This window comes from Entelurus aequoreus, linkage group LG23 (assembly GCF_033978785.1).
Source record: "Entelurus aequoreus isolate RoL-2023_Sb linkage group LG23, RoL_Eaeq_v1.1, whole genome shotgun sequence".
Taxonomy (NCBI): Eukaryota; Metazoa; Chordata; class Actinopteri; order Syngnathiformes; family Syngnathidae; genus Entelurus; species Entelurus aequoreus.
In genome coordinates, this window is record NC_084753.1 from 38,676,942 (window position 1) to 38,821,120 (window position 144,179).

Below are 144,179 nucleotides of genomic sequence, written 5' to 3' on the forward strand. Positions count from 1 at the left end.
CAAAGTGTGCCCCCCCTCTCGGTGAGCTGTGGAGTCCCCCAAGGCAGTATATTGGGACCTTTACTGTTCTTAATATACATAAATGACATGTCATCGGCATGCGACTGTGAATTGTTCCTGTTTGCGGATGACTCTGCCCTGCTGGTATCCGGCAAGGACAAGTCACAGGTGGAGAAAATCCTCAGTGCTGAGCTGTGTAGAACTTGCACCTGGCTCGCTGACAACAAGCTATCCATACAGTTGGGTAAAACAGAATCCATCCTGTTTGGGTCCCACATCAACCTTAAAGGCCTACTGAAACCCACTACTACCGACCACGCAGTCTGATAGTTTATATATCAATGATGAAATCTTAACATTATAACACATGCCAATACGGCCGGGTTAACTTATAAAGTGACATTTTAAATTTGCCGCTAAACTTCCGGTTCGAAACGCCTCTGAGGATGACGTATGCGCGTGACGTAGCCCGAGGAACAGAGGTATGCCTTCCCCTTTAAATACAATACAAAAACGCTCTGTTTTCATTTCATAATTCCACAGTATTCTGGACATCTGTGTTCGTGAATCTGTTGCAATTATGTTCATTGCATTATGGAGAAAGAAGCTGAGCAAGCAAAGAAGAAAGTTGTCGGTGCGAAACGGACGTATTTTTCGAACGAAGTCAGCAACAACAGTACACAGCCGGCGCGTCTTTGTTTACATTCCCGAAAGATGCAGTCAAGATGGAAGAACTCGGATAACAGAGACTCTAACCAGGAGGACTTTTGACTTCGATACACAGACGCCTGTAGAGAACTGGGACAACACAGACTCTTACCAGGATTACTTTGATTTGGATGACAAAGACGCAGACGTGCTACCGTGAGTATGCAGCTTTGGCTTCTAAACATTTGATCGCTTGACCGTATGTGCGCAACTTTTTTTTTTGCGTATGTACGTAACTTTTTTTAAATATATAAGCTTTATGAACCTTGGGTTAGGTGAACGGTCTTTTGGGCTGAGTGATTGTGTGTGTTGATCAGGTGTTTGAATTGTATTGGCGTGTTCTATGGAGCTAGGAGCTAGCAGAGGAGCTAGGAGCTAGCGTAACAAACACGCAGGTGTTTTTATGCAGGATTAATTTGTGGCATGTTAAATATAAGCCTGGTTGTGTTGTGGCTAATAGAGTATATATATGTCTTGTGTTTATTTACTGTTGTAGTCATTCCCAGCTGAATATCAGGTACCGTGAGTATGCAGCCTTGGCTGCTAAACATTTGATAGCTTGACCGTATGTGCGCGTCACGTACGTAACTTTTATAAAAATATATAAGCTTTATGAACCTTGGGTTAGGTGAACTGTCTTTTGGGCTGAGTGATTGTGTGTGTTGATCAGGTGTTTGAATTGTATTGGCGTGTTCTATGGAGCTAGGAGCTAGCAGAGGAGCTAGGAGCTAGCATAACAAACACGTAGGTGTTTTTATGCAGGATTAATTTGTGGCATATTAAATATAAGCCTGGTTGTGTTGTGGCTAATAGAGTATATATATGTCTTGTGTTTATTTACTGTTGTAGTCATTCCCAGCTGAATATCAGGTCACCCCCGGCTCTCACAGCATCTTCCCTATCTGAATAGCTTCCACTCCCCACTAGTCCTTCACTTGCACTTTACTCATCCACAAATCTTTCATCCTCGCTCAAATTAATGGGGAAATTGTCGCTTTCTCGGTCCGAATCTCTCTCACTTCATGCGGCCATCATTGTAAACAATAGGGAACTTTGCGTATATGTTCAATTGACTACGTCACGCTACTTCCGGTAGGGGCAAGCCTTTTTTTATCAGATACCAAAAGTTGCGATCTTTATCGTCGTTGTTCTCTACTAAATCCTTTCAGCAAAAATATGGCAATATCGCAAAATGATCAAGTATGACACATAGAATAGATCTGCTATCCCCGTTTAAATAAAAAAAATTCATTTCAGTAGGCCTTTAAGAAAGTCAATGACTTCACCATAAAAGTGGGTGACATTGTTATCACCAGGAAAGATGAGGTCACCTACCTTGGTTCCATTCTAGAGGCTAACCTTTCCTGTGATAAAATGGCAACCAAGGTAATCAAAAAGGTTAACCAACGAGCGAGATTTCTCTACAGAATCTCCTCTCTGGTCAACAAAAGCACCTTGAGGATTCTGGCGGGAACTCTCGTTCAACCCTTTTTCGATTACGCATGCACCTCCTGGTACCCTAGCACCTCCAAAACCCTCAAATCTAAACTCCAAACATCTCAGAACAAGCTAGTCAGGTTACTTCTAGACCTCCACCCCAGATCCCACCTCACTCCTACCCACTTCTCTAAAGTGGGCTGGCTCAAGGTGGAGGACAGAGTTAAACAACTTGCACTGAGCCTAGTCTATAAAATCCACTACACCTCCCTGATACCGAAGTACATGTCAAACTACTTCCTTAACGTAGATGACCGCCATAACCACAACACCAGGGGGAGCTCCACTAACCACGTTAAACCCAGATTCCGAAAAAACAAAGGTCTTAACTCATTCTCTTTCTATGCCACATCAATGTGGAATGCGCTCCCAACAGGTATAAAAGAAAGGGCATCTCTATCCTGCTTCAAAACCGCACTAAAAGTTCACCTCCAGGCAGCTACAACCCTAAACTAACACCCTCCCCGGATTGCTAATAATCAAATGTAATGTTTTCTTATGCCTTCTGATCTCTCTCTCTCTCTCTCTCTCTCTCTCTCTCTCTCTCTCTCTCTCTCTCTCTCTCTCTCTCTCTCTCTCTCTCTCTATATATATATGTCCACTACTTGCTGTCCATATCCCCCCCCCCCCCCACACACACACCCTTGATTGTAAATAATGTAAATAACTCAATGTGATTATCTTGTGTGATGACTGTATTATGATGATAGTATATATGATAGTATATATCTGTATCATGAATCAATTTAAGTGGGCCCCGACTTAAACAAGTTGAAAAACTTATTCGGGTGTTACCATTTAGTGGTCAATTGTACGGAATATGTACTTCACTGTGCAACCTACTAATAAAAGTCTCAATCAATCAATCCTTGGGCAAGACACTTCACCCTTGCTCCTGATGAGTCGTGGTTATTGCCTTGCATGGCAGCTCCCGCCATCAGTGTGTGAATGTGTGTGTGAATGGGTGAATGTGGAAATAGTGTCAAAGCCCTTTGAGTACCTTGAAGGTAGAAAAGCGCTATACAAGTATAACCCATTTACCATTGTTCCTATAACCCCTTTGTTCAAATGTTTGTTCCACTTGGCATCTTCTCTGACTCGCACCATGCACAGCCTTCCTTGTCACATATTGTTCCTTTTCCCGCTATCCATCCAGTAATTCAAACTGATCCAGCAGCGCGATTGAAGATTATTTTTACTTACAAAAATCAAGAACCAGGATACTCGGGAAACAAAATAAAAAGGTAGCCTATATAAAACGACATATATGTACACGTGTATGCACTGATTAAAAATACAGAACTATAATGCCCACGTTTAGACTTTCTCCCCCAAACGCCATCTTGCTTTTTCCTCCTTCTTCTTCTTCTTTCTATTTCCAGCAGACTAGTAGAACATCTTAGGTGTATTGCTGCCCTCCACAGGTTCTTAACGGGATTTCCTCCTTCTGTCCTATGGCACACACTACATTCTACAGTCCAGTAGGTGGCAGTATGAACCTTTCAAGTTATGGCTGCAAACTGCCAGTAAGAAGAAGAAGTAATAGAGCTGGTTGCTTGTTTCTCTCACGAGATCTGACAACATGTTTAAATAGAACAATTGACATATTGACAACATCCAAACAAACCAAGTCATCTCCAATACATCTCAACATTACACACATCCTCCAGGCTGAGTTAGTCTAGATGATGAAGTAAGCTGGACACTACATGTAAGTCATATAAAGAAAACATTTAAAAAATTGACTGCGATAATAAATAGAATAAAATACATACCCACAAACATTAAAGGCCTACTGAAATGAATTTTTTTTATTCAAAAGGGGATAGCAGATCTATTCTATGTGTCATACTTGATCATTTCGCGATATTGCCATATTTTTGCTGAAAGGATTTAGTATAGAACAACGACGATAAAGATTGCAACTTTTGGTATCTGATAAAAAAAAGGCTTGCCCCTACCGGAAGTAGCGTGACGTAGTCAGTTGAACATATACGCAACGTTCCCTATTGTTTACAATGATGGCCGCATGAAGTGAGAGAGATTCGGACCGAGAAAGCGACAATTTCCCCATTAATTTGAGCGCGGATGAAAGATTTGTGGATGAGTAAAGTGCAAGTGAAGGACTAGTGGGGAGTTGAAGCTATTCAGATAGGGAAGATGCTGTGAGAGCCGGGGGTGACCTGATATTCAGCTGGGAATGACTACAACAGTAAATAAACACAAGACATATATATACTCTATTAGCCACAACACAACCAGGCTTATATTTAATATGCCACAAATTAATCCTGCATAAAAACACCTGCGTGTTTGTTACGCTAGCTCCTAGCTCCTCTGCTAGCTCCTAGCTCCATAGAACACGCCAATACAATTCAAACACCTGATCAACACACACAATCACTCAGCCCAAAAGACCGTTCACCTAACCCAAGGTTCATAAAGCTTATATATTTTTAAAAAGTTACGTACGTGACGCACACATACGGTCAAGCTATCAAATGTTTAGCAGCCAAGGCTGCATACTCACGGTACCTGATATTCAGCTGGGAATGACTACAACAGTAAATAAACACAAGACATATATATACTCTATTAGCCACAACACAACCAGGCTTATATTTAATATGCCACAAATTAATCCTGCATAAAAACACCTGCGTGTTTGTTATGCTAGCTCCTAGCTCCTATGCTAGCTCCTAGCTCCATAGAACACGCCAATACAATTCAAACACCTGATCAACACACACAATCACTCAGCCCAAAAGACCGTTCACCTAACCCAAGGTTCATAAAGCTTATATATTTAAAAAAAGTTACGTACATACGCAAAAAAAAGTTGCGCACATACGGTCAAGCGATCAAATGTTTAGAAGCCAAAGCTGCATACTCACAGTAGCACGTCTGCGTCTTTGTCATCCAAATCAAAGTAATCCTGGTAAGAGTCTGTGTTGTCCCAGTTCTCTACAGGCGTCTGTGTATCGAAGTCAAAAGTCCTCCTGGTTAGAGTCTCTGTTATCCGAGTTCTTCCATCTTGACTGCATCTTTCGGGAATGTAAACAAAGAAGCGCCGGCTGTGTACTGTTGTTGCTGACTACGTTCGAAAAATACGTCCATTTCGCACCGACAACTTTCTTCTTTGCTTGCTCAGCTTCCTTCTCCATAATGCAATGAACATGATTGCAACAGATTCACGAACACAGATGTCCAGAATACTGTGGAATTATGAAATGAAAACAGAGCTTTTTCGTATTGGCTTCAATGTGGAAGGCATACCCGTGTTCGCCGGGCTACGTCACGCGCATACGTCATCCTCAGAGGCATTTCGAACCGGAAGTTTAGCGGCAAATTTAAAATGTCACTTTATAAGTTAACCCGGCCGTATTGGCATGTGTTATAATGTTAAGATTTCATCATTGATATATAAACTATCAGACTGCGTGGTCGGTAGTAGTGGGTTTCAGTAGGCCTTTAACTACATTTATTGTACCCAACTTTAGTTGAAGCATACATTGTTTATTGCATAAAGGTCTGGGGACATGCATATAAAACAATCACACAACAATATTCATATTACACAAGAGAGTAATAAAGAGAATTACTAGAATGGATTATAGAGACCCAACAAATGATTCATAAAGTAACACATTTTAAAAATAAATGATCTTGTATAAAAGACAACTGCTCAAATGATGTATAAAGTAAATAATAATATGCTTCCAGAAGTGGTCCAGAAGATGTTTCAGATGTGAACCAGTAAATATGAACTAAGAGGGATTTATGTGTACTCAAAAGCAAAGGTATGAACACATGTAAAACAAATATGTACATCATATAAAGGAGTTCATCTATAGAACCCTTCATTATTTTAAAAAACATTTATAAAACACTATTATGAATAAGTATAAAAGTGAATTATGAATATCTACACATAAAATGTTTATCGTATGTAACATATTTTATGTACTGTTTATTCTCACCTTTGCAGTCAAATTGTTCTGTTCATTTTAAAGTACACAAATGTGTATATTAACTCATGTACTTGACTGAAATAAAAGCACTAATCTGAAGTGTCTAATCTATAAATGTTAGAATCATATTAACAAAATGGTGTTACACACACAACAATGATGTCACACATGTTATATGTGCTGATGTTGTTAGAAAGTCAAAGTTAAAGTTTTGACAGATTATTTCAAATCCTGCATCTTCATTTGCTGCTGCTGTTCTCACCAGCACACTTGTGTTTCTTACACTGGTACTTAGAAGAGAATCTTTCACCACACACACTGCAACTCAACACTTTCTCTCCTGTGTGTGTTCTCGTGTGTGCTGTAAGAGTTATTAGGCGACAAAAGCTTTTGTTGCAGCTTGAACAGGAGTATGGTTTTTCACCAAAGTGCGTTCTCATGTGTTCTTTTAAACTTTGATTTATTGCAAAACTTTTACCACATTCTGAGCAGGAAAAAGGTTTTTCTCCAGTGTGTGTTCTCATGTGTGATTTCAAATTTCCATTTCTTACAAAACTTTTACCACATTCTGAGCAGGACATTTTTTTTTCTCCAGTGTGTATTCTCATGTGTGCTTTGAAATTGGGCCTTTGCGTAAAAGCTTTACCGCAGATTGAACACGAAAAAGGTTTTTCTCCAGTGTGTATTCTCATGTGTTCTTTTAAACTTTGATTTCTTACAAAACTTTTACCACATTCTGAGCAGGACATTTTTTTTTCTCCAGTGTGTATTCTCATGTGTGCTTTGAAATTGGGCCTTTGCGTAAAAGCTTTACCGCAGATTGAACACGAAAAAGGTTTTTCTCCAGTGTGTATTCTCATGTGTTCTTTTAAACTTTGATTTCTTACAAAACTTTTATCACATTCTGAGCAGGAAAAAGGTTTTTCTCCAGTGTGTGTTCTCATGTGTCTTTTCATATTGCTACGGTCATTAAAAGTTTTGTCGCAGTGAGAGCATGTGAAGTGTGTGTTGTCAGTGTGACATGTCTTATCATCTTTAGAGTGTTCATCATCAGTGTCAGGAGAGTGTGACGTTGTGTCCTCACTATCTGATAGTGGAGCTAAGAGCTTGTCTGCTTGTGATCCTCCACAGTGGTCTCCATCAGCTTCTGTTGTCATGTGTTGAGTTGAGCTGCTGCTTGGAGGCTCCGCCTCTCTCTTCTCCTCACTTTCACCTTTGACCTCATCACCTTCACTCTTCACAGGGACACCAGTCACTGGCATCTTGGTGACATCAACCTCCTCCAGTCCTTCAAGATGCTCTCCCTGCTGACTGATGCTGTGTTCCTCCTCTTCCTCTTTAATGTGATGGCTGTGTGGATCCACCGCTTCCTCTTTAAAATGGGGGGTCAGTGGGTCCTCCTCTTCCTCTTTAAAATGGGGGATCAGTGGGTGTTCCTCTTCCTTTTTAAAATGGGGGATCTGAGGATATACCTCTTCCTTCTTAATGTGGGAGGGCTGTGGCTCCTCTGTCCGCATCCTGAAACTCCACTTCTGTTGCTCAGGGTAAAGATGTTCTTCCCAGATGTCTGCAAGACAAACACACCATCTCTGCTCAGTCACACAATGCATTCAGTACTTTTACATGCACTTAGGAAAAACAAGTTATCGTATGAACTGTCTTGAAATCTCAGTGACGCACAAACACGCTGCTCTTTACAACATTATTCACAGGAAAATAAAAACAAACAAGGACGACATGACTTTTTACTATGGATGGACGATATGGTTTAAAATTGATTTTGCGTTATATTATTTCATATATATAATTACTAATAGAACCATTTTAAAACAGGCTACACAGGCTCCTAATTTAGTTGCTGAAATATACAGTAAAATATTACATAATTTCCAGTATCATTTTGTCAAAGAAAGTAACCAGATATTAACAGTAAATAAACAAGTACATTATAATAATTGTTTCGACAAAATAATACAATTAGAAATGACACAATATGTTACTGCATATGTCAGCTGCCAAATTAGGAGCTTTTGTAACCCGCTTTGAAATTCTTCTATTATCAATCATATACCAAATGATATATCGTGACATATATTGTTATTAGGATATAGATTTTAGGTCATATCGCCCATACCAAACATTGGTTCGCCCAGTCATTTTGTTTGGCCCACCAAATACAAACTCCATTTCCATATGAGTTGGGAAATTGTGTTAGATGTAAATATAAACGGAATAAAATGATTTGCAAATCATTTTCAACCCATATTCAGTTGAATATGCTACAAAGACAACATATTTGATGTTCAAACTGATAAAAAACATGTTTTTGCAAATAATCATTAACTTTAGAATTTGATGCCGGCAACACGTGACAAAGAAGTTGGGAAAGGTGGCAATAAATACTGATAAAGTTGAGGAATGCTCATCAAACACTTATTTGGAACATCCCACAGGTGTGCAGGCTAATTGGGAACAGGTGGGTGCCATGATTGGGTATAAAAACAGCTTCCCAAAAAATGCTCAGTCTTTCCCAAGAAAGGATGGGGCGAGGTACACCCCTTTGTCCACAACTGCGTGAGCAAATAGTCAAACAGTTTAAGAACAACGTTTCTCAAAGTGCAATTGCAAGAAATTTAGGGATTTCAACATCTACACTCCATAATATCATCAAAAGGTTCAGAGAATCTGGAGAAATCACTCCACGTAAGCGGCATGGCCGGAAACCAACATTGAATGACCGTGACCTTCGATCCCTCAGACGGCACTGCATCAAAAACCAACATCAATCTCTAAAGGATATCACCACATGGGCTCAGGAAGACTTCAGAAAACCACTGTCACTAAATACAGTTGGTGGCTACATCTGTAAGTGCAAGTTAAAGCTCTACTATGTGTAACGCAGGTGTCAAAACCATACCTTTTGCAGTGACTGGTATTATCTTGCTTTTTATTACTCTTTGCGCTCTTCCTAGTCACGTGACCGCCACAGTCCAATCACCTTTGGTTATATGCCGGTAGCAGGAAGTGACCGGTATGCTCTTGCTTGCTGTGCGTGCTTCCTAGTCACGTGACCGCCGCGGTCCAATTAGCTGTGCTTATAAGCCGGTAGCAGGAAGTGGCCAGTAAACAGACCGATTGTATTTCTGCTCAAGGTAAGTTTTTATTCTCGTTTTCACTTGTAATATTGTGCTGACTGAGTCTAAACTAAAATGCCTATTTTGTAACTTTATAGAGCCGACTACCAGCGCTGGAGTTTTTTCTCATTAAACTGTGTGTGACTGTAGAAGAGTTGGTGAGTCCATGTTTATGAAAATATATTAGTCTTTCTTCCATTGTTTCATTGCAACAGTCTTTGTAGCATATTCTCAATCGTCCATATACAAGGTTTATGATTTAAACCTTTGATAACTACTTGTGTATTGAATGTACTTTTTAATGTGTTTTGATAATAAGCACGTTTAGTGCACTGACTGCTTTGTATAAGTCATATTTATGCTGCTAATAGTTATTTTAGCATTATATTGCATATTGTGATTCTGACATGTTTATTGATTTATACTGTACAATATTGAGGAAAGAACTAGAACATATTCTGAATACTTTATAATACAATTAGTGTTATTTACCGTAATTTCCGGACATTAAGCCGCTACTTTTCCCCCTCGTTCTGGTCCCTGCGGCTTAAACAAGGGTGCGGCTTATACAAGGGTGCGGCTTATTTACGGCCTGTTCTTCTCCGACACAGACGAAGAGGATTTCGGTGGTTTTAGTACACAGGAGGAAGACAATGACACAATGATTAAAGACTGACTTTTCATATACCGGTAGGCTGGTTATTTTGATAACGTACAGGCGAGCACTTTGTATTACTTTGCACCGTTGTATTATTTGTACTCTGCACGAATGCTGTTCGCCATGTCAAAGATGTGAAAGTTTGATTGAATGATTGAAAGATTTATTGTTAATAAATGGGACGCTTTGCGTTCCCAAACAGTCATCTCTGTCCCGACAATCCCCTCCGTGGTAGCAGGAACCCCTATATACTACGGTGATTACACATCAAAACCCTGCGGCTTATACAAGGGTGCGGCTTATATATGGAGCAATCTGTATTTTCCCCTAAATTTAGCTGGTGCGGCTTATAGTCAGGTGCGGCTTATAGTCCGGAAATTACGGTAATGAAGATATTTTGTGTACACATGGATTTATAAGAATGGTCCTGGCTCTTACACAGGCCAGGCTTCTCTTTTTGATGGCGAGCTAAGGAAAAAGCATCTAGTCCAAGGATTGTTCTTGGAAGATTCCAGCCAGGAAACCCACCACCTGTTCTGTCTGGGCAGGTAGGAGGCTCTCGAGCCGACCCTTTACATTTTTTCATCTTTAACCTGCAGTACATGGACTGTACTGCCATCCTTTTTTCAAGAACTCTAAGTCTGAACTGAGATTTATTCAAGATCCAGATACACTAATAATGGAATTAGAATTGTACATATGTATATAGTAACTGTTGTTTTCCAAATTACTTTCATGCTGAATGGCCATTCAACTTATTGTGTGTATATATCTGCTGTCCCTCACAAATTGTCAACCAAACTGCAATTCAAGCTCTGCCTTCTCTCTCCGAGTCGAAACCCTAGTCTTCTGTTCCTAGTCCATAAAACCCCATATATATTGCATTGATTTGTAGCACGTATAGGTTACATATGCAGAGCCAAAGCCATTTATCAACAACATCCAGAAACGCCAAATCCGGCTTTTCTGGGCCCGAGATCATCTAAGATGGACTGATGCAAAGTGGAAAAGTGTTCTGTGGTCTGACGAGTCCACATTTCAAATTGTTTTTGGAAATATTCGACTTCGTGTCATCCGGACCAAAGGGGAAGCGAACCATCCAGACTGTTATCGACGCAAAGTTCAAAAGCCAGCATGTGTGATGGTATGGGGGTGTGTTAGTGCCCAAGGCATGGGTAACTAACACATCTGTGAAGGCACCATTAATGCTGAAAGGTACATACAGGTTTTGGGACAACATATGCTGCCATCTAAGCGCCGTCTTTTTCATGGACGCCCCTGCTTATTTCAGCAAGACAATGCCAAGCCACATTCAGCACGTGTTACAACAGCGTGGCTTCGTAAAAAAAGAGTGTGGGTACTTAATGTGTGGCACATTATGAAGCGTAAAATACGACAGCGGAGACCCCGGACTGTTGAACGACTGAAGCTCTACATAAAACAAGAATGGGAAAGAATTCCACTTTCAAAGCTTCAAAAAATAGTTTCCTCCGTTCCCAATCGTTTATTGAGTGTTGTTAAAAGAAAAGGTAATGTAACACAGTGGTGAACATCCCCTTTCCCAACTACTTCGGCACGTGTTGCAGCCATGACATTCTAAGTTAATTATTTGCAAAAAAAAAAAAAACGTTTATGACTTTGAACATCAAATATCTTGTCTTTGTAGTGTAGGAAGGAGAGTGTGTGGAATCCAATGAGACCTTGTACCTAAGTTACGGTCAGAGCGAAAAAAGATACACCCTGCACTGCCTCTCTAGTTCTTCACTCTAACGTTCCTCATCCACAAATCTTTCATCCTCGCTCAAATTAATGGGGTAATCGTCGCTTTCTCGGTCCGAATCTCTCTCGCTCCATTGTAAATAACGAGGAATTGTGAGGAATCCTTCCTCCTGTGACGTCACACTACTTCCGGTACAGGCAAGGCTTTTTTTTAATCAGCGACCAAAAGTTGCGAACTTTATCGCCGATGTTCTATACTAAATCCTTTCAGCAAAAATATAGCAATATCGCGAAATGATCAAGTATGACACATAGAATGGGTCTGCTATCCCCGTTTAAATATATATTTTTTAATTTCAGTAGGCCTTTAATACACGGTGCCAACCAAACTGCAATTCAAGCTCTGCCTTCTCTCTCCGAGTCGAAACTCTAGTCTTCTGTTCCAGAAAATTATGTTTTTGGAGGATGAGCTACAAGTTTTAGAAGCTGATTGCTAAACAGATGCAGCTTTAGTGAAACACTAAGCATCATTTTGATCTTCCTGAAGGAATCAATAAAGTACTATCTATCTATCCATGTAGCAGTATTGTTAAATGCTAAACAAGATAATACAAACTATCAACATAAAAAAAAAAAATCACTTACTGTACAATGTCTGTTCTCACCGGGATGCTGACTGATGGGATGTTTATATCTTTCAGCACGAGACACGTTCTCTCCGTTTCGCTGATATATTGAGCATAATCCTCACTCCTTGGGTCAAGAATGCTGGGAAGAAATGAGCATCTTGCCGTGTCTTCCTAGCGACGTCTTTGGGTTTGAAACTAATTTGACCAACTTCTCGGTCTATGGCCACGACCTTCGCCGATACAAGCGTGAGGCATGATTTACAACCTAGAACAAACTTTTACCAACTCAGCGGCGATGCAGCAGCAGCTCAGTAGCTAGTCTTACCTCTCTGCGAGCAAGGAGCTGTTTGACTAAAAGTAGTTCCTCGAAGTTAGCTCTTACAATTACAATGCTGCTAATACTTGGTTAATATACAGGTCACTACAAGTAAATGGAGTAATGTTGGTGATTTTAAAGGCACAATAGAGGCCTACCATTACCTGTAATGTTAGCTGCCTTGTACTAGCAGTTTTTTACTATTTAGCATACATATTGGATGACATCTGGATGTTGTGCTTACTTGGACTGTGATGAAGCTGTGAGGACTCAGGTGGTTTGTCTTCACGCTCTTCAGTCTTCACAGAGACAACAGTCAGTGGAAACTTGGTGAGATCAGCCTCCTCCTGCCCTGGATGACACTCTTCCTCCTGAGTAACCCAGAGATCCTCCTCTTCCTCTTTAACGTGGGGGGGCTGTGGATCCTCCTGCTGCTGAAGGGGACGTTCTTCTTGACGAGCGTTCATCTGTTGGACGTCTGCAAGACAACACAAACAAACTTCAGCTCAGATGTCTCAAATATTTTTTAGTCTCTCAAATACAATATTTTCCAAGTGGACTGAGAGACTTTGCGGTGATGTTCTTCTACACATGGAATAATCATCAGTTATTGATTATTATGAGTTGTGTAAATGATCTTGACTGCATTAAGTCAGGCTGCACGTATAAAAGTTTCATTGTGCTGCAACATCGAGTGACGCCAACTCGCTCCTCCCACTACCAACCTACCAGCCAACCTTGACGTGCACCTCCAAAATAGTCCGACCTCACGTCAATGGTGACCAGGACTGCAAAGTGTGATTAGTTGGCTTTACTTTTACACGCAATATCCTCTCCTCGTTCATCCTTCTGCGAAAGCAACATTCTTAAAACCAACAGAAAACAAACAGAAGTGCAGCGAAGCACGTGTAGCGAGTGTGGCCGTGCGATAGTATGTCACACCTTAAAAATGTGCTGGCGTGAGAATATACGTGCACTATATTGCCAAAAGTAATTGGCCACCCATCAAAATGATGAGAATCAGGTGTCCTAATCACTTATAAAATCAAGCACTTCGGCATGGAGACTGTTTGTACAAACATTTTGTGAAAGAATGGGCCGCTCTCAGTGATTTCCAGCGTGGAACTGTCATAGGATGCCACCTGTGCAACAAATCCAGTCGTGAAATTGCCTCGCTCCTAAATATTCCAAAGTCAACTTTATTATAAGAAAAGTGAAGAGATTGGGAACAACAGCAACTCAGCCACCAAGTGGTAGGCCAGGTAAACTGACAGAGAGGGGTCAGCGGATGCTGAAGCGCATAGTGCAAAGACAGTTGCTGCAGAGCTCCAAACTTCATGTGACCTTCCAATTAGCCCACGTACAGAACACAGAGAGCTTCATGGAATGGCTTTCCATGGCCGAGCAGCTGCATCCAAGTCATACATCACCAAGTCAGATGCAAAGCGTGGGATGCAGTGGTGTAAAGCACGTCGCCACTGGACTCTAGAGCAGTGGAGACGCCTTCTCTGGACTGATGAGTCACACTTTTCCATCTGGCAATCTGATGGACCAGTCTGGGTTTGGAGGTTGCCAGGAGAACGCTACATTTCGGACTGCATTGTGCCGAGTGTGGAATTTGGTGGATGAGGAATTATGGTGTGGGGTTGTTTTTCCAAGGAGTTGGGCATGGCCCCTTAGTTCCAGTGAAAGGAACTTTGAATGCTCCAGGATACCAAAACATTTTGGACAATTCCATGGGATGGCAATTCAAGTTCATATGTGAGTAAAGGCAGGTGGCCAAATACTTTTGGCGATATAGTGTATATTTATATATTTTTTGAGAATATTTGGGTACCTCATGCTTCGATTACAAACAAAATATTGATGCATGTTCAATTTTTGTACAGCATATTAAAGCCATTATTAATATTTAACATTTATTTCATTAAATATTCACTTACATATGTAATCACTTACAATTGTGCAAATAGTGTATTCGTAATAACAGGCATCAGTTGATTTACTTTCCATGATATGTCCGCCCGAATGCAGCTGAGATAGGCTCCAGCACCCCCCCCCCCGCCCCCCCAAAACCCCAAAAAGGGACAAGCTGTAGGAAAATGGATGGATGTCATCAAGGTAATAGAAGTGCGTGCAAACAACATAATTTGTATTTATTGCTAATAAAGTTAGCACCGACACAAAGTAGACTACTGCAATGTATGTGTAATACATTATATTACACTGTCATAATAATTATTTTTATCCTGTAAAGCGTCTTTGAGTGCACTGAAAAGCGCTATACCAAATAAAATGTATTATTATTATTATACCATGTGACTTATTCCAGACTTAAATTACGAGACGTTCGTTCCTTTCTAGTAACAAACATTTAATGATGTTAAGCGTGACTGTACTTTACAGCAAAAAAAAAAAAACAGTTAAAGTATTAAATAAGTCAATATAATTCTCATAGAGAACATATAAAATACACTCCTAAAAAAAACGCTCGCATTTGCTTCAAAGGCCTGCTAGCGGGCTAACGCTAGCACGTTAGCTTCGAACAACATATCAGGTAAATAAGATAAAAAATATAAAAATATATAATTGATATTACCTCATAAGCCGCATGTACAAGAGAGGAGTGGAATATATTCTTCCTATTGTTACACCAGCAACTCTTAAATGGGACTTTTTTTTGTTCTGTGTCTGGGCAAAGGAAGTGTGCACCACTCACTATTGTCCCAGTGAAACACGTGTTTGGCCAACATTTGTTCCGTGGTTGAGAACACCTCGATGACGTCACACAGGAGGAAGAACAAAACAAGATGGCGTCTGAAGGAGAATACGTTGTTTTGGTTATTATGGTTTCTTGGTCTTAATTACAACGTACATGTGCACATGTGTGTCGTTTAACAGAGTAAACGTCTTTATTAATTGTTTGTATGCGGATACATTAGTCTGAGGGCACTTTGACGTGCTAGCCTAGCCTGCTGGTTAGCTTAGCTTGTTAGCTGCTAACAAAGAGAGGCGGAAGTGATCGACACATCAAAGCAGAGATCCAATGTAAGTGTAAAGTGTTATTATTGTGTGAACATGTCTACATTACAAATGATGTGAGCGTTGCTGAATCAGCTACTAACTGCTGCCGTTGAAGAAATATTTGTGATGTTAGAAAGAAAAAAAACGACAGCAGAGTACGAGGAGGAACTTTGTCCAACAAAAGAGGAGAAGGAGCGACAACATCAACTATTGGACGCTGTTTTCAAGAAACATCAAGTTGTGTTACACATCCATCCATCCTTCCATCTTCTTCTGCTTATCTGAGGTCGGGTCTCGGGGGCAGCAGCCTAAGCAGGGAAGCCCAAAGTTTTCTCTCCCTAGCCGCTTCGTCCAGGATCCCGAGGCGTTCCCAGGCCAGCCGGGAGACATAGTCTACCCAACGTGTCCTGGGTCTTCCCAGTGGCCTCCTACCGGTCAGACGTGCCCGTAACACCTCCCTAGGGAGGCGTTCGGGTGGCATCCTGACCAAATGCCCGAAACACCTCATCTGGCTCTTTTCGATGTGGAGGAGCAGCGGCTTTACTTTGAGCTCCTTCTGGATGACAGTTTCTCACCCTCTCTCTAAGGGAGAGCCCCGCCACCCGGCGGAGGAAACTCATTCCGGCCGCTTGTACCCGTGATCTTGTCCTTTCGGTCATAACCCACAGCTCATGACCATAGGTGAGGATGGGAACGTAGATCGACCGGTAAATTGAGAGCTTTGCCTTCAGGCACAGCTCCTTCTTCACCACAACGAATCGATACAGTGTCTGTATTACTGAAGACGCCGCATCGATCCACCTGTCGATCTCACGATCCACTCTTCCCTCACTCGTGAACAAGACTCCGAGGTACTTGAACTCCAAGTTGGGGCAGGGTCTCCTCCCCAACCCAGAGATGGCACTCCACCCTTTTCCGGGCGAGAACCTTGATTCTGCTGATTCTCATCCCAGTCGCTTCACACTCGGCTGCGAACCGATCCAGTGAGAGCTGAAGATCAGGACCACATCATCTGCAAAAAGCAGAGACCTAATCCTGCAGCCACCAAACCAGATCACCTCAACACCTTGACTGCGCCTAGAAATTCTGTCCATTAAAGTTATGAACAGAATCAGTGTCTTGGCAGAGTCCAACCCTCACTGGAAACATGTCCGACTTACTGCCGGCAATGCGGACCAAGTTCTGACACTGATCATACAGGGAGCGGACCGCCACAATCAGACAGTCCGATACCCCATACTCTCTGAGCACTCTCCACAGGACTTCCCGAGGGACACGGTCGAATGCCTTCTCTAAGTCCACAAAGCACATGTAGACCTGTTGGGCAACCTCCCATGCACCCTCAAGGACCCTGCCGAGAGTATAGACCTGGTCCACAGTTCCACGACCAGGATGAAAACCACACTGTTCCTCCTGAATCCGAGGTTCGACTATCCGGCGTAAACTCCTCTCCAGTACACCTGAATAGACCTTCCCGGGAAGGCTAAAGATGCTTATACATATTGACACAAATATAATACAAACACTAACCTTATGACGGATGCTTTTGCAATTGTTCAATTTGATCTTTCACAACACCTAGTGGCCACAATAATTCAATAAGTCAAGTTCATGGCGCAGAAAGTTGAACGATGCGGACACGTTTGTTACTGGATACTTTCTGTCAAGACTTATGTTTTGGAGACTTTGTGTACGTATTAAGCAACCATAATTATTTGATATGCTTAAATGTGCTGTTTTAGCTTAGCTGTTGTGTAGCTGCTAGCTCCTCGTAGCCTACAGCAGGTGTGTCCAAAGTGCAGCCCATAGCTATGTTTTTAACCGACAACGGAGAGTGTTGAAAATGTGGTATTTGCATGTCGGTCCAATCAGCGGCAGCTACGCCCTGTTTCGTCATTGGACCTAAGTCTTTGGCTTGGTAGGCGGGACAGAGAGCAAGGGAACAATGTGGGACAGCAATGGTGTCCGTCTTATACCATGCTAGTTGTTGCAATAAAAGGTCAACATGATCAACCACACCCTGAGTTCCAACATATGTAGGAGTCAAAGGCCTCCTGGTATGAGTCGTCTGACTGGTGATCATAACAGGTGGCGGTACATTCGAACGCAGCTCAGTCAGCCAAGGCTTTCACTGATAGAACAGTTGGATCAGTCCTTGTCCTTCACTCGTTCCCGAGAGGAGGCGTACCCAGTAGATGTCAGCCATTGCTGGTACTTCAGGCTGTGGTGCAAGCACGAGCATGGAGGAGCCTTTGTAGTGGTGTCGCAGCTTGGTGGTCGTGCCGTCATGTAACACCAGGAAGGTTCCTTCTGTGCGATATTGACTGGTGCTTTTTTCTCCCTGGACTTCGACTTTATATCAGGTGTTGTCCTTCAGACCTCGGCCAAGAAGCCACGTAAACAGTGGCAAGAATGTGGGCGATAAGATTGTATGTGCGTGGGCATGAACTTGCACCCAGTTTCAACTGGAACTCAGGACATATGATTAGTTGCACGGCCTATTCTAATCTATATTAAACATTTCTTAATCACTTCATCCTTCATTATCTTAATTATATCCCGACTTTAGCTACCTGTAAAAATGAGTGACTTATCCTAGTCCATTTGTAAATAAATTGTTTTCCTAAATTATAGTCTCTTCACTTTAACCAGACAGTCATTAGGACAAAAGACCCTGTGAGGACTTTGCCCGTTAAAAGGGAAAGCCCCAAAAAGGACAGTATTAAGATGAAGTCATCACATTTGCTATGAGGCATTTTATTATTAATATATTATGTTCTTGTTACTCGGGGCGGTATAGCTCGGTTGGTAGGGTGGGCGTGCCAGCAACTTGAGGGTTCCAGGTTCGATCCCAGCTTCTGCCATCCTTGTCACTGCCGTTGTGTCCTTGGACAAGACACTTTACCCACCTGCTCCCAGCGCTATATAAATATAATTAACTTCACATGATATCTTGTTCTATTTTCTAATTTCAAGGAGAACTGCACTTTTTGGACTCATTCACTGTCCCTATGTAAGTTAAAGTTAAGGTCCCAATGGTAATCACACACTAGGTGTGGTGAAGGCAGTGAAGGCCGCACTCAGGAATCATTTGGTGATTTAACCTCCAACCCTAGACTCTGAGTGCCAAGCAGGGAGGCAATGGGTCCCATTTGTATAGTCTTTGGTATGACTCGGCCAGGGTTTGAACTCCCGACTTTCCAGTCTCAGGGCGGACACTCTAACCACAAGGCCACTGAGCAGGTCGATGGTTAATGCATCCTCAATAGAAAATAAACCTTAGCAAAAGTTAGCTAACAATTGAGTCATTGGTAGCTGCTCTATTCTGCCTATAAAGTGCTCTAAATCAGTGGTCCCCAACCTTTTTGTAACTGCGGACCAGTCAACGCTTGAAAATTTGTCCCACTGGTTTTTTGTTTTGTTTTTTGTCATAAAAAAAAACAATCATGTGTGCTTACGAACTGTATCTCTGCAGACTGCATTGATCTATATTTATATATAATGTAGGAACCAGAAATATTAATAACAGTAAGAAACAACCCTTTTGTGCGAATGAGTGTGAATGAGTACCTGCTCCCACATCTTTCTTCAGGTCAAGTTACAGTAAAACTAAGCACACAAGGGAAAGTACATTCATACACACATGGAGTACACATTTTTGTGTAAGAATCATGTTAACCACTAAAATATTGTCTCGTTCTCCTAAAGCCAATATCGAGTATCCTTTGGTGAGCTGACCGTATCGTCACACCCCTAGTTGAAAGCCCACCAACCCCATGACATGGCACTTCCACATGATGTAGAACAGTAGTACAACATTTTAAACATACACACCCATCTGAAGAATATAGAAATAAATATATTTGGTGGGCCAAACAAAATGACTTGGCGAACCAATGTTTGGTATGGGGGATATGACTTAAAATCTATATCCTAATAAGAATATATATCACAATATATCATTTGGTATATGATTGATAATAGAATAATTTCAAAGCGGGTTACAAAAGCTCCTAATTTGGCAGCTGATATATGCAGTAACATATTGTGTCATTTCTAATTGTATTATTTTGTCGAAACAATTATTATTAATGTACTTGTTTATTTACTGTTAATATCTGGTTACTTTATTTGAGACAATAATACTGGAAAGGATGTAATATTTTACTGCATATTTCAGCAACTAAATTAGGAGCCTGTGTAGCCTGTTTTAAAATGGTTCTATTAGTAATTCTATATGAAATAATGGATCACAAAATCAATTTTAAACCATATTGTCCTGTCGTCCTGGTTTGTTTTTATTTTCCTGTGAATAATGTTGTAAAGAGCAGCGTGTTTGTGCGTCACTGAGATTTCAAGACAGTTCATACGATAACTTGTTTTTCCTAAGTGCATGTAAAAGTACTGAATGCATTGTGTGACTGAGCAGAGATGGTGTGTTTGTCTTGCAGACGTCTGTGAAGAACATCTTCACTCTGAGCAACAGAAGTGGAACTTCCATATGCGGACGGAGGAACCACTGCCCTCCCACATTAAGAAGGAAGTGGAATACCCACCGATCCCCCATTTTAAAAAAGAAGAGGAGGACCCAGTGACACCCCATTTTAAAGAGGAAGAGGAGGACCCACTGACAGCCCATTTTAAAGAGGAAGCGGTGGATCCACTGAACCCTCACATTAAGGAGGAAGAGATGGACCCACTGACACCCCATTTTAAAGAGGAAGAGGAGGACCCACTGACACTCCATTTTAAAAAGGAAGGGGTGGATCCACTGAACCCTCACATTAAGGAGGAAGAGATGGATCCACTGACACCCCATTTTAAAAAAGAAGAGGAGGACACACTGACACCCCATTTTAAAGAGGAAGCTGTGGATCCACTGAGCCCTCACATTAAGGAGGAAGAGATAGATCCACTGACACCCCATTTTAAAGAGGAAGAGGAGGACCCACTGACACTCCATTTTAAAAAGGACGCGGTGGATCCACTGAACCCTCACATTAAGGAGGAAGAGGAGGAACACAGCATCAGTCAGCAGGGAGAGCATCTTGAATGGTTGGAGGAGTTCCCAGTGATTGGTGTCCCTGTGAAGAGTGAAGATGATGAGGTCAAAGGTGAAAGTGAGGAGAAGAGAGAGGCGGAGCCTCCAAGCAGCAGCTCAACTCAACACATGACAACAGAAGCTGATGGAGACCACTGTGGAGGATCACAAGCAGACAAGCTCTTAGCTCCACTATCAGATAGTGAGGACACAACGTCACACTCTCTTGACACTGATGATGAAGACTCTAAAGATGATAAGACATGTCACACTGACAACACACACTTCACATGTTCTCACTGCGACAAAACTTTTAAATACCATTGTCATCTGAAAAGCCACATGAGAAAACACACTGGAGAAAAACCTTTTTCCTGCTCAGAATGTGGTAAAAGTTTTTTAAGAAATCAAAGTTTAAAAGCACACATGAGAACACACACTGGAGAAAAACCTTTTTCATGTTCAATCTGCGGTAAAGATTTTACTCATAGGCAATATTTGAAAATACACAGTAGAGTACATACTGGAGAAAAACCCTTTTCCTGCTCAGAATGTGGTAAAAGTTTTGTAAGAAATCAAAGTTTAAAAGTACACATGAGAACACACACTGGAGAAAAACCTTTTTTTTGTTCAATCTGCTGTAAAGATTTTACTCAAAAGCACCATTTCAAAGCACACATGATAATACACACTGGAGAAAAACCATTTTCATGTTCAATCTGCAGTAAAGGTTTTACTCGAAGGGACCATTTCAAAAAACACATGAGAACACACACTGGAGAAAAACCTTTTTCATGTTCAATCTGCTGTAAAGATTTTACTCAAAAGCACCATTTCAAAGCACACATGGGAATACACACTGGAGAACAACCTTTTTCATGTTCAATCTGCAGTAAAGATTTTACTCGAAGGGACCATTTCAAAAAACACATGAGAACACACACTGGAGAAAAACCTTTTTCATGTTCAATCTGTGGTAAAGATTTTATTCATAAGCACAATTTCAAAGCACACATGAGAATACACACTGGAGAACAACTTTTTTCATGTTCAATCTGCGGTAAAGATTTTACTCAAAGGTACCATTTAAAAAAACACATGAGAACACACACTGGAGAAAAACCTTTTTCATGTTCAATCTGCGGTAAAGATTTTACTCTAAAGAACCATTTCAAAGCACACATGAAAATACACACTGGAGAAAAACGTTTTTCATGTTCAGTATGTTGTAAAAGTTTTATACATAGACAGCATTTGAAAAGACACATGAGAACACACACAGGAGAGAAAGTGTTGAGTTGCAGTGTGTGTGGTGAAAGATTCTCTTCTAAGTACCAGTGTAAGAAACACAAGTGTGCTGGTGAGAACAGCAGCAGCAAATGAAGATGCAGGATTTGAAATAAACTGTCAAAACTTTCACTTTGACTTTCTAAGAACGTCAGCACGTAGATTCTAACATTTATAGATTAGATATTTTAGATTATTGCTTTTTTCAGTCAAGTACATGTTTTAATATACACTATTGTGTACTTTTATTTAAAAATGAATACTACACTTTGACTGTAAAGGTGAGAATAAACAGGACAAAACATGTTACAAATACTTTTTATGTGTATTGAGATATTGAGAAATAATTTTTAATTATTATCGATGTTATAGATGAACTCATTTATATGATGTACATATTTGTTTTACATTTGTTCAAAGCTTTTCTTTTGAGTACACATAAATCCCTCTTAGTTCATATTATGATTATGTGGATAACACCTTGAGATTCAAACGTCTGGATGATATGACAACTGTGGTTGATAACCTACTTGAATGTCTAACAGTTGAAATTTGTATGGAAAAAAGTACAAATGTCATTATTAGTTGTATATACAGATCGCCAGGTACAAGCATTGAACAATTTACAGATTGGATGGAATGCCTGTTTTCAAAGGAGAGTAACGTTAGTAAAGCTGTCTTCATTTGTGGAGACTTTAATATTGACATGTTAAATCCCAGTAAAACTAAAGATATAGATAATTTCATTGACACAATGTACAGTATGAGTCTATATTCCAAAATCACCAAACCCAGTCGAATTACGTCTCACTCTGCCACTCTAATCGACAACATATTCACTAATGATATTGAGAATAAGACCGTAAGTGGGCTATTGATCAAAGATATCACTGACCACCTCCCAGTTTTTCTGATATTTAATAGAAACTACAGGACAAAAAAACTAGAAAAGCCAACCCAATACAGAAGAACGAGATCAGAGGAATCCATTAGTTCATTTAAACATGATTTACTGGAGCAGAATTGGGATGTAATTTATGAAAATGGTGATGTTAATAGTGCTTACAATATATTCTTGAGAATATTTAGGTCATTATATGATAAAAATTGCCCAATAAAAGAATGCACCAGTAGAATAAAATATACCAATTGTCCTTGGATCACAAAGGGATTGCAAAATGCTTGCAAAAAGAAAAACACTCTTTACAGGGAATTTATAAGATTGAAAACAAAAGAAGCAGAAAATAAATATAAAAAATATAAAAACAAATTAACTCAACTTATAAGGTCAAATAAGAGAGATTATTATAAGAAATTACTAGATGATAATAAAAACAATATCAAAGGAATATGGAATTTATTAAACAGTATTATAAGAAACAGTACCTCTTCAAATAACTATCCAACGTACTTCACAAATGATGGTAAAGAAAATGATAATATTGAAGATGTGGCTAATGCCTTCAATAAATTATTTGTAAGTATTGGACCTGAACTTGCAGAAAAAATCCCAGATCCACGGACAACTGGTAAAAATATGGAGGGATTGTTGGAGAGAAATCCCAATTCTATGTTTTTAAATGCAGTGGGTGAAGAAGAAGTGTTGGATATTGTAAACAAATGTAAGAACAAAATGTCCACTGACTCCAATGACATTAGTATGGCATTGGTGAAAAAGGTCATTACAGGGGTATCAAAACCATTAACATATATCTGTAATTTGTCATTTCAAACCGGCGCATTTCCAAATGAAATGAAAATAGCTAAAGTTATACCTCTGTTTAAAACTGGGAGCAAACACCACTTCACAAACTATAGACCCGTCTCTTTACTTCCACAATTCTCTAAAATATTAGAAAAACTATTCAATTACAGGTTGGATGCATTTATAGAAAATCATAAATTACTCTCTGACTGTCAATATGGGTTTAGATCAAACAGATCTACATCAATGGCAATAGTTGAAACAGTAGAGGAAATCACAAATGCCATAGAAAAGAAACAATATGCAATGGGAATATTTATTGATCTAAAAAAAGCATTTGACACAATTAACCATGATATATTAATCAATAAAATGGAAAAGTATGGAATCAGGGGAGTTGTATTAGATTGGCTTAAAAGGTACTTAAATAAGAGACAACAGTTTGTGAAGTTGGGGGATTGTTGTTCATCATGTTTGGATATTGCTTGTGGTGTCCCCCAGGGGTCAGTGTTGGGGCCAAAACTGTTCATCCTGTATATCAATGATATATGTAAAGTGTCTACATTATTGAAATTAGTGTTATTTGCTGATGACACTGATATTTTTTGTTCAGGGGATGACTTAAATCAATTGCAGGAAGTCATTATGGAAGAAATGAGTAAACTAAAAACTTGGTTTGACTATAATAAATTGTCATTAAACCTGACTAAGACTAAGTTAATGCTGTTTGGAAAGAGGACACGTGAAACAAGGGTGCAGATACAAATAGATGGGGTGGATATTGAAAGGGTTTTTGAAATAAAATTCCTTGGAGTTAAAATTGACGATCAAATTAACTGGAAATCACATATAAAACATGTACAATCTAAGCTGTCAAGAAGCATCTCAGTAATAAATAAAGCAAAGCAGGTTCTGGATCACAAATCACTCCCCATTCTTTACTGTTCATTAGTTTTACCATATTTAACCTACTGTGTGGAAGTCTGGGGGAATAATTATAAAAGCTCATTAAATTCAATAACTATACTTCAGAAAAGAGCTGTACGCATCATCAACAAGGTTGGATATCTGGACCATACTCACTCACTATTCTTACAGTCAAAAATATTGAAATTTAATGATATTATTTTGTATCAAACTGCACAAATAATGTATAAAGCCAAAATAAATACTTGCTTCTCTCGCGAGATCTGACAACACTGCGCGCGAACCAAACACGGCGAGGATAAAGCAAGATGGCGTCTGACGGTTGATTGATTGATTGATTGAGACTTTTATTAGTAGGTTGCACAGTGAAATACATATTCCGTACAATTGACCACTAAATGGTAACACCCGAATAAGTTTCTCAACTTGTTTAAGTCGGGGTCCACTTAAATTGATTCATGATACAGATATATACTATCATCATAATACAGTCATCACACAAGATAAGCATCAGGGTATATACATTGAATTATTTACATTATTTACAATCCGGGGTGTGGGATGTGGACGGGAAGAGGTTTGGTTGTTATCATCACTTCAGTCATCAATTATTTTTTTTATTTTTTTTTATAATGTCCTGCCCAGCTTCTCGGGCAAATCATATAGCAGATGTAGATGCCCATATCGGCTGTTCAGATTTACTTTACAAAAGAGAAGTGTAGGATACTTCTCTTGTTGCCTTACTTGTATTTTGACTTTATTAAATGTATTTATATTATCATTTGGTGCAGCCGGGCCGGAGCAGGAGGGGATAGAAAGAGAGAAAAAGGAAGACAGAGGGGGGAATTGTGGGGACAAGAGGGGGATTAGACAGAGAGACAAAAACAACAACAGCAAACACAACAACAAAAGAGCAACATCAGCAAATATGACATGTACAAATATGATGGTAAAAGTAATAGCAAATAAGCAGTTAGCGAAAATTACAAAAAATATATATACAGAAATGACAATGAGCATTATTACACTAAAAATGGAGCAATATGAATACCAATAGAAATAGTGCTATTGATAATAAACAATACCAGTACTTTACCTTTATTATCAACAATACAATTGTTCAAATGCAACAATACATATACGTAATGATAACTTGAGATACGAAAGAATGCAGAAAAATGGAGGGGAAGAAAGAGAAGCAACCTTAACCTTGTAGATTGTTATAGTAACAATAGGTTAAGCTTTGTCAGTGTGCCATGTGTTATACCCAGTTTACCCTAGGGCAACAACGTTAATATATGTTTGATGAAACGTGATTATGTGCATGAGTGTATGTGTGCACATGTACTTGTATATGTACAGTATGTGTATGTGTGCTTGTACAGTGAATGTATATGTACAGTATGTGTATATGTGTGTACAGCGAATGTATATGTACAGTATGTGTATACAGTATGTGTGTTTGAACAGTGAATGTATATGTACAGTATGTGTAAATGTGTGTTTGTACAGTGAATGTATATGTACAGTATATGTATGTGTGTGTTTGTACAGTGAATGTATGTGTAGTATGTGTATGTGTGTGTTTGTACAGTGAATGTATATGTACAGTATGTGTATATGTATGTTTTTACAGTGAATGTATATGTACAGTATGTGTATACAGTATGTTTGTATAATGAATGTACGTGTGGATGTACGAACTTTGAGTGTGTAAATATGTACTGTATTTATTTGTATATGTATGTGGGAGCGTAGGTACCTATGTATGTGTGTATGTATGTGTGTGAGTATATGTGAATTTGCATGTACAATACATTTGACTCCCAGTGTGTGCGGGAGCCAGAGTACGGCCCCAGCCTCCCCGAGAACCCATCCCACAAACAGTAGGTGTGGTGCCCAGGAAACCAGGGGCCACCGCCCCCACGCAGCCAAGCCGGACAGCGACAGGAACCCCAGAGCCTGGCCCACCGTGCCGCCCACAAGGGCCAGCAGCAGGCCGCAGACAGACGCACCCGGCAGAGGACAAGGCACGAGAAAAACAGGGGGCAGCCAGACCCTAAGCCAGCGAGAGACCACACCCCACACGGACAGAAAGGCGGGACGCCCCGCCCGAGGGGCCCGGAGACCCCCCGCAACCGGACGGGAAGACCGCCCCCGCCCCACCGGCAACAGGGCCCCCACGAGCCCCCCCCCCCGCCCCCCCCCCCACCCCCGGAGAGCGCGGCGAGGCCAGCCCACGGCCACCCCACCCAAGCCGGCCGCCACAGGACCACCCAGCACGGGGCCACAGGAACCACCCACCCCACCCGCAGGGACCCCAACGATGGAGATGGAACAACCAGCAACCACCCCGCCGAGTCCCCCCCCCTGAGGTAGGGGAATAAATAAATAAATACATAATAATAATAATATTAATAAAATATATTTAAAAAAAAAAAAAAAAAAAAAAAAAAGGAAAAAGAAAAAAAAAAAAAAAAGGAAAAAAAAAATAAATAAAAATAATTAAATCTATTTATATAAAAAATAAATAAATAAATAAATAAAAATATAATTAAAAGAAGACCACAGACATGCTGACACACAAGGTCGCTACCCCAACAACTGGCCGACTCAGTCATCAATAATTGAGAACACAGAAATGGACATTGAAACAGTGTAGGTCTGACTTGGTAGGATATGGACAGCAAGTAGTGGACATAGAGAGAGAGAGAGAGAGAGAGAGAGAGAGAGAGAGAGAGAGAGAGAGAGAGAGAGAGAGAGAGAGAGAGATCAGAAAGCATAAGAAAAAGTATCTACATTTGATTATTAACAATCCGGGGAGGGTGTTAGTTTAGGGTTGAAGTTGCCTGGAGGTGAACTTTTATTGCGGTTTTGAAGGAGGATAGAGATGCCCTTTCTTTTACACGTGTCGGGAGCGCATTCCACATTGATGTGGCATAGAAGACGTTATTGCAGTCGTCACAGTTCAGTGTTCTTAATCTGTGCGTCCATGTACACATATATGTCCTTTATTAGACTCTATTAAATAGAGTAAACATCGTTAATAACTGTTTGCATCCGGTTATATTAGTCTGAGCGCAAGAAACATCAAGTTGTGTTACACAGAACAGGTTTGTTTACTTCTTACTCTCACATGTTTACTAACTTTATATTTATTATTAACACTATTTTTGAATAAATTGTCTACAGGAAGATGAATTGTCATGTGAGGATGATGCACTGATTGTTTTATGTTGTTCATAAAAACGAGACAGTTTCAGACACACAATATTTATGAGAGGTTGATGTTCCTCTCAGTTTGTAACAATGTGTATCAACATGTTTACACAAAACTCACACAGTCACCGGGGGAATATTCCAGAGAGCAGGTTAAGTGCAAACTCCTGAGTATGTAAAATGAAGTGTATTAATTGACTCATATCATGTTCTACACTTGGTGAATGTTCATATTCATCTCGGAGAAAGCAAACCATCAGGTTTGAGTAAACAGTGGTATTTCAGTTTGAGCACATGATAAGATAAGGCCCCTTAGTTTGATACTCGCAGGTGGATTGGATCACTTCTCGTAGGAAAAGAGGCCCTAATTGGGACTTCGGAATGCAAAAGTGACAACCATATCCTTGAAAGGAGACTACCTGTCTAGCTCAAACGCCAACCTTTAAGTTATGACTTAAAGCAGTTGTTTTCCAGACACTTACACACCAACATCTCCTTTCGTGGTCAGGTGGTGCTGTTTAGCTTTAGCGCACACCCAGACAGTGAAAGAAGGAATATATAAAACGATGGTTTGGCTTCTCCGGGAGAGGAGTCCTCCATATTTGACCTGACCTCCTCCCAGGAACTGCAGTCCTGTGTAAATGACGCTCGCTGGTAATAAAGCAACTTTTGCTTCAGTAAAGCGTCTCCGAAGTCTCTTTTGATCCAGCCGCACTGCCGTGTCGCCCTTCTGTCCGGACGACGATGACAAGACCAGAAATACACTTCAAAAGCTCCAGAGTTTTACCTCCAAAAATAGAGAGGTAAGACAAAGTCAGAGTCAGTTGCATAAAACACTGAAAGGGATTGGCGCGGTTGGGAGAGTGGCCGTGCCAGCAACCTGAGGGTTCCTGGTTCGATCCCCACCTTCTACCAACCTCGTCACGTCCGTTGTGTCCTTGGGCAAGACACTTCACCCTTGCTCCTGATGAGTCGTGGTTATTGCCTTGCATGGCAGCTCCCGCCATCAGTGTGTGAATGTGTGTGTGAATGGGTGAATGTGGAAATAGTGTCAAAGCCCTTTGAGTACCTTAAAGGTAGAAAAGCGCTATACAAGTATAACCCATTTACCATTGTTCCTATAACCCCTTTGTTCAAATGTTTGTTCCACTTGGCATCTTGTCTGACTCGCACCATGCACAGCCTTCCTTGTCACATATTGTTCCTTTTCCCGCTATCCATCCAGTAATTCAAACTGATCCAGCAGCGCGATTGAAGATTATTTTTACTTACAAAAATCAAGAACCAGGATACTCGGGAAACAAAATAAAAGGTAGCCTATATAAAACGACATATATGTGCACATGTATGCACTGATTAAAAATACAGAACTATAATGCCCACGTTTAGACTTTCTCCATCAAACGCCATCTTGCTTTTTCCTCCTTCTTCTTCTTCTTTCTATTTCCAGCAGACTAGTAGAACATCTTAGGTATATTGCTGCCCTCCACAGGTTCTTAACGGGATTTCCTCCTTCTGTCCTATGGCCCACACTACATTCTACAGTCCAGTAGGTGGCAGTATGAACCTTTCAAGTCATGGCTGCAAACTGCCAGTAAGAAGAAGAAGTAATAGAGCTGGTTGCTTGTTTCTCTCGCGAGATCTGACAACATGTTTAAATAGAACAATTGACAGGTTGACAACATCCAAACAAACCAAGTCATCTCCAATACATCTCAACATTACACACATCCTCCAGGCTGAGTTAGTCTAGATGAGTAACTTACATGTAAGCTGGAAACTACATGTGAGTCATATAAAGAAAACATTTAAAAAATTGACTGCGATAATAAATAGAATAAAATACATACCCACAAACATTAACTACATTTATTGTACCCAACTTTAGTTGAAGCATACATTGTTTATTGCATAAAGGTCTGGGGACATACATATAAAACAATCACACAACAATATTCATATTACACGAGAGTAATAAAGACAATTAATAGAATGGATTATAGAGACCCAAACAATGATTCATAAAGTAACACATTTTAAAAGTAAATGATCTTGTATAAAGGACAACTGCTCAAATGATGTATAAAGTAAATAATAATATGCTTCCAGAAGTGGTCCAGAAGATGTTTCAGATGTGAACCAGTAAATATGAACTAAGAGGGATTTATGAGTACTCAAAAGCAAAGGTTTGAACACATGTAAAACAAATATGTACATAATATAAAGGAGTTCATCTATAGAACCCTTCACTATTTTAAAAAGCATTTATAAAACACTATTATGAATAAGTATAAAAGTGAATTATGAATATCGTATGTAACATATTTTATGTACTCTTTATTCTCACCTTTACAGTCAAATTGTTCTGTTCATTTTAAAGTACACAAATGTGTATATTAACTCATGTACTTGACTGAAATAAAAACACTAATCTGAAGTATTTACTCTATGTATGTTATAAGCATAATAACAAGATTGTGTTACACAAACAACAATGATGTCACACATGTTATATGTGCTGATGTTGTTAGAAAGTCAAAGTTAAAGTTTTGACAGTTTATTTCAAATCCTGCATCTTCATTTGCAGCTGCTGTTCTCACCAGCACACTTGTGTTTCTTACACTGGTACTTAGAAGAGAATCTTTCACCACACACACTGCAACTCAACACTTTCTCTCCTGTGTGTGTTCTCATGTGTACTGTAAGAGTTATTAGGCGACGGAAGCTTTTGTTGCAGCTTGAACAGGAGTATGGTTTTTCACCAGAGTGCATTCTCATGTGTAATTTTAAATTTGTATTTGTTTTAAAACTTTTACCACATTCTGAGCAGGAAAAAGGTTTTTCTCCAGTGTGTATTCTCATGTGTACTTTCAAACTATGATTTAATACAAAACTTTTACCACATTCTGAGCAGAAAAAAAGGTTTTTCTCCAGTGTGTGTTCTCATGTGTAATTTCAAATTTCCATTTCTTACAAAAGTTTTACCACATTCTGAGCAGGAAATTTTTTTTTCTCCAGTGTGTATTCTCATGTGTGATTTGAAATTGGGCCTTTGCGTAAAATCTTTACTGCAGATTGAACATGAAAAAGGTTTTTCTCCACTGTGTGTTCTCATGTGTGCTTTGAAATGGTGCCTTTGAGTAAAACCTTTACCACAGATTGAACATAAAAAAGGTTTTTCTCCAGTGTGTATTCTCATGTGTGTTTTTAGACGACAACGGTATTTAAAAGTTTTGTCACAGTGAGAACATGTGAAGTGTGTGTTGTCAGTGTGACATGTCTTATCATCTTTAGAGTCTTCATCATCAGTGTCAGGAGAGTGTGACGTTGTGTCCTCACTATCTGATAGTGGAGCTAAGAGCTTGTCTGCTTGTGATCCTCCACAGTGGTCTCCATCAGCTTCTGTTGTCATGTGTTGAGTTGAGCTGCTGCTTGGAGGCTCCGCCTCTCTCTTCTCCTCACTTTCACCTTTGACCTCATCATCTTCACTCTTCACAGGGACACCAATCACTGGGAACTCCTCCAACCATTCAAGATGCTCTCCCTGCTGACTGATGCTGTGTTCCTCCTCTTCCTCTTTAATGTGAGGGTTCAGTGGATCCACCGCGTCCTTTTTAAAATGGAGTGTCAGTGGGTCCTCCTCTTCCTCTTTAAAATGGGGTGTCAGTGGATCTATCTCTTCCTCCTTAATGTGAGGGTTCAGTGGATCCACAGCTTCCTCTTTAAAATGGGGTGTCAGTGTGTCCTCCTCTTCTTTTTTAAAATGGGGTGTCAGTGGATCCATCTCTTCCTCCTTAATGTGAGGGTTCAGTGGATCCACCGCTTCCTCTTTAAAATGGGCTGTCAGTGGGTCCTCCTCTTCCTCTTTAAAATGGGGTGTTAGTGGGTCCTCCTCTTCCTTTTTAAAATGGGGGATCGGTGGGTATTCCACTTCCTTCTTAATGTGGGAGGGCTGTGGTTCCTCCATCCGCATCCGGAAGTTCCACTTCTGTTGCTCAGAGTGAAGATGTTCTTCACAGACGTCTGCAAGACGAACACACCATCTCTGGTCAGTCACACAATGCATTCAGTACTTTTACATGCACTTAGGAAAAACAAGTTATCGTATGAACTGTCTTAAAATCTCAGTGCCGCACAAACACGCTGCTCTTTACAACATTATTCACAGGAAAATAAAAACAAACCAGGACGACAGGACTTTTTACTATGGATAGACGATATGGTTTAAAATTGATTTTGTGATCTATTATTTCATATATAATTACTAATAGAACCATTTTAAAACAGGCTACACAGGCTCCTAATTTAGTTGCTGAAATATTCAGTAAAATATTACATCATTTCCAGTATTATTGTCTCAAATAAAGTAACCAGATATTAACAGTAAATAAACAAGTACATTAATAATAATTGTTTCAACAAAATAATACAATTAGAAAAGACACAATATGTTACTGCATATGTCAGCTGCCAAATTGGGAGCTTTTGTAACCCGCTTTGAAATTATTTTAATATCAATCATATACCAAATGATATATTTAATATATATTGTTATTAGGATATAGATTTGAAGTCATATCCCCCATACCAAACATTGGTTCGCTGAGTCATTTTGTTTGGCCCACCAAATATATTTATTTCTATATTCTTCAGATGTGTGTGTATGTTTAAATTGTTGTACTACTGTTCTACATCACGTGGAAGTGTCATGTCATGGGGTTGGTGTTGCCTCAACTAGGGGTGTGACGATACGGTCAGCTCAACAAAGGATACTCGATATTGACTTCAGGAGAACTATTTTGGTGGTTAACATGATTCTTACACATATGTGTACTTCATGTGTATATGAATGTATTTTCCCTTGTGTGCTTAGTTTTACTGTAACTTGACCTGAAGAAAGATGCGGGAGCTGAAAGCTCTACGATGCTGGCCGGGTGTATGGAGAACCGGAATGATTGGAGACTCCGATGGAAGCTCGTCTGAGGACGACTGATAGAGAACTTCATTGTGGATAATATCTATAAACAACCTCAATTATTTTTCATCTTTATTTGAAGGACTGTTTACTTATCTGACAAATTCAAAGGAAACTGCACTTTTTTAAAATGTCGCCTATCATTCACAATCCTTATGTAAGACATATGTTTAAAGGCCTACTGAAATGATTTTTTTTTATTTAAACGGGAATAGCAGATCCATTCTATGTGTCATACTTGATCATTTCGCGATATTGCCATATTTTTGCTGAAAGGATTTAGTAGAGAAAATCGACGATAAAGTTCGCAACTTTTGCTCGCTGATAAAAAAAGCCTTGCCTGTACCGAAAGTAGCGTGACGTCACAGGAGCTAGTATTCCTCACAATTCCCCATTGTTTACAATGGAGCGAGAGAGATTCGGACAGAGAAAGTGACGATTACCCCTTTAATTTGAGCGAGGATGAAAGATTCGTGGATGAGGAACGTTAGAGTGAAGAACTAGAGGCAGTGCAGGACGTATCTTTTTTCGCTCTGACCGTAACTTAGGTACAAGCTGGCTCATTGGATTCCACACTCTCTCCTTTTTCTATTGTAGATCACAGATTTGTATTTTAAACCACCTCAGATACTATATCCTCTTGAAAATGAGAGTCGAGAACGCGAAATGGACATTCACAGTGACTGAACATGTAAATACACGATTAATAATATTCAGCTTTGCGAAGCTAAAAAAATAGAAGCTAACCTAGCATTGTAGCCAACGTGATAGCATAGCAGTCTCAAATGCAGATAGAAACTAAATTTAAAAAAACCCTGACCGGATGGATAGACAGAAGATCAAAAATACTATTAAACCATGAACATGTAAATACACAATTAATAATATTCAGCTTTGCGAAGCTAAAAAAATAGAAGTTAACCTAGCAACGTAGCCAACGTGGTAGCATAGCAGTCTCAAATGCAGATAGAAACTAAATTAAAAAAAACCCTGACTGGATGGATAGACAGAAGATCAAAAATACTATTAAACCATGAACATGTAAAAACACGATTAATAATATTCAGCTTTTCGAAGCTAAAAAAATAGAAGCTAACCTAGCAACGTAGCCAACGTGATAGCATAGCAGTCTCAAATGCAGATAGAAACTAAATAAAAAAAACCCTGACTGGATGGATAGACAGAAGATGAAAAATACTATTAAACCATGAACATGTAAATACATGATTAATAATATTCAGCTTGGCGAAGCTAAAAAAACAGAAGCTAACTTAGATGCGGCGTCGGGCTTACTCACTGTAGTGCGTCTGCTATCCTGCTCAAAACACAACACAACCTCCTGGTGTTGGTGTTGCTGTAGTCCGCCGCTCCACCGATCACACCTACAACTTTCTTATTTGCAGTCTCCATTGTCCATTAAACAAATTGCAAAAGATTCACCAAGACAGATGTCCAGAATACTGTGGAATTTTGTCGAAGAAAACAGAGGTATTTGAATTGGGTCCAAACACTTCCCTTGACCTCGTGACGTCACGCGCATACGTCATCATACCGCAACGTTTTCAAGCGGAAGTTTCCTGGGAAGTTTAAAATTGCACTTTATAAGTTAACCCGGCCGTATTGGCATGTGTTGCAATATTAAGATTTCATCATTAATATATAAACTATCAGACTGCGTGGTTGGTAGTAGTGGCTTTCAGTAGGCCTTTAACTTGCACTTACAGATGTAGCGACAAACTGCATTTAGTGACAGTGGTTTTCTGAATTGTTCCTGAGCCCATGTGGTGATATCCTTTAGAGATTGATGTCGGTTTTTGATACAGTGCCATCTGAGGAATCGAAGGTCACGGTCATTCAATGTTGGTTTCCGGCCATGCCGCTTACGTGGAGTGATTTCTCCAGATTCTCTGAACCTTTTGATCAGGGGTGCCCAAAAAATTTGGCCGGGGGCCAGGCTGTATGTATGTGTGTATATATATATATATATATATATATATATATATATATATATATATATATATATATATATATATATATATATATATATACATATATACATTGTCTTTATAATCCGTTTTGTTATTTAACATAAATTAACATTGTCACGTGATCGATGGGAAAATTAATTTTTAGACAATATGATTTGCCTGAGTGGCTGAGACACCGAGAGTAACAAGTGGTAGAAAATGGATTAGAAAGGGAAAAAAAATCAAATTAAAAAAAAAAAAAACATTTTTTTTTAACTTGGGACTTCTGTGGGCCGGATTTTGGATGCTGGGGGAGAGGATTCGGCCCGCGGGCCGTAGTTGGGGGACCCCTGTTTTTGATGATATTATGGAGCGTAGATGTTGAAATCCCTAAATTTCTTGCAATTGCACTTTGAGAAGCGTTGTTCTTAAACTGTTTGACTATTTGCTCACGCAGTTGTGGACAAAGGGGTGTACCTCGACCCATCCTTTCTTGTGAAAGACTGAGCATTTTTTGGGAAGCTGTTTTTATACCCAATCATGGCACCCACCTGTTCCCTATTAGCCTGCACACCTGTGGGATGTTCCAAATAAGTGTTTGATGAGCATTCCTCAACTTTATCAGTATTTATTGCCGCCTTTCCCAACTTCTTTGTCACGTGTTGCTGGCATCAAATTCTAAAGTTAATGATTATTTGCACAAAAAAAAAAGTTTATCAGTTTGAACATCAAATATGTTGTCTTTGTAGCATATTCAACTGAATATGGGTTGAAAAGGATTTGCAAATCATTGTATTCCGTTTATATTTACAACTCACACAATTTCCCAACTCATATGGAAACGGGGTTCGTATATATAGAAGTATATATACACATGTATATACATATACACAGTACATATACATATACCCACTGCCTTGTGGTACCTTTGGGAGAAGGAAAGGCTATGGGAGTAAACCCAGACAGAAAATCAGGAGTGGAGCCCCTGAGGTGGCTGGGTGTCATTGCTGACCCCCTGCCGGCAGCTCCTGCAGCCAAGCCGATGCCAGACGTATTACCTTGCTTCCCTCTGGGCCACATCGACACGGCCGAGAGGGGGATCTTGATGACTGGGCAACCCAGGATCTCCATATTTTCTGCCCAGGCATGCGCCACGGAGAGGTCACTCCAGCCTCCCCCCTAAAGGGAGGAAACAACACGGAAGCTGGCAGTCCTAAGCTCCACCCGATTGGCGCCAACTACGACGGTGGGAGGAAGACTTCCCCCAGGCGCAACCCATCGTCACTACTGACGGACGGATGCCTATAATAATAATAATAATAATAATAATAATACATATACACATATATATGTATCATAGATTTGCATTTGTTTTTATTATTATTTCCCCATTTTAATACACAAATTTTGCCATAAACACAACACCATATTTCTGCAAAAAATGCATTAAGTTGAACTTTTAGCTTGTCTCTTTGAATAGTTTGCTTGTAATTCCTTGAAATGTGACTTGTCTCCTCGACGCCCCTTTGAGGAAGATGCAGGCTTGTTTCTGGCTCATGTCTGCTTTTGTAAAGAAATATATATTAAAAAAGCTCGTATTTTATGTATGTATGTATATATATGTATGTATGCTGTCTTTATTGAGTGTGCGTATGTTGAGTGTCAAATGTGATCACTTGCTGATGTGTGTATGTCAGAGAGGAGGGATGAAGTCTCTGGTGGATTATCTCTGCAGCTTTGGTCTGGAAAAGAAACATGGGCTTAATGATGTACATATACACATTTGCAATGTTGTGTGTATGGTGCACATTCAGACAGGGACATCATTTGACGTAAATCCAAGGAAAATGGGAATAGGATTGAACATCTTACATTGAACATTTTTGTTGTTGTTGAAAGTTAAAGGAGCTGTTTGCAGCTTGCTCAAAGTTCAATTTTGTTAAGCCAAAAACGAGAACAAGAACAGAACATATGTATTTTTAAATATTTTTCACATTAAAAAATGCTTATCGGCCCGAGAAAATTGTCTGCTGTTCAGGCTTGTTACTCACTCAAGAGAAACAACTAACAATTTGCAGTCATGCTGTTATGATAGCTAAACCGCTATCATTAGCTAACAACACACAAAGATATATCGATATATTTTTAAACAAGATATGAATTAAGAAAATATCGGAATATCGATATAATTTATTTCACGTTAAAATGACCAAACACCGCTTATTTGTTGTGTTCCTACTAAACCCCTCCCCTTCCTCCTTCCAAAGTGTGCTTGCACGTATAAGAACATCCATGATTGGTTGGTTGTTTACTATGATGAGTCACGATTGGTTAGGGACAGGACAATCAGAGGCAAGATAGGGCGGGTCATGGAACCAGGAAGGGAAATCACAACGTCCCTGCCTGCAAATGTATTTATTTATCTGAGTTTGATACATCTGTATTATTTGCACAACAATGTATTTATTTTACGTAGAAATTTTATGGCGATGAATGACTTGGCTGAGGGGGAGCATGTAGATGGAGAACAGGATGGGACCCAGTATTGAGCCCTGGGGAACCCCACAGGTGAGGTTGACACAGCGGGAGGAATGGTTTGCTATGTTCACAGAGAAGGTTCTGTTGTTGAGGTATGACGTAAACCAGGACAGGGCTGTGTTAGTGATGCCGACCCCATGTTGGAGGCGGTCCAGGAGATCAGTATGGTCTATAGCAGTGGTTCTCAACCTTTTTTCAGTGATGTACCCCCTGTGAACATTTTTTTAATTCAAGTACCCCCTAATCAGAGCAAAGCATTTTTGGTTGAAAAAAAGAGATAAAGAAGTAAAATATAGCACTATGTCATCAGTTTCTGATTTATTAAATTGTATAACAGTGCAAAATATTGCTCATTTGTTGTGGTCTTTCTTGAACTATTTGGAAAAAAAGATATAAAAATAACTAAAAACGTGTTGAAAAATAAACAAGTGATTCAATTATAAATAAAGATTTCTACACATAGAAGTAATCATCAACTAAAGTGCCCTCCTTGGGGATTGTAATAGAGATCCATCTGGATTCATGAACTTAATTCTAAACATTTCTTCACAAAAAAATAAATCTTTAACATCAATATGTATGGAACATGTCCACAAAAAATGTAGCTGTCAACACTGACTATTGCATTGTTGCATTTCTTTTCACAGTTCTTTTTGACAGACATTTACAAAAAATCTCACGTACCCCTAGGCATACCTTCAAGTACCCCCAGGGGTGCGTACCCCCATTTGAGAACCACTGGTCTATAGTATCGAACGCTGCACTGAGGTCCAGGAGAACCAGTGCAGCACATTTCCCAGAGTCAGTGATGAGGAGAAGGTCGTTTAATACCTTCAAGAGGGCGGACTCAGTGCTGTGGCCGGCCCTAAATCCGGACTGAAATGTTTCCAGTATGTTGTTGTGTTGGAGATAGGGCTGCAGCTGACTGAGGACGGCCTTTTCTAACAGTTTAGGCAGAAATGGTAATTTTGAGATGGGTCTGTAGTTGCTGGGGTGAGTGGGATCTAGGTTGGCTTTCTTAAGAAGGGGTTGGACTACTGCTTCTTTTAGGCATGATGGGACTATACCTGTGGCCAGGGAACAGTTGATGATGGACAGGATGTGGGGACCTACTGCATCAAAAACCTCCTTAAGGAGGAGGGCAGGGACGGGGTCTTGAGGGGATGTGGCTGGTCTCAAGGCGGCGGCCATCTTAGAGAGGCATGAAAGGGAGATGGGGCTGAACATGGAGAAAGTGGATGAGCAACTCAGAGTAAGAGCTACGTCCCGGGTGGGAGGTGGGATGTTACTTCTGATGGTGTTTACTTTATCTGAGAAAAACAACAGAAACTCTTCACACTTTGTTATAAAGTGTTGAGAAGCCTGTAAACTAAAAGCGCTAAAAAGGAAGACAAGGTACTATGAAAATTGATACAAAAAGACTTGACCGAAAAATTTAGCAAAAGAAAATCACTCTCACCGAGGGAACAAAGAAATCAATAAATAAAGCGAGACAATACTTATCAAACTTGGTTCAAGGCTGTGGACTAGGCTGTGGACTAGGCTGGAGGTACGTAGCGAGACGATATACTCTGGCAACAAGACAGGGGAAGACGATGACTATATACACATGAGGGAGGGTGACACAGGTGGGCACAATCAGGCAATCAGGAGAGACATCAGACCAGTGACACAGAAGGAAGGGCAAGTGGCCTGAAACGAGAGGAGGATTCGAATTTTCAAAATAAAACAGGAAGTTTGCCAGACAACCCCAAAACAGGACTTCCCTCACCACGGTGTAACAATGCCTATGTGTCAAAGTCAAGGCCCGCCGGCCAGATCCGGCCCACGAATGAATTATATATGGCCCCCGGGATGATATTTGATTAGTATTAGAACCGGCCCGCAGGCCACAGCCCCATGCTGCTGTTTTGCACGCACCAATACTCCATCAGTGTTGGCACTAGGAATTTTCAAAATTATCAAATCATAAAAATGGGGTCCCACAGTAAATTTGTGGGGTGCCACTTTTTGTAACCATTTTGAAAACAAATGATAAATGTATGCATTAGGGTTGTACGGTATACCGGTATTAGTTTAGTACCGCGATACTAATGAATCATGTTCGGTACTATACTGCCTCTGAAAAGTACCGGTGAAGTTATAACACTGAAACGCCCTCAGGAAGAGGTGCTTTAAGACATGGCTAGATAGCTAGCGGCTAACGTCCATCCGCCGTCGGCAGTGTTTTAGCTACTTCTAAATCACTAATCCTGGTCTCCATGACGACAAATAAAGTAAGTTTCTTACAAGTATCATCCCTGCAGGACGAGGAATAGCTAAACATGCTTCACTACACACCGTAGCTCACTTCACAATGTAAACAAACGCCATTGGTGGATCTACACCTAACATCCACTGTAATGATAGCAAGTACCAGTCAATACTACTATGATTACGTCGATATTTTTGGCATCACAACATCTTCTTTCATTTAAAAAAAAAAAAAAATATTATGTTTGTAAAGTCAGGAAATATGTTCCTGGATACATGAGGACTTTGAATATGACCAATGTATGATCCTGTAACGACTTGGTATCGGATTGATACCCAAATTTGTGGTATCATCCAAAACTAATGTAAAGAATCAAACAACAGAAGAATAAGTGATTATTACATTTGAACAGAAGTGTAGATAGAACATGTTAAAAGAGAAAGTAAGCAGATATTAACAGTAAATGAACAAGTACATTGATAATTAATTTTCTACCGCTTGTCCTTAATAATTTTGGCAAATGATAGAATGGAAAATGACACAATATGTTACTGCATATGTCAGCAGACTAATTAGGAGCCTTTGTTTGTTTACTTACTACTAAAAGACAAGTTGTCTTGTATGTTCACTATTTTATTTTAGGACAAACTTGCAATAAAAAACATGCACCCTATGATTTTTTTGTTAAAATAAAGCCAATAATAAAATTTTTGTGGTCCCTTTATTTAGAAAAGTACCGAAAAGTATCAAAATAATTTTGGTACCGTTACCAAATTATTGGTAACGGGACAACACTAGTATGTATTATCCTGTTATATCTCACATTCTATATTGTGTTTTTGGAAAAAAGGTTGTCATAAACGTTACTTAATTCATTAAAAAAAATAATACAGAAGAAAACACATTTTTATGAATATGTAAATGTATTCCGTTGTAAACATTCATTCACTTTCTTCTTTCCTTTATGGATCTAAACTTTACCGCTGCCGGCATTTTTTTTCTATATTTTTATTGTAATATTTTCAGAAATTGTTTGTTCTATTTTCGGCCAAAGTAAGACAAAGAAAACAATCTGAAGTTGTCATTATTTTTTTGTTTCAATGCCATGATTTTAATAGTCCAGTGCACAGATTTTCCTCCATGCGGCCCCTGAGCTCAAATGAGTTGGACACCCCAGCATAAATGCATTAACTTTGACATCTCTAAATATGACACTTTTTCTAGTAGTATTTTATTTGGAGCTTCACCCCCATTAAAATGTTTCCAACACAGAAGGTGACCAGAACGCCATTTGTTTACACCCGAATGGAATGCTTACGTGGGGGATTCTGACTATTTTGCACTATGCTAACAAGTGGAAATTGCTGTTTTGCATCAAAACTCTTGTTTTTCTCACTACGATGGAGCGAAACCATCCTTGCCCAGGCACGCCCTTCTCGTTTTGGAGTATAAATATTTGGGGTTTTGGCACCAGCCGCTAGACTAGATCTGACCAAACTAAGTCTATGAGCATGAACTGATGAAGCCTACTTGGATGAGAGGCGAAACGTCTTCTCAGACAAACCAAACAGTCCAGTTGCAATCGATTGAACGCCCTCAGATACAAAATATATGATAAACAGTGCCTTGATTAAAAAATAAAAAAACATACTATATCAATTCAATCTCTGCAGGACTCCCCCTACTGTTGAAAAATATGAATTTATTTAATATTATTTTATTTATTTATTTAATATTTATTTATTTAAGTGTTCAATCTAAAAACATATCTAAGCAAGAATAAATATTTGGTAGGTCCTGTATATTAGACTTATAAACCAGGGGTCGGGAACCTTTTTGGCTGAGAGAGCCATGAAAGCCAAATATTTTAAAATGTATTTCCGTGAGAGCCATATAATATTCTTTAACTCTGAATACAACTAAGTGCGTGCATTTTTAAGTAAGACCAACATTTTTAGGGTATAATAAGTCTCTTTTTCTTTTTAATAACATTGTTATTCTGAAGGTAACCAATAATAAATCAAATACTTCTTACCATTAATGCTGCATGGTTTTGCTGATGGCTTTGTAGTCTGGTTGATACGTGGTTATTTTTAACACTGTGATGACCAGCGGAATTATTCATTACTTATCGTGTTAAGCAATGTCAGCTAGGATTTATCTGAGAGCCAGATGCAGTCATCAAAAGAGCCACATCTGGCTCTAGAGCCATAGGTTCCCTACCCCTGTTATAAACTATACTGGACTGTCAACCTTTATGATTAAGGGAAACATAAACATATATTTGAAGAAAGGGCATAATAAACATTTTCAAGCTTTTAAGCACAATAAATATTGATTTTTTCTTAAATTTCAAAGAAAATAAATGACAAGTGAGGGTTAACCAACAAGGGTTGTTTGATGTAGATGTTCTTTTTTTTAATGATTGTACGTAATAACATACAATTTCAAAACTAGTACAATACATGTCACATTTACACATGTACTGTGAAGATACAAAATAATAAAGCGGTGAAAAAAGGAACATTAAAACTTGAATCATAAACTTTTAAAGTTTTGATAGCTTTTTTGTGTCCAGTTTGCTCAGCAGATGAAAATATCCATCCCTTTCAATATTGTATTCTTTGTGTTCTCTATGACTAATTGCATTTGTGGATAGATAGTTAATACATTAGTTAAGAATATATTTCACATTATTATCATTGTCTCTAACATACACTAACTATATTGCCAAAAGTATATGGCCACCCATCCAAATGATGAGAATCAGGTGTCCCAATCACTTGGCCCGGTGTATAAAATCAAGCACTCAGGCATGGAGACTGTTTCTACAAACATTTGTGAATGAATGGGTCACTCAGTGATTTCCAGCGTGGAACTGTCATAGGATGCCACCTGTGCAACAAATCCAGTCGTGAAATTTCCTTGCTCCTAAATATTCCAAAGTCAACTTTATTATAAGAAAAGTAAAGAGTTTGGGAACAACAGCAAGTCAGCCACCAAGTGTTAGGCCACGTAAACTGACAGAGAGGGGTCAGCGGATGCTGAAGTGCATAGTGCAAAGACTTTTTGCACAGTCAGTTGCTACAAAGCTCCAAACTTCATGTGACCTTCCCATTAGCCCACGTACAGTACGCAGAGAGCTTCATGGAATGGGTTTCCATGGCCGATCAGATGCATCTAAGCCATACATCACCAAGTCCAATGCAAAGCATGGGATGCAGTGGTGTAAAGCACGTTGCCACTGGACTCTAGAGCAGTGGAGACGCCTTCTCTGGACTGATGAGTCACACTTTTCCATCTGGCAATCTGATGGACTAGTCTGGGTTTGGAGGTTGCCAGGAGAACGCTACATCTCGGACTGTATTGTGCCAAATGTGAAATTTGGTGGAGGAGGAATTATGGTGTGCGGTTGGTTTTTCAGCAGTTGGGCTTAGCCCCTTAGGTCCAGTGAAAGGAACTTTGAATGCTCCAGGATACCAAAACATTTTGGACAATTCCATGGGATGGCACTTCAAGTTCATATGTGAGTAAAGGCAGGTGGCCAAATACTTTTGGCAATATAGTGTACCTAAATACAATTGGTGTTTACTTAGTTGAGCCATTGCTTTTTTATTTAAAAAAAAAAAGGTGATTTAATGATTCAAAACCATAAGAGGAGTGAATGTATGCATTAAAAACTATGTGGCAAATAGAATCGGTTACAAAAAACACATGGAAAAATATAGATACATTGTTTTTACATTTTCTTGGCAAAAATATATGAATATATATAAAGCACATATATATGAATACATATAAAGTATATATACATATATATTTTTTCACTTTGAGTGAAGATATGTGCAAAAAAACTAAAAAAAAAAAACCTGTCGAACCAAAAAAAAAAAAATTCTGATCTGTTAAGCTTTTTCAGTTTCCAAACATCCTCTGGCTGCACCCCTGGGACACCACCTGCTGCTTTGAAACTGGACCCATAAAAACATATTCTATATTCTCACCCTGTTTTCCACACAAAAATAATTTGCATGTTGAATAAATATTGTGAAAATGTACTATAGATGTGCAAAAAGGTAGAAGGAATGAAAAATGTGCATCTCTTAGAAACAAGGTGACCATCTGTTGTTGGACCAACCATGCTTGACACCGCTGTTTTGCATTTGGACTGAGAGAGTTGAGATGACTGACAGAAAGAAAAAAAAAGATTCTCGGTTTGACTTTAGGTAAAACCAAGAATCACCTAACATTTGTGAGGGCAGAGGTCACCACATGAGGTTATTATTTTAGTTGTAGTTCCTGCATAAATGTTTTCAATTGCACTAACTCAATCACGTCTTTACGGATCCCATGTTGGAACAGAAAAGGATATTCTGACGTCCCCACAAAGTCGGAAACATTCAATTGTCTCAAAGAAGAAAATGCCGTCTGATATAATTTATCCTGGATTTATCGTAATCATCAGTTAAGTACACAGTAATACATTATTGCTTAATTTATATCAGTTTATTTCTCCTGCATTTATCACTTATTTAATTTCAGCTGCAACAGGCGTCTCTAACTCATTTTATGAGTATTCACTTCAGAATCATGTTTTAGTCACATGACAACATTTTTTAACTACTTCTACCTGAGATATGGTAGGCCTTAAGTCATATTAATTTTAAAATTGCATGTACAAGTTGTATATTTTCAAAGTCTTGAGTCCCCCAGGAAATGGTTATTCCGCTTGCTTACAGGAAGTTATTCTTTGTTTTGACCAATGTGTTTTTTGGGCTGTCATTTTTGTGTTTGTGTATAACAACATTTTATGCAATAATGTAATACATTTTCAACTCATCATGTAATAACACCACATTTTTAATAATATAACGCATTTTGTAATAAACCTTGAAACATTTCGTAATATATTTGTTAAATATGGTATAAGTTATTACAAAGTGATTCATGATAATCTGCATATTTACATGATTATTGCAATATTTTTTGACCAAAAATGCCAAAAAAAATATGCTAAAAGTTTTGGAATGTGATTCTGGGAGTGAACGTGTTTCTTCTTGAATGTACCTTTTTTTTAATGAAAGTTTTTAGAGAGAATAAATATACATATACACATTTTTGTGGAAGTGTACGTGATTTATTTTTTTCACCCTGAGTGTGAAAGAGTTTTATTGTCAAGACTGCATTTTTTTTACTCCTGTGGTATATTTTAATGTCTTAAACAATTTTTTTAACCAAGTACCACATCAGAAAAAACTTGGCTCTCCAAGTACCACCATTATGGCCAACAATAAAATACAGGAGCGTAGTAGGCCTAAATATACATTAAAAACAACAAAGAGGTTTACTTTAACAGGCATATTTGCTTATTTTGGCCATTGTAACATCAAGGACAGTTTGAACAGTAACACTGTGTTTGAATATAGGAAAATGAAACAAAACTAACGTTGTCCATCGATGTCAGATTGCGTGGCTGATAGACGAACATATGCAGGTAATACAAGATAAGATAATTCATTATCTAAGACAGCGCTTGTTTCAAGATTTTTTTTTCACAGGAAATAGTGTATAAATACAGTATGTGTAAAAAAAAAAATGATGCTAATAGTGCTGTAATGTGATCTTAGGACTGAAAGTGGTTTGTTTTTTTAAATACATCTATAAATAGACTTGATAAAGAAAAATAAAAAAACATATCTTCGTTGAACCTGTGAAAAACTTAAAAAATGAAATACATCCATCCATTTCTTTTTTTTACTTCTTTTCCCTCTCAATTGTAATACTTAAAATAAAACTGAACACAAAAATCCAAGGATATTATAATAAGAAAAGAAGTACATTAAATATATATATATATATGTTTGTGGGAGCAAACATACATTTTTGTTTTATCTTAGGAGTGATTACAGTCCTATTTTTTTTACTCGAGTGGGGATATCTAATATTGTAGAATAATACAGATAGTGACAGGTATTAATTTTATTCATAAGCACAAATCTAAGCAGTCACTGTACCAACAATGAAACTATTGCAATAACAGTATCAATAAAAAAGATCAAAAGTAAACATGATTGTAAAATGTATTGCAGCTTACGTAATGAGCGGCCATCTTGCAGCACACCTGTAGTGCCACTATATGCAAAGTGACCCTCCCACCATGCAGCGTGCTATAAAAGCTGCACACATTCCATCCCATCAGAACAACTTGAGTACCAACCATGTTCCGTGTAGTTGTGCTGCTGTTGCTGGCTGCAGGTTCCTGTGAGTGTCACTGAGGCACACATGACCATAGATCCGTTACATCCCATATCTAATAACTTTTCCTCCGCAGGTGTCGAGTGTGAAGAGTTGACCCAGCCACCGTCTGTCACTCTGCAGTCTGGTCAGAGGCTGAGCATCGACTGTCGGGTGTCTTATTCTGTGGATAGCTACTCCACAGCGTGGGTCAGACATCCTGCTGGGAAAGGACTGGAGTGGATTGGGAGAGCGTATACTGGCAGCTCTGACTACAAGGACTCACTGAAGAACCAGTTCAGTATTAATGTGAACCCCTCCAGCAACACAGTGACTCTAAATGGACAGAATATGCAGCCTGGAGACACGGCTGTGTATTACTGTGCCAGAGAACCACAACAACACAAAGCATCAGCAGACTAGAACAAAAACCACAACACTGTGCAGCGTGACAAACATGTTCTAGTCACTTGTTAAATGGAGTCCAGTCCCAGGGGTCTCAAAGCAGAGTCGAGGCAGAGTCTGCGTGAGAAAAAGAACTGTATTCACTTTAAAAAATCACGTTTTAACCACGTGACTAAATGTGTTAACTACTTCTACCTGACCTATGGTAGGTTTGAAGTTATCAGGAATGTAAAACTGCACGTTCGCAGCTTCCAAGTCTAAGTCCGTGGTTCTCACCCGGAAAAGGGTGGAGTGACAATTTCAGGTTGGCGACGAGATCCTGCCCCAAGTGGAGGAGTTCAAGTACCTTGTGTCTTGTTCACGAGTGAGGGAAGAGTGGATTGTGAGATGGACAGGCTGGTCGGCGTCTGCAGGAAGGCAAAACTCTCAATTTACCGGTTGATCTACGTTCCCATCCTTACCTATGGTCATGAGCTTTGGGTTATGACCGAAAGGACAAGACCACGGGTACAAGCGGCCGAAAAAAGAGTTTCCTCAGTCGGGTGGCGGGGCTCTCCTTTAGAGAGAGGGTGAGAAGCTCTGTCATTCAGGAGGAGCTCAGACTAAAGCCACTGCTCCTCCACATCGAGAGGAGCCAGGTGAGGTGGTTCGGTCATCAGCTCAGGTTGCCCCCGGAAGTCTTCCTGGGGAGGTGTTTAGGGCGGTAGAAGGCCACGGGGAAGACCTTGGACACCGTGGAGAGACTAGACCTCCCATTTGGCCTGGGAACGCCACAAGATCCACCAGGACGAGCTGAAAGAAGTTGCTGGGGAGAGGGAGGTCTGGACTTGTCTGCTTAGGCTGCTGCCCCCGCGACCTGACTTTGGATAAGCGGACAAAGATGAATGAATGGATAAAATTATATGTACAAATGTTATATTTTCACTGTTGAGTTCCCAGGAAATGGTCATACCGCTTGCTTACAGGAAGTTGCTCTTTGTGTCGCCCAATGTGTTAATTGAGCTTTCATTTTTGTGTTTGCACTGTGTAGCAACACATTATTTAATGGGACGGCGTGGCGAAGCTGGTAGAGTGGCCGTGCCAGCAATCGGAGAGTTGCTCGCTACTGGGGTTCAATCCCCACCTTCTACCATCCTAGTCACGTCCGTTGTGTCCTTGGGCAAGACACTTCACCCTTGCTCCTGATGGCTGCTGGTTAGCGCCTTGCATGGCAGCTCCCGCCATCAGTGTGTGAATGTGTGTGTGAATGGGTGAATGTGGAAATAGTGTCAAAGCGCTTTGAGTACCTTGAAGGTAGAAAAGCGCTATACTAGTATAACCCATTTATCATTTATTTATCATTATGTAATAACAGTGCATTATGTAACAATGTAATACATTTTCACCTCATGTAATAACGCCACATTTTGTAATAAACGTTGACACTTTTTGTAATATTAGTCTGCTTTGATATACATGATTAATAATTGATGATTATGATGATTATTACGATATGTGTTGTGACTATTCATGAGTTGATTTATTATTTTAGACAGCACTTGTTTTTCTTTTATTTAACTTAATTTTTTATCTGCAATTTAGAGGGAAAAATATACACTAACTTGATTATAAATAAATAAATAACATATCTTAGTTGAACTTGTGCAAATCTTAAAAGAAAAAATACATGCATTTTTACTGCTTGTCCCTCTCAATTGTAATACTATTTTTAGAAAATAAAAAACTTAAGGATAATAACATTAATATAACAACAATAATATTAAGAATGATAAATAAAAAAATTAGAATATGTTTGTGTGAGTGAACATAAATTATTTCCCCCTGGGAGTGAAAGTTTTTTGCTGTTACTGTCCTCATTTTTGGAGATATTTAATATCCTAGCATAATACAAATAGTGATAGGTATTAATTTTATTCATAAGCACAAATCTAAGCAAAGTCACTGTACCAACAATGAAACTATTGCAATAACAGTATCAATAAAAAAGATCAATAGTAAACATGATTGTAAATGATATTGCAGCTTACGTAATGAGCGGCCATCTTGCAGCACACCTGTAGTGCCACTATATGCAAAGTGACCCTCCCACCATGCAGCGTGCTATAAAAGCTGCACACATTCCATCCCATCAGAACAACTTGAGTACCAACCATGTTCCGTGTAGTTGTGCTGCTGTTGCTGGCTGCAGGTTCCTGTGAGTGTCACTGAGGCACACATGACCATAGATCCGTTACATCCCATATCTAATAACTTTTCCTCCGCAGGTGTCGAGTGTGAAGAGTTGACCCAGCCACCGTCTGTCACTCTGCAGTCTGGTCAGAGTCTGAGGATCGACTGTCGGGTGTCTTATTCTGTGGGTGGCTATGGCTACTCTGGCTACTCCACAGCGTGGGTCAGACATCCTGCTGGGAAAGGACTGGAGTGGATTGGGATGGCGTCTCCTAGCTTTTCTTACTACAAGGACTCACTGAAGAACCAGTTCAGTATTAATGTGAACCCCTCCAGCAACACAGTGACTCTAAATGGACAGAATATGCAGCCTGGAGACACGGCTGTGTATTACTGTGCCAGAGAACCACAACAACACAAAGCATCAGCAGACTAGAACAAAAACCACAACACTGTGCAGCGTGACAAACATGTTCTAGTCACTTGTTAAATGGAATCCAAAGAACTGTATTCACTTCTATATCACATTTTTACGACGTGCCTAAATTTGTTAGCGACTTCTTTTTTTTTTTTTTTTTTTCTTTTTTTTTTTTTTTTATAATGTCCTGCACAGCTTCTCGGGCAAATCATATAGCAGATGTAGATGCCCATATCGGCTGTTCAGATTTACTTTACAAAAGAGAAGTGTAGGATACTTCTCTTGTTGCCTTACTTGTATTTTGACTTTATTAAATGTATTTATATTATCATTTGGTGCAGCCGGAGGGGATAGAAAGAGAGAAAAAGGAAGACAGAGGGGGAATTGTGGGGACAAGAGGGGGATTAGACAGAGAGACAAAAACAACAACAGCAAACACAACAACAACAACAACAACAACAACAGAGCAACATCAGCAAATACGACATGTACAAATATGATGGTAAAAGCAATAGCAAATAAGCAGTTAGCGAAAATTTTAAAAAAAAATACAAAAATGACAATGAGCATTATTACACTAAAAATGGAGCAATATGAATACCAATAGAAATAGTGCTATTGATAATAAACAATACCAGTACTTTACCTTTATTATCAACAATACAATTGTTCAAATGCAACAATACATATACGTAATGATAACTTGAGATACGAAAGAATGCAGAAAAATGGAGGGGAAGAAAGAGAAGCAACCTACATTAACCTTGTAGATTGTTATAATAACAATAGGTTAAGCTTTGTCAGTGTGCCATGTGTTATACCCAGTTTACCCTAGGGCAACAACGTTAATATATGTTTGATGAAACGTGATTATGTGCATGAGTGTATGTGTGCATATGTACCTGTACATGTACAGTATGTGTAAATGTGTGCTTGTACAGTGAATGTATATGTACAGTATGTGTATATGTGTGTACAGCGAATGTATATGTACAGTATGTGTATACAGTATGTGTGTTTGAACAGTGAATGTATATGTACAGTATGTGTATATGTGTGTTTGTACAGTGAATGTATATGTACAGTATATGTATGTGTGTGTTTGTACAGTGAATGTATGTGTAGTATGTGTATGTGTGTGTTTGTACAGTGAGTGTATATGTACAGTATGTGTATATGTATGTTTTTACAGTGAATGTATATGTACAGTATGTGTATACAGTATGTTTGTATAATGAATGTGCGTGTGGATGTACGAACTTTGAGTGTGTAAATATGTACTGTATTTATTTGTATATGTATGTGGGAGCGTAGGTACCTATGTATGTCTGTATGTATGTGTGTGAGTATATGTGAATTTGCATGTACAATACATTTGACTCCCAGTGTGTGCGGGAGCCAGAGTACGGCCCCAGCCTCCCCGAGAACCCATCCCACAAACAGTAGGTGTGGTGCCCAGGGAACCAGGGGCCACCGCCCCCACGCAGCCAAGCCGGACAGCGACAGGAACCCCAGAGCCTGGCCCACCGTGCCGCCCACAAGGGCCAGCAGCAGGCCGCAGACAGACGCACCCGGCAGAGGACAAGGCACGAGAAAAACAGGGGGCAGCCAGACCCTAAGCCAGCGAGAGACCACACCCCACACGGACAGAAAGGCGGGACGCCCCGCCCGAGGGGCCCGGAGACCCCCCGCAACTGGACGGGAAGACCGCCCCCGCCCCACCGGCAACAGGGCCCCCACGAGCCCCCCCCCCCCCCCCCCCCACCCCCGGAGAGCGCGGCGAGGCCAGCCCACGGCCACCCCACCCAAGCCGGCCGCCACAGGACCACCCAGCACGGGGCCACAGGAACCACCCACCCCACCCGCAGGGACCCCAACGATGGAGATGGAACGACCAGCAACCACCCCGCCGAGCCCCCCCCCCTGAGGTAGGGGAATAAATAAATAAAATAAATAAATACATAATAATAATAATAATAATATTAATAAAATATATTTAAAAAAATTAAAAAAAAGGAAAACAATAAATAAATAATTAAATCTATTTATAAAAAAAAAGAAAAATAAATAAATAAATAAAATAATTAAAAGAAGATCACAGACATGCTGACACACAAGGTCGCTACCCCAACAACTGGCCGACTCGCAGCACCTCAGAATACCCTGCAGCACCAAGCCACCACAGTAGACGCAGGGACCAGACCCAGCAGGCCCCAACCAAGACAGGCACCCGGAAGGGATGGACGGCGGGACCCAGGAGCTCCAGACACGCAGTCCGGATGCAGTAGCCTGAGGCACCGGCCCCCACCCGACAGGCAGGCCCAGAACGTACCCCCAGAAATATACATACATATATATATACATACACATAAACATACACATGTACACATACACACACATACACATGCATACACATACACATATATATACATACATACATACATACATACATACACACACACACATACACATACATATACACAGTTTGTCAGCCCCGACAACCACCACGCGCGCGCGCTGCCACCAGTCACAACATCAGCCACCCCCCTGCACCAGACCCAGCAGCCACGGGCGCCCACACCACAAACAAACGGCAGCAGAAACAGCAGCCACAACACCCACAGACAGCCAGCACCACCCAATCAAATCAAAGCGATCAAAAAAAAAAAAAACCACGACCGGCAACCACACGCCAACAGGATCACAGATACCAGCCAGCGCCAGCCCGCCAGCAAGCCCAAACGCCAACACGCAAACAAGAGACACCAACACCCCCCCACCCCCACCAAAAGACCCCACCACCCCAACCCAAACCAGCACAAACACACCACCGCCCAAACAACCGAGACACAGTATCCAGACCAGACACGGGTGCCGCGCCGCCACCACATCAAGTCGCCAACAGAGACCCCACAGCGCAAGGTCGGGCCACACGGGCACGGACCCCACCCAACAGGAAGCGAGACCCGCGCGACGCCACACACAAATAAATAATAAGATTAAACAAAAATAACAATAATTTAAAAAAAATAAAATAAATAAAATGAAATACAAATTAAATTAAAAATAACAAATACAAATAATTAAATAAAATAAAGTAAGTAAATAATACAAATTATTTAAAAATAAAATAAAATAAAAAAAAATAAATAAATATATATATATACATATATATATATATATATATAAATATATATATATATATATATATATATATATATATATATATATATATATATATATATATATATATATATATATATATATACATACACATACACATACATATACACATATACACACATACACACACATATATATATATATATATATATATATATATATATATATATATATATATATATATATATATATATATATATATATATATATATATATATATATATATATATATATATATATATATATATATACATACACATACATACACACACATACACACATATATATACACATAAAAAAAATAAAAAAAAATAAATTAATAAAAGCCTGGCAGGCCACCAGAACGCAGTCCCCGGAATCCGCGCCGGCCGACGAGGCAATGAGGGGTGCGCCGAACCCAACCCCCCCACATGCATGTGTACAAGGCCCCCAGAGTGTCTACTGTGTAGTTAAAATTAGGAGGTCAGCCATTACAGCCGACCTCCAGTCCCTATTGATGCGTGTACTGTAGCGTGAGTGAGATATGTATGCTTGTGGGAACTAATAATGCGATTAAAATTGGGGGACATCAAGGTCTTGGTGGGTCCCAACCAAGCCGAGCCCTCCAAATCCTAAGTGTCTAATATGCAGCTAAGATTGAGGGATGGACGAGCAGGGGACAAGACAGGAGGACCGGAGCCCCATAGGAGGCATCCTCAACCCCCCGCCATGCCTCCCCGCAGGACAATTCCCCAAAGTCCTATATTTGTGTGACTGTGTGTGCTATAAGTAGGAGGAGTAGAGGGCCCGGACATCCCCCCCAGTCCATGCGGCCGACAACCAGGAACTACGGCCAGGAAACCGCCCCCCCCCCCCACGGCCCGTGACCCACACCAGACCACTTTTGCGTGACGTCACGCGAGCCCACCCCCCGCCAAACAAAGCCAGCCCCCGCCCGCCCCAACCCAACCCCGCAGAGCCCATACCAGCAACCAAACGCAGAAAAACTGCACAGCCCCATGCCCAATGCAAACACCGCATCCCGGCCATCCACACAGCAACGTACCCATACGAGTTCCGGCCAGGGGATGGCGCCCCCCAACTGGGGAGGAAGTCAATGCACCCCGTCCGCACGCCAGCCCCCAAACCAGCCGGCAAGCCAACGCCAGCCAGCCCCCACAACCCCACAAGCGCACAGATACCAGCCACAGTCCCCCAACCACTCCAACCCAACACAGCGACGCCAACCGCCGGCAGTACCACAGCAACCATCACCACCATCGCCCGTCCGCAGTACAAACACCTGCGGCCGCCGAAACCTGAAACAAAAAAAAGCGACCTACCCCGTAAACCACAACAACGCACACCCCCAGCTACCACAGAGGCCACCAACCCACCTACCCCAACTCATCCACATACAGGCCAATCGATCCACCGCACATCCACACCCATACACACATCTACACATAAATACACACATACAAACACACGTACATACACACATACACATATACATACATATATGTATATACACATACATACACATACACACATGCATGCATATACACATACACACACACACACACATATATACACCTACATACATATACATATGCACACATATACACACACATACATACACCAAAACAAAACAAAACAAAAACAAAAACAAAAAATATAAAAAATAAAAATAAAAATAAAAATAATAATAATAATAATAATAAATAAAATAAAATAAACCCTTTAAATAAAATAAAATAAAAATAAACATGAGGCCTGGTTGCCAACAGTGTCCAGCGCCACCAAACCCCGCAGCCACACCCGCACGTCCAGGCCCCCCCCGCCCACCACCCACCAGGCACCCCATCCGGCAAAAAGCCATAAGGGCCCAGCCCCGCACCCACAGCCGGCATGCCATGACATCTCTGCAGGCCTGGTGCCGCGATCAGCAATGCACACCGGGGCAGCGACACACACACATGTACCTACATACATACACACAGATTCCACCATACATACATACAAACGTACACACACACACACACACACACACGCACCTATATATACATATATATAATTTAACAGAATAAATAAAATGTATTAAATAGATAATTTAAAAAATATATATATATAAGTATATATATAAATAAAATAAATAAATAAATAAGGGCGGAGTAAAACACAGGAGGGAGACCCCGCAGGGCAGTCGGGCAGCACCGCCGGGGCCCCAACAAGGGAGGAAAGCAGCCCCCCCAACCCGGCACCAGGCGGGCCCGCACAGCCGCGGCGTAGGGCGACCCCGGGCAGACCCCGCCCCGCGCCCCAGGGGAAGGAGGAAGCCCACGGACACCCGAAGCCAGAGGGGCACGAGCCGACCCCCGCCCGACAGCGGCAAGGCCCCGGCCCCACGGGCGCCACCCCCCGCCCAACCACCCACGAGAGGGGAAGCCCCCCACCCAACCCAAGGCGGCCACCCCCAACAGCTCCACCCGCACCCCAACCCCCGCCCAGGCACCCCCATCCACCCCCAGCCCCCAGACCACTCACGGATCGGCCTGCCAGGCCGGCACCAGGGAACACACCCCAGGCCCACCCGACCCCGCGGCACACGGCCCCCCCGGCACCCACGACCCCCCACCCACGGAGCAAGACCCCCGGGACAGAGCCCCAGCCCCGGCCCCCATGGGAATCAGGTCAGGAAATCAATTAGCGGTGCCCAAAGAGATCTGAATTCTGTCAGTTGTTGTTTTGATTCAGCAGACATTCTTTCCATAACTACATAATCTAATAAAATGTTTTTGTAAAGGTTTATACATCAACTATTTTTTGATTTCCAATTCATGAGAATAGTTTTCTTGGCGATGCCTATTGCATTTATAAGGAGGTATGTTTTGTTTATATCAAAGTCAGTTGCGGAGAGATCACCCAACAGGCAGAGTGCGGGGGAGATGGGAATAGGAATCTCTAACGCTAATGATAGGTTCTCGCACACTCCAAGCCAAAAGTTACTCACAGGAGCACAGGACCACATTGAGTGTAAGTAGTTATCTACCTTATTATCTGAGCAGTGTACACAAATGTTAGAGTCGGCTAAACCCATTTTATACATTCTTAGACCGGTGTAATGTATTCTGTAAAGTATTTTGAGCTTTGTTAGCGACTTCTACCTGAGCTATGGTAGGCCTGAGGTTAATATATGCCTGCTTAGGCTGCTGCCCCCGCGACCTGACTTTGGATAAGTGGATGAAGGAAATGGCCCGATAAACGTTTGCTTGCTTACATGAAGTTGCTCTTTGTGTTGCCCAATATTTGTTTGTTGTGCTGCAATGTTTGTGTTTACAATGTTATTTCAATGTAATTTCAGAAAGCTGAGGACCGGGGGCCCTGACTTGTCCCTTCACTTTTAGTCTTATTTTGTATATTACAGAGAACCACTGTCCTCTGCAGTAGACATTTGATTTTTGTCTATTTATTTTGTCAGATTTACAGGAGCGCTCCGCTGTTTTTAAGGACATTCTCAGAAAAAAGCTAGTCAAAGATCATTTCTATGACAGCAAATTAGTGTTGGAAAGAATCTGCAAAAATGTGAGTTACTCACACCTTTTTTTTAACTACACTCGTGGTCCACCAGTTGAATCATCCAAATGATGAAAAAGAGAGGACCTATAGAGGTGCCTTAAGGAACGACTCAGTTATGTAAATCACAAGTTTGGACACCTGTGTTGTATGTTTGCTAGCAAGGTTAAAATGTCAATGCAAGGATCTGTCAATGTGTTTTAAAGTGGCCCAAGTTCCTCTATACCAGTGGTTCTCAACCTTTTTTCAGTGATGTACCCCCTGTGAAATGTATTTTAATTCAAGTACCCCCTAATCAGAGCAAAGCATTTTTGGTTGAAAAAAAGAGATAAAGAAGTAAAATACAGCACTTTGTCATCAGTTTCTGATTTATTAAATTGTATAACAGTGCAAAATATTGCTCATTTGTAGTGGTCTTTCTTGAACTATTTGGAAAAAAAGATAGGTTTTTATTTATATTTATAAAGGATTTTTGAATTGTTGCTATTTTTAGAATATTTTTAAAAATTCTCACGTACCCCTTGGCATACCTTCAAGTACCCCCAGGGGTACGCGTACCCCCATTTGAGAACCACTGCTTTATACAACAGGAGCACTCTACTGTTTTTAGGAATTTGCTGGACAATTTTAATTTTTCTCCCAAATGTTGAACTAAACTCGGGGGCCGGTATGGTGTTATTGAAGTTGATTGGAAAGTTGAATAGAACTGAATTACAGTATATTAAAGAAGTCCACATCACACTTCTGCCAAACATGTTTTATCATCTGTGGTGTTTCACAGTTTGTCTTTCAAAAGAGTGCTTTAAACGCCCTACACCTCGGACGCTAGAAGTTGCAGGTCAAACCACTGTTCATTTAAGCTGAAGAGATTTGGTTACACTTAAATGTTTACATCAGTGACGTGCGGTGAGGTTCATGGCTGGTGAGGCACTGACTTCATCACAGTCAGATTTACAAACATATGAAACCTAAAGAGTATCTTATTCACCATTTGATTGGCAGCAGTTAACGGGTTATGTTTAAAAGCTCATACCAGCATTCTTCCCTGCTTGGCACTCAGCATCAAGGGTTGGAATTGGGGGTTAAATCACCAAAAATGATTCCCGGGTGCGGCGCCGTTGCTGCCCACTGCTCCCCACTGCTCCCCTCACCTCCCAGGGGGTGATCAAGGAGATGGGTCAAATGCAGAAGACAAATCTCACCACACCTAGTGTGTGTGTGACAATCATTGGTACTTTAACTTAACTTTACACATACAAACTGTAGCACACAAAAAAGTACATGTAATAAAAAAAACTTTATTATGGTCTTACCTTTACTTATAAATGAAGTCCATGCGCTGCTCTTTCTGAACAAAAGCATCAATAACTTGTTAATAGAAGTCTTCCTTATCTTTCTTCAGTTTTAAAAGTCTCTCTGTCTCGATGGAGATCTTCCTTTAATTATTACCTCCTGCTTCGATTGAAAGTCCAGTTTAGAAAACTGTTTTATTTTAGATATGTAATCCTCCATGTTAAAAGTCCAGGTGAGAGGAAAAAATAATCGATCGCTAACTGTTGCTGCTTGTTGTCACTTCTTCTGCAGCCGAGTAGTCGCAAAAATGATCCCTGGGATCACTAGCGCCCTCTACCGCCATGAGGCGGGATTACTGCGAGCCTCAGCCAGTGCGTCTTCGCAGCCGTTTCATGATTGCTCAGCACAAGAAATACGTTAACACACATACACTTGTTGACAAAATACACTGTACATTATATACCGCAGCTAACTAAACTATGGAAATGTATAATATAATTCATATAGCAATACGGTCTCACTGCACAGCAGGCCAGCAGTTAGCCGAGTCATTGCGCAATCCATGGTGAGGCTCAACTGGCTGCTGATCACCGCAAGTCTCTTCTAAGTATTTGAACGGCAAATATGAAAATTCAGCGACTTTGAATAAAAATAATCTAAAACTGGTGAAGTTAAATGGAAAATAAATGTATAGTATAATCATTGGATACATATAACAATTTAATTATTTCTTTTTCTTTTTACATTTGTTTTCTCTCCATGATGGCACGTGAGGCCCCGCCTCACCTGCCTCCCCTGACTGCACGTCACTGGTTTACATTAATACTGGATTTGAATTATTTCTATATTAGACAACAGCAAAAATCGTTGGTAAATCTACTGCAAATTCAACTTACAGATATTTTGGTTGCACTTTTGATATTACTGAAAATGAGAGCAGAAAAGGTTTACTCTTGTTAATTCAACCAAAAGTGATGGGGGCACCTAAATAAGAAGTGAATGCATTGGCCATTAATTGTAGTTTACTGGCTTGTCTGTATCCATAATTCATTTATATCTAATTCCCTTACAAGAAATAACAAGAATATAGGAAACTTTATTTATTTCACAGTCACACTGCTTGAATTTTTGGCTAAAAACGTTGGCTTAAAGTTACCCTTAATCGTACCGGCAATTATTAATTGAATCCAATCGTTGTAAAACGAATCATTACTCCCCTGATAAAATTAGTTTTTGTAATTGAGTTTATTATTAACACATCTTTGGACGTTGACAATAAAGTGAACCGCATGAAAATCTGTCGAAATTGGGCAAGTTGTGATTTATTTTCTTTATTTTTTGAAATACACAATACATTGAACATAAAACAAGAAACCAATGTGTACAAGAGGAAAAATGTGTGTGTAAACTGACAAAAAGAAAAAAAAAAGATATGAAATATAATAATGTATTTTCATTATACTGTGTACATGCATAGACACTTTTATAGACACTTAATGTCAGGCTGTTCTCCACCAGTGCTGACGTGTCTAGGGTGTTCCGTCAACCTTTGCGTCGCAATTGGTACATTATAAAGGTTTGTTTTATGACGTGTTTATTGTTAGTTATTGTGTATTATTCCCCGCACAGTAAATAAGTAGTTAGTGGGATTGTAAGTTTAGACAGCATGTTGTGTAGTCAAGTACAATTGAGATAGCAAAGGTCTTAAATACAAACCCCGTTTCCATATGAGTTGGGAAATTGTGTTAGATGTAAATATAAACAGAATACAATGATTTGCAAATCCTTTTCAACCCATATTCAGTTGAATGCACTACAAAGACAAGATATTTGATGTTCAAACTCATAAACTTTATTTTTTTTTGGCAAACAATAATTAACTTAGAATTTCATGGCTGCAACATGTGCCAAAGTAGTTGGGAAAGGGCATGTTCACCACTGTGTTACATGGCCTTTCCTTTTAACAACACTCAGTAAACATTTGGGAACTGAGGAGACACATTTTTGAAGCTTCTCAGGTTTAATTCTTTCCCATTCTTGCTTGATGTACAGCTTAAGTTGTTCAACAGTCCGGGGGTCTCCCTTGTGCTATTTTAGGCTTCATAATGCGCCACACATTTTCAATGGGAGACAGGTCTGGACTACAGGCAGGCCAGTCTAGTACCCGCACTCTTTTACTATGAAGCCACGTCGATGTAACACGTGGCTTGGCATTGTCTTGCTGAAATAAGCAGGGGCGTCCATGGTAATGTTGCTTGGATGGCAACATATGTTGCTCCAAAACCTTTATGTACTTTTCAGCATTAATGGCGCCTTCACAGATGTGTAAGTTACCCATGTCTTGGGCACTAATACACCCCCATACCATCACAGATGCTGGCTTTTCAACTTTGCGCCAATAACAATCCGGATGGTTCTTTTCCTCTTTGGTCCGGAGGACACAACGTCCACAGTTTCCAAAAAAAATTTGAAATGTGGACTCGTCAGACCACAGAACACTTTTCCACTTTGTATCAGTCCATCTTAGATGAACTCAGGCCCAGCGAAGCCGACAGCGTTTCTGGGTGTTGTTGATAAACGGTTTTCGCCTTGCATAGGAGAGTTTTAACTTGCACTTACAGATGTAGCGACCAACTGTAGTTACTGACAGTGGGTTTCTGAAGTGTTCCTGAGCCCATGTGGGGATATCCTTTACACATTGATGTCGCTTGTTGATGCAGTACAGCCTGAGGGATGGAAGGTCACGGGCTTAGCTGCTTACGTGCAGTGATTTCTCCAGATTCTCTGAACCCTTTGATGATATTACGGAGCGTAGATGGTGAAATCCCTAAATTCCTTGCAACAGCTGGTTGAGAAAGGTTTTTCTTAAACTGTTCAACAATTTGCTCACGCATTTGTTGACAAAGTGGTGACCCTCGCCCCATCCTTGTTTGTGAATGACTGAGCATTTCATGGAATCTACTTTTATACCCAATCATGGCACCCACCTGTTCCCAATTAGCCTGTTCACCTGTGGGATGTTCCAAATAAGTGTTTGATGAGCATTCCTCAACTTTATCAGTATTTATTGCCACCTTTCCCAACTTCTTTGTCACGTGTTGCTGGCATCAAATTCTAAAGTTAATGATTATTTGCAAAAAAAAAATGTTTATCAGTTTGAACATCAAATATGTTGTCTTTGTAGCATATTCAACTGAATATGTGTTGAAAAGGATTTGCAAATCATTGTATTCCGTTTATATTTACATCTAACACAATTTCCCAACTCATATGGAAACGGGGTTTGTAGAAGATTGAGTGCACAATTTTCACATTATTGTCGCGTGTGATCTTTATTATTAGTTAGTGGTTGCTGGGACATGAATCAGCGAATAGGCTGCAATGCAAATTTTTCATGTGGGCAAGATATTCATTCTGTAATTATATTGATTTTTGTAATCACAGCTGAGGACACATCTTCTGAACACTCTCACCCATCTCTCAAGTCTTAGGAAGTAGTAATGCTTAAGTCCGGGTCAGTAAAGTCAAAGTCCAAGTCGAGTTGCAAGTCTTGGATATTTTCAAGTTGAGTCAGAAGTCATCAAAATTGTGACTCAAGTCCACAACTCTGATCACAATAGAGCAAAACCATTCAAGCACCCCTGCCGTGTTGCCTGTGCTATTGTTTTGTGACAAATGTACGCACTTTTATCAAACTCCAAAGTTTGACCCCAAAAGGCAAACTGACTTGAAATTTCTCATGCAGTTCAATGTGCTCTACAGTGGGAAAAAAAACTGCAACTTTATGGTGTGAAGCCAAATTGCCACAAAATGTGTTACAAATCTCCACGAGATGGACAAGGACATTTCTGTAAAATCTGACCAAGATTGGTTGAACAAACATGAAAAGCATTAAGCATAACGTCTTTGATGAGGCACTGGTGTGACTTATTAACTTATTGCCCATAAGTCAGTGACTATTGATTATACAACTTTGAGGATATCTGTGTTAGATGTATGGGCAACACAAATATTATTCACAGTCACCTGATGGGGTGTTTTAATGATTTAATGTCAATGTATATATTATACAGTGACATTAGTTTCACTAACCTTAACAGATACAATTGTTGAGAGACACAATGTTTAACCCAGGGATTCTCAAACTGTGGTACGTGTACCACTTGTGGTACGCCAAAGAATCACTTAAATAAAGTACAGTGTTATATTTTACTATATTCAAAAACAGTTTTACTGTTCAAACTGTGTGTAATGTTAAGTCAGGCCAAAATGATTGAATATACTTGTTAAATAAAACCCCTGGCTTGTTTTTAATGAATACTTAGCCCTACCACGCTAATTTATTTTAATAATTATAGTGGTACTTTGAGAGCCAAGTTTTTTCTGATGTGGTACTTGGTTAAAAAAGTAGGAGAACCACTAGTTTAACCAATAAAACAACCTGTACAGGCAATGTTTTAGTCAAGTGTTTACATTTCCGACTGCCATACAAGAGTAAAGACAATTTAACCAATGCAAAAAAAAGTTCTACATGAAACTGAAATGAAGTAAAACAACTTACTGCTTTGACTGTTCTCTCTGGACTTCTCCTTGATGACAGTTTGACATTTAAGACTTTGGTCAATGTTTTAGTCATTCTTTGAATCTGAATTGTTGCTCTTTGCCTTTGTAGGTATTGCTGCTTCTGTTTGAAAATATACAGTATGCATCATATTTGTATTAAATATTATTACAATTGCTATATATATATATATATATATATATATATATATATATATATATATATATATATATATATATATATATATATATATATATATATATATATATATATATATATAAAAACCTTACAGGCTTAGATGTTTCTACTGTTTGCTGTTCCAAAGTGTCAAAAAAAAATATTTTGTACACATATACCCTGTCAAAAATAATATTTAGTATTTTCCAAGTCTTTGTTAAATATAAATATTTCCTACCTTTGTTTTTGTGTCCAAAAAAAAATCCTCTGCTACATGCTGGACTGGGGAGGTTTTTGTATGGGCATGTGTCACTGTGGTTATGATATATGGGGTGGGGTGGCACAGTGTTACACACCATAACAAAAACCTTTCATTATTCAAGCGGTGTGCACGCCCTCTGATGCACATTGTTAGCTCTAAAAGGTTGATACATATTTCCCCAACTAAATCATAGTCAATTAAATGACTGCATACATTTTTAGCTCAATTAAAAACAAGTTTATTTTATACAAAACATTAACACTGTAAACATTAGACTTGAAACCATTAATACCTTTGCTAAGTTGTGAACTAAAACACACGTGTAGTTGTTTAGTTTGTATCACATGGCTGGAAATAAGATGTGTTAAAGATATGCATTTTGTGGATTATAAATTCTTAATATCACTAATCTGTAAAGACAAACTTTTGAAGTTATTCTAAAACATTATGATAACTATAAATGTACAATAATGGGTATGCATTTGGGGTTTAACGAAACGCCATAATCCCGGTTTAGTAAATACCTTGGTTTTAATGTCACGGTTTGGTTCATCTTGGGGGCGGTAAGGGAACAAAAACGTAAAACAATTAAACTGCTTCAGTCTTTTTATTTTTTTAATCATAACTATTATTATTCTATTTGCAAATGTACTGGTACAATCTGGTTACTTTCTGTTGTAACATCATTGACTAATTACATTTTTCATCACAATTATAAAAACAATACACAGAATGGCTGTCTGACAAAAGCTAACAATTAAATATTTAAATTAACGTATTATTTAATTTTAGTACATACAATATTTTTGAGCAATATACTTGTATAGAGTTATACTTGTGTAGAGCTTTTCTACCTTCAAAGTACTCAAAGCGCTTTGACACTATTTCCACATTCACTCATTCACACACCTTCACACACACATTCACACACTGATGGCAGGAGCTGCCATACAAGGCGCTAACCACGACCCATCAGGAGCAAGGGTGAAGTGTCTTGCTCAAGGACACAACGGACATGACTAGGTTGGAAGAAGCTGGGGATCGAACCAAGAGCCCTCAGGTTGCTGGCACGGCCACTCTCCCAACGGTGCCAAGCCGTCCCCTAATATTTTCGAGTAAAATAAATTTGGAGGTGCAAAATAACCAAACATAAGTGAAAACAACTATTGGCTTTGATTTAAAGTCCTAAAGTCCTGTACACAACAACAAAACAACTGAAACAAATATTTTGTGATAATAAAAAATATTGATCTCATCACTGTAGTATTGACTATATACTGATACTACAGTAGACTTGGTATCATTACAGTCAATATTCGTATCAATTGGCCGCCGGCCCTTGTGTCCATTCAAGAGATCTACCTTAGCATTGCTTCTTATATGATGTCCTAAACTCCTGTAAACAATAACAAAATAATGTAAACAATAACAAAATAATGACATAATTTAAAAAAAAATCTATCTAATCATTGTAGTATCAACCATATACCAATACTATACTTGGCATTGTTTCTGTCGAATATTTGTATCAGTCTGCCCACCCCTGTTTACATTCAAAAGCTGTAGTTTAGTGATTAGCATGGCTTATTGTGTCCTCCTCTGGTGTTTAGCGCAGCATGTTTAGCTGTTCCTCATCCTCTAATCCTCCAGTGATAACGTCACTTTAAACATGCTGCACTTTAGTGCAACATGTTTAGCTGTTTAGCTGTTCCTCATCCTCTAATCCTCCAGTGATAACGTCACTTTAAACATGCTGCACTTTAGTGCAACATGTTTAGCTGTTCCTCATTCATACCATGAATTGATTTTCGTGGACCCCGACTTAAACAAGTTGAAAAACGTATTCGGGTGTTACCATTTAGTGGTCAATTGTACGGAATATGTACTGAACTGTGCAATCTACTAATAAAAGTTTCAATCAATCAATCAAAAACTCTAGTCCTCCAGTGATAACGTCACTTTAAAGAATGTTAATGTTATTGTTGATTATTTTCTTGCCATGGAGGCTAGGATTAGTTAGCCACCATCTCACTTGCAAAGACATTGTCACGGCGCGGCCTCGAACCCACAATTCTCCTGCAGCAAGATCCACCAACACTCAGGCTGGCAGTATGCCAGGACACGCCCCCGCACGCGCCGAGCGCTTCACGCCCACACACGCCGCAGCTGCAGACTATCGGCTATCCGCGCACCTGGCAATAATCAGGGAGACAGCATAAAGACCAGTCGACCCTTGGAATCAACGCCGGAACGTCGTTAACTCATCGTAGTAAGCATTTACGTCTCTGGCTTCCTTCCTGTTGTCCTCACATTCGTTCTCCTCATCCTCCTTGTTCCCTCGTCTCATGTTCCTTGTTTCTCCCGCAATACCCGTACGTCTTGTCCCGTGTGCTCGAGCTCTGTGCCTCTATCTCCCTCCGGACTTTGGACTGCCTTCATCGATCCTCGACCCTTGCCCGGACACGGACCTTGTCGCTTCTCTCCTGCCCTCGACCACCTGCCTGCTTACGGACACCCTTTTTGCCTCGCTCTCTTGGCCTGCCGAAAGATTCATCCATCACGCACGTACAACATTGTCTGGTATTATTCACATGGTTCAAATCACACACAGTCCTGCAACAAACACAGAGTAGCATACACCTCCCACTCACTCATCAAAGGTTACAATCAACCCGGTAACCTGAGTTTCTTCGTGGTGTCGTCCCCCTCCACCCCTCACGTACATAACAGACATTGCGTTGAGGAAACGGTCATTCGGTTGTCGTTGTCAAATATGCGTGATATGACTAGAATGTGTCATTATCACAGTAACACAATAGTATTAAAAACTCTATCGTCGACTACATTTACATCATTTATATCATATATCTAAATATATATCCAAAACTGCAAGCACTAATTTTAAAAGATAAAATAAAACTGATATAATATACCATAGTTGCAACATTTCTTTGTTTTAGTCAAATGAAACAAAGCAGTAACTGTTTAAAAAAAGGCTGAATTACTGTCATTTCTTTTGATCTGCTTGTCTCTACCTGTTGAAATATTTCACGGACACGTTAACGAAACGGCAGAACTAAATAAGTCTGAACAGCTCGGCAACATTTCTGCAAACCTCCTGCCCCGGGTTTAAGACTGACTTGTTGTGTTTAGGCCTTTTTTAAAAAGGTAATGCTATTGATGCTAACAATGTAAACAGCCAACATGCGAACAACAGATGTGGGACAAGCATCTTTTGATTCAATCGATGGTTGCTAAATTGCAAAATGACCATGTGATATGCAAAATGCTAATTGGCTAAGGCTAGCATTTATAGAATGTACCAGAAGTGCAGTACCTGGACAAGTGGAAGGAGAGAGCTGATTGGAGGAGACACAAGGATCACGGCAAGACACAGGTGTACTAATGATGGAACAAGGTGTAGACCATGTAACAATGAGCACATGGAAAACAAAGACAGCAGGAAACAAGGTAAAGAAGGGTTATATATAGTGTGAATTGAGTGAGCAAATAAATTAGCAATATGCTAATAAATATCTCATAAAAGAAATGTCAAATTTCTTATAAAGCTTTTTGAATGTACAACTAATATCAAAACACTGAAAAAATGTTTCCAACATTCTGAACATGTGGTTATCAACATCCTGTCTGGTTGATAATAATAAAAGACAGGGAGCGACCGTTTCTTCAACAGGTGTTTTGTAATATAGCCAACAAACTGAAATATTGTAAGCCAAGAACACAACGGATAAAAAGATACACGTTGTCACCAGGACACAGGGAGATGCCTGGGGCCCCCAGATTTCCACAGGCCCCCAAAAGTCTCAAAAAAACGATGATTAGAGTCTCCTTCTACAAACGTATTTAAATAAAGTATTTACTTATTTCTGTCTTAATTTATGCATTTAAAATTACTTCATCAAAGATGACTGTTGCGACAGATCCCCTCTCCCTTCTCACGCAATGGAGTATTACACGTTATTTACTGCTGTAGTAGAATTTCAGACCTTTTGACCTATATTTCTTGTCTTTTAAGAATGTCCGCTCATTTTCAATTCTCTTGTATTTTGTGCCATTGAATGGACCAGTGGTGGGACAAAAGTGAATATTAAGTCGTGCCAACCTGTCTACAGAATGTGTTGACTGTCTAAAGGATTCGAGTTGTTATGGAACAGATAGGAAAAACAACAAGACATTGACGCATTTAGATAACAAACAATGACGCACAAAAGACATATAAAAAATGGCAGAAGACCGGAACTGGACAGTGATTTTGGCTTGTGTGTGTCTTGTTTGCTCCGGAGTGACATGTGGTCTGTCTGCACGGCCAACTCAATTCAACCTGCACTTCTGATAATGGGTAAATAAATTTGTTGTACTAAACTACTTTTGTTGCCTGTTTAAGCTTCGGACAATCCACTACACTGCACATGGGCAGACTTGTTTCAGGAAGACATTCTGAAACAAACTTGTTGGTGCGGTTAGGAAAACTTTACCCAAGTGGAGCAGAGAACAGAAAAATGTGAGAAGAAAATAGTTTTAATTGATGATCCAATGACACTGGATGTACTGTAGAATTCAAGCGTCCCCAATCGCGGGTCCGGGGAACGGTACCGGTCCGTGACGCATTTGCTAGATGGCCGCACAGAAACATTAAATCATTTATAAAGGACTGCATTTTCTCCGACTTAACTTTCGCTTGTCCCACGAGACACACCAATAAGATTGTTTATAGATGTACAATAAAACTCCTTATAGGAAGTTGCCATTTGTTATATTTGTTAGAACTTTGTGACATGATACAATGCACATTAATGAACATATAACATATAAATGTGACAGATTGTAGCCAAAGGCTGATTTCCATCTGCAGGCCCCAGCAGGTTACCATCAACCTGCTGGGGATCTCATTGCAAAGAAACTAGCCCCCCAGCGTTATAGTGAGTTGTATTTTTCTTGCACTTATTTTTGCTGTATTTATCTGCCACAAATGGAAAGCCGGTCCCTGAAAATAATGCCTACATTAAATCGGTCCGTGGTGCAAAAAAGGTTGGGGACCATACTTGCCAACCTTGAGACCTCCGAATTCGGGAGATTTGGGGGGAAAATTCAGGTATTTCTTATATATATACACTACCGTTCAAAAGTTTGGGGTCACCCAAACAATTTTGTGGAATAGCCTTCATTTCTAAGAACAAGAATAGACTGTCGAGTTTCAGATGAAAGTTCTCTTTTTCTGGCCATTTTGAGCCCACAAATGTGATGCTCCAGAAACTCAATCTCCTCAAAGGAAGGTCAGTTTTGTAGCTTCTGTAACGAGCTAAACTGTTTTCAGATTTTGAACGGTAGTGTATATATATATATAAGACAGAAAATACTTCTTTTTTTTCATGTTTTTCCTACTAAATTCAGTTTACAAAAAAAAGATAACATTTGAGGAGCTGTGGCTTAGCCTAGCGTATAAAATAAAATAAATCACAAAATAATTCGAGTCTGCAAAACAACGTGTGACTCTTTCTTCTTATATATATATATATATATATATACACTACCGTTCAAAAGTTTGGGGTCACCCAAACAATTTTGTGGAATAGCCTTCATTTCTAAGAACAAGAATAGACTGTTGAGTTTCAGATGAAAGTTCTCTTTTTCTGGCCATTTTGAGCGTTTAATTGACCCCACAAATGTGATGCTCCAGAAACTCAATCTGCTGAAAGGAAGGTCAGTTTTGTAGCTTCTGTAACGAGCTAAACTGTTTTCAGATGTGTGAACATGATTGCACAAGGGTTTTCTAATCATCAATTAGCCTTCTGAGCCAATGAGCAAACACATTGTACCATTAGAACACTGGAGTGATAGTTGCTGGAAATGGGCCTCTATACACCTATGTAGATATTGCACCAAAAACCAGACATTTGCAGCTAGAATAGTCATTTACTACATTAGCAATGTATAGAGTGTATTTCTTTAAAGTTAAGACTAGTTTAAAGTTATCTTCATTGAAAAGTACAGTGCTTTTCCTTCAAAAATAAGGACATTTCAATGTGACCCCAAACTTTTGAACGGTAGTGTGTATATATATATATATATATATATATATATATATATATATATATATATATATATATATATATATATATATATATATATATATATATATACATAAAATAAATACTTGAGTTTCAGTGTTCATTTATTTACACATGTACACACACATGACACTCCTCTACTCATTGTTGTATTTGAAAGTGCAATGCTTTGCAGCCAGTAGCAATGTGAAATTTAATTTGCAGGAAAGGTTTGAGTTTAAGATTGAATTTGTCCATCCTCGTTCTATTCTGTCACTCGTCGTTGCCATGACTGTCTCTTCTTCGTTCTTCTGCTTCGTCTCCTTCTTGTTGTGTGTGCAGTTGTGCACTCTCCAAAAGCCGTAGATGTTACAACGTGACTGGGCCGGCACTCTGTTTAATAAAGGAAAAGCGGACGTGACGACAGGCTGTCCTCACTCAGGTCCGCACGGACCTGGAGGGGGCGTGCCTTAAGTCCGGCTGGAAATCGGGAGAAATTCGGGAGAATGGTTGTCCCGGGAGATTTTCGGGAGAGGCACTGAAATTCGGGAGTCTCCCGGAAAATTCGGGAGGGTTGGCAAGTATGTCGGGGACCCCTGTGCAGATGCTCTACAACAGCACCAGTCAGAGGGTGTTGCTGCCTGTCAGGATGCAGAGGTGAAGTGGAGAGTGACGCTTTCATCACAAACATGTGAGTATTGGTGCGCTCAAAATGGTAACCTATTGTAATTCAGGGTATGGTATAATATAGTGCTAGGTCAGCAGAAAGGCACGCTACATCAGTGTTGTTCTCACTGCTGCCTGCAATACCGTTGATCAGATTATTCTTTTATATCACATCAAATCGTGTATTGGTATGTCATGTTTATCATGTTTAGCTACTACCTCACTAAAAGAAGTACCTAGTAAAAAATAATGGGAAATAATCAATAAAATGGTGCACGTAACACAGTGAATGGTGGGAAGAAAAAAGGCCACCTGAAGAGAGTGCATGGGTCCATCCATCCATCCATCTTCTTCCGCATATCCGATGTCGGGTTGCGTTGACAGCAGCTGAAGAAGGGAAGCCCAGACTTTCCTTTACCCAGTCACTTTGTCCAGCTCCTCCCGGGGGATCCCGAGGTGTTCCCAGGCCAGCCGGGAGACACAGTCTCCCAAACGTATCCTGGGTTTCCCCCGTGGTCTCCTACTGGTCGGACATGCCCTAAATACCTCCCCAGGGAGTCGTCCGGGGGGCATCCTGACCAGATTCCTGAACCACCTCATCTGGCTCCTCTCGATGTGGAGGAGCAGCGGCTTTACTTTGAGCTCCTCCCGAATTACAGAGCTTCTCACCTTATCTCTAAGAAAAAGCCCCCCACCCGATGGAGGAAACTAATTTTGTCCTTTTGGTCATAACCCAAAGCTCATGACCATAGGTGAGGATGGGACCGTAGATTGACCAGTAAATTGAGAGTTTTGTCTTCTTGCTCAGCTCCTTCTTGACCACGATGGACCGATGTCCGCATCACTGCAGACGCCACACCGATCCGCCTGGCGATCTCACGATACACTCTTCCCTCACTCGTGAACAAGACTCCCAGGTACTTGAACTCCTCCACTTGGGGCAAGATCTCCTCCCCAACCTGGAGATGACACTCCACCCTTTTCCGCACGAGAACCATGGACTCGGATTTGGAGGTGCTGATTCTCATCCCAGTCGCTTCACACTTGGCTGAGGACCGATCTAGTGAGAGCTGAAGATCCTGGCCAGATGAAGCTACCAGGACTACATCATCTGCAAAAAGAAGAGACCTAATCCTACAATCCCCAAACTGGATCCCCTCAACGCCTTGACTGCGCCTAGAAATTCTGTCCATTAAAGTTATTATGCGGACCAAGCTCTCACACCGATCATACAGGAAGTGGACCACCACAATCAGACGGTCCAATACCCCATACTCTCTGAGCACTCCCCACAGGACTTCCCGAGGGACACAGTCGAAGGCCTTCTCAAAGTCCACAAAGCACATGTAGACAGGTTGGACAAACTCCCATTCACCCTCAAGAACCCTGCCGATAGTAAAGAGCTGGTCCACAGTTCCACGACCAGGACGAAAACCTCACTGCTGACCTTGATCCCAGGTTCGACTATCTGGCGTAGCCTCATCTCCAGTGCAACCAGATAAAACTTACCGGGAAGGCTGAGGAGTGTGATCCACGATAGTTGGAACACACCCTCCGGTTCCCCTTCTTAACGAGAGGAACCACCTGGCAATCCAGAGGCACCGGCCCCGATGTCCACACAATACTGCAGAGTCTTGTCAACCAAGACAGCCCCACAGCATCCAGAGCCTAACGAACTCCGGGCGGATCTCATCCACCCCTGGGGCCCTGCCAACCTCAGCCTCAGAAATAGGAGAGCCCACCACAGATTCCCCAACCACTGCTTCTTCATAGGAAGACGTGTAGGTGGTATTGAGGAGGTCGTCAAAGTATTCCCTCCACCGATCCACAACGTCCTGAGTCAAGGTCAACAGCACACCATCCCCACCATATACGGTGTTGACGGTGCACTGCTTCCATCTCCTGAGGCAGCAGATGATGGTCCAGAATCACTTTGAAGCCGTCCAGAAATCGTTTTCCATGGCTTCGCCAAACTCTTCCCATGTCAGAGTTTTGGCTTGTCGGTACCTGTCCGCTGCCTCTTGGGTCCCATGAGCCATGAGCACTTTCCAGTACTCCCTCGACGGAAACCAAAAAGGGTGGGTACTCTGAACTGCTGTTTGGTGCATCAGCACAAACAACTGTCAGGACCCGTGCCCCGACCCGGATTACAATCCAACGTAGGGGCTCTGAGCCGAGGGGCAACAAGAATTGCCACCCCGGCCCGTCTCCGCTCACTGCTTGCAACACCAGAGTGCATGGGTAATTTAGCAAATTTAATTCCAAAGCCTTGCGCCAGCTCGTTACGTTTTAAGGAGGTTTTATGTGAAAGAGGCAACACACCACAAAGGAAAATAGACCTTGAGACTGCAGTATCATGTAAAATAGTAACTGGAACTTTTACGTTGCTATCAGACAGTGAGGCAGCACCCTTCATAATAAAAGGGGAATAAACAGCTGGATCTGCACACTCACTTTTAAAGGAATGTGGCACTGAAGGGGCCTTTACCAGAACTACTGGTTTTGATTTGGTTCACTTCAACAAGGGACAGCTGTTTATCAAATGACTAGGTTTCTTGCAGTATGTGCACATGAGCCTTACTTTAACTGTGCCATCAGTAGGCTAAATGAACCTCTTCAACATGTGCCATAGTTAGATGGTGCCACATGTTGCCTACTTATGTGATGGTGCGTGATTGGACCATGCTGCGACGGAGAAAAGGCTTTATTGAAGCTTCCTTTGCGGGTCAAAACATACTCATCAGCTAAAATAGCAGCAGATATAGTATTAACTAGTTGTAACAAAATGGTTATTCTTTTTGCATCTTAACTCCAAGAAAACGGACATGTTGATTATTGTCCTGCTAGAAACAATCACTTGTTTGCGGTTACCACTTTGAATTTCGATAATAAAACAATTGTCCAAAGCGACTCTGCCAAAAAATCTTGGCAATATTTTTGACCCAACTTTCTCGTTTCTGCTGCATATTAAGAATGCTACTAAAACAGCAGTATTATCACTAAAATCAGAGTCAGAACCAGCTTTATTGGCCAAGTGTGTTTAACACACAATTAATTTGACTTGAAGACTGTGCTCTTTGTTCAATGTAAGAAATGTGTCCCATTTTGTCCACTTGTGACTTAGAGATCATTATACATGCGTTTGTTACGTCTCGTATTAATCAATGTAACGTATTATTCTAGGGTCTCCCCATGTCCAACTTTAAAATATTTGTGTTTCAAGTACGCAGGCTTATTAGAGACCACCAGAGCCCTAAAAATGTTTGCAGGCATTAAAGTGTTTTCTCTTCCAGCTGCATTCATCTTTCCTTCTACCCTGACCAGTCTCTGTGTTCCTGCCGCTGAAAATCATCCCCACAGCATGATGCTGCCACCACCATGCTTCAATGTGGGGCTGGTATTGGCCTGGTGATGAGCGGTGCCTGGTTTCCTCCAAACATGACGCCTGGCATTCATGGCGAAAAATGTAATCTTTGTCTCATCAGACCAGAGAATTTTGTTTCTCATGGTCAGAGTCTTTCAGGTGCGTTTAAGCAAACTTTTTACGAAGAAATGGCTTCCGTCTGACCACTATACCATACAGGCCTGATTGGTAGATTGCTGCAGAGATGGTTGTCCTTGGAGAAGGTTCCCTTCTCTCCACAGAGGAATGCTGTAGCTCTGACAGAGTGACCATCAGGTTCTTGGTCACCTCACTCACTAGACCAACATGTAGCGAGCAGAATTAAACTTAAGGTAGCGGAGTGAAAGTGGTAAAAGTAAAGAGTATGTTGTATTAAAACTACTCAGACAAGTACAATCATCCAAAAAGTTACTTGAGTAAATGTATAACAAAATAAATGTAGCACATAACTACCCATCTCTGGTTATGCTCACATATCCAAACACAATCAAAACGTTAGGGAGCACACCGGAAAAAATATCAAATCTCAAGGGAGTTGCTTGAGAAATAATTTTTGAGGAACAGCTTTTCCTGTGTTCATTCTTTTTTTTGTAATAGTATTTTCATTGTAAACACATTATGTTCTATCACTGTGACAGCTATGCCTACTTGGACTTCTGGGGTAAAGGAACGCAAGTCACAGTTACATCTGGTAAGTAATTCTTACGTCCTTTTGAGACATTTTTAATTTTTTTATATTTGGAAAGTTTTTGTATTAGAATGCTCTTACTTTATGTCACTGTGGTACTACTTGGACTACTGGGGAAAAGGAACCCAAGTCACAGTTACATCTGGTAAGTCAATATTTGTGGTAATTATATTCTATTGGAAAGGACAAGTACATAATTTTAATATTTCCGATTTGGTGCAATAATTTATTGATATCAAGAAGTTCCAGTATTTGAACAGTAGAATTAGACCAATTTGCCTATCTTAAGTAGCCAATATATGCTAAAATATGTGAGATTTTATATAACAATTGAAAAAAACACCTGAAATGAGTATAATGGCGCTTTGGCGAGTCCAATCTTCTTAGTTGTTTGACAGGTTGTTATAGCATACATTAGCAACTTGATCTATCATCGACAGCAACAGAGTCTTATGAAATATGACAATGATTATTTTGCTTAAATTTGAGTTTCTGCACTGTGGTATCGTAATAATCTAACAGGTTTAGTTTTTCTAAGCTTTTGAGTGAGCTATTCCATTTATAAAGATGTTTTCCAATGTTAAGAAAATGTTCAATCAAAATGTCAAATAAATGAGAATTAAATAATTTGTGATATTTAAAATATAATAAGGTCTATTGTGCAATTTGATCTACAATTTAAATATGGTTTAATATGGTGAGTGTTATCTCTTCACCATTTTCACGGAATTGTATCATAACCGACTACTTATTTTCTTTTCCTACAATTTGAATATGGTTTAATATGTGTCTTCCCTTTACTATTTTCATTTAATTTGATCTCCACTGACAACTTGCTTTTCCTTTCAAAGGCACACCAGTCCCACCAGTCCCACCCACTGTCTTTCCTCTGATGCAATGTGGCTCCGGAGCAGGAGACATGGTCACTCTCGGCTGTCTGGCCACCGGCTTCAAACCCCTTCCACTGACGTTTGCGTGGAGCAAAGACGGGGCCGATTTGTCTGACTTCATTCAGTATCCTTCAGTGGAGAAGGACAACCTTTACACGGGAGTCAGTCAGATCCGAGTGAGGCAAGCCGACTGGGACAGCAGGGCCAAATTTCGATGTGTCGCCAAACATTCAACTAAAACTGTTGATGCCGTGATCACCAAAACAGAAGGTAAGACGTGTTTACAGCATATCTTGTACTGTAGTCTTAAAATAGGTACAATGAATGTGACACAGCTAAAGGTAATCACAGTAATGTGCTGTCACTTTTGTAGTATATTTGGATTCGGTGTATTTTGAAGTTGTTGAAAAAATATATATTGGTTTTCAGATGCCCCGGTTTTAGTATGATTCAAAGTGGGTTATTTTGTATTCTACACAAAATAACCCACTATGGAGCCAAATTAAGTTGTAGTGTACAGTAATAGTCAAACAAAAGCCATAGAAGACATATTTCCAGACTGTCACTGAATGCACCACACTGCCAGTAGCTCATCCTTGTCAGTAGTCCTCCAAAAAGGTAAAAGTGATGTTAAAATTTATACCTGTTTTTAAAAATATATTTAAGCTCTGCAAAAAGTGTTTTGTGTAAATATAATTGGATATCTGGAACGTGGTAATTAGAAATAGATTATTTTTTATGTTAATAAATGTTTACACACAACACATTTATCTGAAAATTGCACATTATTTCCTACCATCCATACAAATGATGTTATTGTTGGTGCTAAAGCCAACAGTAAGGTGGAAAGAAAGGTCTGACTCTTCCTTGTGCAGCTGCTTACTCTGCCTTGTCTGTCAGGGAAATAATTGTTGCAGCAGTTTTTTGCTTGCTTTTTGTTTAATCTACGCTTGCTTGTCTCACATGCAGGTTGTGTACGATCTAATCTTGCTGTTTTAGTAGTGTCGACCCTGCAGAAGCCATGAGAAATAGCATTCAAATGACGTTTTGTGTTGTGTATATATATTAGTTGTGCAGACATATACTTAATATGTTCGTGTTTCAGAGTCCGTTTACAAGTTGCCAACTCTGAAAGTGTTGGCCTCCTCTCATGGTCAAGATGAGGCTTCAATCGTCTGCTTTGCCAAAGATTTTTCCCCAAATGTTTATGACTTCAAATGGCTGTATAACGAAGAGGACATCTCCCACGGAATAGAGCAGGTCATAACTTTGTCTAAGGCCAGAAAGACTGCAAATGGAACAACGCTTTACAGCGCGGCGAGCCTCATCACGCTCAAGTCCGACGAGTGGTCATCTGGCACCACTGTAAGGTGCGAGTTTAAGGGGAGGGACGCACATGGAGATGTGTATATCAACTCATCTGTGAGCAACACGCGTGCCGCAGATCCATCTAGTGAGTACTTTTCTATTTGTTTATTTTAGGCTGTGTTCACACTTTGGTTAAATCAAACTCTGATTGCAAACAAAGCATGCAAAAATTACAAATATGTAAGACTCTTTGTGTGTGACAACAGGGTGTTTGTAAAAATGAGTGCGGTCAAATGATTAATTATTCAAATCTGATTAATCACACTTTTAAATTGGCATGAAATATACATTTTTACCGGCTTGCATTATTTAAATGACCCAAAAAAGGCCCCCGTAATTGGGCACAAAATGTAATTTTTAACGTGACAATGACATACAGCAACATTTTAAAATGTTTTACTTGAATGCACTGCTCAAAAATTCAGAGAAAGTTGTATCCTAAGTCCCCTCGGGTGTATTTTGAAATTAAATATGCCAGAGAGCACACCAGTCGGAGTCCTCTCACTGATCTCTCTCTATAAATATACCAACCCACGCACCTTTAAGGTAAAAATCCACGGTTAAGGTAAAGGAGCATGTGCGGTCAAAATAAATTGCGTGATTAATCTGTGTATACGCATGATTAATGCCATTTTTTGGTTGATGAATCACTTGAGTTAACTCGTTACATTTAACAGCATTAGTTTAATTATATTTTTACACCAAAATCAAGCGTTGATCTTCACCTCAAGAATTGGGTGCATTATGTTTGTGGTACAACAAAAAAAGGATGCCACCTTTCAGGTAACCATCTGCAGTTAAAGTAAAGGAACATGTATGCTCAAAACAAAATGTGTGATTAATATGCGTGTACCCATGATTAATGCACTATGTTGTGATTAATCACATGATTTAACTGCCCTAGTACAAATATAAGCTGGTAAAAATAGCAACGTCTAAAATAACAAACTCTTTGGTTTGAAATAATTGAGTTAGGTCAATAAAGGTGTCCAATCAAGTCCTTCAATGCATGTATTTTTGGTCCGAACCACCAGTGTGAACGCGGGCTAAAATGCAACACACTCAATGTAAATCACACAACGGCCTTGAAAAAGTCTTCCTGTCCATTCAACAGGCGAAGGATGCCCGGAGGCGGATGTCGATATACAGATCAGCGGCCCCACAATGGAGGACATCTTCCTGAAGAAAAAAGGCACCGTGATATGTCAGGTCAAAGTTAGCAGGCTATCTGTGCAGAGTATTTTGTGGGAGGACCAGGATGGCAACGAGATGGCCGGGACCTTGAAAGCCCCCCCGCCGGGCAATTCGGGCCCATTTGAGACTCGTCTTGACATCACGTATGACGAATGGAGCAAAGGGATACGGCGCAACTGCGTGGTGAAGCATTCAAAGATTGCGCGCCCAGTAAAGAAATCCTATGAAAGAACTGCTGGTAAGAAAACTGTAAATGTTTGATACTACTTCCTGTGGTCAAATGTTGTTCTGTCGCACTTGCAGATCAATCACCTCAATATCCTGCGGTGTTTATGATGCCTCCAGTGGAACAAACTGTTAAAAACATGGTTACCCTGACTTGCTTAGTGAAAGACTTCTTCCCCCAAGAGGTTCTGGTGTCTTGGCTTGTCGATGACAACCCCGTAAACTCCACATACGTCACCAGGACCACCCGACCTGTAGAAAACCAAGGCGTGTATTCAGTCTACGGCCAGTTAACGCTCAGCCTTGATCAGTGGAAAAGGAACGGTGTGGCGTATTGCTGTGCCATTTACCACCAATCTGTGGCCAACACACCCAATGTCCTTGTCAGGTCCATTTCATACAGAACCACCGATAACGTCAACATGGACGACCCCAAATTGTGCAAGGCCCTGTAGATGTGTTCTGTGTCACTCTTGTCTTCTCTTCTTTGCTCTTGGTTGTTTGCTGCATGTTTAATGATATTGTGTGTCCATTTCAAATCAAAATAAATAAAAAAAATCACTTAGCAACTGTTGTATGTCGCAAGCTGTTCATGTTGTCCTTATTTTTAGCTACGTGTGACTTGCAGTGTCACTAATCCTGCAAGAAGGATTAATAGTATGTTGGGGTTTTGAAAGAGAGTATTAAAGTCCTTCCTCGTAGAGATAGGTGGTCTGTGTGACTTGTCTTCGTACACGTCTTCTTCCTCTCCTGGGTCTTGCCCTAACAAACACAAACACAAGAGAGATCATGTTTTAAAGACACACACTGAAATAATGGAGTCTTTCAAAAGGCAATTCAGGGTCTCCAGTTATATAGCACTACTTGTACTCATAAAATCTACATTATAGGGCACATTTGTTTGTATGGACACATAATACAGTAATAATAAATACAGTGTGTATTGAAGTACTACTGTACATCCACCAGACTTCCTGGTGGAGATGAGCCACCAGTGGAACAATGCTGTGGAAGCCGAGCAAGATAACATGGGGAACACGGCGCTCGCCTTCATCATTCTCTTTCTCATCACGCTGCTGTTCAGCATTGGAACAACTGTCTTCAAGGTAATAATACAACTTTTGTATTTGAGTTGAGCACTTAACTGCACCTTTACATACTGCAGGTGAAAATAAGTCTGCAATATTTCTAAAGAACATTGGTTGACGGTAAACATTTTATACAGTAATGCACTTTTTGGGGAATTTTGTCCATCAATCACAATCTTTCTGTGAGACCAAAACACACGTCATTCCCCGTTCTCTTCATACTAAATAGTAAAAGACTGTTAGTAAAAGGCGGCTAACAATACAGGTAATTGTGATGCGATCTATTTCACCAAACAAGCCCTTCAAAAAACATCCGAAAACCTCCCACACTGTTTTATATACATGCTGTAAGTATGCACGTCATGTAGTAACAGGCACATTCATGATAACATGCAACTTGGTGCCACAACCTTCTACTGTAATAATAATATTAATAATAATGGATTATATTTATATAGTGCTTTTCTAGACACTCAAAACGCTTAACAGTGAGAACTTAAAACCCATCATTTAATCACTAATTGATGGTGGTAAGCTACATCTGTAGCCACAGCTGCCCTGGGGTAAACTGACGGAAGCGTGGCTGCCAATATGCGTCCATTGGCCCCTCCGATCACCACCAAACATTCACTCACAATCATACACAGTGTGGGCGGCACTGGCAGCAAGGTGGGTGACATGTCTTGCCCAAGGACACAATGGCAGTAACTAAGATGGCGGAAGCTAGATTCGTACCAGGAACCCTCCAATTTCTGTACGGCCGCGCTACCATCTGAACCCTACCTTAGAAGCAATGCAGCAGAAAAAGCTAAAGCTCCTTCTTGTTTATTTTGTGGCGAGTCGCAGCCTACGTTATTAGCAGCTCAAGCCAGCTAGTAGCTAGTAGCTGACTACTCACTATAGTGGTAGTTCTGTTTTTCTACGCCATAAAAGTAGTTCCTCTGTGTTGGCTCCTATAATAACAATGTCGCTATAGGTCACGGCATGGAACTAGTGCATTGTTGGTGTTTTTTTTAAGAGCGCAGAGTAGATGAATCCGATGTGTCCGCATTGTTAGCCGCCTCTTATTAGCAGTTTTTCACTATTTAAAACGCACATACAAGATTGTCTCACATAAGGATTGTGGATAATGGGCAAAATTCAAAAAAACAATTCCCTTTAAATTCTATAGACACCTTATAAAGTATAACTATTCTTTATTTGTTGGTTAGCCTTAAGCTGGAATTTAAATATAAATAGTTGTTTGTCCAAAAAGACAATAATACTGTAAAAAATTACACATTAATATTCAAGCAAGTAAATATTTTAAAACTTCAGTCTGAAATATAATAACATACTAAATAGGCTATTGATTATGTACACAATTGTCTGCTTTTCAAAAAACTGCTCTAAAATATATTGTACATATTATACTATTTACCCTTTAGAGTACAGTGGGTTTTATGTTGACAAAGTTACCACATTTTTGTCCAAACACACACATACAAGAGTCAAGACCGAAACTAATCATACCATTGGCCAATTGTTGTCCAAAGTCAATCAAAGTAAATTTTTTGTTCAAATGTGAATACAATAAAAGCTTAAAAAGCATTTTTTCCCCACAACTTTTCCTCTTTTTCATCATCCTATTATCTCCTGTGTAATTTTCAAGCAAGAAAAATGTAAGTAACTTTAAGTTAAATTTGCAAGGTTTACAGTAGACCTATGCATACTTTTGGGTTTGACTGTACACTTTGTTTGATAGACACACCATTATCCACCATCAATAGTGACACACACTTATCATTACAGTAGCAGGGCAGCCATGCAGAAATATTGCTGCATGCTTTGAATGGGAAGAAGTAGGGGGAACAAAAGTCTGGTGGAAAAATATAAAAATTTAATAGAAAGAAGTAGAAAGCGACTAGTCCGAATTGACATCTAAACCTAAATTATCACATGAGTTTATGACAGGATAGTGTGAAATCAAAAATGGTGTTTTTATCGGTTTTAGAAGGAAATTTGTGACACTGCAAACAAATGTGTTGTTTTTTGTTTAGCTTTAGCAGTTTGGATAATTTAAGGAAGACAGATGGTACAAATGGTTTGGAAAACAATTGAATTGCACAAAACATACCAAGGATCTCTTTTTGGATTTCCAATAGGATTAATGAGTCAGTCTGTTGCGTGTATTATTTGTGCATTTCTTTAATATATTTTTGTTTTTTTTCTCTTTCAGGTCAAATGAACACATTTTTTGAAATGAACTGTAAGTAATCATATTGATTTACAATTTAAAGAAAAATAAAAAATAAAATGTGGGTGATGCTTTTCTTGCAGATTTTTCCTCAGAAATTCAGAATGACCTGAAAAAGCTGCAGCTGGAATGTACAAAAAAAGAAAATATCTTTTTAGTGTGTTATAAAACAACAAAAAAACAACTTTAAAGATGTGTCCGTGTATGAAATGTATTTAAATATGTCATCATCTTTTCTCACATCTGGCTTTTGTCATGCACTGTTGCGCCTCGCTGAGTTTCACTTCTGTGTTTTTTCGCTACTTTTATCTTCTTCTTTTTTTTTTTAAATGTTGCTTATGCTCGCTCAAGCGGAACCCTTTCCACCTGACTGTTAGTACTATAAAACTACTTAAAACTAAAGACACCTGCACCTTTAGAATTGTGACAACAATCTGAAGGTATGTGCAAGTAATTTGCTACATATAGAGAAATAGCCACATGCGTCATGTACGTATTTTCTATTTCAACAGAGAGGATGGAGAGGATTGTGTCTCCAAACATGACATTGTATCCGCTGTGGGAGGGCAACCTTGCAGGAGACTCCTCTGTCAAACTTAGGTGCGCCTTAAGTGGCTTCTTCCCGGACACGCTGAGTGTGGAGTGGCTGCAGGGCAACCGGATCATCGACGGCGTGCAAACCGTGAGCAAGTTTCAGAGTGTGACGGCCCCACAGACCTTCAGTCTAATCAGTGAGATTGAGCCTGATGTAAAAGAGTGGACAAACGGCTTAAGGTTTACCTGCAAGTCCACTCACAACAAGGTGGAAGAGAAAAAGTCAATCAGTATCTGTGAAAGTACGTATGTGTCTGCCGTCTCGCATTAACACAGCTATTGTCATCGTCTTGTAACAACGGACGTGTCGCCTGGCAGCACAGGCAAGCGTCCCACCTTCCGTTCATGTGGAGCTCCCCAGCTTCAAGGAAGTCATGACGGAAACATCCCAAGTGAAAGCAACATGTTCGGTGCGCACCGCATTGGATGCCGTTGTCACATGGCTGCTGGACGGCAAAGCAGCCAGCGACCAAGCGAGCGCGTACGCTAATGCGTCTCACGTCATCAGTACTCTGACAGTGTTGCCTGATGTGTGGAGACAAATCAGGATTCTCAAATGTAAAGCGGCGCATCTTTGCTTCCCGGACGTCGAGGAGACCGTACGTGTGTCAGGTAGGACGACCGAACAAAATCGGAGTAAGTCCACTCCCCACAACTCAACAAGTAGTCAGTGTACAGCTTGTCCGTTTACTACGTACTGAAAAATGACTCAACACTCGGCCATTATTGTCCAAACAGCTGGGAACAAAAGTGACTATACCAAGATAACATCATGGCCTGAAGATGCATGAGTACTGCCGGCACTGGTGAGCTGCGGTTCTTTAAAGGCCTACTGAAAGCCACTACTACCGACCACGCAGTCTGATAGTTTATATATCAATGATGAAATCTTAACATTATAACACATGCCAATACGGCCGGGTTAACTTATAAAGTGACATTTTAAATTTGCCGCTAAACTTCCGGTTCGAAACGCCTCTGAGGATGACGTATGCGCGTGACGTAGCCCGGCGAACACGGGTATGCCTTCCACATTGAAGCCAATACGAAAAAGCTCTGTTTTCATTTCATAATTCCACAGTATTCTGGACATCTGTGTTCGTGAATCTGTTGCAATCATGTTCATTGCATTATGGAGAAGGAAGCTGAGCAAGCAAAGAAGAAAGTTGTCGGTGCGAAATGGACGTATTTTTCTAACATAGTCAGCAACAACAGTACACAGCCGGCGCTTCTTTGTTTACATTCCCGGAAGATGCAGTCAAGATGGAAGAACTCGGATAACAGAGACTCTAACCAGGAGGACTTTTGACTTCGATACACAGACGCCTGTAGAGAACTGGGACAACACAGACTCTTACCAGGATTACTTTGATTTGGATGACAAAGACGCAGACGTGCTACTGTGAGTATGCAGCTTTGGCTTCTAAACATTTGATCGCTTGACCGTATGTGCGCAACTTTTTTTTGCGTATGTACGTAACTTTTTTAAAATATATAAGCTTTATGAACCTTGGGTTAGGTGAACGGTCTTTTGGGCTGAGTGATTGTGTGTGTTGATCAGGTGTTTGAATTGTATTGGCGTGTTCTATGGAGCTAGGAGCTAGCAGAGGAGCTAGGAGCTAGCGTAACAAACACGCAGGTGTTTTTATGCAGGATTAATTTGTGGCATATTAAATATAAGCCTGGTTGTGTTGTGGCTAATAGAGTATATATATGTCTTGTGTTTATTTACTGTTGTAGTCATTCCCAGCTGAATATCAGGTCACCCCCGGCTCTCACAGCATCTTCCCTATCTGAATAGCTTCAACTCCCCACTAGTCCTTCACTTGCACTTTACTCATCCACAAATCTTTCATCCTCGCTCAAATTAATGGGGAAATTGTCGCTTTCTCGGTCCGAATCTCTCTCACTTCATGCGGCCATCATTGTAAACAATAGGGAACTTTGCGTATATGTTCAACTGACTACGTCACGCTACTTCCGGTAGGTGCAAGCCTTTTTTTTATCAGATACCAAAAGTTGCAATCTTTATCGTCGTTGTTCTATACTAAATCCTTTCAGCAAAAATATGGCAATATCGCGAAATGATCAAGTATGACACATAGAATAGATCTGCTATCCCCGTTTAAATTAAAAAAAAATCATTTCAGTAGGCCTTTAAGGGACATCCAACTGTGACATTGTGAAGTAGCCCACTTCCTCCACTGTAAAGTCAAACTACTGGCTAATAATTGGATTACTTGATATATATATTTACATTATGATGGAAAAGAGAGGACCTAAAATGGAACCTTGAGGAACACCACTAGTATAACTAAAGAAGTTGAAAAAATGACTATTGACTGCATCTGAAGTAAACAAGCAACAGCAACACCTTAGTTACATAAAGTGTATTAAAAAAATGCAACTGCCAAAAAGGACTTGAAAGGGTTTGACCCCAGTTTTCTACAATTGCTAGCAAGGTTGAATTGTCTGTGCAAAGATCTGCCAATGTGTTTACATTGGTCCAAGTTCCTCTACCAGGGGTCGGCAACCCAAAATGTTGAAAGAGCCATATTGGACCAAAAATACAAAAACAAATCTGACTGGAGCCGCAAAAAATGTAAAGCCATTTTACATACAGATAGTGTGTCATGAGATATAAATTGAATTAAGAGGACTTAAAGGAAACTAAATGACCTCAAATATACCTACAAATGAGGCATAATGATGCAATATGTACATATAGCTAGCCTAAATAGCATGTTAGCATCGATTAGCTTGCAGTCAAGCAGTGACTAAATATGCCTGATTAGCACTCCACACAAGTCAATAACATCGACAAAACTCACCTTTGTGCATTCATGCACAACGTTAAAAGTTTGGTGGACAAAATGAAACAGAAAAAGAAGTGGCATAATGATAAAACACGTCCTAGAAAGTCGGAGAAAGTTATACGTGTAAACAAACTACGGTGAGTTCAAGGACCGCCAAAATTAGTAGGACAAAACGGCGCTCGCCAAATACTCGAATGAGTGAAGCATGTTTAATATAAACAGCGTGATTTATAACAATTAGGGAGGATTGTGTCATGTTTGTCATTCTACAGAAACCATATTAAAACAAAAATATATTTTTTTCCCCTCCTCTTTTTCCATTTTTCATACATTTTTGAAAAAGCTCCAGAGAGCCACTAGAGCCGCGGGTTGCCGACCCCCGCTCTATACTGTACAAGAGCATTTGTGTTTTTACAAATTATTTGAAGATTTGAACTGAACTCGGGGGCCGGGATGATGTCATTTTCATTTTCCTGAGGGAACTCTCCTGAAGGAATCAATAAAGTACTATCTATCTATTACCGGCGGCCGTCAGTTGCATAACCCTGCAGTACAAGATGTACACTGACTACTCTAAGTTTCATTTCCATGGTATTGTACTTTGAGACTATTATATAAAACGTCAGCTGAAATGTGAGGGGTGTATTTACTGTACTCTGATGAGCTACTGTATCTTTGAGAGACTGAATTCCACCTTTGATCCTGTTATGATCACTTAGGTGTTGCAGTCACCGCTCCACTGGTGGAGATGAGGCGATCTCTTGCAGATTTACACAATAACAACAGCGGCGTGTTCGAGTGTGACGTCACGCAACTGGACGCCATCGACCTCTACGTCACATTTCAGGCCGACGGTGTGGATATTTCTAACAAACAGTATGTTGATCTCCCTGAAGGCCTGGGCCCACATTCCATCCGTCCACGTTTCAGTTTGCACGAGTCCTACAGGAAGAGTGACGCAAATTTAACCTGCAAAGTGAGCCAAGGCTTCTCCGACAGCTTCCGGTCAAACCCCATATACGGCCTTTTTGGTGAGAGTCCGACTCATCAGAGCTGGATTCATTTGACACAATAATTTGAACCCATTTTCCAACAGTGGACCCATCAGTGGAACTCTTTCTGGCCCCCAGTGAGGAATGGAAACCTCAGAGGGTTCTGTGCTCTGGTCGGGGCTTTAACCCTCAAATTAAATGGTTCAGCGAGGCTAAGCAGAGAGCGCCATCAATTACTAGCATCAGCATGAGTGCGGATGGACGTGTGGCTGTGACCAGTCAACTCCACGTCCCACCGACAGAGTGGCAAACTGGGAAGGTCTTCACCTGTCGAGTGTCTGACAAGTGGCTGAATAAAGATGTCACCAAGACCATCAGCATTTGCTCCGGTAAATAATCATAAGTACGCTATTGGCATGATGCATGAAAAAAAAAAAAAACTCATAACATTGTCCTTCAAATATCTGCATTCGTTTGTCTTTCAAAATCACTTAAAAGCATTAAAAGAAATGTATACATACAGTATATATCATTTAACCCTTTGAAAGCAACACTAAATGGTCCCTAATGTGTGAATGTGAGTGTGAATGTTGTCTGTCTATCTGTGTTGGCCCTGCGATGAGGTGGCGACTTGTCCAGGGTGTACCCCGCCTTCCGCCCGATTGTAGCTGAGATATATTGTTCCTAAATTCAAAACAAAAAATATTTCCATGAAATATATTTTAAGGAATATTTCCTTAATATTATTATCATTATCATTGTGCTTTATTTCAATATCATCATTATTATGATGTTTATTTTATATTATCATTAGGCCCTAAGATAGGTTAATGAGTGACAACTTTATTGATGTTTCATGCATAAGTTCATTGCATTGTTTTTCTATTTCTTCAAAATAAATAATAAATATTCATTATATTTTGGGGCTTTAACACTTCAAAAGCCATTATGCTTAAACAACACTACTATTTATTTATGGGAATGAAATAAGAATAATAAAACACACACTTGCCATTACAGTAAGGCACAAGTGCAGAATTGTTTTTCTGCTCGCTTTGAATAGGAAAAAATAGCGACATCTGGTGGACGTTTATACAAATTTAAACTGAAAGACCAGCAGTCCACATTAAGATCTAAACATAAACTCTTTGTAACTTCTTTTAAGATAAATGTAAAATCAAAGGTTGCATTTGTATTTGTTTTCATACAAGCATTTTTTTGTCTTTAGATTACAACACTAGTGTAATAATAAAAAAATAAATATCTTGCAAATTTTACCTACTGTATGCTCATTCATCACAACCTAAATGGCTTGCAAATAAAACCGTGAATGGCACAAAATGTTCAAAGATTTGAAAAGGATCTTAATATTTGTTTCTAATCTCACATTTCATGTTATTTTTACAGTAACCCCAATATCATCCCAACAAGTTGGAGTGTTTGTTCACGGACCCCCACTCACAGAGTCTCAGCAGAGGGACAAGGTGACCATTACTTGTCTTTTGGTTGGCCCTCGACTTCATGATTTTGTCATCTCCTGGAAAGTAGATGGGAAGAAATACTCTCAGAATTCCCACACGGAGGAGCCGACTCGTCACAGCAATGGTACAGAGACCTTACGGAGCTTCCTCAGTGTGCCAGCAGATGACTGGGATGCATATAAACAAGTGTCCTGTGAGGGAAAACACAAGTGTTCCAACCAGGGCCATGAGGACTACATCAGCAAAAGCAGAGGTATTGTCTCAACATATATTCACATTTCCACCAGATAGCACTGTCACACCATCCTTTTTCATCCTGGACAAGTGTGTGTGTGTATTTGTATGAGTGTGTTTGCACAAATGTGTGTGTGTCTGTGTGTGTGTGTGTTTGTGCCATGTGGCATTTTGACACTGTTATAATTACACATTAAAAATAACATTGCATGTCTACGCTTTGAGTATCTAATAATAGAAAAGCGCGATATAAAATCTAATCCATTATTATTATTATTGATTATTATGTCTACTGAAAATATAATTTTTTTATCTAAAACAACATCAGTTAAAACATTTTATAGTTTTTATTTTTATGAAGGATGGTTGAGGTTTACGACTTTAACTAGTGAAGGTTTAAAGCAGATGGAAGTAGTATTAATGTAAAATTGTAAACATTGGAAAAAAAGTGCATTTTGATATCAACAGTATGAATGTAAGTATTTGAAAAGGCATACTTAAAACAAAAAACTCTGCTACCAGCACAAATTAAAGGCTGTTTCTTAAGAAAATTGGTCTTTCACAGGTTTAAAAAATGTTTCACATTGATCCTACTTAGATTTCTCCTTTAAAGTTTAAACAGTGACTTTTCCAGGTTGTAATAGTAACAAAAGAGCACACGCACACACACACACACACACACACACACACACACACACACACACACACACACACACACACACACACACACACACACACACACACACACACACACACACACACACACACACACAATGTAATTAAAAAAAACCCAACTCAGTTCATTTATTTTGCAATATGAAGAGTTTAAACCTTATAAAAACTAAATAATAAAATGTTTACAATTTGGACTAGTTTAGATTTATTTTAAAATGAAGTCTGAAAACAGTTGAAGATAATATCATATATTATATTTCAGTGCCCTACAGGAATTTGCCAATTCACGCAAATTCGCACCGTCACCGCACATTTTGTCCTCCAGTGTAATTTTTGCCAATCAAATGTAATCATAATAATAATATTATGATTATTATTATTATTTTTGCCAATCGAATTTGTTTCTGATTATCGCTCAAACGCGCACATTAACTGTCTAACCAAAACTTACTAACACTTTATTGCTCAAACGGCACAACTGTCGTCCTCCCGTGTATAGCTCACACCTTCTTCTGGGTTCTGTCTACGGCGCTAAGCCTTCTGCGTAATGTAGTATAAGAACATTTAGCAACAGACCCACTTTCTAGTTTACTTGCATTTATATATTTAGTTAACCTTTTTTTTATCCAGGGTAAGACAATCAAGAACAGATGCTTATTTGGAATATTGACCTAGCAAAGAGGCAGCATTTACATGTTAGGGATGTTGAAGTGTGATGATAATCTCTCATCATCGTTTATTTACCAACAAAAATTACCGCAATAGAAACTCTCAACAGTTCACAAATGTTTTTAACGTGCGGGGATGAATGTGTTGGAAAATGAATGTTTAAGAGAGATAAACTCTTTTCAAGTGTAAACTAAACATGGATAATGTCTCCAACTTCTGGCCGAGGCACAATTAAGAGGTTTTTGGTCCTGTTTCTTTTTATAATTATTTGTAATTATTACTATTATCCCTTTTCACTTATAAATGTGTTTTTGTGTTTCTCTTATCAGACTTGTATCCACCAACAGTGCACATAATACCACCGACCATCTCAGAGCTGTCACTGTCTGATGACCTCACACTGACTTGCCTAGTTTCTGGATATTTCCCAGATAAGGTTATAGTGTACTGGGAGAAAGATGGTCAAAGATTGCTGGACTACACCAACAGCCCATCGTGGAAATACAGCAGCAGCAATACTTATTCAATGAGCAGTAGAATTAATGTGTCTAAAACTGAGGACCACAAATCCAGCTATTCTTGCGCTGTCAGACATGAGTCATCTCAAAGTCCTTTTACGAGCACTATAGAGGACGTGTTTGGTGAGTAAAAGTCTTAACATGACTTTGTGTTTGCACTACATACTTCCTTACAACTTTCATCTCCACAGCCACAGTGACTCCTACCCAACCGTCAGCCATCTTGCTCCAGGGTCGTGGTGAACTGGTGTGTCTGGTGTTCGGCTTCAGTCCCGCGTCCGTTAACGTCTCCTGGTTTCTGGATGACACCAATGAGCTGTCGGACTTCAACACCAGTCGACCCAGCAGAGGCCCAGATGGGAAGTTCAGCATCCAAAGCCGCCTTCGCCTGTCTCAAGTCAACTTGTTACCTGGGGCGGTTCACACCTGCAGGGTGACACATGTGACCGTTACACTGACCTTGAATATAACCAATCCAGGTACTAGTGAGCTGATTTATGATTATCTTGCAGAAAAATAAACTCATTTAAAAAATAATTCCACAGTGATTTTGCCGGATTGCAACGTCTTGGATGACATTGCTCATGCAGTTGTTAACCAAGATATCAATGCGGAAAGCTGGTATATGTCTGCCACATTCCTTGTCCTCTTTCTCATCTCCACCATCTATGGTGTGGTGGCCACCCTGCTTAAGGTGAGATATACATAATAATTTTAATATAACATAATTTTTTTATTTAATACAAATTATCACATTTAATGTGACATTTGACCTCACTTTTTCCTGCTTTTTTCTCTTTTAGACTAAATAATTCTGTCAGTGGAACAGAAGAATGCTTCCAAGACAGTGGATGTTTTATTGAACTACTTTTGACATATAAATAAAGATTTGGTTCTAATACTGTATCACTGGTTTAATTTTTGCTTTTAACAAAGCAGTATCAGAACAACATAAAAAATAGAATACTGTTTTTGCATTAAAACAGTAAAAACAAGAAAAAAATAAAATAACACACCCTCAGTTACTCACATTGACCACAAGAGTGCACCAAAGTTTAAACTGTAGTAAAGCTTGCTTGCTTGACAGTTTCGTTATACATGCTTGAAAATGTTAAGTATTGACAATACTTAACTAAAGAACCATTTCTTTACAACAACAGATATGTTTTATTTTATTTTGTTTTATTTCCATTCACAGCATTTTTGAAAGTATGTACACACTCCCACTATACTGTCTGCATGTGTTGTGTATATAGTGGGTTTAAAGGCCTACTGAAATGATTTTTTTTTTTATTTAAACGGGGATAGCAGATCTATTCTATGTGTCATACTTGATCATTTCGCGATATTGCCATATTTTTGCTGAAAGGATTTAGTATAGAACAACGACGATAAAGATTGCAACTTTTGGTATCTGATAAAAAAAAGGCTTGCCCCTACCGGAAGTAGCGTGACGTAGTCAGTTGAACATATACGCAAAGTTCCCTATTGTTTACAATGATGGCCGCATGAAGTGAGAGAGATTCGGACCGAGAAAGCGACAATTTCCCCATTAATTTGAGCGAGGATGAAAGATTTGTGGATGAGTAAAGTGCAAGTGAAGGACTAGTGGGGAGTTGAAGCTATTCAGATAGGGAAGATGCTGTGAGAGCCGGGGGTGACCTGATATTCAGCTGGGAATGACTACAACAGTAAATAAACACAAGACATATATATACTCTATTAGCCACAACACAACCAGGCTTATATTTAATATGCCACAAATTAATCCTGCATAAAAACACCTGCGTGTTTGTTACGCTAGCTCCTAGCTCCTCTGCTAGCTCCTAGCTCCATAGAACACGCCAATACAATTCAAACACCTGATCAACACACACAATCACTCAGCCCAAAAGAACGTTCACCTAACCCAAGGTTCATAAAGCTTATATATTTTAAAAAAGTTACGTACATACGCAAAAAAAATTTGCGCACATACGGTCAAGCGATCAAATGTTTAGAAGCCAAAGCTGCATACTCACAGTAGCACGTCTGCGTCTTTGTCATCCAAATCAAAGTAATCCTGGTAAGAGTCTGTGTTGTCCCAGTTCTCTACAGGCGTCTGTGTATCGAAGTCAAAAGTCCTCCTGGTTAGAGTCTCTGTTATCCGAGTTCTTCCATCTTGACTGCATCTTTCGGGAATGTAAACAAAGAAGCGCCGGCTGTGTACTGTTGTTGCTGACTACGTTCGAAAAATACGTCCATTTCGCACCGACAACTTTCTTCTTTGCTTGCTCAGCTTCCTTCTCCATAATGCAATGAACATGATTGAAACAGATTCACGAACACAGATGTCCAGAATACTGTGGAATTATGAAATGAAAACAGAGCTTTTTCGTATTGGCTTCAATGTGGAAGGCATACCCGTGTTCCCCGGTCTACGTCACACGCATACGTCATCCGCAGAGGCGTTTCGAACCGGAAGTTTAGCGGCAAATTTAAAATGTCACTTTATAAGTTAACCCGGCCGTATTGGCATGTGTTATAATGTTAAGATTTCATCATTGATATATAAACTATCAGACTGCGTGGTCGGTAGTAGTGGGTTTCAGTAGGCCTTTAACAATGCTGTTGCTAACGACGCCATTGAAGCTAACTTAGCAATGGGACCTCACAGAGCTATGATAAAAACATTAGTGCTCCACCTACGCCAGCCAGCCCTCATATGCTCATCAACACCCGTGCTCACCTGCGTTCCAGCGATCGACGGAGCGACGAAAGACTTCACCCGATCATCCGTGCGGTCGTCGGCTAGCGCGTCTGCTATCCAAGTCAAAGTCCTCCTGGTTGTGTTGCTACAGCCAGCCGCTAATACACCGATCCCACCTACAACTTTCTTCTTTGCTGTCTTCATTGTTCATTAAACAAATTGCAAAAGATTCACCAACACAGATGTCCAGAAAACTGTGGAATTTTGAGATGAAAACAGAGCTTTTGTATTGGATTCAATGGGGTACCAATACTTCCGTTTATCTAGTGACGTCACGCGCATACGTCATCATACATAAACGTTTTCAACCGGAAGTTTAGCAGGAAATTTAAAATTGCACTTTATAAGTTAACCCGGCCGTATTGGCATGTGTTGCAATGTTAAGATTTCATCATTGATATATAAACCATCAGACTGCGTGGTCGGTAGTAGTGGCTTTCAGTAGGCCTTTAAGTTCAGTTAAATGTTGGGATGCTGTTATTTGAGTGTTTGGTTTGATGCTATCCTGTAGTGTGTATGGCTGGGCTTACTGTTTACTGGTGAAGCTAATGTGTACTAAATGCCAATTATTACCGGTATATGCTATATTGTGTATCCATGATATGTTATTGCATTAATGTGATATGTACTATTACTACGTAGGCTATGGTATTCTATACTAATTGGTTATGATGTTCTTATCTGTTTACTGCAGAACCACCAATACTTGCCAGTGTTGTACCATTCAGCCAATCCAAAGTAACCTGCCATGCCTGTCAACCTGCCTACTAAACAAGTAAACTGCCCTATGCCAAAGAAACAGTCCCGTTCATTGTGTCCTGACCGACGCCCCGGGGGCGAATGAGACTACCTTTATAGAACCATACAGTCCTTTATAACTCTCCACAACACTAAGAAAGGGGAAAACAAATCATGAACAACTTTAAAAAACAAATGTCGTGTAGTTTTTTAATTAGAAATGTAGATTATTAAAAACAAAACTAACCTTCATAACAATCCACATATAATGTTGCCATTTTCTCTAATCTACATATTGCATAGGGACATACATATACAAATATATTCATATTACAAAAGAGAGTAATAAAGATCATTAAAAGAATGGATTATTGAGACCCAACAAATGATTCATAAAGTCACACATTTTAAAAGTAAATGATCTTGTATAAAACATATCTGTTCAAATGATGTATAAAGTAAATAATAATATGCTTCTAGAAAAGGTTCAGAAGATGTTTCAGATGTGAACCAGTAAATATGAAATAAGAGGGATTTATGTGTACTCAAAAGCTAAGGTATGAACAAATGTAAAACAAATATGTACATCATATAAATGAGTTCATCTATAAAAACAATAATAATTAAAAATTATTTCTCAATATCTCAATACACATAAAAAGTATTTGTAACATGTTTTGTCCTGTTTATTCTCACCTTTACAGTCAAAGTATTGTGTTCATTTTTAAATAAAAGTACACAATAGTGTATATTAAAACATGTACTTGACTGAAAAAAGCAATAATCTAAAATATCTAATCTATAAATGTTAGAATCTATGTGCTGACGTTGTTAGAAAGTCAAAGTGAAAGTTTTGACAGTTTATTTCAAATCCTGCATCTTCATTTGCTGCTGCTGTTCTCACCAGCACACTTGTGTTTCTTACACTGGTACTTAGAAGAGAATCTTTCACCACACACACTGCAACTCAACACTTTCTCTCCTGTGTGTGTTCTCATGTGTCTTTTCAAATGCTGTATATGTATAAAACTTTTACAACATACTGAACATGAAAAACGTTTTTCTCCAGTGTGTATTCTCATGTGTGCTTTGAAATGGTGCTTTAGAGTAAAATCTTTACTGCAGATTGAACATGCAAAAGGCTTTTCTCCAGTGTGTATTCCCATGTGTGCTTTGAAATGGTGCTTTTGAGTAAAATCTTTACAGCAGATTGAACAGGAAAAAGGTTTTTCTCCAGTGTGTGTTCTCATGTGTTTTTTGAAATGGTCCCTTCGAGTAAAATCTTTACTGCAGATTGAACAAGAAAAAGGTTGTTCTCCAGTGTGTATTCCCATGTGTGCTTTGAAATGGTGCTTTTGAGTAAAATCTTTACCGCAGACTGAACATGAAAAAGATTTTTCTCCAGTGTGTGTTCTCATGTGTTTTTTGAAATGGTCCCTTCGAGTAAAATCTTTACTGCAGATTGAACATGAAAATGGTTGTTCTCCAGTGTGTAATATCATGTGTGCTTTGAAATGGTGCTTTTGAGTAAAATCTTTACCGCAGATTGAACATAAAAAAGGTTTTTCTCCAGTGTGTGTTCTCATGTGTACTTTTAAACTTTGATTTCTTACAAAACGTTTACCACATTCTGAGCAGGAAAAGGGTTTTTCTCCAGTATGTATTCTATTGTGTATTTTCAAATATTGCCTACGAGTAAAATCTTTACCGCAGATTGAACATGATAAAGGTTTTTCTCCAGTGTGTGTTCTCATGTGTGCTTTTAAATTTCGCTTTCTTAAAAAACTTTTACCACATTCTGAGCAGGAAAAATGTTTTTCTCCAGTATGTGTTCTCATGTGTGTTTTTAGACGACAACGGTATTTAAAAGTTTTGTCACAGTGAGAACATGTGAAGTGTGTGTTGTCAGTGTGACATGTCTTATCATCTTTAGAGTCTTCATCATCAGTGTCAGGAGAGTGTGACGTTGTGTCCTCACTATGTGATAGTGGAGCTAAGAGCTTGTCTGCTTGTGATCCTCCACAGTGGTCTCCATCAGCTTCTGTTGTCATGTGTTGAGTTGAGCTGCTGCTTGGAGGCTCCGCCTCTCTCTTCTCCTCACTTTCACCTTTGACCTCATCATCTTCACTCTTCACAGGGACACCAGTGACTGGGAACTCCTCCAACCATTCAGGATGCTCTCCCTCCTGACTGATGCCATGATCCACATCTTCCTCTTTAATGTGAGGGCTCAGTGGATCCACCGCTTCCTCTTTAAAATTGGGTGTCAGTGGGTCCTCTTCTTCCTCTTTAAAATGGGTGGTCAGTGGGTCCTCCTTTTCCTCTTTAAAATGGGGTGTCAGTGGATCCATCTCTTCCTCCTTAATGTGAGGGCTCAGTGGATCCACAGCTTCCTCTTTAAAATGGGGTGTCAGTGTGTCCTCCTCTTCCTCTTTAAAATGGGGTGTCAGTGGATCCATCTCTTCCTCCTTAATGTGAGGGTTCAGTGGATCCACCGCTTCCTCTTTAAAATGGGGTGTTAGTGGGTCCTCCTCTTCCTTTTTAAAATGGGGGATCGGTGGGTATTCCACTTCCTTCTTAATGTGGGAGGGCTGTGGTTCCTCCATCCGCATCCGGAAGTTCCACTTCTGTTGCTCAGAGTGAAGATGTTCTTCACAGACGTCTGCAAGACAAACACACCATCTCTGCTCAGTCACACAATGCATTCAGTACTTTTACATGCACTTAGGAAAAACAAGTTATCGTATGAACTGTCTTAAAATCTCAGTGACGCACAAACACGCTGCTCTTTACAACATTATTCACAGGAAAATAAAAACAAACCAGGACGACAGGACTTTTTACTATGGATAGACGATATGGTTTAAAATTGATTTTGTGATCTATTATTTCATATAGAATTACTAATAGAACCATTTTAAAACAGGCTACACAGGCTCCTAATTTAGTTGCTGAAATATTCAGTAAAATATTACATCATTTCCAGTATTATTGTCTCAAATAAAGTAACCAGATATTAACAGTAAATAAACAAGTACATTAATAATAATTGTTTCAACAAAATAATACAATTAGAAATGACACAATATGTTACTGTATATGTCAGCTGCCAAATTAGGAGCTTTTGTAACCCGCTTTGAAATTATTTTAATATCAATCATATACCAAATGATATATTTAATATATATTGTTATTAGGATATAGATTTGAAGTCATATCCCCCATACCAAACATTGGTTCGCTGAGTCATTTTGTTTGGCCCACCAAATATATTTATTTCTATATTCTTCAGATGTGTGTGTATGTTTAAATTGTTGTACTACTGTTCTACATCACGTGGAAGTGTCATGTCATGGGGTTGGTGTTGCCTCAACTAGGGGTGTGACGATACGGTCAGCTCAACAAAGGATACTCGATATTGACTTCAGGAGAACTATTTTGGTGGTTAACATGATTCTTACACATATGTGTACTTCATGTGTATATGAATGTATTTTCCCTTGTGTGCTTAGTTTTACTGTAACTTGACCTGAAGAAAGATGCGGGAGCTGAAAGCTCTACGATGCTGGCCGGGTGTATGGAGAACCGGAATGATTGGAGACTCCGATGGAAGCTCGTCTGAGGACGACTGATAGAGAACTTCATTGTGGATAATATCTATAAACAACCTCAATTATTTTTCATCTTTAATTTGAAGGACTGTTTACTTATCTGACAAATTCAAAGGAAACTGCACTTTTTTAAAATGTCGCCTATCATTCACAATCCTTATGTAAGACATATGTTTAAAGGCCTACTGAAATGATTTTTTTTAATTTAAACGGGAATAGCAGATCCATTCTATGTGTCATACTTGATCATTTCGCGATATTGCCATATTTTTGCTGAAAGGATTTAGTAGAGAAAATCGACGATAAAGTCGGCAACTTTTGCTCGCTGATAAAAAAAGCCTTGCCTGTACCGAAAGTAGCGTGACGTCACAGGAGCTAGTATTCCTCACAATTCCCCATTGTTTACAATGGAGCGAGAGAGATTCGGACAGAGAAAGTGACGATTACCCCTTTAATTTGAGCGAGGATGAAAGATTCGTAGATGAGGAACGTTACAGTGAAGGACTTGAGAGGCAGTGATGGACGTATCTTTTTTTCGCTCTGACCGTAACTTAGGTACAAGCTGGCTCATTGGATTCCACACTCTCTCCTTTTTCTATTGTAGATCAGAGATTTGTATTTTAAACCACCTCAGATACTATATCCTCTTGAAAATGAGAGTCGAGAACGCGAAATGGACATTCACAGTGACTGAACATGTAAATACACGATTAATAATATTCAGCTTTGCGAAGCTAAAAAAATAGAAGCTAACCTAGCAACGTAGCCAACGTGATAGCATAGCAGTCTCAAATGCAGATAGAAACTAAATTAAAAAAAACCCTGACCGGATGGATAGACAGAAGATCAAAAATACTATTAAACCATGAACATGTAAATACACGATTAATAATATTCAGCTTTGCAAAGCTAAAAAAATAGAAGCTAACCTAGCAACGTAGCCAACGTGGTAGCATAGCAGTCTCAAATGCAAATAGAAACTAAATTAAAAAAAACCCTGACTGGACGGATAGACAGAAGATCAAAAATACTATTAAACCACGAACATGTAAAAACACGATTAATAATATTCAGCTTTTCGAAGCTAAAAAAATAGAAGCTAACCTAGCTACGTAGCCAACGTGATAGCATAGCAGTCTCAAATGCAGATAGAAACTAAATAAAAAAAAACCCTGACTGGATGGATAGACAGAAGATCAAAAATACTATTAAACCATGAACATGTAAATACATGATTAATAATATTCAGCTTGGCGAAGCTAAAAAAACAGAAGCTAACTTAGATGCGGCGTCGGGCTTACTCACTGTAGTGCGTCTGCTATCCTGCTCAAAACACAACACAACCTCCTGGTGTTGGTGTTGCTGTAGTCCGCCGCTCCACCGATCACACCTACAACTTTCTTATTTGCAGTCTCCATTGTCCATTAAACAAATTGCAAAAGATTCACCAACACAGATGTCCAGAATACTGTGGAATTTTGTCGAAGAAAACAGAGGTATTTGAATTGGGTCCAAACCCTTCCCTTGACCTTGTGACGTCACGCGCATACGTCATCATACCGCAACGTTTTCAAGCGGAAGTTTCCTGGGAAGTTTAAAATTGCACTTTATAAGTTAACCCGGCCGTATTGGCATGTGTTGCAATATTAAGATTTCATCATTAATATATAAACTATCAGACTGCGTGGTCGGTAGTGGTGGGTTTCAGTAGGCCTTTAAAATGTTTATGAATTCTAATTAGTGAATAAACGTGAGCAACAATCAGCTAACATTGGAGTCAATGGGAGCTCCTCTATTAGACCCACAAAGTCCTCCAAATAACCATCCAAAAACTGCCAACAATACTCCATTTACATTTTGTGACCTGAATATTAACCAAGTATTAGCGATATTGTTATTATAAGCGCTAACGTTAAGGACCTACTTTTAGCGGCACATTGATCACAGAAGTAACTAACTTATGCTGCTATATTGACATACTGAGCTGCTTTCTCACCTCTAAGATGGTGAAAGCTAATTCTAGATTATAAATCATGCTTCTCACTTATATGGTGAAGGTTGTGGACATAAACCGGAGAACTTGGTCAACTTTGACATCCAACTTAGACCTGGAGATGGCAAGAAAGACATGAAATTACGCTCTTTTGCAACCACTCCTTTTCAACCCTATTAATTCTTCATCTAAACGGGAAGATATGAACATCCCATCAGTCGGCATCCCAGTGAGAGCAGACATTGTATGCTTAAAATGAGCAAGATATGTAAATATGACATGTTATTAAGAATGTTACTACATTACATATATACTTACAGTGTGTATTTGAAATGTTAAAGGGGGTTTTAGGATGTTATTTAGAGCAGTGGTCCCCAACCACCGGTCCGTGAATCGATTGGTACCGGGCTGCACAAGAAATAAAATTAAAAATAACTTAAAATGTTTTTATTTGTATGTTTTTATTGAATCAACATAAAAAACACAAGATACACTTACAATTAGTGCACCAACCCAAAAAAAAACCCTCCCTCATATACACTAATTCACACTCATTCGCACAAAAGGGTTGTTTCTTTCTGTTATTAATATTTCTGGTTCCTACATTATATATAAATATAGATCAATGCAGTCTGCAGGGATACAGTCCGTAAGCACACATGATTGTATTTTTTTATGACAAAAAACAAACAAAAAACAACAACCCCCCTGGTCCGTGGGACAAATTTTCAAGCATTGACCGGTCCGCAGTTACAAAAAGGTTGGGGACCACTGATTTAGAGCACTTTATAGGCAGAATAGAGCGGCTACCAATGACTCAATTGTTAGCTAACTTTTGCTAAGGTTTATTTTCTATTTAGGATGCATTAACCATTGACCTGCTCAGTGGCCTTGTGGTTAGAGTGTCTGCCCTGAGACTGGAAAGTCGGGAGTTCAAACCCTGGCCGAGTCATGGTAAATGGTAAATGGGTCGTACTTGTATAGCGCTTTTGTACCTTTTTTCAGGAACTCAAAGCGCTTTGACACTATTTTCCACATTCACCCAGTCACACACACATTCATACACTGATGGCGGGAGCTGCCATGCATGGCGCTAACCAGGCCCATCAGGAGCAAGGGTAGAGTGTCTTGCTCAAGGACACAACGGACGTGACTAGGATGGTAGAAGGTGGGGATTGAACCAGTAACCCTCAGATTGCTGGCACGGCCACTCTCCCAACTTCGCCACGTCGTCACACCAAAGACTATACAAATGGGACCCATTGCCTCCTTGCTTGGCACTCAGAGTCAAGGGTTGGGGGTTAAATCACCAAATGATTCCCGAGCGCGCCTTCCGCTGCCATCACCTCCCAGGGGGTGAACTTGGGGATGGGCTAAATGCTGAGGATCATTTCACCACACCTAGTGTGTGACTACCGTTGGGATCTTAACTTTAACTTACATAGTGACTGTGAATGATTCCAAAAAGTGCAGTTCCCCTTGAAATTACAAAATAGAACAACAAGATACCATGTGAAGTTAATTATATTTATATAGCACTTTTCTCTAATGACTCAAAGCACCTTACATTGTGATACCCAATATCTCAGTTACATTTTAACCAGTGTGGGTGGCACTGGGAGCAGGTGGGTAAAGTGTCTTGCCCAAGGACACAACGGCAGTGACAAGGATGGCAGAAGCTGGGATCGAACCTGGAACCCTCAAGTTGCTGGCACGCCCACCCTACCAACCGAGCTATACCGCCCCAAGTAACAAGAACAGAATATATTAATAATAAAAAGCCTCATAGCAAATGTGATGAATTCATCTTACTTCCTTTTTCGTGCTTTCCCTTTTAAAGGGCAAAGTCCTCGCAGGGTCTTTTGTCCTAATGACTGTCTGGTTAAAGTGAGGAGACTATAATTTAGGAAAACTATTTATTTACAAATGGACTAGAATAAGTCACTCATTTTTACAGGTAGCTAAAGTTGGGATATAATTAAGATAATGAAGGATGAAGTCATTAATAAATGTTTAATATAGATTAGAATAGGCCGTGCAACTAATCATATGTCCTGAGTTCCAGTTGAAACTGGGTGCAAGTTCATGCCCACGCACATACACTCTTATCGCCCACAGTCTTGCCACTGTTTACGTGGCTTTTTGGCCTAGGTCTGAAGGACAACACCAGATATGAAGTCTGAGTCCAGGGAGAAAAAAGCACCAGTCAATATCGTACAAAAAGAACCTTCCTGGTGTTACCTGACGGCACGACCACCAAGCTGCGACACCACTACAAAGGCTCCTCCATGCTTGTGCTCGCATCACCTGGCTTGGTAGGCTCGTACCCGCCTACCAAGCCAAAGACTTAGGTCCAATGACGAAACGGTGGACGCCGAGATGAGCGGTCGTACTCTCTTTCGCTCCCGATCAGGAATTCAAACAACTGCTCGGATTATCCCACACTCCGGCTTATTAGTGATTCCCAGAGCCAAAAAAAAGTCTGCGGGCTATAGAGCGTTTTCTATTCGGGCTCCAGTACTCTGGAATGCCCTCCCGGTAACAGTTAGAGATGCTACCTCAGTAGAAGCATTTAAGTCCCATCTTAAAACTAATTTGTATAATCTAGCCTTTAAATAGACCCCCCCTTTTTTAGACCAGTTGATCTGCCGTTTCTTTTCTTCTCTCCTCTTCTCCCCTGTCCCTTGCGAGGGGGAGTTGCATAGGTCCGGTGGCCATGGATGAAGTGCTGGCTGTCCAGAGTCGGGACCCCGGGTGGACCACTAGCCTGTGCATCGGTTGGGGACATCTCTGCGCTGCTGACCCGTCTCCGCTCGGGATGGTTTCCTGTTGGCCCCGCTGTGGACTGGACTCCCGCTGATGTGTTGGATCCACTGTGGACTGGACTTTCACAATGTTATGTCAGACCCACTCGAAATCCGTTGCTTTTGGTCTCCCCTAGAGGGGGGGGGGGGGGTTACCCACATATGCGGTCCTCTCCAAGGTTTCTCATAGTCATTCACCGACGTCCCACTGGGGTGAGTTTTTCCTTGCCCGTATGTGGGCTCTGTACCGAGGATGTCGTTGTGGCTTGTACAGCCCTTTGAGACACTTGTGATTTAGGGCTATATAAATAAACATTGATTGATTGATTGACTTCTTCCTTTTTCTACTGTGGATCACAGATTTATATTTTAAACCTCCTCGGATACTTTACCCTCTTGAAAATGAGAGTCAAGAACGCAAAATGGACATACACAGTGACTTATCTCCACGACAATACATCAGCGAAGCACCTTGGCTTTGGAGCTAACGTGTTAGCATCATGCTTGACTGCACATCGAGGCAGAAGAAACATGCCCCTGACTGGAAGGATAGACAGAAAGTCAATAATACTACTATTTCTTCTACTATCAGGAGACACTGAACTCAACCCTGGACCTGCAACAACACGGTTAATGTTGTCCCGACTGGCGAAGACTAGCAATGCTACTGCTAGCGTCGCCATCGAAGCTAACTCGGCAACCGGCTCATCTCAGCTCAAGCTCACCTGTGCTCCAGCGATCGGCGGCTCGGCGGAGGACTTCGCCCTGTTCATCAACACGGTCGGAGGCTCGGCAGCGGCGGTGGAGGACGACCCAGTCATCGGAGAAGGCAACGACTCAGCGGCGGTGAACGACGCGACGGCTGCGGTGGAGGACGACCCAGTCATCGGAGACGGCAGCGACTCAGCGGCGGTGAACGACGTGGCGGCTGCGGTGGACGGCGACCCAGACATCGGTGATTGCGGGGAACTGCACGAGATGGCGGGGGTCCACGCCGCCTCTCCCCGGTCCCAGACGGTCGAGGACGCGGCATACACAGGATTTAGAGGCGCTTTTACACAAACATTTTCGTTGTTCTCTTTCTCTTTGTCTTCAAAAGGAAATCCACCCCCACCCCCAGCAACCCAACCTGGCCTCCCTCTCTCCAACTCCGCCCCTCCCCCTCCCTCCCCCTTCACCTGGTGGACGATCAATATGCCTCTCTCTCTCTCTCTCCTCTCTCTCCTTGCTCTCCAACTTCAACAGCAAGAATAACCAACAATTTTTCTGGTCAGTACCACAACACAGTGGACTCTGATGCTCTTTTTGGTTCCAGTGGACTACACATCATCCACCTTAATGTGAACAGCCTCTCTGGAGCCAAACTTGACCAAATCAGAGAAATGTTCCTCAACACGAAGGTAAAAATCTTGTGTTTCTCTGAAACCAAATTTGATCAAAGTATTTCTGACTCAGAGATAGAAATAGAAAACTTTTCGGTTATCAGAAAGGATAGGAATAAACATGGTGGGGGCGTTTGTATGTATATTCACCGGGATATTAAATACATAACTCGCACTGATCTTAACCACAATGACCTGTAATCTGTGGGGGCGGAAATCAAATTTAAAAACGCTAAGCCGGTACTAATAGGGACTGTTTATAGACCCCCTAATCAGAGTGATTTCTATGGGGCTTTGGAAGAATGCTTGGCAGGGACAGACAACGTGGAGAAAATTATAACTGGGGATCTGAACACAGATATTCAACGCAAAGATGCGCCTGTCTTCAGATCCTTCAGCAAGTTTTGTAATCTGCACGGTCTTTCCCAGCCAATAGCGCTACCTACAAGGGTGTGTGATTCCACCCAATCAACCATAGATCTCATTCTCACTTCAGACCGGCCTACAATAAAAAATAGTGGGGTCATGATCTGTGGTCTTAGCGACCACTATCTAACCTTCTGCACCCGTAAAATAGCTAAACCTAAAGCCAATGGCCACATAACAGCCCAATCCAGATCCCTCAAAAAATACTCCAATGACAATTTCAATTTAAAATTAGATGAGTGGGACTGGTCCCCTGTGCTCGCGAGCAACATGGTCGATGTTGCTTGGGATCGCTTCAAAACGGCGTTCCTAAAGATAGTAAATGACATGGCTCCCGTGAAAACAGTCAGGATCAAAGCCCGCTCGGAACCATGGATGAATCCGGACCTATTAGCTGCCATAAAAGCCAGAAACAGGAAATACTCTGAATACCAAAAATGTAAAACAGAAGTAGATAAACAACCCAATAATATCAACCTCAAATTACTCCTTTCAACTCTCAAAAAGCAATGCAATAAATTAAGAAATAAGTCAACCAAGCTGACTAAATCCTTAAAAAAAAATTACATTAACGACAAAATAGAGGAAAACACAAATAAGCCACGTGAGCTCTGGAAAATTCTCAACAACCAGCTTCCTGGTTGCAGCCAGAAACTTAAAACAAGACTCACCAACATCAGCATCAAGGAGGGTGACTCCCTCATTACAGACAAAATAGAGGTAGCTAGCAGACTTAGCATCTTTTTCACCAGCATAGCCGCAACTCTTGTCAACAAGCTGTCCCACCACTCTGGTCGCTTTGGTGGAGAACACATTAAAGCCTTCTACAGAAAGCTAGGAGTATCCAACGATGATTTCAAATTACAAATGGTCACAGCTGATGAGGTGTTTAAAAAATTGAGCGCGCTCCACCCTAACAAGGCCACCGGCCTTGATAATATTCCCTCCAGATTCCTCAGGGACTCTGCCTCCATCATTGCCCCGATCATCACGCACATAATAAACCTATCAATTACACAAGGCCAAGTAACAAAAGATTTTAAGACAGCAAGAGTAACTCCCCTCTTTAAAAAAGGAAGCAAATTGGAACCTGGTAACTACCGACCTGTTTCTATTCTCAGTTCCATTTCGAAAGTAATGGAGAAAATAGTTTATGAACAGGTCGATAGTTACCTTGCCACTGATAAACTCATGTACAAATTCCAATCCGGCTTCAGAACTAACCACTCCACTGACACATGCCTTCTCTATCTGACCGACCACATCAAACATGAGGTGGACACGGGCAAATACTGCGGCATGGTCATGCTGGACCTTCAGAAGGCCTTTGACACCGTTAACCACGCTATACTGTTGGATAAGCTCAGAGCAATCGGATTTAACAAAACCTCATGGAGCTGGATGCAATCTTATTTGGAGGGGAGGGAGCAGGTGGTAGAGGTGAACAGCACCGTGTCCCCCCCCCCCCTTCTCGGTGAGCTGTGGAGTCCCCCAAGGCAGTATATTGGGACCTTTACTGTTCCTAATATACATAAACGACATGTCATCGGCATGCGACTGTGAATTGTTTTTGTTTGCGGATGACTCTGCCTTGCTGGTATCCGGCAAGGACAAGTCACAGGTGGAGAAAATCCTCAGTGCTGAGCTCTGTAGAACTTGCACCTGGCTCGCTGACAACAAGCTATCCATACACTTGGGTAAAACGGAATCCATCCTGTTTGGGTCCCACATCAACCTTAAGAAAGTCAACGACTTCACTATAAAAGTGGGTGACATTGTTATCACCAGGAAAGATGAGGTCACCTACCTAGGTTCCATTCTAGAGGCTAACCTTTTCTGTGATAAAATGGCAACCAAGGTAATCAAAAAGGTTAACCAACGAACGAGATTTCTCTACAGAATTTCCTCTCTGGTCAACAAAAGCACCTTGAGGATTCTGGCGGGAACTCTCGTTCAACCCTTTTTCGATTACGCATGCACCTCCTGGTACCCCAGCACCTCCAAAACCCTCAAATCTAAACTCCAAACATCTCAGAACAAGCTAGTCAGGTTACTTCTAGACCTCCACCCCAGATCCCACCTCACTCCTACCCACTTCTCTAAAGTGGGCTGGCTCAAGGTGGAGGACAGAGTTAAACAACTTGCACTGAGCCTAGTCTATAAAATCCGCTACACCTCCCTGATACCGAAGTACATGTCAAACAACTACCTTAACGTAAATGACCGCCATAACCACAACACCAGGGGGAGCTCCACTAACCACGTTAAACCCAGATTCCGAACTAACAAAGGTCTTAACTCATTCTCTTTCTATGCCACATCAATGTGGAATGCGCTCCCAACAGGTATAAAAGAAAGGGCATCTCTATCCTCCTTCAAAACAGCACTAAAAGTTCACCTCCAGGCAGCTACAACCCTAAACTAACACCCTCCCCGGATTGCTAATAATCAAATGTAAACAATCAAATGCAGATACTTTTTCTTATGCCTTCTGATCTCTCTCTCTCTCTCTCTCTCTCTCTCTCTCTCTCTCTCTCTCTCTCTCTCTCTCTCTCTCTCTCTCTCTCGCTCTCTGTCTGTCTGTCTGTCTGTCTGTCTACTACTTGATGTCCATATTCACCCCCCTTCCACACCCCTGATTGTAAATAATGTAAATAATTCAATGTGATTATCTTGTGTGATGACTGTATTATGATGATAGTATATATGATAGTATATATCTGTATCATGAATCAATTTAAGTGGACACCGACTTAAACAAGTTGAAAAACTTATTCGGGTGTTACCATTTAGTGGTCAATTGTACGGAATATGTACTTCACTGTGCAACCTACTAAAAAAAGTCTCAATCAATCAATCAAAACAGGGCGTAGCTGCTGCTGATTGGACCGACAAGCAAATACCACATTTTCAACACTCCCCGTTGTCGGTTAAAAACATAGCTATGGGCTGCACTTTGGACACACCTGCTGTAGGCTACGAGGAGCTAGCAGCTACACAACAGCTAAGTTAAAACAGCACATTTAAGCATATCAAAAAATTATGGTTGCTTAATACGTACACAAAGTCTCCAAAACAGAAGTCTGATAGAAAGTATCCAGTAACAAACGTGTCCGCATCGTTCAACTTTCTGCGCCATGAGCTTGACTTAATGAATTATTGTGGCCACTAGGTGTTGTGAAAGATCAAAATACCATTGCAAAGGCATCCGTCATAAGTTTAGGGTTTAACTTATATTTGTGTCAATATGTGTAAGCATACTTTGTGGCTTTCACCAGTAAGGTCGCTATCACTATAAGGGTCAGTCGATATCACTTTGGGGTCTGCAACCCTAATGCCGCCCTCCAGTGGTCCACAGAGGCTGAAAAGGCTTCCATTGACCTCAAACATGACCTGTCCTCCACCTCCGCTTTTGCTGTCCTTTTTCTTGGATGTTTCTGAAAGTGCCTTTTTTCAGAAACAAAAGGGGGAGGAGTTGTGGGGGGAGCGGGAAGAGCCTGACGAAGTGGCTGGGGAGAGGGAAGTCTGGGCTTCCCTGCTTAGGCTGCTACCCCCGCGACCCGACCTCGGATAAGCGGAAGAAGATGGATGGATGAAATGACTGCTGTCTGATAATCACAATAACAATCATGTGTCTGAGTACACCTATTAATCAAATGTAATCTAACTCGTCATGTTCATGTTAATGATGAAATATAAAGTTAGTAAACATGTGAGAGTAAGAAGTAAACAAACCTGTTCTGTGTAACACAACTTGAGGTTTCTTGAAAACAGCGTCCATTAGTCGACGTAGTCTTTTGTTCTCTTCTTTTGTCCGAGAAAGTTCCTCTTTGTACTCTGCTATCGTTCATTCACACATTTTCGCACAATCACAACACTTTACACTCACACTTGATCTTAACTAAGCGATGTGTTGATCAAATCCGCGTCTCTTTGTTAGCAGCTAACAAGCTAAGCTAACGAGCACGCTAAGATAACTAGCATGCTAAGCTAACTAGCACGCTAAAACAACTAGCAAGCTAAGCAGGCCTAATAATCTCCAAAATTGAGTGAGACGAGTGGAGTTTATCCTGACACGGAGGATGAATAAAGTGTAATTAGTAGCGATGTGAGGAGATGTGCCGAGGCTTAGAAGCGTGTGTGGAGTAAAGGAGGACTTTGCTGCAAAGCGCATATCCTCCACGCATGCGTCACTTAGAGGCGGGGCCAACGAGTCATAGTGATGGGCAAGTCATGAACGAACCGTTCAAAATGTATGTTTTCATGGTGCCCACACAAAAAACATGGCAACAAATGATATTTCAAATATATCAACCGTATTTGACTTTTAATCAGGTGTATATGAAAATAATGAAAAAGTATTGTTTTTAATGCACTTATTTTCGCTCTTTTGATTTGCCATATGTGTTTTATACTGTTGTATGCTCATGATTTATTATCTATCCACAAAGATGGACCACTATTTCTAAGAACTGGCTGTTGGCTTGCCTTACACAGTCCTACAGAACATGTGATTTCCTATTCCAGCAGATACTATCCTTGAAATTACAAACAACCGAACGTCTGATTGTAGAACATTTTGTCATCTAGTTATCAACAATTTTAGCAGCTTTGGTTCATTATCATCCATTATACAGATGTGCATACAAATGTGAGTTTTGTGGAAGAAATGTAAGTAATATGAAAGAATAAAATAAGCTTGATCTCCTCTGCAAAATGATTTTGTGTATAATCTCTCAAATCTCCTGTTTTCATTTTGAAGTTTAAACAAAGATGAAGATGAAAGTAAAAAGTGGGACGTGCTTTTGAAGAAGAAATAATTATTTGCAAGTAATTTCTCAGTGTGGTGGTTTTGATAACACAGAAAAGATTGTTTGACTCAGAAATTATTTCAGTCCTTCATGTTGACGTTACCAGTTCACCTCCAAGGACTAGATGTGTCATCACAAGTCCTTCAGCAATGATGAATGTAGATATTATCAATCACAGGGAAGGTATTTAATATTATTTTTAGATACTATGCCTCTTCGTTTTAGCTGGAAAAGGGCGAGAATAGCCTACATCTTCCTCCAGAAGAGAACATGTCTGTGACCTCTCAGATGATCCAAAAACTGGAACCTCCCACTAGGGGTGTTGCTAAGCATAAAGCTCGACTAGGACACAGCCCCCACTATAATTACTTTGGACCCCTCCAAAACACACACACACGCACGCACGCACACACACACACACACGCACACACACACACACACACACACACACACACACACAAACACACACACACACTTTTGTCTCTGCTTCAAGGGAAATAATTATGCCATGTAGTCTCTTCTCAAGGTTAGGGCTTCAAGGATAGGGCTATCACTTCTGCATCACGAAATCCAAATTAGGGCCTCTTCCCTATGAGGAGTGATCCAGCCCACCTGAGAATGTCAAACTAAGGGGCCTTATCTTATTATGTGCTCAAACTGAAATACTACTATTTACTTTAACTTGGTTCTTCGCTTTCTCCAAGGTGAATATAAACCTTCACCATAAGCAAGACATACAATGGCTTAATTAATTCACTTCAGTATCTAATGGTGCATCAGAAGTGGTGTTTTGTAGAAAGAATGTTGTTTCTCTTTTGCGTGGGCCTTGTGTGTCCTCACCCAGCCAGTCTCTGGTAAACAATGTCCCATCATGCTGACATCCACTGAATGTGAGGGCTCATAAAACACCACATAAACATACATAGGCCAGCCCCTGGGGTCGACTTCCCAAGGATGCTGAGAATTGTAGAAGGAAAAAAAATAAGAAAAAAACAAGTAACTAAATAGTTACTTTTCACAGTAACGCATTACTTTTTTGTGTAACTAACTGAGTTAGTAACTGAGTTTCTTTTGAAATAAAGCAACTAGTAACTGTAACTAATTACTGGTTTTCAGTAACTAACCCAACACTAGTTGTGTCAAATCATATATATATATATATATATATATATATATATATATATATATATATATATATATATATATATATATATATATATATATATATATATATATATATATATATATATATATATATATATATATATATATATATATATATATATATATATATATATATATATATATATATATATATATATATATATATATATGAATAGATACATCTATGTGTGAATGTGAGTGTGAATATTGTCTGTCTATCTGTGTTGGCCCTGCGATGAGGTGGCGACTTGTCCAGGGTGTACCGCGCCTTCCGCCAGATTGTAGCTGAGATAGGCTCCAGCACCCCCGCGACCCCGAACGGGACAAGCGGTAGAAAATGGATGGATGGATATATATATATATATATATATATATATATATATATATATACAGTATATCAGTGGCGTGCCGTCACTAGAGGCAGGGGAGGCGGGGCTTCACCTGCCATCATGGAAAGAAAGGAAAAAGAAAAAGAAAACAAAAAATAATTAAATTGTTGTATGTATCTAGTGATTATGCTAAAGTTATTTTCCATTTAACTTCACCAGTTTTAGATTATTTTTATTTTTATTTTCACATTTGCCGTTCAAATACTGAGAAGAGACGGTGCGGTGATCAGCAGCCAGTTGAGGCACTTGTGCCTCACCATGGATTGCGACTCGGCTAACTCCTGGCCTGCTGTGCAGTGAGACCGTATTGCTATATGAACTATATTATACATTTCCATAGTGTAGTTAGCTGAGGTATAAAATGTACAGTGTATTTTGTCAACAACTGTATGTGTGTAACGTATTTTTAGTGCTGCGCGATCATAAATCTGCTGCGGAGACACACTGTGTGAGGCTCGTCTCATAACCCCGCCTCCTGGTGCCAAGCAGAATGCACCCCCGACGGGAGCGCCGCGGCCACACCAACCAAAGCCCACACCCAAACCATCCACGTGCAAGACCGAATCCACCCAAAAAAAGTCACTTAACAAGAAGCCAAAAAGTGCAAAAACAACAATGCTCGCGCTGCAGGAGCCGCGAACGACCGCAGGGACACAACATTAGGTACACCTGCACTGCAGGTTCATATGTTTTTAAATTTGACTGTGACGATGCAGTCGTGCCTCACCAGACATTAACCTCACCGCACGCCACTGATATATATATATATATATATATATATACATATATATATTTATATATATATATTTGCATGGATATATATATATATATATATATATATATATATATATATATATATATATATATATATATATATATATATATATATATATATATATATATATATATATATAAATATATATATATATAAATACATACATCTATGCAAATATATATATATATATATATATAAATATATATATATATATATGTATATATGTATATATATATATATATATAAATATATATATATATATATATGTATATATATATATATATATATATATATATGTATATATATATATATATATATATATATATATATATCCATGCAAATATATATATATATATATATATATATATATATATATGTATATATATATATATATATATAAATATATATATATATATATATGTATATATATATATATATATATATATATATATATATATATATATATATATATATATATATATATATATATATATATATATATATATATATATATATATATATATATATCCATGCAAATATATATATATATATATATATATATATATACTTGCATAGATGTATGTATTTATATATATATATATATATATATATATATATATATATATATATATATATATATATATATATATATATATATATATATATATATATATATATATATATATGTATATATATATATATATATATATATATATATATATATATATATATATATATATATATATATATATATATATATATATATATATATATATATATATATATATATATATATATATGTGTGAATGTGTGTGTGAATGGGTGAATGTGGAAATACTGTCAAAGCGCTTTGAGTACCTTGAAGGTAGAAAAGCGCTATACAAGTATAACCCATTTATCATTATATATATATATATATATATATATATATATATATATATATATATATATATATATATATATATATATATATATATATATATATATATATATATATATATATATATTGTTGCGTTTGACCAGATGTTCCTCCAAGTGGGATGTAAAACGCTGATCAGTCCCAAGTTCCTTAGATGACATATAAACTGAACTCAAAGGTACCACCAAGCACAGAATAGGTATTTTGTAATTTATTGTCAAATATTTGAGAATAGAGACCAGCCTCGAACAACACATACAAATGCGTAGCCCAAGTTGATCTGAAAACATCCCGGAATGCACTCTCCTCTTCAATATCTCCCCCCGTCCTCACTTCTCTCACTTCAAACACATTCTCCTTGTCTCTTATCTTGAGTCTGGCCTGGGAAGCAGAACAGGGAGTATTCCTCCTTCTCGTGTTATCTCTACTCTCTGCATTCCACTGCTAGAAGACCGACACCTTACTTTGCAGACTAGTAAAGAAGGAAGAATACTAGCTATTTTGTAATACGATTATGGAGGAAAGAAGAAACACAAAAATATGGATATATGAAGATATATATATATCCTTCAATTCCCCCTTCAGATCTTTTAAAAAGATCTTTACCTCTAGTACAACACTTCTAAAGCACGCCCCACATTAAAGTAGGTGCTGTTTTTTTTTTGTTTGTTTTTTTTCTATGAGCAAGCTAGCAATAAAACAACAGCATATTTACATGGATGATAGATGGAGGGAGTCCACGTCAATGTCGTCATGGTCAGGGAAGGAAATCAACAATTCTCGAAAGTCTCCATTTTGCTTGACCCCCTTCAAAGACATAACAAGCCCAGAAACAGGGTGGGGTTGACCTTCTACAGCTCTAACAATGATGCGGGTGCATAGAGACTTAGCACAAGGGGCGATAAAGCAACCGCAAGAGGCTATTATGGCCAAGAAAACTCCAATGGAGACCAGGACAGACTTAATTAGGTCAGTCCACCTGCCAAATGTGCTTTGGAGCCAATCTTTAAAGGGGTCAGAGACCCCTGACACTTCAGTAAGTTCCTTAGACAGGGCCTGGAGGCCCTCTAAGGCCCTCTAAGGCCTTCTGAACTGAGCCATCGGGGGCAGTGTTGTTAGGAATGAAGGTACAGCATTGGTCACCAAACATTGCACACACACCTTCTTCCTTGGCTAGGATGCGGTCAAGGGCTATGCGGTTCTGGATGGCCATGAGGGAGGTCGGGGCAAGTTGTTCAGCAAGTCCCTCAACGGCGTCACGAGTCAGGTTGGTCAGTCTCAACAGATTATAAAAAACATAGTTAATGCGTTCTACATTTTTAGTAGCAGTCACAGGGAAAATGGCACCAATGATAGGAAGGTTCTCGAAACCTGCACAGGATTCACACCACAATTTGTGTTGTGAGGGGACCCCTCTTGGTTGTCCAATTGCATCAAAGTAAACACCATCAGGGTTTCTCATCAGATCAAAGGAGCCCTTTTCACTCCTCCGAGATAACACATGGCGGCGTCGGCGAGAAGTTAGAGAGGCCGCTGAGACAGGAGTTACAAGGGGAGTTAATTTGGTACCCACTAGGGTGAGTGGGGTCACCAGTCTAACCATAGCACAAAGCCCTACGGATAACGTTGGGATTCTAATGTACAATCTGTGCTCCCCACAATACCAGAATAAGTCAGCTCGTGCCCAAGGGCCTATCCTTGAGCCATCTATCAGTGTGGTGCACCAGGAAGGGTTAATGTCACCCAATTTGTTGGGGGACGAAGAGGGTCCTTTGAATTGAAAACACGTGTAATTCAGCTTTTGGGCCACAAATGGAAGAAGTCGGGTGGAATTGTCAACAGGAGGGTACACACTAGCCAACAAATCGCACCCTGGTGGCGTGGGTTCAGAGAACAAGGAAATAAGACAGTTTGAGCCATTTATGTCAGTCAGCTTAAAAGGGGCGGGGTAAGTGTGGGGAAAAGGACGTCCAGCGGAACAAGCAACACAGTCACCCAGGTTTTGGCTCTTAGCCATGCTAGTCATCCACCTGAGCCATAAGTTGCCTGCACCTGCTCCTAAGGTCAAAGCTACCAGGTCTTCAGTGGTGATGTCATTAGTATACACAGATGTGAGAGCTTTTGTAACGTCACCGAGGTGGAGTGGCACTTTAGGTGCTACAGAGGGGGCAAAGGTAGTTAATGCCCTCTCAAGGATATTAATTTTAATAATCCCTTTAGGGTCCGTACCAGCCTGTTCAACCCCCAAAACAACATAAAAGGGACTTGGCACAACACCCATTCCGATAATTGTAAGTGCAAGGGGATTCTGGGAACGATCAAAATTCCTCTGAAAGGTCATCCCTCTCTGAATAACTTCTAATAGTAGAGGTAGGCGGTAGTGGTAAAAAGAGGGCCCTGTGTAGTGGGTTACACTCGTCCATGAGGGGCACCACCCACTAGAGTATGTTGTCTGCTTCCGACACCAATGGTTCAGTTTTATGTCGTAACAAAGATAGAGGTTACTACCACGGTACAAACCATTTTTTCCCCCGCAATTAATCACACTGCACAGGTCAAAAAAATAAGTCTTGCTGTCCCCCCTAACCCAGTCTATTTAAAGTCCGCCGTATGTTCTAAGACACTTGTCAGTCACTGTCGTCGGGAAGGAAGGACTGAGGCACAAGAACAGTAGAACAAGCCTAAACACCAATCCGTCAGGAAATACTACTGGGCGTAACATCCTGCCTTTCGTCTAACAAAATCAGAGTAATTCAGGTAACAAAACAGGGATAAACATCAAACTTTTCACTTAATATAACGACACAGATAGTTATGCTGAAAACAAGCAAGAGAAATTGGATAACTTCGAGTATAAAGGCTGGTCTCAAATAAGGATATACAATATAGAAGTTAAAAAGAGTAATATAGGTAGAAAATCTCTCTCTCAGCGTCGTCTTCTGGGCTGTAGGATTATGTGTGTGTAATTAAAGCCTCGCTCTTCTATGACCTAGAGGGGGAGAGGTTACTAGCACAATCACCCCTTATGTGTGTTGCCTCGGTAACACACACTAAAAATTAGTCGTTTTCTGCTCCCGTTCTTCTTCAGATGCCTCAGGCTCAAAAGGCGCTGCTGGGGGGTCGAGTGGGGCAGATGTAGTGGCGATGTCAGCAATGACATCCGCTGGTAATCTGTCAGGTTCTTCAGCAGGAGTGTAGAGGGAGAGGTGGTACCAGGTGTCCCCTTTACCAGCTAGTCGAAGGGCGTGAGACGTCCGTTCCACGACCTTGAAGGGACCAGTCCACCTGGGCTCCGTCCACTTGCGTTTGATGACCTAGATCTTGACCCTCTCAGCGGCCGGAAGGGAATCTGGAGTGGAGGGCTGTCATCCTCGTATCTGTACAGAAGAACTGGCACACAAATTCTGCATTTTTTGTGTAAAATACCATTTTGGTTTTACGCTGAGTCCTCCTTCCATGGCGGCTGCTGGTCCTGGGCTGACCTGTATGCAGCTCATAGGGTGAAAAACTCAAAGGGCGGTAAAACAGTTTTATTCACGGACCTTCGAATGATCATTAACGCTAATTGCAACATGTCAATCCAATTAAATTTGGTCTGTGCACAGATTTTAGCCAATTAGTTTTTAATATTCTGGTCCATCCTTTCAACCTTACATTGGGACTCAGGATGGTACCCCAAACCTGTGTTCTAGTCCGAAAGCCTTTTCGACCAAGGCTAAGTGAGTATTTTTTTTTTTTTTTTTTTTTTTAATGGTTGCCGTTGTCTGACCTAATCTTTTTGGGGAAACCATGTCGGGGTACTAGGTCATTCACAAGTCATTTAATTACTGATATTGTATCCTCTTTTGAGGTTGTTGTTGCTTCCGGCCAACCACTGTGATTGTCAACACAAGTCAGTACGTACCTTTTCCCTTGTACCGTATTGATCATATCAGTGAAATCAAAGACTATACATGGTTCACCCTCACCTCCTCCCTATTCTAAATGTGATCTACTTAACTACTATCGGTGTGTAAAATCGTTATTTTCAAATTAAAATTAGTTAGAACTTCTTACCCACGGGAAAAACGTTAAAACTATGGAATGTGTCAGAGTCGGATTATTGTCGATTTTGTTCCAAGGAGTCTGTATCCACCCTCACTCACCCCCTTCTGTTTCTGAAAAAGGATTGTGTTAGTCATACTATCACTTTCAGAAACATCTAAGAAAAAGGTCAGCTAATAGTCAAGTAGCGGAGGACAAGTCATGTTTGAGGTCAATGATAGTCTCTTTAGCCTCTGTGGTCCACTGGGGGGTGTTGTTAGGGTAGGGGACCCCTTAGCAATATCACAAATAACTCAAACTCCACTAAATATGCTTATATTTTATATTGTCACAAATACTAGAAAAATACTACCCGTATGGCGGATGCTTTATCAATAGTATTTTGAAATTTTACCACACCTGTTGGCCCCAATAATTGATTAAGTCAAGCTCATGTTGTAGAAAGTCGAATGATGTGGACACGTTTGTTACTGAATACTTTCTATCAGACTTCTGCCATGGCTACTTTGTGTATGTAATGAGCAACTATAATTATTTGATATGCTTAAATGTGTAATGTGTCGTTTTAGCTCAGCTGTTGTGTAGCTGCTAGCTCCTCGTAGCCTACAGGTGTCTAAAGTGCAGCCCATAGTTATGTGTTAAACACAACTATGTGCTAAACCTAAACAATTGAAAATGTGGTATTTGGGTGTCGGTATAATGTTTGGCAGCTACGCCGTGTCTTATCATTGCACCTAAGTTCTTTGGTTTTTTAGGCGAGACAGAGAGCAAGGGAACAATGTGGGACACAATTGTGTCCATCTTATACCATGCTAGTTGTTTCAAAGATAGGTCAACATGAGCAACCACACCTTGAGTTCCAACATATATAAATATACAAAGGAGTCAAAGGTCTCCTGGTATGAGTGTCTAACTGGTGATCATAACATATGGCGAGTCGGGTGGCAGAACACACGGAAGCATCTCAGTCAGTCAGGGTTTTCACTGTTAGAGCAGCTGGATGTCAGCCATTCCTGTTGTTTCAGGCTGTGGTATGAGCTCATGGAAGAGCCTTGGTAGTGGTGTCGCAGCTTGGTGGTTGAGCCGTCAGGTAACACCAGGAATGTTCCTTCTGTGCGATTTGAATGTCAGGGTACAGTCTGTAAAGGAGGTCATTACCAATCTGGCAGGGTGTGTGCTGGTCAATCACGAAGGGGTGCTTTAGTGTGTGTCCCGCAATCTGAACCGGAAGTGGTTTGGTGACAGGTAACCTTCTTGTGACCCCAGCGAAGCCTTCGACCTTTAAAGAGGAAGCACACAGTTTCTTTGGTACCTCTGCATTCAGAATCGAATGGGTGGCGCCAGTGTCAATCACGAACTGATAACATTGTCCGTTGACACTGATGTCCAGCAGGGGAACAGTCTGTATCTCCTGCTGGGGCTCCTGCGGTGGGCGTCCTTTGCCACGCTTTTGTGTTTGTTTGTTGGCACTACGGAACCTTTCCTGTTCGGAAATGTTCGGACAGTCACGACTCCAGTGACCAGGCTGGTCACAGCCGAAACAGTTTCCACCCCGGACTGGCTTTGAAGCACCGTGTTGTCCACCACCCGAGTCCAACCGTCTGGTCGCACGTCTGTTGAGGATTCTTTCCTCCACCTGTTGGAACTCAGAAGCAAGGTCACCCAGTGCTGAATATACCCTAGCTGATTTTTTACTTATTAGTTCTTTTGACCTTTTATCTTCAGCGATCTGTAAATTAAGGAGTTGCTTCCTTGCTGCTCTGTCATTAGCCTTATCATCCTCATCTTGAGGAAAGAGACTGCGCATAGCAGTAGCTATGTTTGTAACGTATGGTGTTATCGGTGAGGTCGAAGATTCAGCCATTAATCCTGCTTGTTGTTCTGTATTTTTGCCATCTTGTGTGGAAACACAACGATACAAAATGCTTCTAAAGTCTGCTACAGAGAGAGTGTATCCTGCTGTTAGCTTGTCTAATGTGTTGAGCCAAAGACTCCCACCTTCACACACAGGTGGAAGTTTGTCAACAATGGCTTGCATGTCTGCCACAGCAAAAGGCTTATATTGAAATCTGCCGCTATTATCAGGAAAAAGTGGATATGCGTGTCCCTCCAGCTTTTTTTTTTTTTTTTTTTTAAGCGTGTGTTGTATGCATGTGGTTCATGTGGGTGTTGGTCAATGTAGCCTTCCATTGAGCCATTAACAGTTACAGGAGACCACAAAGTCTGGCTCTGTTGTGTGTTGTTCAAGAATGTCTGATGTGCACGTGAGAGACTGTCATCTACTGGGGGAGGGCATTTGTTTATGGCAAGAAAATGGTCTGGCGTGTAAAGTGAGGAGTTTTGCGTTGACTCATGCATTATCTGCTGTCTAGTAAGATGAGGCATATTCGGGAGGTTTTCCGCTGGGTGGATGTTATTTTGGGGCTTAGGCACCAGAGGTGATTTACACTCAGGAGACAGCGTTAGTTTTGGAGGAGGGTTCAATCTTAGAGAGGCTGTGTGAGCACCGCCCTCATTTGTCACAGGAGTAGGGGGCGGTGGCCTAGTCAAAGTCTGGGCGGGTCGTTTGAATTGTCTTACGCATGCGCGGCAGACAAAAAACCAATCAGTCAATTCTGTCATTAATCATCGGTTCTTTTGTTGCATTTCGTTTTTCCACGTAATCCCCGTTTACTTTTATCATACGCCAAACTCTTAAATTCTCTCCCTGAGTGTTCCATTTTCACCAGCGCACACACACACACACACACACACACACACACACACACACACACACACACACACACACACACACACACACACACATGAGCACGCGCATCCAGCACACACACACACACACATGCACATGTAAGCACTCACGCACACACAAGCAAGTGCCTACGGCCCTACGCACACACACACACACACACACACACACACACACACACACACACACACACACACACACACACACACACGTAAGCACTCTCTCTCTGCGTTTCACTTTACCATAAAACTTCGAGTTACTTTTTTATTTTATTTTTTATTTTACCAGACGTTTGAGTTCACAACTTTTCGAGTATTGTAAACTCCCTCTTAACCCTTTCAAGGAACGTTCTCTTTTTTTTCTTTTAAACTCTACATGCTATTTCCATTGTCGACAACCGTCCATTCAATTGATCATTACACAGTAATGACTAATCACATTTTCCCCAGCCGCCATCACATTCTTGTCTGTCACACTCCTTGGCCATTGTGTCCTTTTTTTTTTTCAGGGGCCTCAAACCCCTGAACCATACGGCGGCCTTTAACCCTGTACTTTTATCATACAATACGCAGCTAGAGCCTCTAACTCTAACCCGTGCAATTTATCGTACAATACGCAGCTAGAGCCTCTAACTCTAACCCGTGCAATTTATTGTACAATACGCAGCTAGAGCCTCTAACTCTAACCCGTTACTATTTGCTTACTCGTCAGTGAAGCAGCCCGTCACGGTAATCTTGACACAATGACGTGAGTGGTATTCACAACTTTTATGCAATGGTGGCTACGGCAAAATGCAACCAATCCATCAAAATGCAATCAATCAATCAAAATCACCACTCTGTGTCTGGGGTACAATTATGTGTTTGACTTAAAGACCTCAGGACAGACTCCTAATGCAGATTTTATCTAAAAAGAAAGGTTCATCTTACCTTGAATTATGTTTTGGCCATGTGAGTCTGTCCAGAAGATTGCAAGAGAAGGTCCAATTGTCAGCGTGTCATCCCGGACGAGCCCCCAAATTGTTGCGTTTGACCAGATGTTCCTCCAAGTGGGATGTAAAACGCTGGTCAGTCCCAAGTTCCTTAGATGACATATAAACTGAACTCAAAGGTACCACCAAGCACATAATAGGTATTTTGTAATTTATTGTCAAATATTTGAGAATAGAGACCAGCCTCGAACAACACATACAAATGCGTAGCCCAAGTTGATCTGAAAACATCCCGGAATGCACTCTCCTCTTCAATATCTCCCCCCGCCCTCACTTCTCTCACTCCAAACACATTCTCCTTGTCTCTTATCTTGAGTCTGGCCTGGGAAGCAGAAAATGGAGTATTCCTCCTTCTCGTGTTATCTCTACTCTCTGCATTCCACTGCTAGAAGACCGACACCTTACTTTGCAGACTAGTAAAGAAGGAAGAATACTAGCTATTTTGTAATACGATTATGGAGGAAAGAAGAAACACAAAAATATGGATATATGAAGATATATATATATCCTTCAATATATATATATATATATATATATATATATATATATATATATATATATATATATATATATATATATATATATATATATATATATATATATATATATATATATATATATATATATATATATATATATATATATATGTGTGTAGCCGAGTATTCTGGGTTCGTCCCCCCCTCAATTAGAAACGTCCCCGTTTCGTCACAAACAAAATAGGTAACAAACAAGGGGAAATAGAACAGAGAAAAAAATTCACAATCTTAATGCACCAACAAATCAACAATATTTTAACTGATCCACAAAGTATTGCATAAGATAGCACCCTGGCCCCTCAAAACATGCAAAAACGTGCAGATGTGAAGGAGGTCGGTCCAATCGCCCACTGCGAGATAGTTCAGTTGTGCGCAGGAGGTCGTCCCCTGCGAGATAGTTCGATTGTGACGCGCCATCATGCCATCAGACTTGGGGTTATAGGCAGTGAAGGAATCAATAAAGTACCATCTGGTGGTGCTGGCAGAGTCTCTGGAAGGGACAACCACCCCGGGACCCCTCCCCCCCACATGGGACTTACGGGCCACTCCAAAATGTCCATGACCACCCTCCTGAGGGGCCAACAAACCTGTGACCACCCCATGGGAACGTCTGGGCCACTCCAGAATATCCATGGTTACCCTCTGGAAGGGGGCAACAATTCTGAGACCCGCCCACGGGGACTTATGGGCAACTCCAGAATGCCCATGGCCACCCTCTGGAGGGGCCGACAAATCTGGGACCCACCCACGGGGACTTCAAGGGCACCGGCGGGTCCGACACGCTCCGCACTGCTCACACCACCGTCGGATGTCTCCCAGCATGAAGGGCCAGCAGCAAGACCGCCGGGAACGCCTCCGTAACCAGCCGGCTCACATCCGCAGCACACACCTCCAAGCTCTCCACCGGAGCACGCATATGCGCCGATAGGCTGGCCCAGAAGCGGTCCATCAATTGTCTCTGTCCAGCTGAGAAATTCTGGCACCGTCGCTGGGGAACGGAGCTGTTAAGTCCATTTTTGACATTCATGCCATGTTAGTGTCTGTCAAACAGCGTCTTGCCGAGCTTAAAAGTGTCGTCGTCACCACACCACGTGTCCGCAAAACAGCCAGGAAGCTTACCAGCTAACAATGGGTGAGAGCGGACCTACATCACTTCCGCCTACCAATCCCCTAGCAACCGGGAATTCGTTGAAAACAAACCAGCTCACAGCGAACGCAGCATTGACAGGAAAAGCATTTAACGAGCGTTGTGGCTTGGAAGTCGGCGTTAAATCCTTCATTTACGCATTTTTACTTATTCGCATATCGTGTGAAAAAACGAAAATGTATTATTTGCGTCAGACTCGTCTCAGTGAACTTTAAAGCTTCTCAGGCTTAGCTTAGCTTGCTAGTTAGCTTAGCTTTCTAGTTAGCTTAGCCTGCGCGCTACTAAGAAAGAGACGCGGAAGTTATCAACAACAAGATCAAGTGTTAGTGTATAACGAAACCGGTTTTCGAAAATAGCTAGCTAGGCTATAGACTATATAGTATATTACTTACTTAACTGAATCCTCTTCTTCCCGGATGGGAAATAAGGCTTCGACGACTCGACGCCATTCATCTCGCTGCTGTGCTCGTCTCTGTGCCTCGCCCCATGTAAGCTTCATCTCTTTCAGCTCCCCTTCAACTGTTCTTCGCCAGGTGTTCTTTGGCCGCCCTGGCTTACGTTTTCCCGGTGGTGTCCATCTTAACGCTGCCTTTGGTATCCTCTCGTTGTCCGATTTTCGAAAATAGCTAGCTAGGCTATAGACTATATATAGACCGTGAAGCATGTTATTTTTGTACAACAACTTCAGCTGTCGAACGTTATAAGGTACAAATTCAACAAGTACAACATTAACACGGACGGTATAGCCAAGTTGTGGTTAAGAAGGTGGATTTTTGTTCCTTATATTTACCAGAAACGAAGTGATCCGAACACACGACCCGGGACATTGGGGGACTCGAGTGAGAACCGTCCTCGTTTTCCCGGTGTAAATCTGCGAGCCATTTGTCTCGTCTCTGTGGGCTTTTATCACGCTTTGGCAGAACACAATACAACCCTTGTTTTCCCTGTTTCCAGTTGTGGTTAGCACAACCAAAAACAACACAGTTTTTCGGCATTTTGGAGGCAGAATGACGGGTTTAACCACTGTAGGTCGACAGGTTAAAGAGTAATGGCAACGGTTAGTTTTCAATGCCAGTCTGGTTGCTATGGCTCGAAGAACCCGTATGTAGCTCAGTTGCCCGGATGTCGGCCCTCACCCATACACGTGCAGCTAACTGAAAACTCACGAGTCCCGTGTAACACTTTCTTCTTTTCTTTTTTTTTTCAACACAGCAGTTAAAATCCCACCGCTGCCACCAATGTAGCCGAGTATTCTGGGTTCGCATATTATGTGTACTAATATAACATAATAATAAAATAATAAATGGGAGTCATAAGAGCAGGTCCGGTCTCCACCACTTCTTTAATGTTCACCCTCCTTTTTCTCTCTCTACACACCTTCTTCCACAACCACCTTTATAGACCTCTTACGTCACAGCCCTACGGCAACTCTGGAGGGACAAAACTCCTCCTTACCTAACATTATCTGGTAATTTGGGACATCCTGAAAAGTTTGTTACATATGTATATATATATATATATATATATATATATATATATATATATATATATATATATATATATATATATATATATATATATATATATATATATATATATATATATATATATATATATATATATATATATATATATATATATATATATATATATATATATATATATATATATATATATATATATATATATATATATATATATATATATATATATATATATATATATATATATATATATATATATATATATATATATATATATATATATATATATATATATATATATATATATATATATATATATATATAGTTGTATGTATTTGTTTTGAAAATGTAAAATGGACAAGTTTACTTTTATTTTCAGAATAAGTAAATAGTATATAATAAAATAGTTGTACCGGGGGAGAGAGCTGGTTGTACTTGTTTCTCTCGCGAGATCTGACAACACTGCGCGCGAACCAAACACGGCGAGGATAAAGCAAGATGGCGTCTGACGGTGAAGACGTTATTGCAGTCGTCACAGTTCAGTGTTCTTAATCTGTGCGTCCATGTACACATATATGTCCTTTATTAGACGCTATTAAATAGAGTAAACATCGTTAATAACTGTTTGCATCCGGTTATATTAGTCTGAGCGCACTTTGACGATTATCGAGCTAGCTTAGCCTGCTAGTTAGCTTAGCTTGTTAGCTGCTAACAAAGAGAGGCAGAAGTGATCAAAACAAATCGCTAAGCAGAGATCAAGTGTGAGTGTAAAGTGTTGTGATTGTGTGAAAATGTGCGAAAGAACGATAGCAGAGTACGAGGAGGAACTTTGTCCAACAAAAGAGGAGAAGGAGCGACAACATCAAAAACATCAAGTTGTGTTAAACAGAACAGGTTTGTTTACTTCTTACTCTCACATGTTTACTAACTTTATATGTATTATTAACACTATTCCTAAATAGATAGCCTTAAGGGAGATGAATTGTCATGTGAGGATGATGCACTGATTGTTTCACATTCTTCATCAAAACGAGACAGTTTCAGACACACAATATTTATGAGAGGTTGATGTTCCTCTCAGTTTGTAACAATGTGTATCAACATGTTTACACAAAACTCACACAGTCACCGGGGGAATATTCCAGAGAGCAGGTTAAGTGAAAACTCCTGAGTATGTAAAGCTTGAGAGTTTTACCTCCAAAAATAAGAGAGGTAAGACAAAGTCAGAGTCAGTTACCATGGTAACTGACGCTGTACACCTAGCCTGCTAGCTGGCAGGTTTGACAAGTTATTTGTGTGTGTAAAAGCTATACTGACCTGTTATTTCCTTCATATTGGTGCGTCCATTAACCTAATACAACACCTACCACATCCACCTACTCAGTGGCCTAGTGGTTAGAGTGTCCGCCCTGAGATCGGTAGGTTGTGAGTTCAAACCCCGACCCAGTCATACCAAAGACTATAAAAATGGGACCCATTACTTCCCTGCTTGGCACTCAGCATCAAGGGTTGGAATTGGGGGTTAAATCACCATAAAAATTATTCAAGGGTGATGGGTCAAATGCAGAGAATAATCTGGCCACACCTAGTGTGTGTGTGACAATCATTGGTACTTTAACTCTTTAATGTGGCAGTGATTGTCGAAAAAACAAAGCCTGATCTAAAGATGACATCTTGATCTCATACCATCTCAAACCGATTGGCCGTTCAATAAGATTAAATATTAAAGTACCAATGATTGTCACACACACACTAGATGTGGTGAAATTTGTCCTCTGCATTTGACCCATCCCCTTGGGGAGCAGTGGGCAGCAGCGGCGCCGCGCCCGGGAATCATATTAAGTATAAGTGAAATGTCTTAAAGTCCCTTAAATTCATCTTTAACCAAGCAACACTATGTTTTATCCAGTTACTCGATTAATCGAAAACATTTCCAGTAGAACACTTGATTAATAAAATGTTCTATAGCCACAGCCCTATATTTCATATACAATTTAATATTTAGCATGTAGGAGTTAACATGTGTTTTGTTTGTGTCCTGTAGACATCCATCAGCTGATTGAACCCCCAGAACAATGTCTCCCTCATCCGCAGGGGGACAGTTTCACTTTAGAGTATCCACAGCCCCCCTATTTTAAAGAGGAAGAGGAGGGAGAGTGTCCTGTAGGGCAGGAGGAGGCTGATCTCACCAAGTTTCCACTGACTGTTGTCTCTGTGAAGACTGAAGAGCATGAAGACAAACCACCTGAGTCCTCACAGCTTCATCACAGTCCAAGTAAGCACAACATCCACATATCATCTAATACAATGTTTGTGACACATGTTCATCCGGGGGCCACATTTATGACTAAAGATGGAGATATACTTGCTTTTTAACACCACCATTTAAAAATGAATGCTCATCCATCAACAATGTAATTGCTGGGGTGTAACCATGTGACCTAGAGGCCGTCCTCCTTACCTCACGTGGTCAAATGAAGGCAAACATTCAATATGGCTACTGTTTATTTACCTTTCAATCAATCAATCAATCAATCAATGTTTATTTGTATAGCCCTAAATCACAAGTGTCTCAAAGGGCTGCACAAGCCACAACGACATCCTCGGTACAGAGCCCACATACGGGCAAGGAAAAACTCACCCCAGTGGGACGTCTGTGAATGACTATGAGAAACCTTGGAGAGGACTTTTAGCAGCACATATGTCAGCATATTTCAAAGGTTTAGTGGTGAAGATTAGGGATGTATACCAAGTACCATTTTTTTTAGTACTGGTTCCTAATTATGTCGTCCATGAGGACCGTGAAGATTCTGGACTAACGACACAACTATTTGTATTTTTAATTCCAGCTGACTGACGTAACTATGACACGTTGTCACATTGAGTTCAGCTGCCGCTGCTACACATTAAAATCAGCTTTGAATAATGACAAATAAGGAAGCAACAACACACAAAAGTTTGATGTGTGTGTTATTGACAAGAAGATGACATAACTGCATTTCACCTTGCACTGCACACATAGTTGACTTCTTTAAGACTTCAAATAAACAGCTGTTGATAAAAGACTTCCCTGCTCTGAGATGTTACAGAACATCATGTTGGACGTGTTCAACCTCTTGTGCTAATAGGAATGATATTTAAAATGCCTTTTTTCCATTTTTTATTTCCACAAGTTACATATAGTACCGATGAGACTACCGATAAGTACTGGTATCGATAAGGAGTATCGATTAAGGTATCATATTGATAAATTCTTTAGGATTTATATCCCCACTGAAGATACAAGCCAGATATCTTAAAAAAATAATTTCAATGTTTATTTGGATTTAGTTACTTCTCTGCTGTCCAGCAATGTCTCAATCAATCTAGTTTATTAGTACTAATTAGCAAAGTTTTCTTGTCTTTCTAAAGTGTTTATTTTGACAGCCCCCTCGTAGTAAAGTTGTCCGAGTGCAAACTATTTGTGACTGATAAAACTTTCGGCGAATCAACATTTTGTACCGGAAAGTACATTACTTTGAAGACGGCCAATAAAAACGCAATCAGAATCAGAAATACTTTAATAATCCCAGAGGGGAAATTAAGATTTTCAGCACAATCCCATTTAAGAGCAGACAAACATTACAGGGAGACAGAACAGGATCGCTGACGGGTCTGCCAACTTCCGGCGCCCCTTACCAAAAAGGGGAGAAACAGGTAAATGCTGGGGAGGGGGGAGAACAAAAAATTCAGTCTAAGCCTGGGCCCTTGGAGAGGGGGTCCAGACTGAGGCCAAAGAGAAAAACAAACTCATAGCCATAGCACACATAAACATGTGTGTAAGAGGGAAACATCAAAGAACACAAATTACATTAAAGACATTAAAAGAGCAGTCACTTCTACACACAGCCACAAAAGTAAAACAACAACAACAAAAACATATACACTGTGGTGACCTCTGCGGTGTTCCACGCCATCGTCTGCTGGGGTGGGGGGGGGACATGGCCAGAGACAGGAGCAGACCCAACAAAGCAACCAAGAGAGCCGACTCCACCCTCGGCCGCCCACCAACTCTCGGCCAGTATCCAGTCCGCACGGATGAGCGAGGATACGTCCAAGGAGACCGAGGATACGTCCAAGGAGACCGAGGTGTCCGATACCTGCTCATTCAGCCAAGACACTGTGAAGCTTGTCCGTCCCGGCTCTCAGCGCCAGCTCCGCAGCCCTGTCTCTTCATCCGCATCTCCTCCAGTCTCTCCAAATGGACTGTGGTGTGGCAGAGACCCAGCAGCTGGTCTCCATGGCCAAAAGGCTCCCGGGAGGTAGATCCAGAAGTCCACAAAAAAAGCACAGCAGAAGTCACCAAAGTGCCACTCCTTGTCACACAGTCCCAAAGGGTCCCCAACCAAAAGGCAAAAAAACCCTGCATGAAAACAAGAAGGAAACATCCGGAACACAAAAGAATGACACAAGAGCACAGAGCTCCTGCCAACAGCAGCCACTACAGCGGCGCCATCTTGGGGAGAAAAAAAACTGGGACGGAAATTTGACCCGGTTATCTTCTCCAAGTGGCGACACTGACATTGTCTTTGTGACAGCGCGCTTGCTCCCGCTGACGTGCCGGCCCTCAAGTGACGGCGGGATAAGAGCGCACCGTCACAATAAACAAAACAAGACACCGGCGGAAAGCAATAATCGATTAAAAAAAACAAGCAAACTGGAGTTTTGACCCGGAGAAGGCAAATTCGGTTAAAAAAACAAAAACTCTGCATCCCAGGGACGCGCGGACTTACGGAAATGCACGTCCTTTTTGATTTTAATGCGTAAAAAGACATAAAAAGTGGGTTAACGCCAACACTGGTTATTAATGTGATTATCACACAGCAGTCATTTCCATTAGACAATATTCAAATATAGGTGGTAGTGTTGTAACGATACCAATATTTTGGTACCAGTACTAAAATTATTTTGGTACTTTTCTAAATAAAGGGGACCACAAAGATGGCATTATTGGCTTTATTTTAACAAAAAAACATAGGGTACATTAAACATATGTTTATTATTGCAGTTAAGTCCTTAAATAAAATAGTGAACATACTAGACAACTTGTCTTTTAGTGGTAAGTAAACAAACAAAGACAGCTACCGGCTGCCACCTACTGATATGGAAGAGTATTACACGGTTACTCTGCCGAGCTCTAGACAGCACCGACACTCAACAACAACACATCATTTGCAGACTATAATTACTGGTTTGCAAAAAATATTTTTACCCCAAATAGGTGAAATTAGATAATCTCCCACGGCACACCAGACTGTGGTTGAAAAATACTGTTATTGGACGCTATTGGTGAGAGCGGCACAGCAGAGCTACTTTATCTTACTTTTAAAGGCCTACTGAAATGAAATTTTTTTATTTAAACGGGGATAGCAGATCTAGTCTATGTGTCATAGTTGATCATTTCGCTATATTGACATATTTTTGCTGAAAGGATTTAGTATAGAACAGGGGTCACCAACCTTTTTGAAACCAAGGGCTACTTCTTGGGTACTGATTACTGCGAAGGGCTACCAGTTAGATACACACTTAAATAAATTGCCAGAAGTAGCCAATTTGCTCAATTTAGCTTTAACTCTGTTATTATTAATAATTAATGATATTTATCTTTGTGGAAACACTGATCATCTTAATGATTTCTCACAATAAATATATATAGAAACAGATAAATATCAATATGCAACACTTTATTTTTATATTTTCTCTAAGTGCACATTTTTCAAATTGAACATTTTCAAATGATCACTTCTAAGACAGTCTTGTGAAATCACAATATCCCATTTTAACTAGCTAGCCACTAACATTTTTTTTAACAAATCATGAATTACTTTGCACCATGTTTTTACAAATAATAACTCATGTAAAATACAAAAGTAAACTCTCAAATTTTTAAATCATGTCACACTTTGAACTGGACACCAAATCTGTTATCTGTTTCTTTGTCAGTTAGTGGGAAGCCTGGCATTGCATGCTGTTAACTAGTGTGTTGTACTCTGGTGTGTAACTTGACACTGCAACTCTGAGTGAGTCTTGCAGATGTGCATCAGTGAGGCGTGTTCTGTGTTTGTTCTTGATGAAGTTCATGTCAGAAAAGGCTGATTCACAAAGATAAGATGTTTCCTCATTGTTTGCGGAACCTTCTTAATCTTTTGGACATATTTTCACAGCAATCTGGCCTTAAGCTTAATTATGATAAATGTAAAATGTTAAGGATCGGAAATCTAAAGGGAACGTCCTTTCGAATGGATTGCAAAGTGCCTGTTTTGTGGACAGATGGACCAGTTAACATACTTGGTGTTGTTGTCCCAGAAAATCTGGAAGATCTAGGCTCAGTAAATTATGATAATCGACTAAGAAAGCTGGACAAAATTATGCAATTATGGAAAGGGAAATCCCTAACCTTGTATGGTAAAATGTCTATTGCCAACTCGTTAATTATTCCTCAATTTATTTATTTGTTTTTGTCATTACCAGCTCCATCACAAAACTTTTTTAAGATTTATGAGCGGAGGGTCTTCGATTTTGTCTGGAACGGCAAACCAGAAAAGATTAAAAGAAAGGTTTTGTACAAAGAGTATGAATATGGGGGCCTGAAACTTCTCAACCTTGAAGCTATGTGTCTGTCTTTAAAAGCATCAATTGTTCCAAAGATGTATTTAAACATTGAGTGGTACACAAATGTCCTGTTGGACAAAAAACATGTACTGTATCAAAAGAAATTGTATCCTTTTTTACAAGTGATCCCCTCCCAGAGAGTCTGTTGGGAAACATGGCGGGGTTCATAAAGGAAACAATCCACTCATAGTGGTGTTTTCAATTTTATGTGCCAGAAAAAAGAGACGATATTTTGCAGCAGTTAATATGGATGAACTCTAATATTGTAATAGATGGAAAGCCTTTCTTTTGGAAAAATATGTTTGAAAGAGGAATCATTTTTGTCAATGATATTATCAATGAGAATGGTAAAATTATGAAGTATGATGAATTTAGAGCTATGTATGGTGATGCTTGCTCAAGCTTTTCATTTTATCAACTAACTGGAGTAATTGGGAAAAGATGGAAACAAATAATTAATTATGGAACTACTAAATTATTAGTTTGTAAACCTCTAATAAGAAATTCTAGTTGGCAAAAAGGAACTAAAATAAATAGAAAAATATATAATTTTTATTTAATAAAGAAATCTTTGAAGGCTGCCTCATACAACACAAATGGAAAATGGGAGGACTTTTTTGACTGCCCGTTGCCATGGGATGCCATATTCAAACTAATCTATAAAACCACTATCGATGTGCAAAATCGTCATTTTCAAATTAAAATTATTTATAACTTCTTACCCACAGGGAAAATGTTAAAATTATGGAATATGACAGTCAGATGATTGCCGATTTTGTTGTCAGGAGCCTGAATCCACCCTGCATTTGTTTTGGTATTGTCATATTGTGTCTTTGTTTTGGGTGGAAGTTGAAAAAATGTGTTTAAGGATTGGTTTGTTTATGAAGCTTAATGTGGTTTCTGTTATTTTAGGAGAGTTCATTGACAATCATGATTTAGTCAATTTAATTATAGTACTCGGTAAAATGTTTATTTTTAAGGCCAAAAACAGATATTCACTTAGTATTACTTTCTTTAAAACATTTATTCAGTATTTTCTAACTTTAGAAAGTTACATGGTTGAAAACGATAATGATGCCAAAAAACATTAAAAAAAAGATGAGAAGTCCTCAAAGGCTTATTTTGAAAGTATAATTATGTTTATAGATTATATGATATCTGTTGTTGTGTTCCCTAATTTGAGTGACCTGGACATAATCTGGACTGTAAATAAATGCTTATTTTGAAAATGTAATTTTGTTTATAAATTATATGCAATCTGTTGTGTTCCCTAATTTTTTTCTGTGTACATGAATGAAGGTGTGTGTTGCTGAGTCCGACTTGGACATTATCTGGACTGGGCCTGGTTTAAAAAACCCTTTGAACAAATCTAATTTCATTGACAACCTGGTCTGTTGAAGATAAGGCCCTTTTTTAAAAAATAAAATAAAATAAGATAAATAAATAAAAAACATTTGCTTGGATAAAAAAGAAAGTAAAACAATATAAAAATAATTACATAAAAAATAGTAATTAATGAAAATGTTAGTGGACCAGCAGCCTATACAATCATGTGTGCTTCAGGGACTGTGTCCCTTGCAGATGTGTTGTCTATGTTGTGGGAACCAGAATATTGGTAGCAGAAAGAAATAACCCCTTTTGTGTGAGTGGGTGTGGATGAGTGTGCATGGGGGAGGTTGTTTGGGTTGATGCACTGATTGAAAGTGTATATTGTGTTTTTTCTATGTAGATTTAATTAAAAAAAAAAAAAAAAAAAAATGTATTATTATTTTTTTTAATTTATTTTTATTTATTTTTTTTAGAACAGGCCCGCGGGCGACTCATCTGGTCCTTATGGGCTACCTGGTGCCCGCGGGCACCGCGTTGGTGACCCCTGGTATAGAACAACGACAATAAAGATCGCAACTTTTGGTATCTGATAAAAAAAGGCTTTCCCCTACCGGAAGTAGCGTGACGTAGTCAGTTGAACATATACGCAAAGTTCCCTATTGTTTACAATGATGGCCGCATTAAGTGAGAGAGATTCGGACCGAGAGATTCGGACCGAGAAAGCGACGATTTCCCCATTAATTTGAGCGAGGATGAAGAAAGATTTGTGGATGAGTAAAGTGCAAGTGAAGGACTAGTGGGGAGTTGAAGCTATACAGATAGGGAAGATGCTGTGAGAGCCGGGGGTGACCTGATATTCAGCTGGGAATGACTACAACAGTAAATAAACACAAGACATATATATACTCTATTAGCCACAACACAACCAGGCTTATACTTAATATGCCACAAATTAATCCCACATAAAAACACCTAGGTGTTTGTTATGCTAGCTACTAGCTACTAGCTCGAGCGGGTAATATGGAAGGGATCCCGTCTATATAACCAGCCAATACAATTCAAACACCTGCACAACACACACACTCACTCAGCCCAAAGAACCGTTCACCTAACCCAAGGTTCATAAAGCTTATATATTTAACCAAAGTTACGTACATGACACGCACGTACGGGCAAGCAATCAAATGTTTGGAAGCGCGCGGGTGGGACCTGATTTTTAGCTGGGAATGACTACAACAGTAAATAAACACAAGACATATATATACTCTATTAGCCACAACACAACCAGGCTTATATTTAAAGGCCTACTGAAATGATTTTTTTTTATTTAAACGGGGATAGCAGATCTATTCTGTGTCATACTTGATCATTTCGCGATATTGCCATATTTTTGCTGAAAGGATTTAGTATAGAACAACGACGATAAAGATTGCAACTTTTGGTATCTGATAAAAAAAAAGGCTTGCCCCTACCGGAAGTAGCGTGACGTAGTCAGTTGAACATATACGCAAAGTTCCCTATTGTTTACAATGATGGCCGCATGAAGTGAGAGAGATTCGGACCGAGAAAGCGACAATTTCCCCATTAATTTGAGCGAGGATGAAAGATTTGTGGATGAGTAAAGTGCAAGTGAAGGACTAGTGGGGAGTTGAAGCTATTCAGATAGGGAAGATGCTGTGAGAGCCGGGGGTGACCTGATATTCAGCTGGGAATGACTACAACAGTAAATAAACACAAGACATATATATACTCTATTAGCCACAACACAACCAGGCTTATATTTAATATGCCACAAATTAATCCTGCATAAAAACCCCTGCGTTTTTGTTATGCTAGCTCCTAGCTCCTCTGCTAGCTCCTAGCTCCATAGAACACGCCAATACAATTCAAACACCTGATCAACACACACAATCACTCAGCCCAAAAGACCGTTCACCTAACCCAAGGTTCATAAAGCTTATATATTTTTAAAAAGTTACGTACATGACGCGCACGTACGGTACGGTACGTGTTATGCTAGCTCCTATGCTAGCTCCTAGCTCCATAGAACACGCCAATACAATTCAAACACCTGATCAACACACACAATCACTCAGCCCAAAAGACCGTTCACCTAACCCAAGGTTCATAAAGCTTATATATTTTTAAAAAGTTACGTACGTGACACGCACGTACGGTACGGTACGTGTTATGCTAGCTCCTAGCTCCTATGCTAGCTCCTAGCTCCATAGAACACGCCAATACAATTCAAACACCTGATCAACACACACAATCACTCAGCCCAAAAGACCGTTCACCTAACCCAAGGTTCATAAAGCTTATATATTTTTAAAAAGTTACGTACATACGCAAAAAAAAGTTGCGCACATACGGTCAAGCGATCAAATGTTTAGAAGCCAAAGCTGCATACTCACAGTAGCACGTCTGCGTCTTTGTCATCCAAATCAAAGTAATCCTGGTAAGAGTCTGTGTTGTCCCAGTTCTCTACAGGCGTCTGTGTATCGAAGTCAAAAGTCCTCCAGGTTAGAGTCTCTGTTATCCGAGTTCTTCCATCTTGACTGCATCTTTTGGGAATGTAAACAAAGAAGCGCCGGCTGTGTACTGTTGTGGCTGACTACGTTCGAAAAATACGTCCATTTCGCACCGACAACTTTCTTCTTAGCTTGCTCAGCTTCCTTCTCCATAATGCAATGAACATGATTGAAACAGATTCACGAACACAGATGTCCAGAATACTGTGGAATTATGAAATGAAAACAGAGCTTTTTCGTATTGGCTTCAATGTGGAAGGCATACCCATGTTCGCCGGTCTACGTCACGCGCATACGTCATCCTCAGAGGCGTTTCGAACCGGAAGTTTAGCGGCAAATTTAAAATGTCACTTTATAAGTTAACCCGGCCGTATTGGCATGTGTTATAATGTTAAGATTTCATCATTGATATATAAACTATCAGACTGCGTGGTCGGTAGTAGTGGCTTTCAGTAGGCCTTTAATATGCCACAAATTAATCCCGCATAACAAACACCTAGGTGTTTGTTATGCAAGCTCCTTGCTACTAGCTCCAGCTAGTTATAGCAAGCGATCAAATGTTTGGAAGCGTACTCACGGTATCGCATCTGCGTCTGTTAACGAAGTCAAAGTCCTCCTGGTAAGAGTCTCTGTTGTCCGAGTTCTTCGATCTTGACTGCATCTTTCGGGAATGTAAACAATGAAACACAGACTGTGTTGTGTTGCTGACTTCCCTCGCAAAATACTCCGCTTCGCACCGACTTTCTTCTTTGCTTGCTCAGCTTCTTTCTCCATAATGCAATGAACAAATTGCAACAGATTCACCAACACAGATGTCCAGAATACTGTGGAATAATGATGAAAACAGCTATTTTGTATTGGCTTCAATGGAGAAGCCATACCTGTGTTCTACTGGCTATGTCACGCGCATATGTCATCCTCCGAAGGCTTTTTCAACCGGAAGTGTGGCGGGAAATTTAAAATTGCCCTTTATAAGTTAACCCGGCCTTATTGGCATGTGTTGCAATGTTAAGATTTCATCATTGATATATAAACTATCAGACTGCGTGGTCGGTAGTAGTGGCTTTCAGTAGGCCTTTAAGAAACCAATTCTAAACCTTATCTTATTTAGTTTTTATTTTATATATCTTGACCACATTAACCCTGGCAATGGACCCTGTGTGTATGTGTATGTTATTGTTATGCTTAGCATTCATGACTGCCTGCTGTTGCACTGATCAGCCTAGTGGTGGCTCACATCCATCACACACAGAGCTATTTCTATTTTTGGGCAGAATTATTATAGTGTTCCCAATGTTAAAAGGATTAAGCCATTTTTTACCAATTTGGTAAATAAATAACCAAAAAATGTACATTTTGTTGTTTTCTTACTGTACCGAAAATGAACCGAACCGTGACCTCTAAACCGAGGTACGTATCGAACCAAAATTTTTGTGTGCCGTTACACCCTTAGTGTATATGTATGTATGTATTTACATACACTTGTAAAGAACATCATGTCATGGCTGTCTTGAGTTTTCAATAATTTCTACAACTCTTATTTTTTTGTGATAGAGCACATACTTGTTGGTCACTGAAAACATTCATGAAGTTTGCTTCTTTTATGAATTTATTATGGGTCTACTGAAAATGTGAGCAAATGTGCTGGGTCAAAAGTATACATACAGCAATGTTAATATTTGCTTACATGTCCCTTGGCAAGTTTCACTGCAATAAGGTGCTTTTGGTAGCCATCCACAAGCTTCTGCTTGAATTTTTGACCACTCCTCTTGACAAAATTGGTGCAGTTCAGCTAAATGTATAGGTTTTTTGACATGGACTTGTTTCTTCAGCATTGTCCACACGTTTAAGTCAGGACTTTGGGAAGTCCATTCTAAAACCTTGATTTAGCAATTCCTTTACCACTTTTCTTTCATAGTTCTTTTTATTGATTTCACATTCACATTAACAACAAATTCAAACCCTCTTCAACCCCTACCCCTTCTGTCACTCAAAACAAAAACAATAAACAAAAGTAAGAGTGCAAAAGTACCCAGAGTAAAAAAAATAAAATAAAAATAAATAAATAAAGTTCAATACAAGGCACTTGAGACAAAGTAATTGAAAACTGAAACACACTGTAGAAGCAGCATGACAAGGCCTGAAACGTCAGCAGTCATATTAAGGTACATATCTAGGGCTCTTCTTGCACTTGTGTAGAGGATTGGTCAAAAAAAGTCAAAAAAGGTCTGCACACTTTAAAAAACTTATTTTCAGAGCCCCGTAATGTATATCTTATTTTCTCGAGCTTTAGGTTTGCTAACACGTCCCTTATCCAGTGGGAGACTGAGGGTGGGACAGCCTCCTTCCACTTCAACAATATCAGGCGGCGTGCGAGGAGGGTGGTAAAGGCAACTATTTTGTGACCCCCTACAGGTAGTTCCATCCCTTCAGGAATGATTCCAAATACTGAAATTAAAGGGTTTGGATCGATTTGAATGGTTAAGACCGTGGAGAGTGCTTCGAAGATGGATTTCCAGTACCCCTTTAGCTTTGGACACAGCCAAAACATGTGTATTAATGTTGCGTTATGTAGTTTACATCTATTGCATAATGGGTTAATTTGGGGAAATATTTTTGCTAATTTTGCTTTTGAGAAGTGTACCCGGTGTATCACTTTAAATTGGACCAGTGAGTGTCGTGCGCACATTGAAGATGAGTGAACCCTTTTCTCAATGTTTGCCCAGGTTACGTCATCTATTGGAATTTGGAGGTCTTGTTCCCATGCTGTTCTTATTCCTTGCATGGAGGTGCATTCTAATCCTAAAAGTAAATTAAGTATGTATGAGATTGCCCTCTTTGTTGGATTTAAAGACATAATTTCATCTGTGGTTGATTTAGAGGGTTTATTAGGGAGCTGTGGAATAACTGTTTTAACATAATCCCTTATCTGGAAATATCTAAATATATGGGAACTGGGTAGATTAAATTTCTTGGACAACTCCGTAAAAGAGGCGAGTATGTTGTCTATAAAAAGGTCATTGATACATTTCAAACCCCTTTGATGCCACATATTAAAAGCTGAGTCAAGTGTTGAAGGTGGAAAGCAGTGATTTGATGCTACTGGGCTGAAAAGGCTCATTCCTTGCAGGTTAAAATGTTTTCTAAATTGACGGTATATTTTGAGCGAGTGACTTACTACAGGATTGTTAATTGTCTTCACTGATAGAGTCAAAGCTGCACCCATTAGGGCTGCTAAGGAAGCAGAACCACAAGAATGTGTCTCCAGCTTCACCCATGTAGGGCTTTCCTGATGTAGGTGGTAATATGTCCAGTATGACATGCAATGCAAGTTGGTGGCCCAGTAATACATACAGAAATTTGAAAGGGCCATACCTCCATCATGTTTTGCTCTTTGTAAAAACTCCTTGCGCAGACGTGGCTGTTTGCCATTCCAAATATAAGATGAGATTATTGAGTGTAATTTTTTGAAAAATGTACCAGGGATAAATACGGGCAAGCATTGAAACAGATACAAATATTTTGGAAGCACAGTCATCTTAATTGCATTGACTCTGCCTATAAGTGAAATGAAAAGGGGAGTCCAATTAGCCAGATCTTGCTTGGTTTGTGTAAACAACTTTCCAAAGTTTTGCCTGAAGAGGTCTTTAAAGGCCTACTGAAACCCACTACTACCGACCACGCAGTCTGATAGTTTATATATCAATGATGAAATCTTAACATTATAACACATGCCAATACGGCCGGGTTAACTTATAAAGTGACATTTTAAATTTGCCGCTAAACTTCCGGTTCGAAACGCCTCTGAGGATGACGTATGCGCGTGACGTAGACCGGCGAACACGGGTATGCCTTCCACATTGAAGCCAATACGAAAAAGCTCTGTTTTCATTTCATAATTCCACAGTATTCTGGACATCTGTGTTCGTGAATCTGTTTCAATCATGTTCATTGCATTAGGGAGAAGGAAGCTGAGCAAGCAAAGAAGAAAGTTGTCGGTGCGAAATGGACGTATTTTTCTAACGTAGTCAGCCACAACAGTACACAGCCGGCGCTTCTTTGTTTACATTCCCGAAAGATGCAGTCAAGATGGAAGAACTCGGATAACAGAGACTCTAACCAGGAGGACTTTTGACTTCGATACACAGACGCCTGTAGAGAACTGGGACAACACAGACTCTTACCAGGATTACTTTGATTTGGATGACAAAGACGCAGACGTGCTACTGTGAGTATGCAGCTTTGGCTTCTAAACATTTCATCGCTTGACCGTATGTGTGCAACTTTTTTTTGCGTATGTACGTAACTTTTTTAAAATATATAAGCTTTATGAACCTTGGGTTAGGTGAACGGTCTTTTGGGCTGAGTGATTGTGTGTGTTGATCAGGTGTTTGAATTGTATTGGCGTGTTCTATGGAGCTAGGAGCTAGCAGAGGAGCTAGGAGCTAGCATAACAAACACGCAGGTGTTTTTATGCAGGATTAATTTGTGGCATATTAAATATAAGCCTGGTTGTGTTGTGGCTAATAGAGTATATATATGTCTTGTGTTTATTTACTGTTGTAGTCATTCCCAGCTGAATATCAGGTACCGTGAGTATGCAGCCTTGGCTGCTAAACATTTGAGAGCTTGACCGTATGTGCGCGTCACGTACGTAACTTTTTTAAAATATATAAGCTTTATGAACCTTGGGTTAGGTGAACGGTCTTTTGGGTTGAGTGATTGTGTGTGTTGATCAGGTGTTTGAATTGTATTGGCGTGTTCTATGGAGCTAGGAGCTAGCAGAGGAGCTAGGAGCTAGCGTAACAAACACGCAGGTGTTTTTATGCAGGATTAATTTGTGGCATATTAAATATAAGCCTGGTTGTGTTGTGGCTAATAGAGTATATATATGTCTTGTGTTTATTTACTGTTGTAGTCATTCCCAGCTGAATATCAGGTCACCCCCGGCTCTCACAGCATCTTCCCTATCTGAATAGCTTCAACTCCCCACTAGTCCTTCACTTGCACTTTACTCATCCACAAATCTTTCATCCTCGCTCAAATTAATGGGGAAATTGTCGCTTTCTCGGTCCGAATCTCTCTCACTTCATGCGGCCATCATTGTAAACAATAGGGAACGTTGCGTATATGTTCAACTGACTACGTCACGCTACTTCCGGTAGGGGCAAGCCTTTTTTTATCAGATACCAAAAGTTGCAATCTTTATCGTCGTTGTTCTATACTAAATCCTTTCAGCAAAAATATGGCAATATCGCGAAATGATCAAGTATGACACATAGAATAGATCTGCTATCCCCGTTTAAATAAAAAAAATTCATTTCAGTAGGCCTTTAAAGTTCTTTGTAATAGTAACTCCGAGGTACTTAAAACTGTCTGTAGTGATCTTAAAGGGAAACCTAATGTTTTCTAGTATTGAGACGTCCATATTCAAGGGCAGTAGCTCACTTTTATTTAAATTCAATTTATAACCGGAGATTTCACCAAACCGTTGTAACAGGCTAAGAATTAATGGAATTGCAGACTCTGCATTGGACACATAAAGGAGAAGGTCGTCAGCATAAAGGGACAATTTATGTTCTATATTTCCTCTATTTATGCCCATTGTAGCGTGATTGGACCTAATGGCTAAAGCTAGGGGTTCAATAGCCAGGACAAAAAGAAGGGGACTGAGGGGGCATCCCTGGCGAGTTCCACGGTGTAAGTCAAAAGGACTTGAATACAAATTATTTGTCAGAATCATAGCAGAAGGGCTGGAATATAACAGTTTTATCCATGTGATGAATGTTTCCCCGAATCTGAATTTTGCCAGCGTTTCAAAGAGGTAGTCCCATTCTACTCTATCGAATGCCTTCTCTGCATCCATGGAGAGAAGACATTCTGAAGCAGCTTGACAAGGAGTGTACATTATGTTAAACAGGCGTCGGGTATTAAAAAAAGAGCGTCTATGCTTAACAAAACCTGTCTGGTCTGGGGATATTAAACTGGGTAAAATGTTTTCCAAACGTCAAGCTAGTACTTTGGCCAATATTTTATAGTCTGTGTTTAACAAAGATATGGGTCTATAGGATCCGCAGTCTAAGGGGTCCTTGCTCTTTTTTGCCAGTAATGTTATGCATTCCTGATTTAGGGTGGTTGGAAGAAATCCCGCTTCTAGTGATTCTGAATACATGGCTGCCAAAATAGGAGCTAACTGTGTGGAGAATTTTACATAAAATTCACACGGCAGACCATCCAAACCAGGTGATTTTTTAGTTTGCAGAGACTTAATGGCCTCCAATATTTCTTGTTGTGTTACTGGCTTATCTAGATTTAAGACCTGATCTGGTGGCAAGGATGGGATATGTAGATCCTTAAAAAAGTCCTGTATGGCATTGGGGTTGGAGGGACTGTTGGACGCATACAGTTTACAATAGTACTCTTTAAAAATGTTATTTATTTCTTGTTGGTCTGTAATGACCGTACCATCCTAGGAAAGCACCCCATTGATACTTTGTTTAGCTCTTGCCCCCTTCAATTGTCTGGCCAGAATTTCCCCTGCCTTCTCACCATGTTCATACAGAGCATTCCTATTCCTGAGCAAAAGGTTTTCAATGAAAGATGATGAAATAAGGTCATATTCTGCTTTAAGTTTCATGCGCTCTTTATAAAAGTCAGGAGATGGGAGTTGTGCATATATTTGATCCATTTCAGCTATTTGCTTGTCCAGACTTAGTTGTTTTGCTTCCAAGTTCTTTCTCTTATTAGCCATAAAAGATATGATCTGCCCTCTTAAGTAAGCCTTAAGGGCCTCCCAAACAGTTGCAACTGAAACATCTGTGGTCATGTTTATTTCCAAAAATAGAGAGATTTGTTCTGATAAAAAAAGTACAAAGTTTTCATCTGCTAATAATAGAGAATTCAACCTCCAATTTCTTCTGATTGTCCTTGATTCAGGCAAATTCAACTTCAATAAAAGGGGAGCATGGTCAGATATTAATATAGTTTGATACTCACAAGATCTTATGTAGGGAGTTAATTTATTGTCAGTGAAAAAATAGTCGATTCTGCTATATATGTGGTGTACATGCGAGAAGAAAGAGTATTCCCTACTTGCAAAAAACGCCACATATCGGACATGCCAAATTCCGAAAGAAAAGTTTGTATATGAGAAACTGATTTGGATGCTACATAACCTTTTCTGGCTGTTGATCTGTCCATCCAAGGTTCTAAACAAAAATTAAAATCACCTCCCATAATGAGCTGGTGAGAGTTTAGATCTGGAAGTAATTTGATGAGACGATCAAAAAACTGGGCATCATCAAAATTCGGAGCATATACATTAGCCAGTACAACCTTGGTGTTATAAAGTTGGCCAGTAACAATAATATAACGTCCGTTTGAGTCTGCTATGATACCAGAGGGGGTAAAAGATGTATCCTTATTTATTAATATGGCAACGCCTCTCGCCTTGGCCTGAAAAGTTGAATGGAAGAGCTGACCCACCCAACCACATTTTAAACGAGAGTGATCTGACCTTCGAAGGTGGGTCTCCTGCAGAAATGCAATTCCCGTCCTCAGACGCTTGAGGTGTACTAGTGCTTTTTTCCTCTTTACTGGGTGATTCAGGCCCTTGACATTCCAGCTAACGAGGTTGATGTCACAGTTCATGCTGCATCTATGTGTGATATGGAAAGACAGTTAAACATCAAACATGTGATATGGTGCCTATTAAGTTTAGACCAAGTACTCAAGTAATAGTGACCAGCCTTTATGCCTTGAGTGACAGCAAAACAAAAACAACCTCCCCCCAACCCTAAGGTGACTTCAGCTGTAAAAAAAAACAGCACACCTTCCCTAACTAACTTAGCAGTTCAGCTAAATGTATAGGTTTTTTGACATGGACTTGTTTCTTCAGCATTGTCCACACGTTTAAGTCAGGACTTTGGGAAGTCCATTCTAAAACCTTAATTTAGCAATTACTTTACCACTTTTGACATGTGTTTGGGGTCATTGTCCTGTTGGAACACCCAACTGCGCCCAAGACCCAAACTCCGGGCTGATGATTTTAGGTCATACTTGCCAACCCTCCCGATTTTCCCGGGAGACTCCCAAAATTCAGCCCCTCTCCCGAAAACCTCCCAGGACAAATTTTCTGTGGAGGCCACACCCCCTTCCAGCTCCATGCAGACGAGGAAGATACAGCAATGGGGACGCCGACGACGAGTAAAATGAAGAAATACGCTTGTAAGTTCCAAAACGAATGGAAACAAGAATTTCAGTTTATCCAGGGCAGTTCGAAGGGGAAGGGGTATGCTGCCTGTAAATTTTGTAGAACAGACTTCTCCATTGAACACGGTGGCCGAACGGATATACTCAGTCATGAACGGTCAGCGAAGCACAAAGCGGCGGCAATGCAGCACCGGTCCCAGCCCAGTATTATGGGCCACCTCGCTAAATGGAGACCCGATGGTGTAACTTATGCCCAGACAAAGATGGCTATGCTGATAGCTGGAAGCAACATCCCGTTCTCATTTGCGGCTGTCTACAACAAATCCGTGAAGGATATGTTCCCGGATTCAGAGATCGCTCGCCAGTATGCAAATGGCAGAACAAAGGCTACTCAAATAGTGAAAGGTAAGTGTTGTTTTTTTTTTTTTAGTAAGTAAGCAGCAAGCGCAGTACAGTTAGTAGAACAACTGTGTTTTCATTACTGTGTATTTAGTATGTATGTAGTATATAAGGCTGTGCTTCTGGCTGCAAAGCATTGCACTTTCAAGTACAACAATGAGTAGATGAGTGTTATATGTGTGTATATGTGTAAATAAATGAATACTGGAATTCAAGTATTTCTTTTATTTATATATATATATATAATAAAATAAATATATACATAGCTAGTATTCACTGAAAGTCAAGTATTTCTTATATATATATATAGATATATCTATATATATATATATATATGAAATACTTGACTTTTAGTGAATTTATTATTATTATTTTAGCTGTAAACATACTCCTCCCCTCTTAACCACACCCCCCACCACGACCCCGACCACGCCACCGACCACGCCACCCACCCCCCATCTCCCGAATTCGGAGGTCTCAAGGTTGGCAAGTATGTTTTAGGTTGTCCTGAAGAATTTGGAGGTAATCCTCCTTTTTCATTGTCCCATTCAAAGCACCAGTTCCATTGGCAGCAAAACAGGCCCAGAGCATAATACTACCACCACCATGCTTGATGGTAGGTTTGGTGTTCCTGGGATTAAAGGCCTCACCTTTTCTCCTCCAAACATATTGCTGGGTATTGTGGCCAAACAGCTCCATTTTTGTTTCATCTGACACCACATGGACAAAGATAAGGCCTTCTGGAGGAAATTTCTGTGTAATACCACAAAATAACATGTAGTGTCTTGTTAATTTATAGCTAAAAATATTTTTATTTTATAGATATTTTCAAAGCAGAATATTGTCCTTATGGCCCCCTGGCATCCCATGGGGGACCCGTAAGGTCTGAGCCTCTTAAGACCTCACTGTTGGTGCTAATTGACCTGTTTCTTCTAAATTTTTCAGAATTTTAAAGCAAAAGTGAGTCCACAAATAACCGTATCGTAAAGCAGAATTGAAAATGAAATCTGAATTGGTATAATCGTATCTATTTCGATCCCAGCATGTGACTGAACAAAGATGGACTCCTCTCAAGCATGTTTGTCTTCTTGTGTCCTGCAGACGTCTGTGAAGAACATCTTCTCTCTGAGCAACACAAGTGGAGCTTCAGGATGGACAAGGAGGAGCCACAGCCCTTACACATTAAGGAGGAAGAAGAGGCGCCACATACATTACAAATGCAAAGGGAAGAAAATAACCCACTGACCTCCCATTTAAAAAAGGAAGAGGAGGAACACAGCATCAGTCAAGAATGGTTCGAGGAGTTCCATGTGATTGTGAAGAGTGAAGATGATGAGGTCAAAGGTGAGAGTGAGGAGAAGGAAGAGGCGGAGCCTCCAAGCAGCAGCTCAACTCAACACATGACAACAGAAGCTGATGGAGACCACTGTGGAGGATCACAAGCAGACAAGCTCTTAGCTCCACTATCAGATAGTGAGGACACAACGTCACACTCTCCTGACACTGATGATGAACACTCTAAAGATGGTAGGACATGTCCTCACTGCAACAAAACGTTCAAATATCGTTGTTTTCTGAAAACACACATGAGAAAACACACAGGGGAGAAACCTTTTTCCTGCTCAGAATGTGGTAGAGATTTTAGACTAAACCACATGCTGAAAGAACACATGAGAATACATACTGGAGAAAAACCTTTTTCATGTTCAATCTGCGGTAAAGATTTTACCCGAAGGCACCATTTGGAAACACACATGAGAACACACACTGGAGAAAAGCCTTTTTCATGTTCAATCTGCGGTAAAGATTTTACTCAAAGGCAATTTTTGAAAACACACATGAGAATACACACTGGAGAAAAACCTTTTGCATGTTCAATCTGTGGTAAAGATTGTGCTCAAAGGCACAATTTGAAAACACACATGAGAATACACACTGGAGAAAAACCTTTTACCTGCTCAGAATGTGGTAAAAGTTTTGTAATGAATCAAAGTTTAAAAGTACACATGACAACACACACTGGAGAAAAACCTTTTTCATGTTCAATCTGCGGTAAAGATTTTATTCGAAGGGACAATTTCAAAGCACACATGAAAATACACACTGGAGAAAAACCTTTTTCCTGCTCAGAATGTGGTAAAAGCTTTGTAAGAAATCGAAGTTTAAAAGTACACATGACAACACACACTGGAGAAAAACCTTTTTCATGTTCAATCTGCGGTAAACATTTTACTCAAAAGCACAATTTCAAAACACACATGAGAACACACACTGGAGAAAAAAATGTTTCATGTTCAATCTGCGGTAAAGATTTTACTCGAAGGGAACATTTCAAAACACACATGAGAATACACACTGGAGAAAAACCTTTTTCCTGCTCAGAATGTGGTAAAACTTTTGTCATAAAACAAAGTTTAAAAGTACACATGAGAACACACACTGGAGAAAAACCTTTTATATGTTCAGTATGTGGTAAAAGTTATATAAAAAGAGACCGCTTAAATTCACACATGAGAACGCACTCTGGTGAAAAACCATACTCCTGTTCAAGCTGCAACAAAAGCTTTCGTCACCGACAATCTTTTACAGTACACATGAGAACACACCCAGGAGAGAAAGTGTTGAGTTGCAGTGTGTGTGGTGAAAGATTCTCTTATAAGTACCAGTGTAAGAAACACAAGTGTGCTGGTGAGAACAGCAGCAGCAAATGAAGATGCAGGATTTGAAATAAACTGTCAAAACTTTAACTTTGACTTTCTAACAACATCAGCACATATAACATGTGTGACATCATTGTTGTGTGTGTAACACCATCTTGTTAATATGATTCTAACATTTATAGATTAGACACTTCAGATTAGGGCTTTTATTTCAGTCAAGTACATGAGTTAATATACACATTTGTGTACTTTAAAATGAACAGAACAATTTGACTGAAAAGGTGAGAATAAACAGTACATAAAATGTGTTACATACAATAAACATTGGTAGATATTCATAATTCACGTTTATACTTATTCATAATAGTGTTTTATAAATGTTTTTTTTAAATAATGAAGTGTTCCATATTTTATTTTCTAAATCTAGATGATTCCATAGATGAACTCCTTTATATGATGTACATATTTGTTTTACATGTGTTCATACCTTTGCTTTTGAGTACGCATAAATCCCTCTTAGTTCATATTTACTGGTTCACATCTGAAACATCTTCTGGACCACTTCTGGAAGCATTTTATTATTTACTTTATACATCATTTGAGCAGTTGTCTTTTATACAAGATCATTTACTTTTAAAATGTGTGACTTTATTAATCATTTGTTGGGTCTCTATAATCCATTCTATTAATTATATTTATTACTCTTTTTTGTAATATGAATATTGTTTTGTGGTAGTTGTATATGTATGTCCCCAGACCTTTATGCAATAAACAATGTATGCTTCAATGTAGTATGTAGTTAATATTTGTAAGTATGTATTTTATTCTATTTAGTATTGCACTCCATTGTTTTAATGTTTTGTTTATATGATTTATATGTAGTGTCCAGCTTACTTCATCATCTATATTAACTCCTAAAAATGTGATTACCTTTATTCCTTTCATTTCAATATTATCCATCATAATTTGTGTTTTACATGTTTACAATCTCCAAATATGATATATTTAGTTTTATTGAAGTTTAGTGACAGTTTATTGATGTGCAGCCATCTTTTTATGGTCAAGTTCTCTCTGGATAAAATAAGATGAGAGTTAAATCAAGCAGTAATGAAGGTGAAGAAGGGAAGATTATTATATACATAATTATATATAGTTACACTCAGTAGTGACAATTAAAGACACTTTCATCCTGTTCATTTGAGCAAAGTAAAAGAGTAAAGTGTAATATTCTAAACAATAGAAGAATATTAATTTCAGCAGTCAATATTCCAACATTGGGAAGCTGAGCTATGGTGAAAAACATATTCAGATTTAAAGGCTTTATGAGAGTGATGTAATTATCACAATCAGAAATACTTTATTAATCCCCGAGGGGAAATTAAAATTTTCAGCAATGTTATAAACATGTGAATATTCAATGTAATAATATATTATATTAATACCATAATAAAGTGGTACATTTGGGGATGTGTAATATTGTTTGTATGAACATCCTGAATGATTTTGTGCTAAAATTGTTTGAATTAATAGAGAGTGGAAAAAAACGAGGCAGTAATGATAATAATGGTTTGTTTTAAGCCTGTTTATGAATAATTAAAATACCAAAATGGAGCTTACATCCTCAGTGAGCTGAACTCCAGCAGTAAAGATGAGATAAATAATGTGGAAAGGTCAGAAGTCAAATGTTTCTTCAGGTAATACATGGAGCCTCTGCTGCCACCCAGCGACCGTTGGAAAGAATGCATACATTTTATTTTGACGTCCTTCAAAGCTGCTTTTTACTTTCTGTCCTGTTTGTGTCCAAGTCTGTAGTGTGGGCCATAGGACAGAAGGAGGACATTCTGTTAATAGCCTGTGGAGGGCAGCAATACACCTAAGATGTTCTACTAGTCTGCTGGAAATAGAAAGAAGAAGAAGGAGGAGGAAAAAGCAAGAGCTGGAAGGACGGAGGAGGATCGGAAGCGGAAGTGAACCAAGGAGCGGTGGCTGACAGTGAGAGTGTTTGAATCTTTTTGGCGGTTGAGCATAAACTGATTTGTGACTGGATGGAGATGGAAGGGG

The 144,179-nt window shown here is 40.0% G+C and overlaps 5 protein-coding genes, 1 long non-coding RNA gene and 1 gene segment (V, D, J or C); 3 read left to right on the forward strand and 4 right to left on the reverse strand.

Moving 5' to 3' along the window:
• Positions 1-5,740: 5,740 nt before the first annotated feature.
• LOC133640651 (zinc finger protein 260-like) lies at positions 5,741-15,356 on the reverse strand. Its single transcript, XM_062034194.1, has 4 exons — positions 15,232-15,356; positions 13,184-13,217; positions 12,877-13,110; positions 5,741-7,743 (listed from the first exon to the last, which is right to left on the reverse strand). Exons 3-4 carry the CDS (start codon positions 13,097-13,099, stop codon positions 6,416-6,418), a joined length of 1,551 nt encoding a protein of 516 aa, XP_061890178.1. The 5' UTR covers positions 13,100-13,110; positions 13,184-13,217; positions 15,232-15,356; the 3' UTR covers positions 5,741-6,415.
• A 2-nt stretch (positions 15,357-15,358) lies between these two features.
• On the forward strand, positions 15,359-22,275 carry LOC133640598 (gastrula zinc finger protein XlCGF57.1-like). The gene is made up of 2 exons (XM_062034108.1): positions 15,359-15,680; positions 20,108-22,275. Exon 2 carries the CDS (start codon positions 20,158-20,160, stop codon positions 22,078-22,080), a length of 1,923 nt encoding a protein of 640 aa, XP_061890092.1. The 5' UTR covers positions 15,359-15,680; positions 20,108-20,157; the 3' UTR covers positions 22,081-22,275.
• A 7,509-nt stretch (positions 22,276-29,784) lies between these two features.
• On the reverse strand, positions 29,785-35,908 carry LOC133640871 (zinc finger protein 350-like). Its single transcript, XM_062034555.1, has 2 exons — positions 35,836-35,908; positions 29,785-31,858 (listed from the first exon to the last, which is right to left on the reverse strand). Exons 1-2 carry the CDS (start codon positions 35,906-35,908, stop codon positions 30,732-30,734), a joined length of 1,200 nt encoding a protein of 399 aa, XP_061890539.1. The 3' UTR covers positions 29,785-30,731.
• A 188-nt stretch (positions 35,909-36,096) lies between these two features.
• Positions 36,097-61,743, reverse strand: LOC133640721 (uncharacterized). The gene is made up of 3 exons (XR_009824196.1): positions 61,675-61,743; positions 61,385-61,507; positions 36,097-36,519 (listed from the first exon to the last, which is right to left on the reverse strand). It is a non-coding gene; the product is annotated as an uncharacterized LOC133640721 (long non-coding RNA).
• On the forward strand, positions 45,785-88,660 carry LOC133640578 (immunoglobulin mu heavy chain-like). The segment is given in 13 exon segments: positions 45,785-45,827; positions 45,898-46,203; positions 72,743-72,793; positions 73,500-73,808; positions 80,162-80,485; positions 80,562-80,855; positions 83,779-84,090; positions 84,156-84,440; positions 85,459-85,785; positions 87,440-87,751; positions 87,820-88,107; positions 88,174-88,322; positions 88,432-88,660. Coding segments are annotated over 13 exon segments (3,009 nt in total).
• A 2,634-nt stretch (positions 88,661-91,294) lies between these two features.
• LOC133640630 (gastrula zinc finger protein XlCGF57.1-like) lies at positions 91,295-100,331 on the reverse strand. Its single transcript, XM_062034156.1, has 2 exons — positions 100,249-100,331; positions 91,295-93,777 (listed from the first exon to the last, which is right to left on the reverse strand). Exon 2 carries the CDS (start codon positions 93,725-93,727, stop codon positions 91,997-91,999), a length of 1,731 nt encoding a protein of 576 aa, XP_061890140.1. The 5' UTR covers positions 93,728-93,777; positions 100,249-100,331; the 3' UTR covers positions 91,295-91,996.
• Positions 100,332-120,777: 20,446 nt separating this feature from the next.
• LOC133640872 (zinc finger protein 142-like) overlaps positions 120,778-144,179 on the forward strand; it is a 51,352-nt gene continuing 27,950 nt past the window's right edge. Inside the window, exons 1-3 of the mRNA XM_062034556.1 lie at positions 120,778-121,231; positions 122,382-122,612; positions 140,560-142,154. Of these exons, the coding sequence (XP_061890540.1) occupies positions 121,129-121,231; positions 122,382-122,612; positions 140,560-142,154 (1,929 nt within the window). The 5' untranslated portion in view covers positions 120,778-121,128. The remainder of the gene's footprint in view (positions 121,232-122,381; positions 122,613-140,559; positions 142,155-144,179) is intronic.

Coding starts and splice junctions, on each gene's coding strand:
- LOC133640598 (XM_062034108.1), top strand. CDS start 20,158: ATGCGGACGGAGGAACCACTGCCCTCCCACATTAAGAAGGAAGTGGAA.
- LOC133640630 (XM_062034156.1), bottom strand. CDS start 93,727: ATGCGGATGGAGGAACCACAGCCCTCCCACATTAAGAAGGAAGTGGAA.
- LOC133640871 (XM_062034555.1), bottom strand. CDS start 35,908: ATGGAGATCCTGGGTTGCCCAGTCATCAAGATCCCCCTCTCGGCCGTG. Junction 31,859..35,835: donor GTGGCCCAGAGGGAAGCAAG/GTAATACGTCTG, acceptor TTCGTCTTGCAG/ACGTCTGTGAAGAACATCTT.
- LOC133640651 (XM_062034194.1), bottom strand. CDS start 13,099: ATGAACGCTCGTCAAGAAGAACGTCCCCTTCAGCAGCAGGAGGATCCA. Junction 7,744..12,876: donor ACAGCTTCATCACAGTCCAA/GTAAGCACAACA, acceptor TTTGTCTTGCAG/ACATCTGGGAAGAACATCTT.